At 42.2% G+C, this 112831-nt stretch overlaps 3 protein-coding genes across 4 annotated transcripts; all 3 read right to left on the bottom strand.

The window, feature by feature from the left end:
- Positions 1-3816: 3816 nt before the first annotated feature.
- Positions 3817-33097, bottom strand: Acsm1 (acyl-CoA synthetase medium chain family member 1). Its single transcript, XM_051192802.1, has 14 exons — positions 32954-33097; positions 29033-29238; positions 23221-23431; positions 17447-17654; positions 16040-16180; positions 14486-14645; positions 12736-12815; positions 10813-10936; positions 9067-9147; positions 8492-8593; positions 7201-7328; positions 6230-6329; positions 4976-5095; positions 3817-4111 (listed from the first exon to the last, which is right to left on the bottom strand). Exons 2-14 carry the CDS (start codon positions 29222-29224, stop codon positions 4010-4012), a joined length of 1749 nt encoding a protein of 582 aa, XP_051048759.1. The 5' UTR covers positions 29225-29238; positions 32954-33097; the 3' UTR covers positions 3817-4009.
- Positions 33098-45112: 12015 nt separating this feature from the next.
- LOC127228250 (acyl-coenzyme A synthetase ACSM2, mitochondrial) lies at positions 45113-69315 on the bottom strand. Its single transcript, XM_051192801.1, has 14 exons — positions 69155-69315; positions 67299-67483; positions 63901-64111; positions 63472-63679; positions 61447-61590; positions 60120-60276; positions 57856-57935; positions 57555-57678; positions 55596-55676; positions 52343-52444; positions 50481-50608; positions 50269-50368; positions 49201-49320; positions 45113-45345 (listed from the first exon to the last, which is right to left on the bottom strand). Exons 2-14 carry the CDS (start codon positions 67473-67475, stop codon positions 45241-45243), a joined length of 1737 nt encoding a protein of 578 aa, XP_051048758.1. The 5' UTR covers positions 67476-67483; positions 69155-69315; the 3' UTR covers positions 45113-45240.
- A 15697-nt stretch (positions 69316-85012) lies between these two features.
- Positions 85013-110296, bottom strand: Acsm5 (acyl-CoA synthetase medium chain family member 5). 2 transcript variants are annotated; one of them, XM_051192798.1, is made up of 14 exons: positions 110219-110296; positions 108174-108377; positions 104762-104972; positions 102014-102221; positions 100022-100165; positions 98465-98618; positions 95110-95189; positions 93598-93721; positions 92717-92797; positions 92500-92601; positions 90128-90255; positions 89950-90049; positions 86775-86894; positions 85013-85455 (listed from the first exon to the last, which is right to left on the bottom strand). In XM_051192798.1, the coding sequence occupies exons 2-14, from the start codon at positions 108360-108362 to the stop codon at positions 85372-85374; spliced, it is 1725 nt and encodes a 574-aa protein (XP_051048755.1). In that variant the 5' UTR covers positions 108363-108377; positions 110219-110296; the 3' UTR covers positions 85013-85371. The 2 variants fall into 2 exon arrangements, with proteins under 2 accessions (XP_051048755.1, XP_051048756.1); XM_051192799.1 differs by lacking the exon at positions 100022-100165.
- Between the last annotated feature and the right edge of the window lie 2535 nt (positions 110297-112831).

Here is a 112831-nt window from a genome sequence, read left to right as displayed (position 1 = left end):
CTAAAACTCTAGAAATAACAGAGATATCTGGCTGCCTGGACAGTTACTCAACATTTTTTGTAATGTTGGGACATCTATCTTCAGCCTGTAGGCCTAGAATGTCTGAAAGATTTCTCAGTGAAGCAGGAACTTTGAAGGACTGACCTCCCCTATTTTGGCAAAATTTATCATTTATTTTCCTCTGTATCCTTCAGAATATCTGGCAGACATTTTCATGAAGCGTGAATCCCAAAGGGCCTTTCCATCTTGTTTTGACAAGTTCAGCAGTTACTTTTCTATGGGTCCTACATGTCCACCTTATACAGCATACCATCAAGCAGTTCAGGCAAGAGTAGTTTCTTGCCCAAATGACTAGTCTTGCTACTTTGAAAGCAAACTCTATAAGGAGCTTCTGAAATGCCCATCATCTTCTTGAAATAATTGGGGCTGCCAGGAGCAGACATGTCTCATTGTTGAGAAAAGTCTAAGTTTTTAAAACATTTTAAATGCCATATTCTTTAGGTCTTTGAAATGTTTGAAGATTACCTGTCGATCTAAAATATATCTCTACATGTCTAGAAAACCTAACTAACGTGATTATAAGTTTGACTATTATAGATGACTATTACTTATATTTCTTAACTGTACATTACATTTTTAAGTGAGCTACATAAACATAATACCTTAAACAAGAGTAGAACTATACTCACATTGGTGGCACACGCCTTTAATCCCAGCACTCGGGAGGCAGAGACAGGCAGATCTCTGTGAGTTCCGGCCAGCCTGGTCTACAGAGCTAGTTCCAGGACAATACAGAGAAATCCTGTCTTGAAAAAAAATACATATAGTATAACAAAATTGACCTTAAATTTGTATCAACACAAAAATCCTTTAAATAAGAATAAATATATATACAGTGTAACAATATTAACTTGAAATTTGTATCACTGTGCCAAAATTCATGCCAATGAAAAAGATCTGAGGTTAAAAGTTGTTTTTGTATTAACGTACATTCAATAATCTACCCTTTTTCCCCTTTTTATTATCATAATAATCTGCCCTTTCCTCATCATTTACATATCATATTGCCCCCCCCCTTTTAGAAAGAGATTGACTATAACCAATAACCATTTCTAAGTTCACTGACAGCTCTAGGAGCCATGCTCACCTCCACAACTCTGGGAAGTAGCCGGTCCACACAGTCACCAAGTAACTTACAGTGTACCGCCCATAAACCCTGTTTAAGTGTTCTATAGCAGGACCTCCCTAAAGAGCCATCTGTGCTGCCAGCACTAACCAGGAAGCCATCTCTCATATATCTCTATCTCTATCTCTCTATATATATATTTCTTATTTTACATATCAATCCCAGTACCCTCTCTCTCCCTCCCATGCTCCCTGGACCCCTCCCATCCCATCTTCCCCAACTCCACAGGGAGAGTGATGCAGTAGCCATCTCTTAAAGGAGCCATGCATCTGTCCTCATCCAGCAGACAGAGCCTACTTGAAAAAAATGAGACTACCAAGAAGCCATTTCTGACTGTTTTTGTTTGTCTAGAATCCTTTTTATCTTCTTTTTCTTTTTTTTAACTTTCTCTTTATGTGTATATACATGCCTCAAATTGGCACCCTATTTCTGGAGGTTTCTCTCCTGCCGACCAGTTACCAAATAACCACTCTGAAACTTAATGTTAATTACAGACTCTTTGGCCTGTTAGCTCAGGATTATTATTAACTAGCTCTTATAACTAAATTAACCCATTTCTACTAGTCCATATTTTACTTTGAGGCTCATAGCTCTTGCTTCCCCTGTGGCTGCTGGCATCTCCCTGATTCTGCCTTCTTTTTCCTTGTGTCTCTGCTTGGATTTCCCACCAGGCTCTATTCTGCCTGGCTATTGGCCAAATCGGCTTCTTTATTGACCAATGGTAATAAAACATATTCACAGCATACAGAAGGGCATTGCACATCAGGTTTCATCTGACTACATAACCACTATTGGTGTCCTGTTAGCTACCAAATGGAACATGAGAGCCTGTGACTTAGGATATTTTACTAGTTGGTGTCAAGACGGACATAATATATATTAAAGGTGCATAAATTTTGTCCTGTGTGATTTTTATAGAAAAAAAAGAGACCTATAAAAATGAATTATAGGTAATGACAGTCATGGTTAACTATTTAAGAAGACATATACTTGGGATTCAATTTGTGATATTCTCAAAATATGACACTTGATGCATGAATGGAGTGAGGGAAGGAGGAGAAGAGGAAAGGAGGCCCTGATGGTCCTGACACCAAGCATCTCTTGCCTATTTGTCACAGCAATAGAAAGTAGAACAACATCATTGAATAAAGTCCAAATGTATCAATAATGTAAGCCATAAATAGGAGATCACAAAAAGTAACTAAAATGCCTCATGCAGTGAACTTTCTCTTTAACAAGAATCCTAATAATAACTATTAATTTCCTAATGTTTGAATGCATATAGCCACACTTCAATTGGATGTTTTTTCCAAGTCAATTAAGATGCAGAGATATGCTGGAATTTTTGCAGGAGTGTTGGTGTACCAGCTCTTGCTTTGCAGGTAAAAAGTGATGGGGACAATATGGCCACTCATAGGATGGTGGAAGGGAAGGGTTTTTTTGTACATATGAGATATATATATATATATATATATATATATATATATATATATATAGAGAGAGAGAGAGAGAGAGAGAGAGAGAACAGTCAGAGAAAGCAATAGATGAACATGGTCAGCAGCCTGGACTTGACCATGAAAAAAGCAGGAGCAGAGAGATAGAGAGAGGGCTGGGGAATGTGGGAGAGCAGAGAGAAACAGAGATAAGGAGGAGGGGAGACAGAAAGAAAGATGGGAGAAGGGCACCACAACAAAGCAATCATTATTTTACAAAATTGATAGTTATGACTATTACAAAAGAAAATCTAACAAACAAAGCATCCTTTCCAAAGAGCAATCTCTGAATTCTGGAACATTTTCCCTTCACTCTCAAAATTTGGGCAATAGAGTGTGACTCTTGGAACCACCATTATCTGAGAGGGAGCAGTAACCTCAACTATAAGGGTCAAAGACACAGGTCAAATATATATGAAAACAAAGTCCGTCTTGACACCACCTAGTAAAATATCCTAAGTCACAGGCTCTCATGTTCCATTTGGTAGCTAACAGGACACCAATAGTGGTTATGTAGTCATTCAGCATCTACTCCAACAGAGTGCCACACAAGTGGGTTTTGGGTCCCTAGAGGAGGTTATAGGGAGAAAAGAGTACCTATCTCTAGAGGGATCTTGGCCATGACAGTGAGTGGGACCCCTGGGGGACTGGTGGTGGGTGTTCCTGTTCTTCAGGAAGGGATGCATATGGTCCCCTGTGGAGGAAAATTTGGGATTAAGGCTATGAGGTCCCTGGGCAAGGTAGAGGATATAAACATGATTTCTGGGTTCCTGGAAGTTGGGCTGCTCACTCGCTTAGAGTAAATTTAAGTTAGGAAACAGCAGCAGTAGCAGCATTGCTAGGGAGTGGAGCAAAAATTAAAAAAAAAAAAATACTGGACTCATCCAAAGTTGAAGGGACAGGATGGTTTGGCCGGTAAGTGTTGCCACCAAGTTGAAGCTGAGCTCAGTGGACTTCCTTCTGGCCCAGGTCTCCTCTCTGTACCTCCATACCTCTCTGTACCTCTGTACCTCTCTACAGGTTCCTCCAGAAGCTGCTGTCAAAAGGGAAAGTCTAACACTGGGGGGTTTCAGATTGACAAGTAGGAAAGACAATGGAAGGAAGGCATCTATCCACACAATGAGTGGCCACACAGGGTGCTCTTCAGGTTAGTATTTTATTGTTCACAAACCCAGTTTGAGAGCTCAGTGTGGCCATCTAAAGGACAAATGACTCCCAGGAAAGGTGGTAACTGAATTTGAAAACACAAGCTTTCCTCTTTCAAACTTACCCTTGCTATAGTTCACCCCACTCCCACCAGCCAAGGATTTGTGTCAAGGCACAGGGTTGATCATGGGTTGGTTGCTGATCTCTGACTGAACTCCTTTATTCGAAGTTCCTTCCTTCTGATTTTGCCTGTGACGGTTTTGGGCAGTTCTGGAACAAACTCGATCTGGTAGAGAAGAAAATCATCCTGACTTAGGGCTGCTTTGGTTTCCTTCCAGTTCCCACACCCTGCTTCACCCCACCTCCCTCCACAGGTTGACACCTTCATGCGCTCCATTGATTCCCGAGGGAGGGTATAATCATGTAATTTGCCCTATGAACTGTGAGTGGAAGTGGAACTTGTCCTCTCCAGGCAGTGGAGTTTGGAGCCAGCCACTAATATCCCTCATCTTTTACAGGGCAAGACAGGCACTGCTGTGGCAGCTACATTCTAGGATGAGGGATGTGGGGCAGAGGTTATAGAAGAGCCGTGACAGACAGGAACAAGAGACTTTCAGTGCTGTCAGCCTCCATTGCAGAACGTGAAATAAAGCAAAATAAAAAAAATCTTTACTACTTGCTTCAATTACAGGACACTTTTCAATTTTGTAACTAATTATTGCATGTTGCACATGGCACTTGAAACAAATGTAACAACATAATATTTTATGTTCTAAGAATAAATAGTTTGTTTCCTTTTGTTAGCATTATGTATATATGTTATTGGGGTTGGAAGATAGGGTTTATTTCTTACTATGAATCACATTAAAAACCCTGAAAAGTATCAAATTCAATTTCTTCTTAAATTTTACAGGATAATAAATAACATTAAAAATACATTTTTTGGGTACTTTCCTGGTCTTTTCCTTTTGGTTAATATGCACTGATGAGTTCATTACTGGCGCAGGGTAGAGATTCCCGAAGAAACAAAGTCTCTTGGCTGACTGAACTATCCCCCACCCCACCATGGCTGCCCTCTGAGAGGTGAAGTAGCCAGCTGGAGCCCAGAAACTGCTGAAGTCCTCCAACTGGGTCCTCCAGCTGGGCTCACCTTCCTGGGGTACTTGTACGGTGCTGTCACTGATTTCACGTGTTGCTGTAGCTCTTTGGTAAGCTGTTCCTGATCATGTGACAGGAACCCTGGGGTCAGGACAATAAATGCCTTCACCACCTGCAGAATGGGAATGGAGGTACAGGTGTGTGCCAACTCGCAGAGCTTGCTAAACAATGTTTACTGGGTGGACAATCCACCATAGGCTTGACTTGATGTTTGAGATGAGTTATGTGGAAACAGACAGGGCCAGGTACAAATCTGTGTTTGCCCCATTTCCACTTCATGCTTTGAGAAAAACAACACCCGGACTCTCCTCACCTTAACTCCCTTCTCTGTGAATGGGTACAATAGGAGCTCATTCCTCAAAGGGTTTTTGTAAAGATTCCATGAGAACACAGAGTATGTATGAAACACATGACCTGTATAAATTTGTTATTAATACCATCACCATTATTAATATCAAATATGTATTTTCTGTGTAAACCCCTCTGTGTCTGGGACTCAGTGGTCAATAATAATTATAATAATAAATCAAAACAGCAATGATTGCCATAATAATGTTGTGATAATTTATTTTATACTATTAGTTATATTCCCACTTACTTGCACAAGTTCTGGTACACATAAGTGTCCAATAGACATTGTTGACCCAATGAACACATGCTCTGGAACTTGCATTCGTGTGTGTGTGTGTGTGTGTGTGTGTGTGTGTGTGTGTGTATGTGTGTTTGATGACTGTAACCAATAACTGTAAGCTAAAATAAAGCCTTTTCTTCCTTGGTTGTTTTTCATCAGGATATTTTACCACAGCAACAAAAAGGAAACTAAAATTCATTGGGCTATCCCAAGGGTGGGAGCCTGCATCTTAAATGTACTGCATGGCTTTCTGACCTACATTATTCATTGCAAGACTTAAGCAAGCTACCTAAGCTCCCTGTGCCTTTCTTGTCTGTAAAGAGAATGTGAGATGAGTCCTTGGGGTGATGGGTTTTACTCATTCATATCTCCCTCCAAATCTCAAGCCTCAGGCTATTGGATTTCTCAAGGGTGAAATGATTTGGCACAGGGCAGGTTGCTCAATACCAACCTTTTTCAGTCGCCAAGGACACAGTGTCCCTGGTGACCACACCGTGTAATGGACACTCACACCAGTGTTCCCTCCTAGGTTTCCAGCTCATGCTAAGGCCTTGGAAGTCGCCCCGCCTCTCTCACTCCAGCCCCTGCATGCAACATGGGCTTCTGCGTTCTTACCTCTCCTCTATTCGGGTCCGGGCTGCTCACCACTGCTGACTCTGCCACAGCCGGGTGCTCTGCCAAGGCATTCTCCACCTCTGCAGGCCCGATGCGGTACCTGGAGAAGCACTGTTCTGAGCAGATGCCAGGGCTACAGAGTACCAAGCCTTGCACTTCGAGGGTCACATGGCCACTTGACACCAAGGTTGGAGGTCATAGACAGCCAGAGACTCGAGACCCTCAAAATGAAGAATCTAATATTAAAACTATCTGGCTCGGGTGTTCCTGGGGACAGCTCACTTTGCACTTCTGGTGAGGGAGGTAGAAGAGTGTTGGCTCCTAGCAGAGCTCTGGCATTTGGCCCAAGCAGCTTCCTCAGCAGCAGAGCCTCTTAAACTGTGTCCTAGCAAATGCTGTGTTCTCTTCCCTCATCTCAGAGTGCCATTTTATCTTTTAGGCCCCTCCCTCCTCCCCCCCCTCTGCCTTCCTCCTTTCCTCCCTCACTCCTTTCTTTCTTTCTTTCTTCCTTTCTTTATCTCTTTCTTCCTTCCTTCCATCCTTCCTTCCTTTCTTTCTCGATTCTAGGAATTGAACCTAGGCCCTCACACATGGGTATCCCCAGGCCCCCTTTAAATTTTTGAGATAGATAGGGTTTTAGTAAGTAGTCCAGGCTGGCCTTGGACTTAGGATCCTTTTGCCTCAGCCTTCTGAGTACCTGGGATTATAGGCCTGTGTCACTACACTCTTGGCTCCTCCTCATAACTATATGTTTTACCCTACCCCTTGAACTTCATTGTATTTAAAAATTTTGACTATAAGGATGGTGGAGATGTCCAGGCACCCAGGTATTAGGATATCCTAGGCATGGCTCTTTTCAGAGTCAGGCTGAGGGTTCGTCCCGTCACCAAGGCATGAGGAATGGCAGGCAGGCAAGGTGCCACGAGGCATTTGAGTGTATAGAGAGGTAGCCCAGGACCAGCCAAGCCTACCCAGAAGCATTGATGATTTCGTCATTTCTGCCCAAGAACCAGATGTAGCCATCCTCATCAATAGTTGCTCTATCCCCACTGTTGTAAAAGTCCCCACATTCCACTTCAGCCGTCATCTCTGGGTTATTCTGCAAAGAGAATGAAGTGCCTTTGTTGAAGATGGTGAACTCAGAGTTGATGAGCTGGGGGTCATGCCTGGATCTGAATTCTGCACCTGACATCTGGACGGGTTCACACATTAGTTTGTAGCTCCACCCACGAACACCATTTGGCTCATGCTTAAAACACAGCATCTTACTTGTGTGGAACTCTCCCTCAGAGTAAAGTTCTCATTCTAGTGAGAATGGCTTTATTTAGCTCAACATATGCAATGCTGGGACTGCCAGGAGGATCAGCAACCATGAATGAGGGGATTCCCTTCGCCAAGTGCTACCTAATCTGATCCTCAAGTGAATCCCATGAGGCAGATGCTTCATAACGTAAGCTTTCCTATGATAACACAGTTGAACATAAAGTAAGAGGAATAATAATAAGAAACAATACCAAGAAATCCTGTATGTCGTTTATCTAATTTCCTCCAAATGATGATAATGTCTTGCAAAGTTATTGTTCAATATTCCAGTCAGGATATGGACATTGATCCAATCTCTGATCTCTCTCAGATTTCCTGTGGTTTAATTGTGTGTGTGTGTGTGTGTGTGTGTGTGTGTGTGTGTGTGTGTGTGTGTGTTATGTAGTTTGCTCACAGACATGAATTCCTCATCCTACCATAGTAATCAACCTATAGGGCAGTCAGTGTCATTGCCAGAGATGCTTCATAAGGCACTTCACAAGGTAAATACACTCCATCCTTCTCCCTTCACCAGTTCTAATCCCTTGACAACAACTAATCTCTAGGGGTATTTTTTATTGACACATAATAACTGAACATATATGTGGGTAACAAGGTGATATAATGAGTAAAGATCAAATATGGAAAAACAACTGAATGAATTCAGCAGAAGGTTTAAAAACATATTAAAACAGACAGAAAGAACCAGGGAACTGAAAATATAGCAACTGAAAAAAATAAGGTACCAAGAGAAAAGAAATAAGGTAGCAAAGTGAGCAGAGCCCAAGGCACTTGTAGGGCACACCAAAGCCACCAAGGATCCACTGTCAGAATCTCAGAAGATGGGGAGGGGGTGAGGTGATGTTCAAATACAGAAGGGAAGAAAAGGCTTGAAGAAGTCTTAGGGTGCAGAATAACCTCTATGAATTCTTGAGGCAGGGTGGGGTGAGATGCCATTACCTCATACCCCACAAAGAGGCCTAGAGGCCTGGTGGGCTTGATCCTGATTCCAAGGTATCCTTCAGTGTTGGGTGGGAGGATGTTGCCCTTCTCATCGATGATCTGGAACAAGAAGCCTTTGAATTCCACATTGAGGGACTCACTCAGCCCCATGTGCCACTGACTGGCTCACCACAAGACACTAATAGAATAAATGGGAACCATCATGGAGAAACTGTCAGAAAAGAGATTAAATCTATCGAATTCTTTGAAATCAGTAAATGTGAAGCCCAAGACCTGGGGCTTTTTGTTTCATGGGAATGTAGATATTACTGCTGTGTCTTCAAACTGGAAGACAGTGTTACCTGAGGGTGTTATTTATTCTTTCCCATGCACCATGTAAGATGCATCTATCTGCAAGGTGAGCTGCATCAGTACGCACAGTAATGCCCTTCTCACCTGAAGCTCCCATGGGTAACCAGGGGACAACAGGAGACAGGAGCAGGGTTACTAGGGGATGGCTGGTTCTACTACCTGCTGCCATAGATGGCTCCAACCTCACCAGAGCTATAAAGTATAGCTCCCTAGGACCAGACCTGGATGTTGAAGGGGAATATGGCCTTTCCTATGGAGCCTTTCTTCATCTTCATTTCCTGGATGACAGCACAGGTTAGTCCCTGTCCACAAAAGAAGACTAAGGTTGGACAAAGCAGGGTCACACACACGACCTCTGATAGAGGCCATTTATTGAGAATAGGATTCAGGTTCAAGGCATTGACTCAACTCTACTCAGTGGATACTTGTTATTCCCAGCATGGCATGGGTCTGTATTACATGTAGGGCTTACAGATTCTAGAGGCTGATAAAAGGTAGAAACAAAGGAGGGTAAACCCGAGGCTGTAGCACATCAGGTGGAGTGTGGAATGCCTACCAGGGATGTTTGGTTTGCCACAAGAAGGCCGAGACCATACATATTGTATTGACCATACATATCCACTTGGTTGTTGGATAGTGATGGGAATCCTGCCTCAGAAACTTGGAAATAGGTTGAGATGGTTTAGATTTTTATGCCATTCCCTCTGCCAATACCCCTTGATCCCACTGGTCTTCCCAGTGAATTTGATTCCTCTATGTAGTTCTTTGTCATTCTATTTTGAATGCTCTATATTGAGTATGCCTGTCTCCTCCTCTGGCAAAACGAGACAATGAACACACTTATTTCTCATTGTTCTTGAACATGTATGGGAACAATTCTCCCTCCCCTTTTCTTGGTGTTTTGATATAAGGTCTTTTTTATTGTGCCTATAGTGAGTGCTAACTGGTCTTAAACTTGTGATCCTCTGCTTAGCCTCTTAAATGACAGGCTATGGGCACACACAATACACATGGCTCTTTGGAGGAACTTTTTACACAGTACTTAGACTATTACTAAGTGTTATTATTCACATCCCAAGAAGAGTCTATAGAACATTCTTTTCCTGTGGTATTTTCTCCATACAGAATAATTTTTCAGGTTAGAAACAAATCAACTCACTGACTTGTTTGTTTGTTTGTTTGTAAAAACAGCAGACAACTATGTGAAAAATATATAAAATATTCAATGTATTTTAGGGCCTGAAATAGAGGACATTCCTTTATTAGTTCAAGGGATACTGGGAAATGGCTCCATACAGCCATTAGACACTAATGAAAATGTATTGGATTGAAAGACTAATGAAGTCTTTGAGGTTCAGGAGGTACATGATACCATCCATGCTCTGACCATCTGCTAGCTCAGTGATACATTGAGATATCATTAAGTGTGTGCCTGTGTATGCATGCAGCAATGTATGTATGTGTACATATGGCATATACAGAAAGGGTTTGATTCCTCATCTACTACCACTATAATCTCATAATTTAACCTGTGTTATCCTCCTCAACATCAGGACATGAACTTTGAAAGCCAGCTCCCAATCACCTCTTCGTGTAGCTGCTCTAGGATGTGGTGGTGTAATTGGCAGGATCTGCTGATGGCCTCCAAATTTCAGGAGAGATGATTCTTTCCACGCACCTCCCTCATGTGGCTCCCCTGGGCTAATACTCCCAGGCATAGTGTCAAAGTGTCTTTTTAAGTTTTGCCCAATAGCTTTAAGTTCATTGGTTTCTCAATGAGTTGATAAGCTGTACATTTTCCCCCTGCAAATTTGGGATAAATTAACCATGAACCTCAAAACACTTCATTGTCTTTGAGCAGTGCTGTTCACAGAAGACCTCAGCATACAATGCGTCATGAGTGACCCATTGACTATGATCTATAGCTGAGCCCATCAAGATGGTGCAGAAAGGGCCTGTTTACCTACCGTTTCTGATTGCCCATAGACATCATGAAGGATAAGACCTGTCCTTTGCTTCCATTGCTTGTACTCCTCAGGCAGTAGGGCCTCCCCACCAGTGCGGCAATGCTCTAAGGTGGGGAATCTGAGACTTAGGGGAAGACAAATATGTCAGGCTGTGGATGCTCTTCTGGAAATATAAAGCATCAACAGCTTAAGCATTTGTCATTTTCAGATCACTCATCTGTCTGCATTCTCACTTTTAAATCCACCTTCTGTTGTTTTACTGATGGCCATGGCCAGATGGATGCCACTCCCTTCCCATAGGTCTCTGTTAATATTTCTGACAGGGAGTGCGTGGGTGATGCTGAAGATATTGGGTCTTATCATTGATGTTTTGGTGAAGTTTGGGTGTTGATGTAACAAGGAAACAAGAATACTCACTAGAAAACCTTTCTATGGATCTAAGAGGAACAACTTTATATACCATAACTGGTGAGGCACGAGACCCCCAAAGGACACTAGGGTGTAACAAAGCTATACTGCCTGAGGACCTTTTCTATTTCTGTGTAGAGGCTGAAAGTCAGGGTTGGAATAGGCTTGAGTAGGACATCAAGGCAGGTTGGGACGTTTGTAGGAAAACACAAAAAGGTAACAGAAAACAGGATTTGAGAGAGATCAGAAATCCAGAGAGGAGGAATTTCAGGGCAGAGCTTTGTGGGGAGCACTTACATTAGGTGCATCATGAGATACAATCTCTCTCCCATTTCTCTCATAGAATGTCCCTAAAGGGACCCCACAAAATAATAATTGAATTCTCTGAAGATAATTGGAGGGAAATGACTGAGGTTTCATTCAGCTTCTCAGTTTGGCACCTAGCCTTCTTTTGGAGTTAGAGAGCTAGTGCCATCAGAGTTTCTAGAATATATGCACATGCCCATAGTTTTCAAAGGAAATATTTTAGGTTAGCTAAAGACCAACTCCCAAACACCAGGAAGTGAAAAGTAAAAGTCCAATAAGACAACACTACACACACATTGTGCTAACAACAGACAATAATTGACAGGAGCAGATGGTGAAAATGATGTGAAATAATGGGAATCCTTCAGTCTTGACAAAGACTGAAAGTATTAGATATGGTCTAATACTTTGGAAAATGTTGAAGCTGTCTATTGTGACTTAGGTACCTGTGCCATAGAAAAACATCAGAAAGCCTATTTATCTTCACCTGGGTTGTGGCACCACAGTTAAGTGCAGCACTGGTCACCAATAACTCCAGGCAAAGGCTAACTGCATCTTCAGTAGGGTGGGATGATCAAAGGAATTGTGCTACTTTCATAAAACAGGATATTACTTACCAATGAAGATAAACTAACCATAAAAACACACAGCATGAATATACCACAGATACATGATCTTGGAAAAGGAAGCCAGAGGCTACAGGATTGTATTGTATAAATAAAAGTTAAAAAGCATGAAAAGCAGACCCATTTTCTCAGGAATATTTCCTTAGTTGCTATCAAGGAAAATAGAGGGCTGAACAACAAGAAAACAGACAGTGGTTTTATTTATGGGACACAGGAGGCACATAGATGTCTCTGAGGCATTGACAAAGTTCTATTTTTCTGTCTCGGGTGTGTTGTGATTGCACAGGTATTTTTAATAGTTGGCTAATCTATTCATTTTCATTGTAGGCAGTTTTGCATTTTTGTTTTGTCACAAATAATATACCTATACACAAATGAACAAACTTACAAAGGTATAAGGCTACAGAGCCTGGTCTCGAACTAGCTAATTAGACTCATAAGTATTACTAAACACACACACACACACGCACGCATGCATGCATGCGCACATGAGCATCATGAAAAAATATAAAGGAAAAACCATGGCACATTAGATACTTTAAAATCCTAACCAAGATTGCTATTTCTAGTCAGTGCTACATACTTGGCACTTTTCTGCTGAAGAATCATTCGATATACAGCTGGTGCACCAAGGAATTGGGTGATGGGGTATTTAAACAGTGCCTGGAAATGAAGAGATGAGGAATTTTATTTTGTAGTCAGGGTTAAAAATGTTAGCCAATTATTAGCCCTTAGGTTATGATCTTTCTTCCAGGAGGGTCTACTTAATTTTGTGTTAACTCCTTTGATACATGAACACTAGCACAGATTTCATACATGACATGTGTCAGGTACTGTTGGGAGCAAATGCAAAAAGAGTGAAGTAACATGTTAGGCAGTAGAAAGGGTAGATAATAACAGAGGAGACGGAAAAAGACATGCATGATAAAGATTTTGGTAGATGTCATAAGAGAAACATGGAGTTCTGTCAAGTACACATTAGAGAACAATAAATTGGGTGGATGCTCCAAAGAACTTATGGAGGAAATGGCATTTAGTAGGGCATTAAGAAACGAACAAACATGGTCTCTACAGAGAGATGGGGTTGCTCATGAAATGAAGTCAGAGGATTCATGGGGATAAAGTTTCAGGAGCTGAACAAACAATTCTCTCTCTCTCTCGCTCTCTCTCTCTCTCTCTCTCTTTTCCCCTCTCTCTGTCTTTCTCTCTCTGTGTGTGTGTATGTATGTGGGGTGGTGGTGGTGTGGTGGTGTGTGTGTGTGTGTGTTGGTGGGTGGGTGGTGGTGGTGGTGGTGGTGGTGGTGGTGGTGTGTGTGTGTGTGTGTGTGTGTGTGTGTGTGTGTGATATAGATGTTCTTTTTGGGATGATTGGAAAGTCACAATATTTTATTCTATTCTCTGTACTCTGACCAGTTGTGAATCTCTGTATCGATGGCCCCTACAGTCATGTACACACTGGCTGTACTAATTGGACTGGGTAGATTTAAAAAGAAAATAGTACACATGGCTGGAAGAGAGAAGTGATAAAAGGCATGGAAGGATTTGGAAGGCAGGCAGTGGGGGGGGGATGGATTTGACAAAAAAACATTATATACATGTATATTATCAACCAATAAATAAAATTATGTTTCAGAGGTTCCTTGAAAGGAAGCTAAGGCTACAATTGGTGACTAGTATGCTAATCAATAACAAAGGTGGAGTAAGAAGCTGGTCTTGTCATATTACAAGTTCTTAATTTTGACACTTTGTTGTAATAAGTAACATCCACACCTCACCCCCACATCTGCTACTTGGCCCCAGCAGAGCAGAACCCCAGAGATTTGGGCTTATCTTCCTTGCTTTAGTTTCTCAACATGCATATTATGGGTTTCCTACCCACAAAGTCTGGTCTATAGGTCCATGGAATAGCTCAGAAAGATGTATTTTATTCCAGCTCACATTGTGATCCTGATACTCTGACTCTGATTCAGTGTCCCACATGGTGAGATGCTCAAGACCAGGATTGCTTTAATTACACAGCCTTCCAGGAAGGAGGGCCTAGTCCCTACTCCAAATGACTTGACAGATTTTGTTGATCCCTCCTAGAAGGCATCACCCTCCCTGTGGAGTGGGGGGAGGAATGGGATGGGAGGGTGGTCGCAGGGGGTCATGGGAAGAAAGGAGAGAGGGAGGGAGGGAAGGAGAGGGAACTGGGATCAATACGTAAAATAAGAAAATAAATAAGTAAATAAATAAATACATAAATTGTGCAGCCTTCTTGGGTTTCCCTGAGTCTTTCTCAGCTGGGCCCCTTTGGGAAATACGCATATCCTCTGGGAAGTTGGCCTTCTTACCTCTGTAATGACCTTAGGATTGAATTGAGGAAGGTTGTGGATGAAGACTGTAGCCCCCGATGCCCATGGTTCTATCAGGCTCCCCACAGTAGCCATAATCCATCCTGGGTCAGACATACACCACAAGATGTCAGATGTCTTCAGGTTGAACACTTTCCTGCTAACTCCAAAAGACAGTGGTCTCAGCTATGCTGCCGAGGGGCATGTTGGGGGCTCAGGAGCATTTCAGGTGGGTGGGGAATCACTGTTCTCCCTCATTTCACATGATTTGTGTCAGGGCTTCAGAGCACCACAGTTGTCCCACTATGTCATACTTCCAGGACACAAGTCAAGGAAACCAATTCCCTGCTAATGACCCCTCAGACCTTCGCTAGAAAATCTGGGGCAGTCTTCTGCTGTCCTGTTGGGTCTGAATCAGTCACTGATAAAACACTTGGTGATTCTGGAAGCATCTATGTGGCAGAAACAGTAGCAGTGTGGCACAATAAAAACCTAATCTAAACAGAAATGTTTGAAGCCTAACCCCGGTCTGCTCTAGCCATTACTCTTTGGCTTCAAATGTGTGGTTGGGGCTTTCCATCCTTTGCAATGAGGAGGCAATTAGTAGAGGTGCTGAATGCCCAGGTGCTGAAGAGGAGGGGTTCTCATTGTCTGCCTTCTCTTGCTCCTGTTCCAGCTAATAAGTCAGAGAACAGTGCTCAGTCTGTTCTGAATACTACCAGGAATTTGGAAGGGGTGGAAACAATTGGTTTAAGATTATTGAAATGATTCACCAAAGCTTAGATTGAGCCTCCATGTGCTTTTGTTCAAAGTCAGAGCTGGTGACCTGTTAGAGTGATGGGAGATGCCATTCTGTAAATATGTTTCTCTTATTGGTTAATGAATAAAGCACTGTTGGCCAATAGGAAACCAAGATAGGTGGGGCTAGGAGACTAGGAGGAGAGAGGAGGTAGGAGGGAGAAGTTCCAAGATGGAGGACCTACAGGGTACGATACCAGTTGGTCTCTCTCTGGTAAGAAAAGACCACGTGGAAGTACTTAGATTAATAGAAATAGGTTAATATTTAAGACAGAGTTCACCAATAAGAAACACTAGTAACTGGCCAACAGAATTATATCTAATACAGCGTCTCTCTGTGTATTATTTGGGGCTGGTGTGGTGGTGGGACCAGACTGGCGGGGGGGGGGGGGCACTCGTAACATTAGAGCTAGGTTCCAGGCATTCCATTAGTGAGAAATGACATGTCTGGTTTCCCACTAGAGAAAGGGCTCTCAGGACATCTGTCACTCACTGTCAGAGACACAGTGAGTTTTTACTTGCATGGTTTATAGAATGCACTCCTCCCCTCTCCGAGAGTGCTCAACAGAATCCAAAGGAGTCCCTTGTGTCAGCTAGCATTCAAGAGCCCAGACTTTCATCTCTCAGACCCTCAGAGTTTGAACCAGAGACCAAGATGGGGAAACTTCCATTCAGATCACCGTCTCCTCACCATGCCCATGTACATACACCCTTTCCCTTATAGGTGGACCCCAGCCTCTAAATAGTTGTTCTTACCATGAAGGGATACAGGACCGGAAGGCAAGTCCCTGGTTGTGCTTTGCCATCTTGGGGAAGCCTGTGGTCCCACTGGTGAAGAAGATGGCCATGGGATCCTTCATCTTTGACTTAATACAGGTATGGTTTGGGGATACTGATCTGCAAAGAGAGTTAAGGCAAAAGAAGAAAACTCACGCTGTTGTTTTCCTGTCTTCTGATGGAGCAACATGAAGCACTGAGTGGGGAACCTAGAAATGTGCAAGGCTGGAGGACAGACTGGTGTTACCACTAGCAGGCATTAGCCCAACTGTGGGGTGATTTGCACAAATGGGCTGGTGTGTCTTTAGTTGAAAAATGTGAAGAATATATGGACTAAGAAATTACAGAACACTAGCTAGCACTGTTTATACTGCAGTTTACTCTAAGTGAGCCAGGAATGGGAACTCATTCAATGCTCCCAGCAGGTCTGGGTAATGAGCTATGTCCCTTTGGTCTGTTTGTTCTTGGGTCATCTTCCCAATGGATGCTTCTGATTGTTGAGGGACACCAGCACTGCTGGCTTTTCTCAGTAAGACAGGGCATCACACTGACTCAGGATGATCTGAATGATTTCCCATTTTCTTGATTTTAAACTGTTTTCAGTAATGTCTCTGGTTTTATGAGAGGTTGCTTTTCTTTACTGTTATAGCAAATGGCTTTAAACATGGAAGTGTTACTCCAAGGAGGCAAGCCGCACATGGTTCCTGTTGTGCTGTGAGTACACATGTTCCCAGGAGGTTTTCCTGGGGTGAAAGGAGTCTTTCTCTAGTTCTACCTAAAGGCTTGCTGGTAAGGTGTCCCTATTAGTACCCAGGAGAGGGAGGAGAGTCTTTGCCCCTAAAGCTGCTATCCCACTGTTCCACTGTAATTAGAAATTCAGTTTCTTACTCTCATTCTTGTTTGTTTTGAGAAATAATCTCACTGTAGCCATGGCTGTCCTGGAACTTGTTATGTAGATCAGTCTGACTTTGAACTCACAGAAATGCCCCAGCCTGCTAAATGCTCAGTCATGCAATACCACATCAAGTTGTTTTGAAGTTTTATATCTCACCTCAAAAATTTATTTTCATTGAACTCTTTCATATATGTGTTTATACACACATATGTATGGATAAAAGGTTCTTATATACACAGAATATGCAATACACTTGTCCCTGACTTTATAATCCTCCTTTGCTTGGTCTCAGTGCTGAGTGTACATTAATGACAAAACATGGAAGTTCAATCTCCTGATTTTACAAAGCACCAAGGGCCAAGAAAACCAAGGAAAGGGAAGCAAGAAGCCCAGGGTTTCACAGCAGGTGGATTGCATAGCTAGGAAGTTTCTAGTATCCAGTTTCGTGCACCTCCTGTACTAGTTACTTCTCTCCCAGACCAGAAACTCACTTCATCAGTGACTGGAAGTTGAGCCATCCTTCATGGTTATTATCAGACACCGCCAGCTTGGTTTTCAGGGTAGGACACTCAGAAGCCACAGAGTCCACCTCTGGGACAAGGCTCCCTGTGGTTACAATGGCTTTGGCTTGAGACACTTGTAGTCGGTAGAGGATATCCTTGGCTCTCAGCTGGGTAGTCCCAGGCATGAAGACAATCCCTGGGGGGTGAGAAAGGATGGCTTGTTTTAACATCCACAGACTTAGGCCTGGCTCATTGGTTGAAAATTCCCAATACCATGAAAAGTATGATCCACAGACCACCAGCCTCCACATCATGGAGAATACAGAATCTCACATCCTGTGTCAAATCTGCTCAGTCATTATCTGAATCATAATAAGATCTCCAACTGATTCCTCTGAACATAAAAACTATAGGCTCTTCCTTAATCCTTTCTTGAGGAGTTCAACCAGAGGATAGATGGATCCTGGTAAACACTTAAGACAGATCGGGTAACAGTGCCTGTGAGGACAGCATTGCTGATGCTTAGGACTGGCTGCATCTCAACACTCCGTGCCCCAATTCCTCTTCTTCCCCATTAGTCTCTTGAAGTCATCTTGAATGTCCTTTGTTCCTTTTACCTCAAATTTAGCCACATTATTCAATGGACGTTCCTACATTCTCTTAATCAATAGCAGCACAACCACTACCAGTGAGTTCAAGCCTGGCTGTTCTACTGAAATCACATCCTTACTAGATGACTTTCTGCATCTCCCTACTACCTCAAGTCCACAAATCACAGGCCATTTACCTCCACATTCTTCTCTGCATGAACACCTGTGCCCTCTATTTCTAGGGAGGCACCCCACACCCTATTTTGACACTGAAGTCCATTCTTTATCTTCCCTTCTTCCTCTTTATTTTTCTCTTTCAAAATGGTTGTGTGTGTGCATGCATATGTGTGTGCGCACTTATGTATGTACATGTGAGTGTGTGTATGTATATGTGTGCATGAATGTATGTGCATGTATGTGTATGTTCATGATGTGGGGGTGGGTGGGAGTGGGCCACATGTGTGTGCCCGTGTGTGTGTGTGCTCCCATGTATACACTTGTATACACACACACACACACACACACACACACACACACACACACAAGTCCTGACCAGTAGTCATTGCATGTGTGGAACCCACTATTGGACTGCCTTTCTTTACTTCTAACCTTCTTTAATTCTCACCTCAGAGGACTCAGCTATAGTCCTGGGCTTCTCACTAGCCATTTCTTAGTTCTATAGATGCATGGTTTTTCTTTTTTATATTCTCTCTACTTTTGCTATTAGTTCTTGATCTCATATTACATTCTGTTAGATAATGAAAGGAACAGAAGAAGAAAGGAAGTTAAGAAGGGAGAAAGAGAGAGAAGGAAGACACTTTTCACTGGAGATGAGAACAGCAATTGCAAGAAGGGTATCTGTGAGTTACTGCATATGAAGTAACCCCCTAAAGGCTCATATGTTGAAGGCTACATCACTAGCTTGTATAAGCAGTGTTAAAAGGCATTTGGATGACAAGGGCTGTGAGCTAATCAACGATTAATCTATAGATGGACCATAATAGAATTAACCACTACTCTTCAAACTGTTCCACAAAACAGAAACAGAAGGTTCATTGCCAAACTCTTTTTATGAGGCCACAATAACCTTGGTACACAATTAAGAAAGAAAATTACAGACCAATATCCCTGATGAAAATCGATGCAAAAGTACTCAATAAAATACTGGCAAACTGAATTCAAGAATACATCAGAGAAATAATCCACCATGACCAAGTAGGCTTCATCCCTGGAATACAGGGATGGTTTAACATACGAAAATCTATCAACGTGATCCACCATCTAAACAAACTGAAAAAGAAAAACCATATGATTATCTCCCTAGATGCTGAAAAAGCCTCCGACGAAATTCAACACCCTTTCATGATAAAGGTCTTGGAGAGATCAGGGATAACAGGAACATACCTAAACATAATAAGAGTAATATACAGCAAACCGACTGCCAACATCAATCTGAATGGAGAGAAACTAAGGCCAATTCCTCTAAAATCAGGAACAAGACAAGGCTATCCTCTCTCTCCATATCTCTTCAATATTGTACTGGAAGTTCTAGCTAAAGCTATAAGACAACAAAAGGAGATCAAGGGGATCCAAATTGGAAAGGAAGAAGTCAAACTGTCTCTATTTGCAGATAATATGATAGTTTACATAAACAACCCAATAAACTCTACCAGGGAACTCCTATAGCTGATAAACACCTTCAGAAAACTAGCAGGATACAAGATAAACTCAAAAAAATTAGTAGCCCTACTTTTTTCAGACGGCAAAGAGACAGAGAAAGAAATCAGAGAAACATCACCCTTTACAATAGCCACAAGCAACATAAAGTATCTTGGTGTAACGCTTACCAAACAAATAAAAGAACTATATAATAAGGAATTTGTGGCTCTAAAGAAAGAAATTAAAGAAGATACCAGAAAATGGAAAGATCTCCCATGCTCTTGGATAGGTAGGATAAACATAGTAAAAATGGAAATCTTGCCAAAAGCAATCTACAGATTCAATGCAATCCCCATTAAAATCACACCACAATTCTTCACTGATCTTGGAAGGATAACAATCAACTTTTTATGAAAAAAAAAAAGACCCAGGATAGCCAAAACAACCCTATACAATAAAAGAACTTCAGGAGGCATCACCATTCCTGACTTTAAGCTCTGCTACAGAGCTATAGTTCTGAAATCAGCCTGGTATTGGCATAAAAATAGACAGGTAGACCAATGGAGTTGAATTGAAAATCCTGATATTAACCCATACACCTATGAACACCTGATTTTCGACAAAACAGCTAAAATTATACAATGGGGCGAAGACAGCATCTTCAACAAATGGTGCTGGCACAATTGGATGAGGGTGTGTAGAAGACTTCAGATAGACCCATGTCTGTTGCCATGCACAAAACTCAAGTCCAAATGGATCAAAGACCTCAACATCAATCCAGCCACATTGAACCTCTTAGAAGAGAAAGTAGGAGGTACCCTTGAACAAATTGTTATAGGAGACCGCTTCCTGAACATAACTCCAGGGGCACAGACACTGAGAGCAACAATTAATAAATGGGACCTCTTCAAACTTAGAAGCTTCTGTAAGGCAAAGGACACAGTGGACAAGACCAAATGGCAGCCCACAGACTGGGAAAAGATTTTCACCAATCCTATATCCAACAAAGGGCTGATCTCCAAAATATACAAAGAACTCAAGAAACTAGTCAACAAAACACCAAATAACCCTATTAAAAAATGGGGTACAGAACTGAAGAAAGAATTCTCAATAGAGGAAATCAAAAAGGCTGAAAGACACTTAAGAAAGTGCTCCACATCTTTAGCTATCAGGAAAATGCAAATCAAAACAACTTTGAGATACCATCTTACTCCTGCTAGAATGGCTAAAATTAGAAACACCAATGATGACTCATGTTGGAGAGGAAGTGGAGAAATGGGAACACTCCTCCACTGCTGGTGGGAGTGCAAACTCATACAGCCATTTTGGAGATCAGTATGGCGGTTCCTCAGGAAAATGGGAATTATTTTATCACAGGACCCGGCAATCCCCCTCTTAGGCATATACCCAATGGATTCACATCAATGCAACAAAGACATCTGTTCAACTATGTTCATAGCAGCACTATTTGTAATAGCAAGAACCTGGAAGCAACCTAGATGCCCCTCAATTGAAGAATGGATAAAGAAGATGTGGCACATCTACACAATGGAATACTACTCTGCAGAAAACAATAATGGTATCTTGAAATTCACAGGCAAGTGGATGGCACTTGAAGAAACCATCCTGAATGAGGTAACCCAGTAACAAAAAGAGGAACATGGTATGTACTCACTCATATATGGATTTTAGACCTAGATCAAAGGATCACCAGCCTATAATTCACACCACCAGAGGAACTAGGATACAAGGTGTATTCTAAGAGATTCATATAAAGTCCCTCACAGAACCAGGAAGGGACAAGCCCCCCAGAGAACAGGGGAAGTGGGGGGGCAGAGAATGGAGAGAGAAGTAGGAGAAAATGAGGGGGAGGAAAGGAAAACGTGCGACCAGGAAGATTGAGCCTGGTTAGGAATAGAAGACAGGAAAGAGAGAGAGAGACAGAGAGAGAGAGAGAACAAAAAAGAGGGAGCCAATATTGGTTTGAAGATAAAATTGAACACAAAGAAAGGACTAGAGAACTATAAGACTGCTGCCAAATAACAATTTGAGCTTCCATGGAAAGGCTACCATAAATGCCCTTCCCGGAGAGTGAGATCAACGACTAACTTATCCATGGAGCCCTCAACTAATGCCTGTTGAAAACAGGAGCAAACACCCATACATAAAGACTGAGTCAAAGTAGAACCCAGATGCAGATGGAGAGGACAAGACCAGGATGCAGAAACATATAGAGACAGCTGACCTGAACAAGGAGGAGCTAACTGGCCCCCCAGACTGATAGCTGGGAAGCCAACATGGGACTGACTCAGGCCCCCCTGAATATGGGTCTCAGCCACAAGGACTGAGCAGTCTAAGGGAACTCAGACAGTGGAGCCATGATGTATCCCTGGTGCACAAAAGGACCTTGCGAACACATCCCCCATGGAGGGATAACTGCCTTAACCTAGAGACAGGAGAGAAGCCCTTGTCCCTATTTCACATGACCTGTCAGATCTACATGGCCCCAACTGGATGGCATTCCCCTACATATGGAATTGGGATGGGGGGATGGGAGGGGAGCATGGTTAGGGTGCATGTGAGAGGGCAGAGAGGGTAAAAGGGAGGGAGGGAAGGATGGAGGGAGGGGGAACTGGGATCAATATGTAAAATAATAAATAAAAAAAAATTCTTTGACTCCAAAATTTAAGTTCAAGGACAAGTTACTAGGGAAAAGGATTTCTATTTTTGTTTCCACAGAAAATGAAAAGATTTGGATTCCTTCCAGACTAATGTGGTTTGATCAAGCCAGACCGCCTGAAACAGAGTACCAGGTGATCCTACATTCAAAACAGCTGGACAAAGCAGCCTTACAGACTACAGCCAGGATTTCTGCATCTTCTTCGAATCCCCCATGAAAGCGCCCCTTACCAGCAGGAAGTAGTTTGGAAAGAACGACGCCCAAATTCCCAAATATTTTCTATAAATGTTTGCTTTCATTTAAATGGACTTGGTTACATAAAATAAATAAATAAATATAAAAAATTAAAAAAAAATAAAGATAAATTGGCTCTAAAGGATATTGTTTGGATAATAGAAGAATGTTGGTTATGGATGTGCACGAATAACTGTAGTGTGCTGATGTTAGCCTTTGGGTTGCAACTCTACTTTGATTTTGTGAATGGAATGTTTTGTCTTGAGTATTAGTAGATTTTTATGCTCCTGTGCTCATTGATACTTACCTGGTGCTTGTAGGTCTCATAATATCCACAACAGATTGCTGAAAGAGGAAGGAAGGGGTATATAATGTTACGTTTAGAGCATATTGATGCCAGTGTGTCAGGGAAGGAGACAGAAAGTGTGTGAGTATGTGTGAGTGGAGGAAGAGCCAGGCTTGAAGAATAGGGATGGCAAAGGGAAGAGGAAATGTTTTGTCTCCAACTGAGCTGTCCATCCTCAGACGGAGACATGGAGGCTCTTTCTGTGGTTCCGTTCCAGCACTCAGGTCCAATGAATTCCATGTGAATCACTGACCTGTTCGAAAGCAGCCCACTGTCACCAGCCACCACTCAGGCACTCGAGGCAGAATCAAGGCCAGGCGATCCCCCTGCTTCAGGCCACAAGTCTGCTCAAAGACATTGGCGGCACGGCGGGTTAGGTCCCTCAGTTCTCGGAAGCTCCACTTTATCTCATCTCCTTGGCCATTTACCCACCATAAAGCTGGGCCCGGGCCTTTCTTGCCTTCCTAGTTAAGATAACATACCAAGTGTCACTTCCTGTTTCCAAGGAAAAGGACAATTCACTTCCATAGTCATTTCCCAGTGTGAGCCTAGCACAGTAGATCCTATCTTAAGATATTAACAGACTCCAGAGAAGTAAGAAATTACCCTGAAGTTACTTGTGATCATGAATACCCTTCAAGCTTCACATTGAAGACAAACAAATCCCCCTCTTTATATGTCTGTTCTAGGCTCATATATACCAGTGGTTTTCAACCTGTGGGTCATGGCCATTGGAAAATAAATATTTCTGATGGTCTTAGGAACTGAGACACTGCTCAGTAGCAAAATTACAGTTATGAAGTAGCAACAAGAATAAATTTATTTTTGGGGGTTCCTAAGACCATTGGAAATGTGTGCTTACTGATGGTCCCTCCCCACTAGTTGAAACTGCTGATATAAACCATGAGTTCCTCTCTTCTTTCCAGTTTTCCCTTCTGTAAAATGGGGACAACAATATTGCCTAAACAACTTTAAGTAAATAAACCACATGAACAGTGTTTGACACAAAGTTTCTCAATAAAATAGTATGTTAAATAAAAAAGGAGGCTAAAGTAGTTGTTAAATGTTTAGGTAATCTTTTAAAATTAAGGTATTATTAGGAGTTAGGGAGGCTGCATGTCCTTGTTTCCTCACAGAAACATCAAACAAATAATAACAAATTGATCAAAGTAGCTTTGTGAGAACTCTAGGAATGAGTGAAGAGTCTGCAACAATTTAGCAGCTACTCACAGTTAATGTCACACTTTGGATGTGGTGCTTTCTGCGGCATTCTCTCTTGACATTGCTCCTGAGCCTGTGATGTGCTACAGCACAATCAAAGGGAAACCGTTCCATTCTGGCTCATGGAAAAGACTGGAACTTGTTTGCAGTGCCCTGGACTGTTCAGGAGCCACCGGGCAAACTGCTTTCTCTCCTGCCTAATTGGGAGACCACAGGGGAACCGCATCATAGATTGACTCTTGAGTTGGATATATTTGTACCACCAGTACAGTCTATGCTTGTGGACACCAAGGGCCAAAAGATGATGGAGGAAGGAACTCAACAGAATTGTCAAGGCTTTGAAAAGAAGCACAGGTGAACTCCTAAAAGGAAGTGGGGTTCGGAACATTGGCCATGTAAATGTGAAAATTGGCACAGTGCAGGGGACACACAAATAGGACTAGGAAAGACAAATGTCAGAAAGGCTTGAGATGAAATTAAGCCCCAACCTGACCATATTAATGATGGTTATAATAATGAGTTAGTGTGTATGACTGGAAAAATAAATGGGCTTTCCCCCAGCATGCCAAACTTTTAACCAACAAGGTATACAAAAAATAGAGATTCTTCCTATTCAAAGGGACAAAATTGATCCACAGAAACAGAAGCCCAGGCTGTATGGACTATTAGCTATTAGACAAAGATGTTTTTAACATCTGTGTTAAATTTGCTCAAACAGCTAAAGAAAAAATCCAAAGATGAAAGGAAGAACAAAAACACTCCAAATGAATCAAACAACAGTATCTTTGAAAAGAGAGATGTTAACTTCCAGAACAAAAAACAGTTATTGAATGGACTAGGGGTTCAACAGGAGATGCAAATAGGTAGAAGAAAGAATGAATAAAGATAGATATAGGTCATTTGAAATTGAGGAGCAGAATTAATAAAACTGTAGTTTCCAGACTCATAAACATATTCTGGGAGTTTAAGTGGAAGACAGCTGTTCAGCTTATCTGAAGAGAGAAATGATGTGTTTGAGGAAAGATGAGTGTCATCTTATACAAACAGCTCAACAACTCCAGGAGAAGCCCAAAGAAACTGTGTGAATTGTAATTCAAATGCAGAGGCAGAAGTACAGAAGTGATCTTGAGTGTCCAAAAGCAAAGCAACTCATTGTGTTCAAGAAACCCTCAGGGAGACTGCCAATCAAGTTATCAGCAGAGGCTTTGCAAAGTGGGATATGATGAGCTCATATAGTTGAAGTGCAGAGAGAGGGGAAAACAACAGCAACAACAACCAGTTACTTAACACTTCTTTTCAAATGTGAGGCATAAATTAAGATATTCACAGAAAGTTCAAACTGGAGGGAATTTAGGGATTTCGTGACAGTGAGACCAATTAGTTCAGAGAGGAAGATGGGCATCAAAGAAACTCTTCAAGGAGTTTGCCTTTGACATGGAATGACTAGCCATTGGGGCAAGAAACTGCTCTTGCCTGGACTGTTTGATTGTATGCTGTATGAAATGGACATGGAGGACCCACAGGAAAGTGACTGCTTAAACAGATGGGACAGTCCTACAGTGTTCCCGCTTCATGGAAGAGTCTGGCAGAAATTCTGCAGGACATAGAAAAAAAAAATGACTGACAAACTGCCAATACAGGTGGGCCAGCTTGAAAGTTCCTGCTTTGATGAGAAGCTTGCCAGGCACGCTATGGCCTATGGGCTGAAGATGGATGCTACAATGTTACAGAGGAACTTTGGATGAATGTCCAGGCAACCGGATGTCTCTGTCAATTCTAGAGTTTACATATTATCCTTTTGTGGTCTTTGATGGAGTTGAAGCCATATAGTTATGGTTTCACTGGTTATGATAAAAGATAAGTTACATATAAGACTTTAGACTCACAAAGATAGAATGGATGATAGTTATTTTTTTTTATAAATTTTGCCAAATGTTTATGGACTAAATATTGTAATTATAGTTCTTTCTTAATAGCTATTTTGTTTGTTATCTATAATTTAACTATGTTACAGTTAAAACTTTTCTTTTTATTTAGACAGGAAAGAGGAGATGATGGGAGATATTATTCTGTAAATGTTTCTCTTATTGGTTGATGAATAAAACACTGATTGGTCAGATAGGAATATAGGCAGGGCTAGGAGATGAGGAGAATTCTGGGAAGTGTAGGCAGAGAGGAGTCGACTTGTGAGCCTGGGAAGAGAGGATGAGAGTCAGGCATCCTCCTTGAAGATAAGACTATGTATAAATATATAGATTAGTAGTTATAGATTAATAATTAAGACAGAGCTAGCCATTAAGTACCCCAAGGCACCGGCCAACAGTTTCATAATTAAATAGTGTCCTAGTGTTCATTTGGAGCAAGGTGGCTGCCAGACCAGGCTGGTGGGAGAAAACAAAGCAACAATCTCACTGGCCTCTACTTTTATTCTCTAGTTATATCTAACAGACAATGATAAGCCCACATTAAAGTTATTATATTGTGAGAAGATGGAATTTGTGACATCGGGATTGTAATATTGGGGTTTAATGGGATAAGGCTGTGGAGGAATAGACTTTCTTTCTTATGTGATTGAGACTAAACTGTTTAAGTTAAAAATAGACCCTTATTGCTACAGAATATTATATGCAATCCTCATAGTAAGCACAAGGAAAATATCTCTAGAATACATGCAAAGGGAAATGAAAAAAAGTCACGCATGTTACCATGGAAACTCACCATAAAGAAACGGAGGATAGCTTGAAGAAAGAAACAAAATGGCAGGAAAAATGAAGCATTGTCTACCCCATTTACTGTCTTATCATTATGTTGGGTACTCATTAAATCTTATTTCTATGAATAAACAAAATAGTAAAGTATGTAAGAGACAGAATGGAAACAAGTTGATGTGAGTGTAATCTCATATATTTGGGGACTGTTTCAGGACATATATATATATATATATATATATATATATATATATCCTGAGGATTTGATAGTAATATATCTTTTAATTTCCAAGACCAGGCTTACACATTAGTAGCCTTAGTGAGTAACTGTATCTAACTTACAGATTAACTTTGTTTTTGTTTTGTTTTTTTTTTCTTTTGTTGTTGTTTTGTTTTCTAATGCTTTATTTACCAAAATCCCAGGTGATTTCACATGAGTACATTATATTTCCATCTTATGTCTTACAGATTAAATGTGTTGAAAAGTGAATGAAGTAACCGGTGGCATTTGGGCAGTGCTGCTGATTGAACCAGGGAACCGTGATGCTTGTTGGTGAGTCACAGGAGGTGGTACAGAAAGCAGAGGCCTTCACAGGAGTGCCAACCAGGAAGGTCCCAAAGCTAACACACCCCACAGCTGTTTACTGGGTGACTACTATGTGTGAGTCAGTACAGTGAATGGGAGACAGATCCCAGATATTGGAAATGAATATTAATGAGATGTGGTGTTTGTAAATGGAGTTGTGGGTGTTGAGGATACAGATGAAATGGCAATGACTGACTATGGTGTTATGAAATCCAGTCATCCTGGACTTTCCTACGGGAATACTTTCTTGCTTGTTAACCCCATAAGCTGGTATATGAACTCACTAATGAGATCTTTATGGGGAGAACATTGCCTCCTCATCACCACTTTCTTCCTAACCCATCTCATGCTCTCACTATTCTTCACTAGACTTATGGTGTTGGCAGTGAAGAAACCCATGTGTTTCTGAAGCAGAGGTGCTCTGGCCTCTCAGAGAGTGAGACTAGGCTAAAGGTTGGATTGTGGAATCTGTCAGTCTGGATCCAAAGCTTGCCCCCCAACTTTTTAGATAGGTAGGGGATCCCAGCAGGTCACTTGAACTCTTAGGTCCCAGTTTTCTCATCTGGAAAATGGGAACCACAGAATATCAAATGTAGAATGGCAGACATAGAACAGAGCATGTTCTCCATGACTGAGGGCTGTATTTTTCTTGCCACTGTCATGAACGTTCTGAGAGAAGATGGCAGATGAGGCAAGTTGACCTTGAATAGTAACCTATGCGTGTATGCTCGTGGGGAACTTAACACTTATAGCTACTCCCCAACTTCATCTCAGATAAATTGTCTTCGTACAAAGATCAGGTGCTGCAGGGCTTGTCAGCTAGGGCTGAGTGGCTCAAAACTTCACACCTGTCTATGGCAGGTGCCAGTGCCACGCCTACCTCTCTATAGATCTGTGTCTTTGAAAAAGACAGGCCAAGGGGGATGTTCTGTAGAGAGACGTGGAGCTGCTGCAGGCCACTGAGACTGCTTCTCTGGAAAACTCTAAAGTCATGTCAAGAATGTAGGTGACATTAAGGATCTCAGGGAGACTTGCTACCTTCATAGGATGACAGCTGATGTGACTTGGATAAATCTAGTAGTTGCTCCTGTGCACATTATAAAAACCTGCCCCCTCTCTAGGCATGGCTTCGAGACCAGCTCGAGTATGATGAGCTGAACACTTCTACTCTCTCACTAACTGAAGGTGAGAACTCAGACCTCCACAAACCTGCCAATTAGAACTTTGCACTAGATTGTAGTTATGGAAGAATAAACATTCATCAGATAATTTTATCCATGCAGGTGAGCTTTAAAGATAAATTACCCCAATTTCACAGAAAAACAAACAAACAAATTCATTGAAGCTCAGAAAAGTGAGAAAATACACAGTCTAGGAATCAAGTCCTCAGATGTAGTAAGCCTTTACCACCACAAGGCTGTCTTGAAGAAGCCATGGGCTCCTCTGTGTCTCTGGATAATCCATATATTCCTCAGTCTCTCTTTACCTAGTTAGAGCAAGATAAAGCCACCATGCCGCTCCACTCCCATGCTATCACCATGCCCTCTTACCTCCTCCATCTGAGCCCAGTAGTCCAGCACGTCACTTGCAAAGTTAAATTCCTCAGGTGAGTCATAGTCATTCCATCTTTGAGTTCCAATTCCTGATGTAGATATGCCGTGCTGATAAGAAGGTCTTGGGGGGAAGCTATGGAAGAATTTGTAGATGCCCCGTGGGATCTGGAAATTCTTCAGCCACAGCATATTGAGGTGGTCCTCTGGTATGAAACAGAACCTTCAAGTCACTCCCTGCCTCGAGAAGAGATGGCTTACATGCCAATCACCCTGCAAGAGGCTTATCCATAAAGTGTTGATGTGTGGTCCTGATCTGTTGCTAGAATTACCTCTTGCCAGTGAATGGCTGTAGCTGCTACACTTGATTGGGACACATTCCTGGAGTTCTCTTGCAACTCCCTCTGATTTGATTCTAGGGTGGTAGTCATGTAGCCATCCAGTGTGCAAATCCTGCTGATGGGACAAGTTACCTTTACTCTGGAGACCTTTTTTTCCTGTCAAGGCCAATCCTGTAGTTTCCATGAAAACTATCATATCTTCATCAAATCCCACCCCCAAAAGCTGATGATGGGTCAAAATCTCAATAGTCATCCCTGTGAGTTTTTAACAGAAGCTAGAGCAATCACAGTCCCTCTCAAAATTGTGTGTGTGTGTGTCCGTCCATCTGTCTGTCCGTCTGTCTATCAGTGTGTTTGGTACCAAAGAGTAGCTCAGACTGTCTCCTATTGGAATAGGCATAAAATGAAAAGTTAGGGGAAATTCCCGAGATTATGATTATTATATGTGAAATAAATGAAGCTGATATCCAGAGACATGGAAATGAGGGTAGTCTCCTCATCTCATCCTGCCCCTCTGCTCTTATGTTATTTTGACCTTCCCCTGGGTTTTGTGGACTTCCCTATGGATTCCTACAGCCATACACCATCCTCAGAGCAGATAGTGGTAGTGTCTTAGCTCCTTCCTACTGACACTATGACGCCCCAAAATCTCCCCTAGGACAAAGTTCTAAGCAGCAGCTCCAAGGGCATGGATCACCACTGACATTTCAGTGAGATCATGAGTTCAAGGACAGCCTAGATGATAAAACCAATCCTAGGAGAGCCCATGCTACATGGCAAGATTACCCTCTCCAAAACAAAAACAAAACAAAACTGAATTCTGTATTTGAAAGATCACATAATTGGAGGTTTAGATGAGATATCAAAGACTGAATGGGGTAGTCTTAACTGATGACAAATAGAAATTGTTGGCTTCTTGGGAAATGCAGCATCCTTTAGTTCCACTGTGGAAGGGAATGTGCTACAAGGGCAGATGCTGGGTGCAGGATCCCATTGGCTATTCTTTTCTACAAAGGCTATATGTCTACATAGATGTCTGAATGACCTCAGGGTCCTCCTTAAATAGTGTTTTCACAAAGGCAAGGCAAACAGCCACTTAATAAATAGTCAGAAGGGCTAGGCACACAGCTCAGTGATAAGACACTTATCTGTGGATGTGGGTCCAGCCTCTAGCACTGCAAAAGAAATAGTCAAATAAACAAATAGTGGATACTGACTTAAACAAAGGGATGAGCTAGAATGAGGAAATATAGTAGTAACATTTTAAAACAGGCTGATTTTGTGCCTTCTCCTGAAGTATATGTGGGAGTACTAACCCCAATATTTCATAATGTGACTGTAATTGGAGGCTGGTAGTTTCAAAAGTAATTGAATTAAATATGAGGCCATTGTAATACATTACAGTTTGCCTCCTTTTTAACAAAGGAAGCAGGCATTAATAGTGCACACCTTTAATTCCAGAATTTGGAAAGTAGACACAGACAGATTTTTCTGTGAGTTTGAGGTCACCCATGGATACAGAGGAAGGCAGTGTCAAAAACAAAATGAAGGAGGTTAGTGTTCAGACACAAGTTGGAGGCAAATGCTATGTGAACATGAAAACACTCATCTATAAGTCAAGAAAAGAAGCATCAAGCATTGATCTTAGACTCTCAATATTTAGAACTTTAGGAAAATAAGTTTCTGTCAAGTCACTCAGTCTGTGTTAGTTTTCCATGGCAACTTTCTTGTTCAAATAGAGACGAAATAATGATACTCATTTACAAATAGTTTGCAGTTCTGATTTCATGTTTGTTATGTGAGTTTGCAAACACAGGAGTACCTAGATGAGGTCAACTAAGGGAAGCCAAGAGGGGAGCCTTTAGCAATCAAACAACACAAGTTCAAATTCCAGGACCTCTATTCACCATCTATGTAACTTGGAGCAATTTGCTTAACCTTACTTTTAAACACAGATGGACCAACAACAACTATTGACCTAAGCAATGATGGTAATGAACAACTGACATTCTGCAAGGCCCAGCACAGGTAAGTACTTGGAAGTAGGACCTATTCTGGCTAATTCTCTCTCTGGGGAAATGGAGCAATGAAACCTGACGTAAAGAAATACAATATTAAGCTCTGCAAGCAGGATTAGAGGGAAGAGTTGGGGATTGACACCTGAAATAGATGGCGAAGAGCAACTTTTGCATTGAAATAGATACAGCACCCACCACAGGGCACATTACAGCTTTAAAAGCCATCTGTATCTAAGTATTTCTGTTTGTCTTCCTGAGCTGTGCAGACCTCTCTCTAATAGCTGTGTCCATTTCTATAACTGTGTATCAATATCTAAAAATTACATCTCTATATATCACTATCTGTGGCTATATATCTACATAGCAATACACACACACACACACACACACACACACACACACACTTCTATCGATTCACCATAGTGTTTGTGGACAGACACTAAATATCTAAAGCAATGTTAAATTCTTCCCTTGTCACATTTCAAAAAAAAACTGGGAAATGGAAACTGGAAAGAGAAAATCTACTGTGTCTATAGAATGTCAGAACCATAGAACAATTTCTCTTTCGTTTATGAGAAACTTATTATCAGGGTTCCGTATGTGGTTTTAGACCCTGTCCACTGGAGGAAGGTTGACCCTCTTGGAGGATACACTCTGAAGACACGATGAAATGATTTTAAAGTCCAATGTTTTGAAATGCTTTGAAGTGTATTCTGGAGGCAATTTGGCTATGTGGACTTAACGGGGTTCTGGACCCAGGATTCTAGACTCATGAATGCAGTACCTTGAGAGGTTTCTGGAATCAAATGTGTTCAATAAGCCTTTGAATGCAAAATGTTCCTTAACAGACAGGGGCAAGAACCACAGAGGAATGCTGCTTGCTGGCTTGTTCCTCATGGCTTTCCCAGCTTATTTTTAGTACCAGGCAAGATGCCCAGGGGTGGAACCACCCATAGTGAGCTGGGTCCTCTTACATCAATCATTAATCATGATTTGCTTACTAGTCAATCTGATGAAGGCATTTTCACAGTGGAGGTTCCTTCCTTCTTTACAGTGACCTAGCTTTTATCCAGTTAACACTAACAAACACAAGGCACATGCCATAGGGCAGCTTATCTCGACTTTTATATTGGTACTGGAAATCAAATCCAGGTCCTCATGCTTGCTTAGATCAAGCCTTTCTAGGTTAAAGGTATTCACTTTAAAGAAAGAGAAGCAGTGACTCTCTCTGTCTTCCCTACTCATTCACTAACACATCAGTCACCGTCTATGAGCTGGCCACTGTGCCAATCACAGCTCATGTATGTTTCCAGGTATCCCAACCACCAACATGCCCACCATGATATTGTAGTTAAAGAAAGGAAATGTCAAAGAAGTTAAGTGGTTTGACCAAGGCCATGTAATTTGAAGGTGGCATTCCCAGAACTTAAAACTGGATTCTCAAGTTTATGGATTTTATGGAATATATAGATGCACAAAGTCGGGCAGAGGGGCAGACACACACACACACACACACACACACACACACACACACACACACACACATACACACTTTGTCTTACCTGATACTGTGAAGGACACAGTTGTCTAGGTCTATGTAGGAAAGGAGGCTCGAAGAATCTGCCCTCTGTGACAGTCCTACCCAGGACTCAGCACAGAGCAGTTGAACTTGGCCCCTGGGTGAGGAGAATGTTGAGCAGATAACTCCAGGAATTGGATGATGCTGTCGGGGGAGGAGATGTTCAGTGGAGAGGGCAGAAAGTGGTGCAAGCTTCCAGAAGGGACAGCCAGCTAGGAAAAAGATTGTGTATAACCTTCCCAGTGTTTGTGGACTACTCCAGGTGGAACAGGAGAAGAGAGGGAATCTTCATAAGTTCTCTGCAGCTAACCTGCTCCCCTTTTCTGTCTGCACACCTCATTTTCATCTATATGACAGCTGAAGGACCACACAGCTTCATAGCTAAGACCCTTGCTCCAGAGCCACAGAGAGCTCATTGGTGTGAGCCTCAGTTTTGCCTGCAACACCTGTCTCTTCCTGGACGACCCCCCTTGTCCCATTCCTCACTTTATTTGTAAAATGAAAATGATAAATTCTAAAGATTTTGTTTGCAGGATAGTTTACATGAGATAATTCTTGAGAGGCATATAACACACAAAGATAGACTGATGGTTCTAAAGGGTAGTAGAGTCTATGACCACCACCATGGTGATAAGTGTGACAACAGGTAGACAGGCATGGTCCTCTTGGACAAGTGGCTAAGAGCTTATATCTTATCCATAAAGGAGAGGCAGAGAGAGCAGTGGGGAGAGATTGAACCTGGAATGGACGTTTGAAGCCTCCAAGCCCATCTACAGTGATACACTTCTTCCAATAAAACCAGACACTCTAATCCTTCCCATACAGTTCTAGTTCTACCAACTGGGGACCAAACAATCAAGTATATGGGTCTAGGAGGGCAATTCTCATTTGAACCACCACATTGACCAGATACTGGACTTAGCTATATTTTAGTCCTTTTACATTGAGCCAACTCACATCATAAAAGACTATGTAGAAGTCACTATTATCATCACCATTTTACTAATGTGAATGTTGACACTAAGAATTCCAGCCAGATGACCAAGCTCAGTACAGGCAGGAAATGATTGAAAGAGCATTTGAACCTAGATTTACTTGGGCATAATTCTTAGCTGTTAGTCACTGTGCTCACTGTCACACATTCATTCTGGAAGTAGCTCCAGCTAAAGGAATACACAGCTCTTTGCAAATCCTCTGTCTTGATTTCTACTGTCAACATGTTTGGCTCCAGCCAGCAACAATGGTCTGAGGCAGAACAAACTCATACTGGAGCTTGTGCACTGACTCAAATAGAAAATACCCCTTTACAGTACTCTAGGTACCCCTTTGGCATTTTATTATACAGTAGCATATGGAGAGTTTTTTTAATTTAATTAAAGTTTATATGTAGATAGTGCATGCCAAAGGCTGGAAGAATTTCATCAAATAGTTGATAGATAGGAACAGAATTATTGTAATGGAGTGGTTTCTGTAAGATCAGCATTCTGGGCCAGATGTAGTGGTGCATGCCTCCAATTCCAGCGCAAAGGAGGTAGGGGAAATCACCATGAGTTAAGGGTCAGTCTTGTCTATATAGTGAGATCTGGATCATCCAGAGCTATATAGTGAGACGTGTCTCAAAACCAAACAAGTAAACAAGCAAATTGATATTACAACAGATATCAATGATTAACCATCTACAATAAAAAAATATAAGAGTACTTGTAAGAAACTAAAGTAGACAGAAATTAGAGTTATCTTCATGTGTGAGGAAAGAATGAAATTAAGTGGATGTCTCATTGTATGAACAAAAACACATGGAGGGAAATAAAAAGAGAACCTAAATTCTGTGAACAAGTTTTGCACAGATTTCTAGTTGATTCCTGATGTACAGAATCTATAGAATTTATATATCCTTGAGATGAAGGAACTGAATATAATTTTAAGCTGCTAAACACTGCAGAGAATAAATTGTTTTTCAACTGTGAGTATGACCAAGTTCACTGCCTCTTTAAATATGCATGCGTGCACACACACACACACACACACAACACACACACACACACACACACACACAGAGAGAGAGAGAGAGAGAGAGAGAGAGAGAGAGATCAATTTAGAAGAACAAAATGAAACATATGTCTCTGTCATTTCTAGAGTTTATATACTATCCTTCTTTGGTCTTTGAAGGAGTTGAAGGCAGATAGTTATGGTTATAGTTTTCCTTAGTATTAAAGATAAGTTACTTAGACTTTAGACACACAAAGATAGGATAGATGATGGAATATTTTCTTCAAATCTTGCTAAATATTAATGGTCTAAACATTGTTAACTGTGATTCTTACTTGATAACTGTTGTGTAATATATTTTGCTATGTTAAGGTTAAAACCCTTCTTTTTATTTAGACAGAAAAGAGAAGATGATGGGAGATGCCATTATGAATATATGCTTCTCATACTGGTTAATGAATAAAGCACTGTTGGCCAATAGGAAAGGAAGATAGGAGGGACTAGGAGACAAGGAGGAAAGAGGAAGGAGGAAGGAGGGGAGTCAAGATGGAGAGTCTGGAAAAAGCAGAATGCCTGCCAGCTTCCCGGTAAGAGAAGACCATGTGGAAATACTAGATTAGCAGAAATGGTTTAATAATTAAGGCAGAGCTAGCCGATAAGAAACTAGTACCTGGCCAACAGCATCATATCAAATACAGAGTCTTTGTGAGTTAATTGGAGCTGGTGCGGTGGCGGGACAAGACTAGGCGGCAGGAGAAAAAAACCTTACTTTTTACAAACCTAAAACTTTCAACATTAATAATAAGGTTCAGCACAAAATTCAGCATGTGTGCAGTAGAGTGTTTTTCCAGCATGTGCAAGATCCTGGATTCCATCTTCCACACCATGGACACTAAAATGCTATAGATACACAGATATATGGACACTACTAATAAATATATAAGCACTGTAGACAATTTAGAGTTGGCCAAGGAAACCAAAGAGCACCTCCAAATAATGTTGGCTATTGCCACTGACTTTTGTTGCCCACCTCTGCCAGAATTTGAAAGGAAGACCCTATTGATGAAGATATCATGTATTTCAAACACAAAATTTGGAAGAATTGAGTTGGAACAGACCTGAAAGACTCCTTGATGAGGACTAGCTATCATAATATCTGCATCTCTGCAAATGGACAAGGGAACAAACAATCAATAATCCTATTCAGCTGTAAATCCTACAAATCACAATAACCGGCATAGGGAGATGTTCCCAAGGGTGCAATAGTAACTTGGGGTGGGGGGTGGGGGCAACCAACAGCTGTCTAATTGGGTTTAAGACCCACTCAGTAGGAGAAAATTCATGCCTAGTTCTGTAAACCGAACCAACTACCTGGGGGTGATAAGATCATAGACCTTAGAGAAGAAACTTCTGCCACTTTCCTAAACCAGTATAACTTATAACTGCATTCTATGTACTTCTCTTTAGTCCCAAACATTAGTGGTTCTTAGCCTTCATCAAAGAAACTGTAGTTATATCTTGCTTGTACAAATAAAGCCTGTCTGAGGGTCAGAGAATGGAGTTTGCCACTAGCTAACCATAGAGGTCTGAAGGTCTGTACAGACAGACAGGAAGTGAGGCAGCTGGGCAGAAACATAAGTGGGGAGAAAGAGGAAATCGCTCTCTTATCTGCTGAGACACTAAGGAGGTAAGGTGTGTCAGTCACTTGTTCCTTCTCTTTGATCTCTTAGCGTTTTCCTCTATATGTGACTCTGGCTTTTGATTATCTAGACCAATTAAGAACTCTATTTACATTTTGGTACCCAACTTGGGCCATGAACCCAGAACCCTGAGATTTAGCGTCTCATGTTCTACTGACTGAGCTACCTGGGCTATAGCAAAAAGACACAGGCTATGAGACTTAGACCCTAGGATGTATTGTCTCACAGCTCTGAAGTTTAGCCACATCCATTAGTATTGGCATGGATGGTTCCTTGTAATGCTATGAGGCCAGGCTGAATCCCAGGCCTCATTAGTTGACAGATGGCCATCTTATAGCTGTGTTCAGATTTCTTTTCTTGGTTAAGACATCATTCATACTGGATAAAAGAAGTCCTCTTTCCTGTTGGCCAGTATAACACAACAGGGAATGGAGCCCATCTCTGTGTTTCTCAGTGACCCATCACAATAGCACCAGTGGTTTTCCCAGAGGCCCCCTCAAAGGGTGAGAAAGGTGGTAGAATTGGTTTTGAGTGTCAGAAACAAGAAACTTGCCAAAAAATACATGAAACCTACTTGTTAAGATGAGAAACTAGGAGCCATGGTTATAAATATTCCCTATCTCATTGCTTGAAACGTAGGAAGCTGCCAGCGTTTGTTAATTCTTTCTTAATTTTCTATTGCCTGATCCTCCTGGCACCTTTAATGACTACAGTTTACATTTCACAGGGAAAGGGAACTTTATATAAAAATTTGGATTTATTATTAGTGCACCCCATGCCCACCCAATGTTCAGGTGTGTGCCACTATGTGCTTGTGAGTGTGGGCATCAGAGGACATCTCTCAGCCTGGGTTATTGCTTTCCACCTTGTTCAGGCAGGGTCTTTTTTTTTTTTTTTTTTTTTTTTTTTTTTTTTGTGCCAAGCAGTGTACTCTAGGCCAGCTGGCTGGTGAGCTTCTGGGCTACCCTCCTGACTCTATTTCCCATCTTGTAACAGGAGTGCTGGGATTACAGATGTGCACCCCAGCCAGCTTTTATGTGGATTCTGGGGATCGCCATCAGGCTTACTGGCTAGGCCATACCAACAGGCTTATTTGTTACACGGTAGCCTGAAAGCACAGGACACTATTCAGAAGCAAAGCGCCACCTGGTGGTCAGACTAGCTGTTAACCAATGCCTTTGAGCCTCGCTTCCCTTTCCTTGGTCTGCCTGGCTTCAGCCTGAGAACCTTGGTAATAAGGCTGGCAATCTGGACATACTCCTGCCCTGGATAAATGAAACCTTTGTCTGATGAAGGAAGAAACGGAGAACTCGGAAATCATCAGGCTCACATAAACTAGACACACTATTCAAGGAAGACCAGATCATTGAGGCAAAGACTGATATCTAGAAAATTCTGCCCTCATGCTATTTATTGTCACTAATCCCAGGTTGATCCTGGAGTGGCACGGAACTAGATTGCCAATGCATGGGTTTTCCTGGGACCCTGTTCCACCCAGGTTGCCAGGGAATAAAAAAAGAATGAACTCTCTTGGAGCTGTGGCAGGGAGCTGGTGAGTAAGTAACATGTCCCACTAAGGAGGAAGAAGACTGAGTGTGCCTCCCACCAACTGGACCCCTCAAGATTCACCTCCCTGTTGACACTGTCAGAAGGAGGCACCAAATGCTGACATATTAGTGTTAGATGGGGGGAGCTTACAACTAGTAATGGCTTAAAATGCTATGGAACATTTTTCAGTATGGAATATCTGCAAAGGTAAATAAATGATAAAACAACCCCTGCTTTGAGACTCTGGGAGGTTTTCCAAGGTACAGATTTTAGGTGTCACACTCTTACATCAGTTTCACTACTCAGCTTGCTAGAAGATCTGGACCTGTCAAGTCAACAGTGGGCTAGGTCCTTTTTTTGCCCAGCCTGCAGCCCCAGAGGGCAAAACTTGTCTTATTTTAGGACATTCCTCTTTGTCAGTACCCAGCTCCTATATGGACCTGGAACAGGTAAAGAGTTGGTAAGATGCGAACAAAAAGACCGGATCCCAACAAAAGGCTGGATCTTAGTGTCTGCAAATCTTTCTCCTGCCCACAACTCCCATGTCTTCCCCTCCACCTCCCGGTTTGCAGTAGTCTCTTGTAGTTGGATGAGAAAAGGTTGCAAAAACGAAACAGGCAGTCCTTCTGACCATGGTGTATGCAACCTATTGGCCATGCCAGGCCTGACTACCACTGGATGGGTGAGGGATTTCATGGTCTTCCTTGCCTTGCCCCTGAACACGCATCTCTCGCACATTTACTCTCTCCCACTTGCTTACCAGAACCCACACAGGACTGTATTGCTTGCTTTTCGTAGATGAGGAAACTAAGGATCTGATTGATGGCAGCGTAAAAGAACTGGAAGCAGGATGCATTACCTTCAGCTCCGAAAGTGAGTTTCCCAGAGGGCTCTGTCTGCTTCCTTTTAGGTAAGGAGACACTGCATGCCCTGCCCATATGGGACGTTTTGGCTTCCTCTTTCCATGATCAATCATCTTGATGTATTATTTCTTAAACTTTGGCTCAAGTGGCTCACCTTTGTCTTACATTGTTTTTACTTTCTTTTTCAGTACTACAGATGGGAAGCAGGGCTTGGTACATGGTGTGTGTGTGTGTGTGTGTGTGTGTGTGTGTGTGTGTGTGTGTGTAGGTAGGTAGGTAGGTAGGTGCTCTAGCACTATTTCTGAAAACTCTTAACATTTTTAAAAAGGAAAGCAATGTTAATTCAACATGAAGCCTTCTATCTCAACTCCAGCTTTAAAACGAGTTTTAAGTTCCACAAACAAATGAAACTAAATACTTTGAAAACACAAAGTGTTAGCATTAGTAAATCCTGTTAGGTTATAGTTTGCTGCCAAGTATTTGAAGCTAGTTTTGCTAAGAGGGAGATCACATTATCACTAGTTATTTGTTGCTATGGTAACATTGCATGAACAGGAAACTCTCAGGTCTCAGGAAGTTACACCAACATGCATTTTCCTTCCTTGGGTCTGCAGGTTCTGGGCAGGGGGCAGCTCTGGGCTCACTTCTATTTTGCTAAGGCTTTGCTTCTGACGACAGTGACTCTCTAGTGTGTGCTTTCTCTACTGTTGTGGCAGACTGTCACAGAGAAGTGAGAGCAGGTTAAGTATCCTGAAACAGGTTGGCATTCTGCCTACTTCCATTTTGGGGGATAAGACAAGTAACAGGGACCATGCTCAACTTCAGGGGAGCAGAATTCTGCAGTCTTCCCTTGGGTGGAGGCAGCATTGACAGTTGCCGAATAACCATAGATTATCACAGATGATCAGGAAACCTAGAGATAGTAAAGTGGAGCTTTCTGATGGCCTGGAGGAAGATGATTTTGCTCCAGCCATAACTCCTGCCCTAGTACTGGGCACACAGGTATTCCTTTTTTTCCCTTTTGGAACTCACTCTGCACACCAGGCTGGTCTAGAACTCACAGAGATCCGCCTGCCTTTGCTTCCTGAATGCTGGAATTAAAGGCGGGTGCCACCACCATCAGGTACTCACAGCAATTTAAACGGGCTTGTATGACAATGGATGGGGGTGGTACCTGGAGAGGGGACTGACTGTTGGGCAGAGCACATGAGAGTTTGCCACATTGCTCAAGCCCCTCCTTCCGTCATAGGTCACAGCCCTGAATCTTTCATATTTATTGAAAGTGTAGACCTGCCTCTATCCTTTCATATGTTGTGGCTCAGCCAGCAGCTATCAATCCATGCACTCAGCTGAATATTGGTGGGACGAGGGAGACAAGGGCCTAAATATTCTGCCACTATATGTAATGGGTCTTTGAATTCTTGTGCAGCTCTTCTCGACGGTGCTGGTCTCAGTGGTGCTGTTCGGTTAGGATTGTTCCCTGGTTCTGATACTGCGCTGCCCGTCTTTCTCCTTTATGTTCACGGGCTCTCCTCCTTCTTTGTAACCCTTAAGCATATTACATCTCTTCAAGAGCCTGTCCTCAGAAACCTGCTGATCTTCTCATTCCTGTGCTCTCTTCACCCATCTCAGCAACCTCTTGGATTGATAATTACCTACACCACATTCAAAGTCTTGATTTCTCTCTGAGCTCAGACTTAAGTTTCTGACTAATTATTCAGTGTTACATGTTGATATTAGATAAACTAGACATTAATATTTAACAACTAGTACTTTAACCTGAATGAGCATGGCCACTGAGTGAAACAATATTCCCACCTCTAAATCTGTCCTTCTTGGTAAGTGCTGAAACCATAGACCCCATTTTGTCAAGTTAAAATCCCAGAAGTCTTCCTTTAGTGACCCCCCCCAACCCTGTCTCCCTTGCTTAGTCATTAATTCACCAAATCCCACAAAGAAGAGGTTTCTCTAAGCCCTTCCCAATTTCCCTTTACACATATTCCTTTAGCACATTTTTCATTCTGCTGTCAAGGTGATCATTTAAAAATGTGTGATTGACTCAGTATTTGCTCTGCATTAACCTCTGTAATAGCATTACTTTTTAGAACAAGTCTAAATCCCTTAACATGTGATACAATGATCTTCTCTGTCCCTGTACAAGTTGACCATAGTTCTTAGACCACATAGTCTCTGATGGGGTGATTTCCCTTCTCTGGGGGAGTTATGACTAAGTTCTCTCAAGCTGTGGTTGGAGCAAGTCTGTGGACAAAATACAGAGCTTGGATACTGAATGCCCTATTAGTCTCTCATGTAGAAAAATTGAGGAAGGCACATGTGGCAGTAGGTAGGACCTACAGGTGGCCTAGTGAGGCATCTTTGGCCATTGGGGCCATACTCACGGTAGAGGTATGAGGGTCTCTCATCTCTCCCCTCTCTCCTTGACACTCCCTCTGTCTACTCTAGCTTTCTGAGAGCTTGAATCTTTCCTTAGATGGTGTCACTGTGTCAGTGAAGTAAGGGCTGTGTATCCCCTGAGACTGTTGTTGATGAATGGAGTAAGGCTCCCCTAAGCACAGAATTAGAAATCATTGCCTCAGAACATAGCTATGCTGGGGAAGGATTACAGTTTTATAATGTGTCTTTAAATTATTTGACTCTGTGAAGAGTCAAATTCTGTCCCTATTCTCTAGAAGGATGGAGTGGAGTGAAGGGGATCAGAGTCTGTACTGAGGGACAGCATAGATTCCTCTTAAAGACAAAGGGCTTCCACTATGCACAACATCCAAGGCAGGTCTCATGGGTTGGAAGTAGCAATGGAATGTAGCAAAAATCATATTCAAGGTAGGAGAGCCATCATGGGAAGTAGCATGCACTTGTACCCTAGTCTTGGGAGGTGGAGACAGTAGGATCCCTGAGGCTCACTGGACAGCTAGTCTACCTGAACTAGTGATCTCTAAGCTAGTGAGATGTTCTTTCTCAAAGGCGATGGATGGTGTTCCTGAGGGTGACAATCAAGAAGTTCCTTTTGCTTTCACATGCATGAACACTCATGTGCATGCACACTTTCATACATACATGTACCTGACCACACATGAACATGCATTCATGCACACAATGATTCTCCCTATGGGACAATGATAGTAGGCCACAGGTTAAGAAGGACCAGTCAGGATCAACAGAAAAGGAGTGTGGGACACAGATAACTTATTTAGATTGGATAGTGTCATTCAACTAAAACCACCCAGTGCCTTCCACTATGAGAGAGCTTTGGCTGGACAGAGATTTTTCTCTAGCCAGAGTTTTCATTACATGAAGTCCTGAGTATGCCAAATTATGAGCCACGATGTGTTTGCTGGGAACTGAACTCAGGCCTGCTGGAAGAGCAGACAGTGCTCTTAACCACTGAGCCATCTCTCCTGCAAGTATGACCATTTATGATTTAAGCCTTCAATCACAAATTTAATATGAAGAATGAGCAGAGAGCAATTGCATTAAGAAAAGGCTTTAGAGCTGGGCAATTTGTGTCTAAATAGGAAGCTAAACTTAGAGGTTGTCTGATGTCATCCTTTATTCTTTTTATTTATTTTTTATTATTTTGCTGTATTTACTTATTTAGGTTTTTTGAGACAGGGTTTCTCTGTAGTTTTGGAGCACGTCCTGGTACTCACTCTGTGGCCTCAAACTCACAGAGATCCACCTGCCTCTGCCTCCTGAATGCTGGGATTAAAGGTGTGCGCCGCCACCACCCGACTTGCTGTATTTATTTATGTGGAATTTTTTATGCTATGTGAATATAAGTCACAGTGATTGGTTTAATAAAGAAGCTTACTGGTCAATAGCTGGACAGGATAAAGTTAGGTGGAAAGAACCAAACAGAATGCTGGGAAGAAGAAGGGTGGATTAGAGGAGTCACAGCAGATGCAGAAAGAAGCAAGATGGGCAGGCCATACTGAGAAAAAGAACCAAGCCATGTGGCAAAGCATAGATAAGAAATATGGGTTAATTTAAATGTAAGAGCCAGCTAGTAACAAGCCTGAAATATTAGCTGAGCATTTATAATTAATATCAAACCTCTGTGTGGTTACTTGGGAGCAACTTGCAGGACAGAGACTTCTGCCTACATATTATTTGAGTGTGGGCGTGTGTGTGTGTGTGTGTGTGTGTGTGTGTGTGTGTGTGTGTGTGTGTGTGAACCATGTGGGTCTTGGAGACTGAACTCAGGCCATCAGAATTGGTGGCAGGTTCCTTCACCTGCTGGTAAATCTCATAGGTACCTTTTTTTTATGTTTCAATGTTTTCTTCTCAAGTAATATGTTGGATATCTGAAGCCATGTTTGTAATACATGATGATCAGACTCCAGGTAAACAACTCACATCAGCCAATTATATTTGTTTTTTTTTTTTTGTTTTTGTTCTTTTTTAATTAAGTTGGTGACATTGAAGCAGGAAGGTAACAGTGTCAGAGGGTGGGGAATGAGGAAAGCTCATATGATGACACCATCCTAAATTTTCACAGTAAACAGGACGGATGGGTACGAGGACCAGCTGATGTGATCCTCTGTTTCTATGGAGCAGGTAGAGTGGCTGCCTGCATCCTTGACCTTCCTGATGCTGGCCCTCATGAATCCTAGCTGACAATTTATAAAATTCCTCAGGTCTTGAAACAGAACACCTTTTCGAGTATAATAGGCTTATAATATGAAACCCAATGAGGCTTGATTAAAATAGTTGTAGGAGACCTAGACCAGGATTCATTTCCAAATCTTACTGGCTAATTAATATATTTTTATTCTTGCTGATGTCATCTTTATAGCAACCTTTCAGAATATGCCAAACAGTGTGAAACCCAGGTAAACACCATGAGCCCATACTGTCTAATGTGTACATAATGTGACATGTACAGACCTCTGAGGTGAACTCTTTAAAACTTAACAACTTTCCTTTAACACACATATCTAGAATTTAATTAAACAACATAGTATTTGGTTTGCTTACTTTAATGGGGGGGAGTTAAACAGAGACCTTTTTTTAACCTAGAGAATTATAACTGATACAGACTGTGGAAGCCAAAGCAAACATGCTGATGGATCAAGGGAAGATGCTCAAAGTACAGGCATTACACAGACAGAGCCGGTCTCTGTTATTTCTCTATTGTGTGACTGGATGGTATCATTTAATCTTGCCAAGTGTTAGTTTCCTCCTCTGTAAAACTTAAGCATCAAACAGTGATAGTGACTAGCTCCTGGCGAATGTTTGGTAAGTAGTGAGCTGTTATTGTCACTGAGTGTCCTTAAGAAGAGTCATTGGCTCTTGAGAACCTTTGCTTTCATTTTCTGATTGCCCAGTTCTCCTGAGAAGGCTCATTAACCTTTGGTCTCTAGGTTACAGGTGAAGCTCCACCCCCTCAACATCTCCCTTGGACCCATAGATCTGCTGGTCAGGTAACCCTGGTAGCTGAGCCTGCAGTTTAAATCATCTGTCAGTCCTGTGGGTTCCTTAGTTTACAAGTGGCCACAAACCCCTCCTCTCTGTCTTGTCCAAAGAGGGCCCTCAGAATTTTGATTTTGAAATGAATTTAATATTGATTCTGGGAAGTGTAGAAATAAAAAGAAATGTAAGCCACAGGAAGTGACATGTTTTGAGGTGCAGAAATTGAGCCTGCAGATGCCAGAACGAAACAGGATGGCCTGACACATGTCTAGGGCAGTGCCTTGTACATGACAAATGCTCTGTAAGTGATATTTCTCCACCTTTGGACATGATGTACCTAAGGATTGAGGCAATTTGGGGAAGACTTTGTGTCCTGTTCACATGATCCTCCTTTCCTAATTTCTCTTCAGTTTCTTTCTCTTTTCTTTTTCCCCCTCTCTTCATCCTACTTTCCCTTCTTCCTCCCTCCCTCCCTCCGTCCCTCCGTCCCTCTATCTCTCCCTTCCTGCCTGCTATTATTTGTAATTGCCTTTCTTTGCTGTTTTAGTCTTCTTTCACATTATTTTTGTTTTTTTTTTCTCCTGCAAATCTCTCATCCTTCTTTCTTCTTTTAACACCCAAGAGGTCATTGTTCTGTGTTAATAACTAAGCAAAGACAAAAATCACACATAGCCTCTGCATGAGTAATCTTATGTCTCTTTAGGACAGCCAAGATGTCAGAGCAAGGAGCCTTGGGAGTCTCACTGGACCTGGGCTTGTCCTGATGTTTTCCATTCCTTGGCTCGGAGCTTGGCTCGCTCAATTTTTCCTGTGATGGTCTTGGGCAGGTCTAAAACAAACTCCACCTGTTGTGAAAAATCAGATCAACATGGATCATTGATGACCACAGTGGCATTGTTTTTTTTTTTTTTTTTAATTTTTTAAAGAGGAGCTGCTGTGAGTACCAGATCTTAAAATTGGAGGGTCCAGGTACATGAGGATGGAGGATGGAGATTCTCTAAGTCAGCTCTGTTTGCAATAAGAAGCCTCAGAAGGTTTCTTGAAACCAGGGCAGGAAGAAGATGGCTAGAACAAAACAGGGATATCTAGAGCATGGGGGTCCAGAGCACTGGTTTGTAGTCTTGAAAAGAGGAGAAGCAGCAAAATGAACATGGCATGGTCTAGAGGCAGGCACCTGGACTCCCATTCCAAACTCTGTATGCCTCCATTCCTACTCTAGCCAGCTTTAGAATCCAAGATTCAGCTTAACTATTAAGTACAACAAAGGATAACAACAATATCTTTAGGTTGTTGTAGAGATAATATGAGATTGTGCATTGAGTGGACACTCATGAGTATCAGCTATGGCTATTCATCTGGACCAGCGGAGACATCTAAAGCAGACATCTAAAAGCTGGGGACACTGTTTTGAATTTCATCTCAATTCTTATGATATATATATGTGTGTGTGTGTGTGTGTGTGTGTGTGTGTGTGTGTGTTTGGCCAAACTACAAAATCTCACTGATGTCATCATTCTCTCATTTGAAGTGAAGGACTGACTCTAATATTCTTGAGTATTAAGATACAGATGACAATTCATTGAGACTTTCACTTAAGTGGCTCAGCTGGCTATGGCATTAATCTGGGAATCTGTCGTCTTTAGGTTTAATGAAAGATAATAACTGCAATTTTGGTAAAGAAAAGCTGTACTCGTGGCAGCTGATGTGTGCAAATGCTTCCATAAGAATTGTTAAGAAAGGAATTTGCTCAAAGTACATTGGGATAAAACAGGCTGAAAAATCTGTGACCTGTTGGCAAAATACATACAGATAGTCCCACTCCTTCAGCTAGTCCCTGTTTATCGATGGTTTGGGTTCAGTGGGATTTAATTACCTGTGGTCAACTGCAACCTAAGACAGTAGATGGAAAATTCTAGAGATAAACAATTTGTAAGTTTAAGTGAATTTTTAATATTAGGTTGTTCTAATTGGTCTATTTTATTATTATTGCTGTTAATTCCTTATTGGCTTTGAATTTTAAACTGAACTTGTCAGGGGTAATCATAGATGATAGTTTATCTTGTCAGCCAGATTTGAATGACATGAGCCTGTGAGATTAATTAAATACACCTTAAGGGGATGGCTGGGGATGGGTTTCCAGATTTCCATGAAGGATCTAACTTGATGAACACTTCAGTCCATTAATGAGTTCTCAATGCAATGGTGTTATTGGGAGGTGGTAGACGTGGAAGTGGGGGCCTAGAAGGATGGAGAAGATCCAGGGAAGGAATTGCCTTTGGGTTATATATTGGCCTTGGCCCTTGTTTTTTATCTTTGCTTAGTTTCTGCATGAAAGGCAGTCTCTTTCTCCACACGCACACAGCATCATGTGTTCTGCCTCAAGCTGGGCCTGGAGTCAACCATGTTGAGGACTAAGGACGGAAATCACTGAAACCAATATTAATCCTTCCTTGTAGAGGTGTTCTTTCGGGCATTTTTGTTATAGTTATGAGAAAACTGCATACATAGGGTAAAAACCTCATAGTTTATAAAAAGTTTGTTATTAGTCCAGCTAGCTCTACGCACCTGCTCCCCAGCCCTTGCTGACTACACCCTGCCCAGCAGAACATTTCCCTGCAGCTGCACTTGGAGCTCCACTGTCTTACAACCTAAGACAAATTATTTTAAATAACTGAGCATTTGAACCTTTGGAAGCAATGCTTGCCTCTGGCATGATTTAATTATGGTGTTTGGTTGTCTACCTCCCACCCGTGGCAAAAAGCCTGCTCTTGTTCTCTAGCCCAAGTAGAGAACTTTTACCTGGCTTTATAGCCATGGTGGTCTGTAACTTTCTCTTGTGTACTATAACACTATTGGTGATTTCTTATCCACTGGGCATCTTGTATTAGAAGGGACAATGGTATCGATTCTGAATGCTTTAACATTTGAAAGGCAAAATGGAATACTGCAGTGAAAACCAACTGGGGACACATAAGGAGTAGAAGGCAGCCACAGGGATAGCTCAGTTTGATACTAAGAAGAAAACTGCCCTGCTTACTGTGAAAGAGGAGCAGAGGATGTGGTTGGTAGGGAGAACACTACAGGGAAAGCACCCGCTGCCTTAGGGAGTTTAGAGGAAAGACCAGGGCCAATACTTGAGTGATATATTCATCATGGACATGGTGTGACTGGGCCCCCTTTCTTGATATTACAAAATGTCCTGTAGCAACTTAAAAAAATTAAAAAATCATCATTTTATTATATGTATATGAGTGTTTTTTCCCTGCCTGTATGTCTGTGTGTCATGTGCATGCATTATCTGTAGAGGCCAGAAGAGAGCAGTGGATCCCCCTGGAACTGGAATTACAGATCATTCTAAATTCCATGCAGATTTTGGGAATCCAAGAGGGAGGAAGAGAGGGAGGGAGGGAAGAAGGGAGGGGAGGGGGAACTGGGATTGATATGTAAAATAAAAAAATTAAATTAAATTAAATTTTAAAAAAAGATTTCCTGGAAGGGTAGCTAGTACTCTTGACTGCTGAGGCATCTCTCCAGCCCCACGTAATTTCTTTAGAAATACTCATTAAGTGTTTACTCTGTTCAAGTTACTCTTCTACATGTCTAATGCTTAACAAATCTTACACTCACCTCATCTCTGGAGAGGACATCTAGTTCTCTATTAACTCAAACAAGCCTCCAACAGATCAGAGTCCTGCACTAGTTCCCAGAGAGCTTCAGCAGCTTACCACCACCACCACCACCTCTCCCCAGCATAATCCTTATAACTGGCAAGATTCTCCTGGCATTTTTGCCAACTTCTCTGCTTTCATAGCAACTGCCAGTCTGCTCCTCTTTCTGTCCCTGGGAGGTAGCCATGGCAGACTCCCCCAGGTGCCTCTGTCTATTCTCTCTCTCTCTTATCTACAATAAAAAAAAAAACCTTCCAAGTTAATCATGGAACTGCCACATACAGCGCACGCACCCATCACATTCAGAAGGGAAAATCAATATCCTCTGTCTCCATTTTGCAGATGAAGACTCTCAGGGTCAGAGAAGCTATTGGGTAAGTAGCAGAGGTGGATTTTGACGCACAGTGTGCTTCCTGATTCTGAGTTGTGCTGCCTGCCCCCTTTCAGTTTGAGGATGAAAGTCTGGTTGTGGGCTCTAATATTCCGTTGCAACCCTCTGCAGGAACAGAGGATGTAGCGCTCCTACCAACCCCTTTCTTGTGCCTTCTCTAAGATTGCTGTCTTGCCAGCCTCTTCCCACAGCAATATGCACTCATGCCTGTTCTACATATTGCTATAATGGCCCTTTCCTGCTCCTGACTCCAACTCAGCAGATTTCCGAACTGTCTCATGAGCATCCCATGAGGTTGTCCAGGTTCCTGTTGAGACCAAAGTGCAGTGTACTTTCACCCTGCCCTTCTCCTCCCCTTCCCATTCTTACTTTTCCCAGAGGTCCATGCCACTTTCTTAAAAAACCCTTACATATGAGTGCCCCTCATTGCAACTGAAAGCTGAATAGTTCTGAATAGGTTTGCAAAACCCCACTACACAGAGTGAACTCCCATGAAAGCATTTGGCTTTAAATTCAGAGCAAGTCAAAGGCTGTGACCATTTTTCATGTACTAAGATAGTTCTTGAGTTGTTTGGGGGGAGTTTTTAGTCACCACAGGGTTCTTCTGTAAGCACAGGGGACACGGGCGGTGAAGGCCTCACCTTCCTGGGGTACTTGTAGGGCGCCGTCACTGACTTCACATGCTGCTGCAACAACTTGGTGAGTTGTTCTGGGTCATGGGACAGGAACTCAGGGGCAAGAACCACAAATGCCTTTACCACCTACAGCAAGGATGGGACCCCAGAGGAATCAGAATACTCATTAATCTCCTGGGATGAAGCAAAAATCAGTATCAAGATGCCCATACTACAACTGAATGCCTGCATTCATCCAAATGGCAGGGCCAAATGAAAGGAACACTTGGGAAGTGGGTAAGAAATCCAACTTGCTCTCAAGTGACTTATTTTTTTGGTTCAGACGTGAGGATAAGAGATCCCAGGCTCACCTCATACTCCAGTGATCATAAAGACTGCCAAGGAGAAAGTAGATGCAGAGAGGAAAGATAGGGAAACAAAGAATGGGGGCGCTAAATGGTTTGTTTAATCTCTTTCAATTTCAGTTTACCCATCTGTAGAATGGCATAATTTTTTTCACATTTAAGTCACAGGAAGTAAAACAAGACCATCTGCAACTCAAAGTTCAGTGGAAGGTCCCCTTTGTGTTCTCCCAGTGGCTCTCAGTATTTTACATGCATGTCACCCGTACCTGCCAGACATAAGACATCGGCATGCAGAAGTGCACAGAGACACTGATCCACTTACCCACCTTAAGCCCCCCCCCCACACACCCTAAGCTCTGTCCTATAACCCTGATGTTATAGGGTCCTCCTCTTTCACGCCAAGGTTCAAGGGCTGCATCTTCTAGACCAAATCCTCCCTCTTTCACTCTTGTCAAGAAACAGGTCCTTACCGACATTGATGTGCCAGGCTGCTAAGTCTCGTCCCCAGCACTTGGCAAATATATAGCAAATTTAATGCTCATGACAGTCCTTCATCCCATAAATGTGGACATTGAGGAAAATAGTGGTTAAGCAGCTTGGTAAAGGTCACACAGGTCACACAACTGATTGGCAGTATGGTCAATATTTGAACCCAAGCTGTCTAGCCTATGAATCTGTGTTCTTAACCACCTTAAAACACAGTCCCCATGTTTCACAACTGCACTGTTACCTCTCCTCTGGTTGGGTCTGGGCTGCTGATCACAGCTGTCTCAGCCACAGCAGGGTGCTCCATCAATGCATTCTCTACCTCTGATGGACCAATCCGGTACCTGCCAAAGGATGTATGGCCTTTAAAGAAGACTGGATACCCAACCTCGAGGACTAAGAATCAGGCAGAACAAAACCCCAGAATACCCTTCTTGGTCAAGAAACAATGCTCACCCACTGGAATTAATGATATCATCTGTCCTCCCCATGAAATGGAAATACCCTTCTGGATCCTTGATTCCCCGGTCTCCCAGAAGCCAAAAGTCTCCTCGAATATTGGCCTCTGTCTTCTTGGGATTGTCCTAGTGAGCACAGAAGCAGAGAGCTACTGTGTCTGCAAAATCTAAGGCCCCAGCCCCAGGACTTCCATGAACAGTTACTTCGGTTTACACTTGAGCATCTGTACATTGTATGGTGACCTTAGATTCCCTAGCCAAGCTGGATCTTCTCCATTTATTTCAGTCATTTGACTGACAGTCTTAACCTACTACCCTGGATCTGATCTACAGACAATGCTGACACAGTCACTAATCCATTTATATTCTAGTGTGTCCTCCCTGTATATTCCATCTTTCCTTCCACAGACAGTTTAACCTCTGTTCACTGTACAATACCACTGAAAGTTATTGAGACTGGCCAGTGCCGTTCCAAAGCCTCGCCCAGTGTTCACACTTCTGCATGGCTAGGCCCCTCTGGTTAACTGTTTAGCTGCCCCCACCCCCTGTCCCAACTCCCTTGCTAGCATGTAAGAATATATGGGGAAAGTGTGCAGGCAATATTTGGAGAGTACAATTTAGCTGTGTCCTGGTTGCAGAGCCTCAGTTTCCCCTATAGAGGAGAGGTGATAATTTGGAGCTATCATAATGTCTTTATTATATTTGTACATAGTGGATCTCTAAGTGCTCCATAAATACCATTACCTTTACATTCCTAATATGATACAACACAATACCCAACTCACCAATGAGGAAGTGAGACAGGGTGGTGGATAACTGGTTCCTGGTTGTTCAGCAAATACTGGAGTAGCATTTGAATTTAAGCAAGCTGGCTCTAAAAATTTCACATGGTGTCTAAAAACATTAAATGTATTTAAAATATACAAGGAATTTTAAGAGTGCTTGCCTTTGTAGTATATGCTTAATACACCTTCCTAGTGCTGTGATCCTTTAGTATAGTCCTTCATGCTGTGGTGATCCCAGATCATGAAATTCTTTTTATTGCTACTCCATAACTGTAATTTTGCTACTGCTATAAATCATAGGATAAATAATCCTGTTTTCTAATGGTCTTAGACAACTTCTGTGAAAGAGTCACTTGACCCCAAAAGGGGTCATGATCCGTAGGTTGAGAACTGCTACAATAAATGATAGGAAGAGCATTATCAGTGGACTTGTTCACTTATAATCTTGGGCACATGCCTTCACCATATATCCAGAAGCTGTATGTTTGAAGTTGTGTCTTACCCCCTCCCAACAGTTGTAGATTTGACTGAGCTTATAATCTTTGGCTTCACCATCACATTGCTTCCTGGAAAGAGAGCTGGCCTTACTCAGATATTATCTGTGAGTGGCTTCCAGAGGTCTGAACCCTGGATGCTCTCAATAATGCTGTGATTCTCTCCATGGACTACCCAGCATGGCTCTAAAGCTCCACACTGCAATAGAGCCTCTCTGTGCTTTGCTGAGAGAGCAGAGAGAATGCTCAGAGGCAATAAGAATACTGGAACATTGTAGAAGGTTTTGTTGTTGCAAAGGCTTATGGGGAAAGGGGAGGTTTTTAGTGATTTCTTAGTGCTTGGCTAACGATGGGCAAGAGTGAATGGTCTGGCATCTCTCTTCATAAAGTGACTGTTCTTTTTTGTCCTAATTTAATATTATTGCTGGTTTACACAGCATTAGGTGTCACCATGGACAAGTGCCTGTTCTTGAACCATGATAATTCTGTGAATTTCAGGGGGGTCTTTATAACATCAGACAACCATCATCCTATTTGGTTCATCTCATTCTTACAGGGAGAGAGAGAGCATAGGTCCTCACCACATATCCAGAGAAGATGCCTACAGGCCGGAAGGGCTTCACCCTGATGGCTATGTCTCCTTCCTTTCCAGGGGGCAGGACATTTCCCTGCTCATCTATTACCTGGAGGAAGAGGAAGAGTGGATAGATGACCCACAGAAGAGAAGCTACACAACAGTGGTGTAATAGTAGAGTTGGACACGTGGAGACCATCTTGCTTTCAACAGGGCCTAGAAGTCAAAAGAAGCCAGAAGGTTTAAGCTTGGATTCCTGGTCTACCTGCCTAGGTGCTAGTAAAGCCTCTCAGTATACTGGACCAGAGGAACCTGGGCAGGTGCCTCTGGCTGTAGAGCTTTAGGAGAAACATGTGCCTCCCATTATCACTGAGAGCTTCCTCGCTTGTAGACTTAGAGACTAAAAGTCAAATGTTGTTCTACTACCTTGGCCACTATCCTTCAGCTATGAGTCACTATGCTTGGATGCTGGCTTCTGTAAAACAGAAATGCTTATGGTGAATGAAATGACACTAAAAACCATTACTGTATAGTTACCACAGTGAATTAAATGACAGCTCATTACACACGATTCTGCATTAGACATGTTGTCATACTTCCAATAAACAGAAATCTACATGTAACCATAGACACACAAACTTAAATTCTAGTTTTTAGAATTCAGTCTAAATCAATAAAAAGAGAAAACACTTTTGTTACAATATGGTCACTATACTGCTAATACAAATGAGTGCCACCATTGATAACACAGAGTGGTGAAGCTGCTCTGTCTTGTCAGTCATTGGTTTCTGTGCTGCAATGGGTGCCTAATGACCTGGAAGGAAGGGCACATGATTGTTAAACTATATACCCAAGTTACAAAACGGTATGTCAAGTCACTTCTATTTTTCTTTCTACATTTAATGATGTAATTATTCAGCCAATTTGCTAGAGAAGCAAAGTGGTTCCTGTTTTTTGTCTTCCCATCTTTCTCTTTTCTCTCCCTCTCTCATTGCCTTTCTTTTTCTTCCTTTTCAAAAACTGAAAGTAAAAATATTTCATTCATTCTTTCACTCATTTGTGTGTGTGTGTGTGTGCGCGCGCGTGCGCACGTGTGTGTGTGTGTGTGTGTGTGTGTGTGTGAGAGAGAGAGAGAGAGAGAGAGAGAGAGATTGTGTAGGTTTTAATTTGTTCTCTCCTTCCACCATGTGAGTCTCAGGTCATCAAACTATTACACTCTGAGCTATCACACTGGCCCTTCTCCTTTTAAAACATCATATTAATATATCAATATTATTTTAAGGTTTACACTTGTTATTTTTGAGAATTCCATACAGAAATATTTTATTTACACCATTTCTACTCCCTCCCCAACTCCTTTCCTGTCCCTCTTCACTCCTCTCAACTTCATGGTATTTTCTTCTTTAACTACTGATACATACATACATACATAAATGCATACACACATGATAAACACACATACACTCACACTCACACACACCATGCGGAGTCCATTTAGTGTTGTTCAAATATACTTGTGTCAAGAGGTTGACTTGACATATGGGATTGGATAACCTATTAGGAGGCTTGTCCCTGGAGAAAACTGGTTCTTTCACTCTTGGTAGCCATGGAGGGCTTCTACTTTTCCATGTAGGTGTGTAGCCTTGTGAAATCTCCACTATTCATGTTGGGTAATGTCATTAATGCAGATTTTGTCTTGGCAACTATGTTGTTGAGATTTCATGGGCACAGCTTCTGCTATCATCTCTAGAAGATAGCTATCTCACAACATAAGCCCTAGTCCCCTGGCTTTTAGTTTTCCTGGCCCTTCTTCCACAATGTCACCTGAACTTTAGGTGTGGGGTTTCATTGAATATGTAACAATTGGTGTTGGTTACCCCACTACAAGTTGCTTTCTACATTCTCTGTAGTGGTGTCTGTCTACTGCAGAGGGTGTGCAGGATCTTAGGCTTAAATGTGGGTACAAGGATATGTACCTAGAATGCAGCCTGAAATTACATTAGTTTAGGGAAATAGCAGTAGTGGGTTCTCCTCTGGGATCCATGTCCTTTCCAGCCATAGGACAAGGCATGAATATTCTCCTAGTGAGCAGGCTGCAAGTCAAATTTGGCATCTATTGGTTACATCTAAGATATTAATGCATCACTGGGGATATCTTGCTAGGCCAGTACTTGTTATTAGGCTTTGCATCTGAGTAGAACCATTGATTGCTTTTCTCCCCGGTCAGCTTGCATAGCACCTTCCAATACTGTGCAAGTAAGTCTCAGGAAGGAGAGGAAAAGTTCCAGCTCAATCTTTCCAAATCTTGTGCCCTTCACCAATAGGGTCTTATCTTCAGGTCCTGGAGGGCAACCAAGGGAAATGGCAATAGCTTATCTTGTTTTGGGAATCTCTTGGAGCATCAACCCTGGCCAACAACTCCAAGGGAGGATTCCCATGTCTGGCAATAGGGTTTGGGGTTTAGGCATTTAGTTTATGGCTCTTGAGGGAAGCATTAGCACCCATGTGGTATATATAACTTCATTTAAACTGTATATGTACCTGATCTCATTACTAAATTTAATCTGATTTCTTCAAGCTTTTCTTCATTTAGGCTGATTTTGGCTGTGGGCTTCTTATTACATTGAATTTTGTTCTCTCCAGTCTTGTTCACTACAGAACTTTTACCATAAAGTTGGATTGGATTTTGTCAAAGGCTTTTCAGAAATATATTATGGATATAATCATGTGATTTTTGTCTTTAAGTCAATTTATATGACTTATTGTGTTTTTTGATTTAGGTAAGTTGAACCATGCTTGCATGTCAAAAATTAAAGACAACTTGATCACTGTGGATGATATTTCTTATGTTTGCCTATATTCAGTTTACAAATATTTTATTGAGATTTTTTTTGCATCTATGTCCATGAGAATATTGATTTATAATTTTATTTGTTTTGTTGTAATGTATTTACCTGGCTTTGGTGTTCTAGTTATTATGGCTTTACAGGTGTTTGGAGGTGTTCCTTCTCTTTATATTTTTAAAAGTAATTCTAAAAAGTATTGATTGTAGTTTCTGTTTGAAGGACTGGTGGGATTCTGCTGTAAATCAATCAATCTAGATCTGGGTGTTTATTTATTTTAGTTCAGAAAACAGGCATCTGGGTCATTCACCCAGCTGACCTAACATACCTAATATTAGTTCCACTCAATGAAAATGTAATAAATAATACATGACCACAAATTAATATTTTCCCTCCCTCCTTATTGCCCTTCCAAACCTGTACATCATAATGGGGGATAGCTGTTCCCAGGGATCCTGGTTTGACAGTCATCGTCCTGGAAACTCTGCAGGTGAGTCCCTGTGGAGAGACACAGATAGGATATCAAGGCTCAGGAAGAGCAGCATGGTCATCGAGGGAAGGGTTCAGTGCGAAGGCCTGACTCATTCCCTCTCCTCATTCCCATCCTCTGTCTTTCTCCCTCTGCATTGTTCTCCTCTGGATGGATGACATGGATGACAACCCTTACTGGGTGTGCACTCCATGTACTGTGGTCCTCACTTGTATTCACAAGCTCTTCTTCACTGATTTGCAGCACTGCCTCCAGCCTGCTGGGGGGGGGGGCACGACTGGGGGGCATTAACCAGAGAAGGAAGATGGGTGAGAGGGCAGAGAGGAACACCGAGGGTCACCAGAGAGGAGGACACTCAGAAAAGGGGCCAGTCAAGCTGGGGGACAGAATCACCAGGCTCTTCTAAGAAGTAGCCCAGAACAGTGCAGGCACAAGTTGTACACATGCTGCCAATCAGCTGCCAAGACTGGCAGGGATGGCAGGGACTTTACTGGCTTCTCCCTGTGCTTTGCTTCCATCTAAGCAGCTGAGTGTTGTGCCTGGCACAGCTGAGAGTCGCAGTTTTCTGCCAATGTGTGACTCTGTCACAGAGGACCACCATGATCATCTTGTCTGAATGAGCAGTTGCTGTGTTTTGCGGTGGTGGTGGTGTTTGGAGGTGAAGCCTCTGAAGTCAGAAGAGGAATCAACCGAGAGAACCAGGCAGGCCCCAACAGATCTGTAGCCATAGTGCAATCCCTGAGCACCCTGACTCTGAACCCAGGGCCAAAGAAACACACTTGCCCCTAGAATCAGAGCCAGTTCAAGAAATATGTCCCTACATTAAAATTAGAGCCAAAAGGTTAAAAAGAACCAGTGAAAGAAACACCGTTTGATCCTGAAACCAAAGCCATCTCTGCCCCTGATCAACTGAAACACAAAACCAACCAATCTCTGAGGAGAAAAACCTGGCCAATCCCTGAGCAGGGAAGTAGCTCCCTCTAGTCTGGCAGCATGATCTCTCCCTGACCTTAGTCCAGAAAGTAAGTAGTTCCCTCAAGTCTGGAGGGGTGAACTCTCTCTGGCCCCCAACATCATAGACTCTTCCCCCTAATGGGAGGGGCCAATCAGAAGCAGGCAGATCATCACCCCATAGGGAGCAGCCAATTCCAATCCTTCCCCTCTTTGCCTGGCCACTAAAAAACACCCTGCTCCCAGCACTACTCAGGAATCCTTTCTCTCCTGCTGCTGCTGCTGGGAAGCTTTAGTTAGTTCACAATAAAGACTCTTTGCTTTTGCATCAGAATCAGACCCCGTTGTAGTATTTTGAGGATCTGGATTTTGGGCATAATACACCTTTCTGATGGGACTGAGTAGTGACTCTCTTAAGACTCTGTCAGTCACACAAGAGTAGGTTTTGACAAAGCAAGGCTACCCCTTGTTTTAGTTTGTTTGGCCCATGTCTGTTTTCCCATCCACTTTTCAGCAAGAGTTGAAGCAGCATGGAGATACCAAAGGTGTGAGCAGATGCCAACATCCAATCTTAGATTTCCCAGTTTCAAAACTATGAGCCAAAATATCTACTTTTCATAAATCACATAGCCTCAGTTACTATGTTATAGCAACACAGAACAGATTAAAGTCTCTAGCTCTTGACTCCTCTTTAACTTTATCCCCATAGCTCTTTTCATCACCTACCGCGGCATCTATTTCTTGATTTTCTGCCTTCTCCCCGACTAGAATCTAATGCCCATGAAATTGGGAATATTGTCATTTTGATCCTATAGTGGATGCTCATTAAGTATTTCCAAACTAAAAGAGTGATACACTACTTCACAATAGCCCAATTAGCAAACAGAATTTGAAGTCTGGAGTACTCAGCCCATGATCCCCTAGGGAGTACATACTGTTTCTGTCTGGCCGTAGAATTCTCGGATGTACAGTCCTGTCTTGGCTTTCCAGTTCTCCAGAGTCTCTTGGAGAAGGCTCTCTCCTCCAGTGAAACAGCTGTGCAGATGTGGAAACTTGTAACTAAAGAAGAGAGTTTATTTTCTCTTAGCTTCATTGGAACTGAAGTCTACCTAGGCTTGGGACAGAGTTCTGGGTGCTATGATGGTGGCCCTGTGTTTATATAGGCTAAGTGTGTCCAAATAAATAGGCATAGGGATGGGTTTAGAGGCTCCTAACAATCTTCCAAATGTCCATCACCTGGAAAGATCCTGTTGTAGCAATATCCGGTAAATGAGGGGGGCACCCACCAGGCTGTTGATGGGATAGCTGGACAGCACCTGTGGGGAGAGACATTGCTCATTAGACCAGATGCCAAACTCATCAAGGCACACGTCATCATGACAGTTACAACTTCTCAATTTGTAGTGATACAGACTGAAATCCTAGTTTGTCTGTTGTGTTTGTTTCAGACTTAACAATCCTTATGATTCTCACATATGCTCAAGACACAAAAGAGGAATGAATGCAGACAGAAAGAGGTTCAGATTCATTCAGAATACTTTTGTTGAGGGTTATCTGGCTCTTCCCATTCAGTTTAAGATTCACCCTTGCAATCCCACCCCCACCTTACCAAAGGATGTGTAAGCCTCAGCTATCAAGGGGAATAGATTAATGTAGGGTAAAAGGGCCAGGGAAAGAACTGCCTGCAATGAGATAACACCCTGACCCTGACTTGACCCCAAGTCAAAGACCAGGGCTGTATCGGGTGATTTTGTGTGTCAACTTGACAAAAGCTAGAGTCATCAGTGGAAGGAGCTTCATCTGAGGAAATGCCTCCATGAGTCCAGTTGTAAGGCATTTTCTAAATTAGTTATCAATGGATAGGTCCCAGCCCATGATAGGTGGTGCCATCTTTGGGATGCTCTTCCTGGGTTATGTAAGAAACCAGGATGAGCAAGTCAAGTCAGGGGAAGCAAGCCAGCAAGCAGTACCCCTTCATGGCCTCTGCATCAGTTTCTTCCTCCAGGTTCTTGCCCTATTTGAGTTTCTGTCCTTACTTCCTTCAGTGATGAACAGCAGTGCTGAAGTGTAAGCCTAATAAACCTTTTCCTCCCCAACTTGCTTTTTGGTCATGACATTTCGTCACAGTCATAGAAACCCTAACTAAGACAAGGGCCAAGAAAAAAAAAAACCCAAAACCAAGCAAAACATCAATACCTGTGCCTGTCCTAAGATTAGGCCACAGAATCCCACCAATCCCTTAGCATGACATCCCACCAATTCTTGAGCAAGAAATCCCACAAATTCTTGAGCTTCAAGATCAGGCCACAGAATCCCACCAATCTCCGAGTTTGTCCCAAGATCAGACCACATAACTTCTCCACCCTTAATCTGAGAACTGACAGAAAAAGAAGTATCTCTTAGTTGAGAGGACAACTGTAAGGATGGAAAAATTTATCCCAATTTTCCCTAGACTCTGCCCCCTAGCAGTGAGTAGGCAAAAGATCATTCTTGACTGTTTTATGACAGGGTGGGTTACTGACAGCACCTGTGAGTGAATGAGAACAGAAAATGAGCCGTGCCACACTACCCAGGAGCCCTATCAAAAGCAGACTTCCTGGGCTAAGCATGGGCTTGTCACACTACCCAGGAGCCCCAGCGAATGCAGACTTCCTGGGCAAAGTGCGGGCTTGGATAGTTCAAATTGATTGGTCCACACTGGATGCCATTGAGATGATTGGTTTGTAATGCGAGGGCTTTGTTGTAACCCTATAAAAGCTGTCTGAACCCTGTACCCAGGGTTCCCAGTCCTGTACCCCACGTGGAGTATGGCTGCGGACCCCAGTGCACTGGAATATAAAAGACCTCATGCTTTTGCATCAAGACCACTTCTCGTGAGTGATTTGGGGGGGGCGCCTTTCCTGAGTCAGGGCGTGAGGGTCCACGCCCTCCGAGGGTCTTACACAACCACTTAGTGTAGTGAGATATCCACCCCATCTGCACCTGTTGCACTGACCATGCCCATTGGGGCATGGGAACAGGTTGGGGCATGGAGACAAGGTCCAGGCATGACCAAGGGGGACTAGGTCTGGGATCCCGTTTCCCAGAGCTCTCTCTCTCTCTCTCTCTCTCTCTCTCTCTCTCTCTCTTCCTGGTTGGAGACAGAGAACATCCAGAAGCATCCTTGGGATGGGAACCTGTGGTCAGTCATCAGTTTCTGGTGTAAGTGATTTCTCCCTAAATAAACACCCATCAGCCTATCATTTCCCAGATTCTTATTTATCCCTGAGATAACCTAGTTCCATCTCTTGAACACACACCATTCATCAATGCCTGTGTCCATCTCTTTCCCCTAGACCATGAGCTTTGGTAGATGGGTGCAAACTTCCATCTTGCTTCCTGCGTCCACTGCTCATCCACGTGGCTTGTTAGCAAAAATCTTAAGAATTGAAACCAACTGTCATGATCTGGAATGTGTTGGAGCTTACTCTGACCAACCAATGGGGGTGGTCCTCTCTTACCTTTAGAACAGTCTGTGGTTCAAACTTTGGCAAAAGATAGACAAATATGCATGCTCCCAATGTCCAAGGCTCCAGAAACGAGGCTAAAATGTTCAGTATCCAACCTGTGTCTGAGATGGTCCATACTGTGTCAGAGACATTCAGACCTGTCCAGGTACTGAGAACACAGAACATAGGCACACAGAGCTGAGTGCACAGTAATGGTGTGATGCTTGAGGGGCTGTGTGTGGGAAGGGTGAGATGTGGGTATGCAGCCTGTATGAAGAGGTTGGCAGTGCTTTTAGAAAGTATGACCCAGAAGACAAAATTTAGTGGCTAACTGAGTTTGTTCTCACCTTATTCCCAATATTAGGACAGTTGCTGACAAGGAAAAGCTTACTAATAAAAGGCATCACAGTAAATAAGTGTGTGTGTGTGTGTGTGTGTGTGTGTGTGTGTGTGTGTGTGTGTTGAGCCCAGAGGTGAATATCAGGTGTTGTCCTCAGGTCCTGTCTATCTTAATTTTTGAGACATATCTCTCACTGCCTGCTTTGGGGTTTTCTAATTAGGCTGAGCTTGCCAGCTTGTGAGTCTTAAGAGTTCACCAATTGCCACCTCCAGGATTTAGCATTACAAATTCAACCACAAAACTCTATATTTTTAATGTGAATTCTGTAGTTCACACTCAAGTCCTCCTGCTTGTGTGACAAGGACTTTATGAGACTGTACTCCTTACTCCTAATTAAGACTAATTCCGTTTCCTTACACTTTGAAATACTTTTAAGAAATATTTTTAACATTAAAATATTTTCCATTTTAATAATAAAATCATCATTGCAGGAAGGTGAAAAAAGAGCATGAAGACCTTGGCACCATGCCTTCTGATTCCACAGGCCATATTGACCTGGTAATGAAATTAGTGCTGTCTTGAGGCCTACGTTCTGAAAACTCTAAAAACCCTGTTCACCTTATTCCTATACTGATACTTTTCACATGGGCAAATTTGCAAAGTAATTTGTTGTTGACAAAAAGATGACCTACTGGAATCTGGGTGTCATCAAGGCAAATTACCAGGACCCCCCAAAAGCAAGGTAGAAAGCATCTGGGAAGGGGACATCTGTGCCCCATTGCTATTCTTCATCCTACTAGTGTGGCTTGAAACAAGGAAGGTGTCTTGAGACCTTATATTGTCTAAAACAGAGATGTTACTCTGAAGAGCTCCCAGTATGTGAAGCCTTGCTCCCTTTGCCTCCCTCCTCAAGGTGTCTTTCTAGAAGTCTACAAGATGGACTAGACCTGACTTCAAATCAGTCATTATGAATCTAAGAAGGGAAAAAGCTCATCTTACCCAGCATCCATTTTGGCCTTGAGGCCCAGGCTGGAATGGGAGTGCTCTGCCATCTTGGGAGGGCCACTGGTCCCACTAGTGAAGTAGATGGCAGCTGGTTCATGGCTTCCAGTCTCCACACAGTGATGAGTGGTAGATACATCCCTATGAGGACCAGAAAGTCAATGTCTCATATCTATCCTAGATAATGATGGTCTGTAATTCATTTTACCTCACTAGCCCTCAAACTGACAAGGGTAAGTCAGATAACCTGTCTCTGAAGGGAAGAGTGGTAAAATTCATGCATTCCTGAATGAGTCAGGGTTAGCATTTTGCTAACTATGTAAGTTTGTACACATTACTTAACTTCTGTGAGTCTCCCTTTCCATATTTGTGAGATGGGCACAAGATAACCTATCTCAAAGAGTTCAGTGAGAAAGCTAACTCTACAACAAAGAAAGAGAGGACATACCTAGCCAGGACTGAATGTTAATTCAGGTGTGGTTGGCCCCAGCATGATAACAGGAGTACAGAAGGAGAGCAGTTTTCCAAGTGATCACAAAACATTATTTTTGTTTTAAGTGTATGAGTGTTTTGCCTGCATTTTATGCATATGTACAACATGCATGTGTTTTCTGTGGAGGTTGGACAATGGCATTGGATCCCCTGGAACTGAAGTTACTGACAGTTATAAGTTGCCATGTAGATGCTGGGAATCAAACCCAGGTCTTCTGGAAGAGCAGCTGTTCTCTCCAGCACCCCACATGGTTTCTTGACACACATTTTTATTCTCTGGGATAACCCTCACAAGTCACCTAGTACCTTGAATTTGAATCTTTCAAAGTTGTAATTTTCTTATTTTTATGAAAATGATTTTAAAGATTATGACAATAGAAAGGGAAAAAAACCCTTATATTCTTCCCAGATGTTTCCTAAGGCACATGTTTCAAATGGAAGGATTTTAGACCTGTGGCAAGAATCCCACTTATCTAGCCAATCTTGCTGTGGAATTCTGGAAGGACCATTATTCTTGAAAGCATATCCTACAGATATAGAATATGGGAAGAAGAGCCTGGAAATCAGTGCACTAGGCATCTCTTAGATGTTGCCTAATATTTCATCTATGGATGTGGTGAATAGTTCTGGATGACTTTCGGCCCCATTTAGATCAATAGCATGTTGGTGTGTGAAAGTGATTCCCCTTAATATCAAGATGTGCGTGTGTGTGTGTGTGTGTGTGTGTGTGTGTGTGTGTGTGTGTGTGTGTCTGTGTATTATACACTTGTGTGGGCCTATGTAGTCTATCTGTCTGTCTGTGTGTGTGTCTATGTAGTGTGTGTGTGCATGCATGTACATATTTTGTATATGTGCCTTGTAGTACTGTGTGGTATGTATGTGTTGTATTCATATGAAAATGTGCTAAGCACATACCTGTATGTGAACATTCACAGGCCAAAGCAGGGTGTTAAGTGTCTCCCTTATTGCTTTCCATGATATTTCCTGGAGACAGGGTCTCTCAGTGAACCAGAACCTTAGCTTTGGGCTTTGGGGCAAGGCTGGCCTGTGAACTCTTGAGATCTGTTTGTCTTATATCTCCTAATGCTAGAGTTATAGGCATGTGCAGCCATGCTGGCATTTTACACAGGTGCTGGGGATTTGAACTCAGAACTCAGGTCTCCATACTTGTACAGCAAGACAGCAAGTGCTCTTTCCCACTGAGCCATATTCTCAGCACCTCAGTCTCCTAATCTTTTTTTTTTTTTTAATGCTACCATGACATGGAAATCTGGGCCTGCAAGTGTAAAAGCTCAAAAGTGTGTGGTAGATGATACCCCTTACAGCCATCAACAAATGAAGAAAATATTTGTCCGTCCTTTCTTAGAAAATCCTGGGAGCATTCTATAAGCTTCTCAGGTTTCTGCATACCTGGCCCCACCCACTTTTTGAATAAACACTTGCATTTGCTTTTCTTTCTTCATGGTCTCCTTCTCTTTAGTCTTGATTTCTTCTTTTGGTGAAAACTTGGCTAAGGCAGGAGATACTCACTTTAGCAATGTCTTGAAGTTTAGCCATCCTTCTCGCCTGTTTTCAGACACCAGCAACTTGGTTTTCAGAAAAGAGCAGTCAGGGGCCACAGTGTCCACTTCCTGAGCCACTTCATCCCCAGCCACAATGGCCCTGGCCTTGGATGACTGCAGCCTGTAGAGTATGTCTGTAGATTTCATTTGGATGGTTCCAGGCATGAAAACAAGGCCTGGAGAAGACAAACAGTTTAAAGAGAGCGAAGATTATCTTCTTCCCTAGAGAAGGACCGTGAACAGCCATGGGGGCCAACAGGGAAGGGATGTGAAGACCAATAAATAGAAGTAAGGACAGCACGTTCTACGGGATTCTTTAAGGAGAGGAAGCTGCAGTTGTCTGCCTTTCATTTCCTTTACGAGCGAGAATGTCCAGCCTGTGTGGACAGTTACTAACCAGTCCGTATGCATCCCAGGGTCACCAGCCACCACTCTGGAACTTGGCCAAGTAGCACTGCCACACGGTCCCCACGCTGCAGGCCACAGGCTCCCGAGAGGACGTTAGCTGCCTGTTGGCTGATTTTACTCAGTTCTCTGAAATTCCACTTTATTTCTTCCCCACTGCCATTCATCCACCATAGGGCTGGGCGTGGTGGCCTCTTGCCAGCCTAAAAGAAAAAAAGAAAAAAGAAAAGAAGGAGAAGGAGGGGCCTGGTGATCAGAAGACCCACAGAGACACAGCAAATAAAAACAAATTGCATGTCTAAGGGTAGGCTTGTTGATCCGAGGATATCTACATACTACTAAAAAGTGTTGAAAATCCCCAAAACTTTGTTTTAAAAGAGAGTTTGGTCTATCAATGTTATAGTAAAACAGAGACTTTTAATATGCATGCTTTTAAAAAAATAACAGTTAAAATACATTCTATATTACCGTGATAGGTAATTTTGATTGCTGGCTGGAATGACTTGAGGATATTTAAGAGTTGAGCCAAGTACACCTCTGAGGTGTGTGGGTCTCCAGAGATGACTGGATGGTGTGGGCTTTGACACAATCAGTGGATTAATAGCTTGATGGATTCATAATATGGCCTTGGGAGGTGGTGAAAAGCGGGAAGTGGGTTCTGGGTAGAGGAAGTGAGTTGGAAGATGTCCTTGGGGTTGGATCTTTCCTAGAACATTTTCACTGTCGTAAGCTTCATTATTTCCCCCTTGAATATTATTAGTTTCTATTTTGCTGGTAAGACTTTTCCTCAGTATTCCAAGGAGGAATAAGTAAGAAAAAAAAAATCAAGAAGCTAGCTGAGAAGACCACTGAATCAGTAAAGTGCTGGCCATGGAATCTTTAGGACCTGAGTTCTACCCCCAGAACATGCGTTAACCAAAAGCCAGTCGTAGTGACACATGCTTGTAATTCATGCACTGGGGAGGTGAAGTCAGGCCGATCCCTCAGGCAGATTCCTCAGGCAGATCCAGTCAATCTAATGTACTTGATGAGCTCCTGGTCAGTGAAAGACCCTGTCTCAAAAACCAAAGTGATGGAGCTGAAGAAGGGCACCTGAGGTTGACCTCTAGCTTCCATTTGTACTAGCACATATAAACACATGTGTACATGATTACAAATGCACACGCAGATGCATACAGACAGGCATATACAAGATAGCTTTTATCGTTGTTAATCACCACCCTTGTCACACAGTTCCTTCCCCCTGGATTGAAACATTCTCTTGTGGATGGACAGGCAAGGCTCGGGGGTTCAGGAAACTAACAAAACAACAATGAAGCCCAAGCCTACAAGGTGCACAAGGCATGTGAATCTTCTAGAAGCCAGCCCAGGTTGTTATATAAGCAGTAAATAGTTGCTGGTGCTCAGTTGCCTACAAGTTGCTCAAGGAGCATCAGTGATACATGCTGAGGGCTTGTCAGTGACATATACCTTTGACTTGCTCCTGCTCCTGTAACTCTATGCCCACACCCCATAACTAACCCTTATAGGATCATTGTTTCGCCAGTCTTGACTTACATCATATCAGTGCTGTCATTGCACTCTTTGTTTGGGATAAACAGCAATAATTTCCCAGGTAGCATCACACAACCACCTTGCTCCATCTCCAGCATAAAGAATGATGCAATCTCCATACTGGAGTTGTGTCATAGTGCATGGACCTCAGAACAGCATTGTCACAATTCACCATTGTCATATCTCTGATTGTCACAGAACATCATTGTCACAGCTCCCTTTGGATAGTCCTGTTTGGTGCCCCTGCTGGTTAAGTCTAGCCTTTCTCCTGCCTTAGCCCCAATGATCCAGTCCAACCTCTAGAAATGTATTTCAGGTGAAGGCAGTGGTGGGCCAGTAGCAAAAGAAACTCAAAATAGACAAGGAAGCCCTTTTATACTCTGCTGCATGGGCATCTTACCTGCACACTTCAGTAGCAGAGACATGTGACCTAGCTTTCTGAGAAGACTGGCTCAATCTTGAGTATTTGTTGATTGCCTTCTATGATCTGTGTTAATCAGATGGACCATCACCATGATAAACACCTTAATATTTCCCTTAGCTCCTGTGTTCAGAGGCTTTGATCAGTATTCCTTGAATCCATTTATTGTAAGCATGTGGTAAGGTAGAGCATCATGACAGTATGAGTGAGTGACAGAGACTACCACTTTGTGACAGGAAGCTAAGAGAGAAGCAGAGATCACAGACTAGGCGAAGCCCTTGGGTTACATTCCCAATGACCTATTTCCTCTACTCCCACCATTTGAAGCCTCCATCACCTCCCAAACCATTGCCACCAGCTGAGGATCATGTGTTTAAATTGAGCCTATTGGAGTACTACATGCTTAGTCCTGTAACAAGTTCACCTATCCCACTATGCCCCAGCTCACTGCTCTTTATTCCATGCTGGGAAGTCACAATAGAGAGTGGGTTTGGGGTTACTAGGTTCTTCACCATGTCCCATGTGCCTCTGACCTTCTTTATAAAAATATTTGTGATAGCATGTATTAATTATACATAATTATAAGTTTTGTTACAACATTTTGGTACATGTGCACAATGCACTTCATATTTGCCTTCCTATCATCCTTGTATGTCCCCCTCCCACCCTTTCCCATTTCTCTTGTTAGTCTTCTTCCTGGCAACTGGTTCCTCTTCTACTTTTATGGTGTGTGTGTGTGTGTGTGTGTGTGTGTGTGTGTGTGTGTGTCCTAGTAAGTTTTATTAGGGTTACTTCTAGGAGCATAGGAGAAGTTTTGTTTATAGAAGCATGGATACATTACTAGTGGCTACACTACTGAACAAAAAGCCTCTTGGTCCCTCATCAACCTTCAACTGCATATACATCCTCTGGGAGAGATGGGGCCCAATGAGCACCTCCATACTCCATGAAATCTAGTACAGGTAATTGAGTTGCTGTAAGTTCAAGAGTACAAAGGCCATCTCATGCCCAGATATTACACTCCATACCCCTACCTCTTACATTCATTCTTTTTCCATAATACTTTCTGAACTTTTTTTCATAATACTTTGTGAACTTCTGAGGGGTTATAGAAATGCCCTATATATGGAACATTCAATAATATCCAGTTCTCGGGACACTGACCAGCTGTGAGTCTCTGGTTACAGTTTATCACAGTTGTCACTGACAACTGCATATGATGCTTCTCCGACAGAACCTCAGAGCTCTCTGCCTTTCTTTTTCCCAAGTCACTCTGTGCTGACTGAAGAAAGATGATATCCCTGCCCCCCCCCAGCTCCTTATGGTGTCTGAGACATAATTTGCATCCCATAAATATCTACGGAATGAAGTGGTAAATGGATGAAGTCAACCAAACTGTGCCATTCTCCCATTACCTTTTCCATGTTGGCCCAGTGATCTATCACATCATTAGCGAAGTTGAACTTGGCAGGTATTTCCTGGCGGCCCCACTGTATGGGCAATGGTTTCTTGATATTAATATGGAATGTACGGTTGAACATCTCAGTACCCCAGAGGGTACAGTGTCTTGGAATTTTCCCCAGCCAATGCATGGTCAGCTCTGTGAAGGAAGGAGATGTAGGTGAGCTCTTTCCTACTAGATTGTGATACTCAGCACCTGCTAGTGGAGAGAGTTGTTTCCACCCAACCAGGACTGATTGGTTGGGTTTTTAAGTGTATTGAATCGAGTACCTGGTTCAGTCTCCTTCTGTGTGCCATTCTCCTAAAGCAGCCCCCTTTAGTTCCTGCAGCAGTTCTGTGGATCTCCAATGACTCATACTTTAGCTTAAAGTATGAGGGAACTGTTTTGTGGTTTCCATTAATCTGTTTTCTTCCTGTAGAAGGATTATATCACCCCACTCATTGCCATGTGACTTCTTGGTTCAATATAGGGGAAGAATCCACATTCTCCTCTTGTTTACTTTGGCTTGCTAGTGAGATATGTTCTGATTAATAGGATGAGTATGGGTTGGTCATATTTTCATTTCCACCCTCACCGTGTGTGTGTGTGTGTGTGTGTGTGTGTGTGTGTGTACACATACATGTATGCATGTATGTACAGGCAGGAGGAAGACACTGAGCGACCTTCTCCATATCTCATTTCTCTGTGACAGAGTATCTAATTGGATCTAGAACCTGCCATTTCTCAGATAGGCTTGCCGGTGGCCAGAGAGCCCGAGTGATCCTTTTGTCTCTGCTCCCCTAGCTCCTGGCTCCCACAGACATACACACAGCTTTTTACATGCACACTGAACTTCTGAACTCAGGGTCTCATGCTATTGTGGTAAGTGCTTTTACCCATTGTGCTACCTCCCTAGTGCCATTTCTGTGATTTTCTAGGATAACTTCATGTCTCATATGAGCAAAAATATTCTTCTGGGGTCCTAAGAACATGACACAAGGAACTCAGCTAAGCCCAATCTGGCCACTTCCAACCTTCAGTTATTTTTCAAATAAGCTTTGTAGGTATATCCTAGACCTATATTTAGAAGGAAACATATATATTTGAAAGCTATGAAATGCCTGTGATGCTTGTCAACACACCTACTGTTGACTAATACATATTTGAAAAACTATGCATGTACAGGGCAGTATCTAACATAAATAGCAAGTTACAAAATTATAGCTGTTGTGATTATTATTTTCAGCTTTATTATCTCCAGGGAAAAATGTTCCAAGGTTATATACACTGGTGTTTTATTTTGTCATGTGCTCTTGGATGAGACTGCAGAATTTTAAGCCTAATGACCTTTGATTTAGATAATCCAGCCAGCAATCTGTCCCCTTGGCTGGATTCCCAGCTCCTTTGGTCTAGGCAAAGGCCATTAGGATTCTCATCTGTGGCACTTACATGTTCTCTCCTGATTTCTCAAAGAAGAGGTAGGAATTTCATTCCCAGGCCTGGCCAGCAATACCCAGTGCTTTCCTGTTGCTGCTGTTTCCCTTTGGGTGGCCAACTTCTTATCTTCTGACCTCACCTCTTTAGAAAAGCATATACTCCTTCACCCCCAGCTATCTCTCAGCTTCTGTCTATACTGCTGCCCAGCTCTCCAGTCCTCTACTTTTGGTTGGCTGAAGCTCCCCCATTAAGACACTTTGACATTCCCTTTGTGGCCCCTAGGAGCTTTAAGATATCTTCCATTGTGAGTTTTTATCTCCTTGCTAGCTGTTACTCCTCATGGCTGGCATCATGATGCATGCCCCCATTTCTGTCTCTTCCATGAACACTCACCTGCCAAGCCTCTTCTGGAACTCTCTCTGGAGGTAGCTTGGTCTACTTCCCTCTTGGGAAGTAATTCCAGAGCTCCTGCAGCCCTGGAGGAGAGAACAGTACTGAAGCAGATGGTTTCCAGATCAAATCCAAGTAGCTTCTGAGGATTCAGCTAATCATTAATGGTACATAACTCTGGAGCAATGCTACTCCTCCTAGTCAAGTTTATATGCAGCAGTCTTTGAGTCTATGGAGAGGGATCACCTGGACCTGCTGGTTAATTCAAGAGATCAAAATAATTGACAGCAAGCTTTTTCTCCCACCAGGGAAGAGAATGGAGTTTCAGAGGCTCTATACACTGTCTGACTGCCTTTAATCTTATCATTTGTTTGGCTTCCACCAAGGGTCTCTTTTCCTGTTCCATCTGTAACACCTAATCATTTAGTGTCACAGCTTGGATCTAGGGCTCTTGCTGATGACCCCACAAGTGTGTCTCTTGGCTGGATCTCTTTGCTGGGTATTCATCTGTTTGATGTCTCTACTTGGATATCTAACATGTTTTAAAGAGTAGATTCAGAAGTAACAGGTATTATATCTCTAAAGCATCCACTGCATCTGTGGCCTTTACCAGAAGATGGTCACCCTTTTGTTCCCACTCTCCTTGTATGAAATCGCAGGCTTCCAAGCCTTTATACCTTGATCTGGTATATTTATTAGTACTATATTCCAGCTGTGACTGCCATCTGTTTCACTCTCTTCAGTGTTCCAAACCATCATTTTCTATCTGTTTTAGGGTTAGCTTCACTGTGATGAAACACCATGACTAAATGCAAGTTGGGGAGAAAAAGATTTTATTTGACTTATACTTCCACATTGTAATCTGTCATTGAAGAAAGCAGGACAGGAATTTGCTGTAGAATAATCTTTTTGTACAATGTAAAGATTTGTAACTTGAATTAATTTAATAAAACACTGATTGGACAGTAGCCAGGCAGGAAGTAAAGGTGGGGTGACCAAACTGAGGATGATGGGAAGGAGAATGTCAAGGTCAGGAGTTGCAAGCCAGATGCAGAAAGAGAGCAAGAGATGAATGTGCCATGCTAAAAAAGATACTGTCATGTGGCAGAGCATTAATAAAGAATATGGGTTACATAAAATATAAGAGCTAGCTAGTAATAAGACTGAGCTATTGGCTGAGCTTTTATAACTTATAGTAAGCCTCTATGTGGTAATTTGGGAAGCAGATGCCAGTTTTTTGGGAACAGGAGGTTGGAACAAGAAGCTTCTGCTTATAAGAACTCAAACATGGCAGGAACGTGGAGGCAAGAGCTAATGTAGAGGTCATGGAGGGGTGCTACTTACTGTCTTACTTCTCATGGCTTGCTTAGCCTGCTTTATTATAGACCCCATCAGCCCAGGAATGGCCCTACCCGAAATGGGCTGGACCCTTCCTGATCAATCACTAATTAAGAAAATATCTTACAGCTGGATCTTATGGAAGCATTTTCTCAGTTGAGGTTCCTTCCTTTCAGTGATCTCTAGCTTGTGTCAAGTTGACATAAAACTGGCCAGCACACTGTCCATAGGAGCATTTTTGTGCTTTCCCCCTTTGTGCTTGCCTCTGCCCTTGACCTTTGACATTCTCAGAAGGAGCCTGACTTAACTCAGTCGGACCTTGGAGTCTTCTGAGTAAAATGTCAGGTCATTTTCTCCTTCTCAGGAGTCTCCAAGACTTCTCAGGACTCTCCCTCCTGTTTCTCCAGTCCAGTCAGTAGGCCTCTTTGTTACTCTGTCTTCATGCCATACACACTCCCTAACACTCAGATGACCAGTTCACCTGCTAGCATCACACCCTTTCTAAAAGTTGTCTGTCCTGGTTAGTTTTTTGTCAACTTGACAGAAGCTAGATTAGTCGAGGAAGAGGGGACCTTCGTTGAAAATAAAATACATTCATCAGACTGTCACATAAGCAAGACTGTACAGCATTTTCTTGATTAATGATTGATTTGGGAGGGTCCAACCCACCATAAGTGGTACTACCACAATGTAGGGGTCCTGGGTTGTATATATTATTTATAACATATTACATATACAAACATGTACTATGTGTAAACATATAGATAAATATATAACATATAAACACACATACACACAATTTCCTAATCAGGCCACGGGACTGAGCCAAATGAGCAGTGGTTTTCTGTGGCCTCTGCTTCAGCTCCTGCCTCCAGGTTCTTTCTGTGAGTTCCTGCCCTGATGTCCCTCAGTGATTGGCTGTAAGCTGTTAGAGGAAATGAACCTTCTCCTCCCTCCCAGTTTCTTTTGGTCATGACATTTATTACAGCCATATAAAGCACATCATGTTTTTGTTTTTCAGCCAAAGCATCTTCTTAAATATTTTCTTTGTGGTTCTTATTTATGTGAGCGTGGTGTGTCTGTGTGCAGGTTCCCATGAAGCCCAGAAGGGAGGGTCAGATCTCTGGAGCTGGAGTTACAGGTAGATGTGAGGAGCCTGATATGGATTCTGGGAACTGAACTCAGGTCCTCAGGAAGAGAGCAATACATGCTCTTAACTACTGAGCAATTTCTCCAGCCCCTTAGGACATCATCTTCATGAGTCCTTTTTGGCTACCTGATCTAACATCACAGACTCCATCTTCTCTGCCATATTTCTTCTCTCTGGCCATGTATATCTCACCATGCATGCTTTCCTTTTCATTTTTTTACACACATGCTCTTGAGGGTGCATGTTTATTGATTCTTGTTTCTCCAAGCCCCAAAGCAGCTCCAGGTACCAGGACTTGGTAAATGTACATTGAATAAATTGTCCTTCATTTTCAAAATAAACCTTTGAGATAAGGAATTACTTCCCCAAAGTCCCATGTGTATATGTATATACACATACATACACTCTTTACATCCTTACATCCTTTTTGACAGTTTATACACACATACACCATGTTGTGATTATCCTCAACCCTTGCCCTCCCCATGCCTCCTGCACTTGACTATCTTCTTCCCTATAAGTCCACTTCTTTGCCTTTTTTTTTGGTCAAGGGGTAGGGCTTGGTTTTAACCTCAGTTTAATTATGGCTTCTTGTATGAGCATGGAAAGGGCAGGAGCAACTCACCAGCACCTACACTACTGAAGAAAATGACACCCAGCTGGGGTTGGTGCCAGGCAGCCCTTAGCCTGGGTTAAGAGGCCACACTGCCTTCAAGGCAGAGGCCAGTAAGATTTCAGTAGGGGTTCAGAAAGATCAAATGGGGGGGCATATACAGAGAACTCAGAGAGATGGTCATGTAAATTTTAGCTCTGTCTTTTCATATGCCTTGGGAGACGAAGGTTGATATCTTCAAATGTCACCTTCTTGTTTATCCAGAGGAGATAAAAGGAACCCCTGTTTACACCCCCCTCCTTTCCTCTCCAGGGCCTTCTGCAATTTTCAGTTGTCTGGAGTTCATTCAGTTTCCAGTGACCATGAGAAGTTCAGAGTAACCAAAAGCCCCTGGGCATACTTTCTATCCTTTGAGGACCACTGATCATTCAAGCCTGTTTATCCATCTGTTGGACAGGTTAACAGTGACATCTCCAAGTTTTGTGATGGTGCATTGAAAATTCTTACCAAGCACAGTAAAGAAAATAGCTTGCAGCTTTGTCACTGCTGTTTGACTCATTCATAAGGTTAGAAACACAAGTGTGGGGCCAGGGAGATGACTTAGCAGGCAGAAGTACTTGTCATGGTACTCCTGAGGTGTGTGTAGAAGTACTTGTCATGGTACTCCTGAGGTGTGGTGGCATGCATATGTAATCACAGCACTCCTAAGACAATGTGAGGCAGAGACTGGAGAAATGTCTGGAAGCTTGCAGGACCAGCCAGCCTCGAGTATGCTGTACAGCAGCAGAAACAAGACAGACCTTGCTCAAAAGGTGCAAGAACCATTGCCCACACACGTCCTCTGACCCCCATACCCATCCTGGAGCATGTGAGCACCAGCCAGCCCTGAAGTTGTCTATCTTCCTTCTTCTAGACTCCCATAACACATATTCCCGATTGCCTCAGAATCATGCAGCCTTGAGCTCTGCTGTGCTCTTATAAAAAGTCCCCTATATTGACTTTAAGTCCCTTTTGTTGTTGCTTCTTAGGGCCACTCACCATCTGCCCACAGTGAGCCTTCAGAACACCAGGAATATGGAGTCCGCTGGACTGTCCTCTGTCTTTTTCCTCCAGAGCTATTAGCCCTTATCTGGGTTGGGGGGGACCTAAGCCTGGCTCCTCTTCTCCATACAACTCTGTGTTGGGACTTTAACAAATAGTAGGCTTTGCATAGACTTACTTCCTGGTCAGTGCTTAGAGGTCCTCTGAGGTTTGCTATGTCCATTGAGAGTCTGCAGTGTCAGGCTGCTCTCCCGTTGTATTTTCTCCTTTGGAGGTGCAATTGCCCCATCTTAGGTGCTTGCCAGAGATATCAAAGCTGTTCACCTGTTCCTGGACAAGAGGCAGATGTAGATTTCACCCATCTTCCCTGATCATTGATGCTTTAAAAGCCTTATATGCCCCACTCCTCAGTCTGGATTTGTGTCTTCTTGTTTTTAAATCATATACTTATTCTTTCAAATTGGTGTGTGTGTGTCAAACATGTGATATGCACTTTGAACATATTCCCCATTATCCTCTTCCCACAAAACTATCTTCCAATATGTCCTCTTCTACTTTTATGTCTATTTTTATGACCCCTTGAATTTAATTATGGCTGCTTACACAAATGTGGGCAGAGAGTTATTTTCTTGAGCAAAAATCGCTTAATGCCACTGAGGAATGACTCTGCCTACCGCAGCAACCCTTGACTGCCTACAGTTCCTCAGGAAGTGAGCCTTTGTGAACCTCTCCCCTGTCCACAAAGGAGTGTAGATTTGTTTAACCTCGTGAGGATAATCACACTGATGTCTGGAAGACAGTGTTTTATAGCAAACATGCTCCATCCTCTAGCTTACCTTTATTTCTACCCTCTTTTCAATGTTCCCTTGTCCATTTAGCAAAACAACTGTAGTAGGTTGGTTTCCACCTAGGGACAATGACCTCTCCAGCCATGAGATTTTTGACCAGGTTTACACTAACAGGCAAGAGTTCCCTCCTGTGGAATGAGCCTCAAATCCATCCAAAAAATGGTTGGTTATTTTTTTAACAGTCATGCTACTATTTACCAGTAGATATGCTATGCCTGGAAGATTAATATTGTATGAAGATGACTTTTCTCCCCTGTAGACTGACTAGAACCTCTCAGCACTGTGAAAACTAGCCAGCAAGGAGGAAGCTTCCAGCCCAGTTCTAGCTTGAGTTCTATATGACTTGCAGTGACAACTTGTGACATCATCAGCATTAGGGCCATAGTATCTATTCCAGTGGTTAACTAAGAACAATGGTAATGGTCTGTATTGTCTGAGGGCCTCTAAGGCCTCCCTGACCAACAACTCATTGGGTGGAAGCACACACCTGGTCCTGGGATTTTCATTTAAAAACTATGACTTCCAGGACCACCCATGTAAGGTGGGTTTGTGCTTTCTTCTGCATCAGCTCATACCTCCTTATTTCTGAACAAACCACTCCCATCATTCATGGGCTCCCATTAGATTCCTAACTGTCAACCTTCTTACACACAACTTTATAGTAGAAAATCTCCATGAAGCTCTGACCATCTAAAGTTAGATTGTCTAGGTTTGAATCCAAATCCCCCGTCCTTGAGCTGTATGCATATGATTTTATTCACTCTGAACTTCAGCAAGAGAAGTAACTCTAGAACACCTCTAAAAATGAGGATATTGACCTCAGTGGCCTATAGAAAACACCCAGCCACAATTATGTTGAGAATAACAGTTATGTAGTGCATTTCAAGACTGCTGGGCATGCACTCAAGGATGGAAGATGTGTTTAGTATTTATGATCTCTGGCATAACAAAAATAAGCATGCAAACAAGCCAAAACAGACAAACTTAGTTGCTTCTGGAAAGGTGAGATACTTAAATTTTGTTAAAGTATTTCATATTTTAAATGTAATTATTCAATGTCAAGTTATTTACTTATCTAAATAGTAAATAAACAACACAAGTGCATTAATCATTGTAAACATCTAATAAATTAAAGCCAGAACACTTTGTTATAGGAGATTTGGAAGGGATATTTTGAATCAAATTCCAACTCCTGTATGGATGCAGGGTCTGGGGATCATGCATGGTGAAGATTGGAGAGGGCATAGTTCATAGAAGAGCAGTCAAAATCACACACATTCAAGAAAAATACATAAATTATTTGTTCTAGAAAATGGGACCAAAGGGCCTGTAGAGATGTTTGCTGTGGTGCTTCCAGGTAGATAAATTATGGAACCCTGTCCTTACAGGGCTATCTGTCCCTGTCAATTACTCAGCAAATATTTATGAAGAAGATACAGATATGACCAAAACACATCCCTTCTAGTTCAGAGGAAGAACAGATAATAATGTCTAAAATTATTCAGCTAATTTTAATACCATTGAGTACCAGTCAGAAGTCAGGTTACATCACATTTCCATTGAGAACCAAAAAGTAAATCTTAACATGAAATAGGCATCCAAGTATTGCCATCATCATGAAAGGACTGCATGACCATCACAGTCACTTCTGGTATCCTGCCTCTTCACAGCCCTCCTTACTCTCTCCAATCAGTAGCACTTCTACCTTCCTGCTCCTTGAAGGCACAGCCTTTGCACAAATGACTCTCTCTTATTACATTGCATTTCTCTGCATTTCTACTTGAACAGCTTCCTTTAATCTTTCAAATTTTTGGCAGATTCCTTTTGTCACCATTGCATTATCTCAGTAAAGCTTGCCTTAACCACTTACCTACCTAAAGACACAAGCCTCCAGATGGTGGTTCTCTTTCTGTCTCTATTACCAGACTCTTTTACTTTATAGAAATTAGTTTTAAAGTATTTTTGCTTCTGTCTTTTTCCCCTAGGACTTAAGCGTTGTTAAGACAGAGATGTTTGCCTGTCTTCTTTATTGAGTTAGCTAAAGAACTTAGGGTAGAATCTATCTCAGTGAATACCTGGCTATATAAATTAGCATTATGGGGAAAATAAAACATTTTGATATTATAATGAATGTGACTGTCTGAAGTGTGTAGCTGCATAAATGACTGCTTCTGCATATATATGAGTGTGCCTATGTATGTTTGTGTGCACACCTTTATGAATGTCTGAATGTCTGATTCTATGTATGAGTATACACATCTGTGTATGTGTGATTGCTCACGTAAAATTGTGTGTGTACATGTGAGAGAGAGAGACAAAGCCAGAGACAGACAGAGACAGAGATAACAGAGATCTTCATTTACAACTTGAAAGGAGTTGGAATTGGTTAGGAAACACACCTCTGAGAAAGTCTATCAATTCCAGAGAGGTTTACTAATGAGAGAAGATTCTCTTCAAAATGAATAATAAAATAATGCGATCCAGGATATCAATAAAAGAGGTGGCTTGAAAACCAGCATTCATCCACCTCTGTTTCTGCTCCCTGACTGTACACAATGTGACCAGCTGTCACATGTTCCTGCCAGGTGATTTCCCTACCATGAAGAACTGTACTCCTCAAACCATCTCTCCCTCTCCCTCTCCATTCCCCCTTTCTTACACACACACACACACACACACACACACGCGCGCGCGCACACACACACACACACACACACACACATATATATGAAACTGATGGGAGATGTCATTCTGTATATATGTTTCTCATACTGGTTAATGAATAAACTACTGTTGGCCAATAGGAAAGGAAGATAGAGGGACTAGGAGACAAGGAGGAAAGAGAAAGTAGTAAGGAGGAGCCAAGATGGAAAATCTGGAGAGAACAGGATGTCAGCCAGCTCTCTGATAAGATAAAGCATGTGGAAATATTAGATTAACAGAAATGGGTTAATACTTAAGACAGAGCTAGCCGATAAGAAACAAGTAACTGGCCAACAGCATTATATCATATACAGAGTCTCGGTATGTTAATTGGGGCTGGTGCGGTGGCAGGACAAGACCAGCGGCAGGAGGAAAAACCTTACTCCTTACATGAAATTTGTTAGAATGGCTTGCATGCTGCAGTTCACCTAATCCAACAATGGCTGCCTGTGAATGAAAAGTTCAAGAATCCAGTAGTTGTACAGTTCACAAGACCAGATGTCTTCAGTATATTGTTGGAGTCCCAAATAAATACGCTCAAATGTCAGTGAAGGCATGAACCTCACACAAGGATAGGAACAAGCAGGCAAAATAAAAAAAAGATCTTTCTTTTTCCATGTCATTTATATATACTGTCAGCAGAAAGTGTGGGCCCTACGAAAGGTAAATCTTTCCACCTTAAAAGATCTGGATTAAAGCTTTATCTTTCCAACTCAAAGATCCAGATTAGAGGTTGGTCTTCTCACTTCAAATGATAAAGGAAAAAATCCCTTATGCTTGTGTGCACAGTCACTTAGTTTTAGTTAATTTCAGGTGTAGTTAAGCTGACAGACAAGAATGGACATCACGGACATATGTCCAAAAGATTTTATATCCTACTACAGAGATGCCTATTTACTCATGTTCATTATTGTTCTAACATTAACCAAGAAAAAGAAACAGCTTAGATATCCATAAAATGGTGACAGGACAATGAAAATTGTTACATCCACACAATGAAAATAATTCAGAGGATAAGAAAAATGAATTACAAAATTTGCCCATAAATGGATGGAGCTTGAAGCAATCATTCTGGGAGAGGAACCCAGACCCAAGAAGACAAATGTCACATTTTTTCTCATTTCTGGATCAGTTTTGAATCTTCAGATATGTATGTCTTATTGGGAAAATCCATAGAGGTCAGGAAACTAGTAAAATTAGATTGGGGGTTCTCACAGTAGGGAAATAAAACACAGGGTATAGAGGGGACAAAGGAAAATAATAGAACAGGAAGGGTTAAATTAAGTAGGGAATGTGAGGGTGAGGGGAAGGAAGGAATAAAGGGTGAAAGGGTGGGATAACTAACCCTAAGGACCTTATGAAAAGAAATCCAAATTGAAACCTAGTACTATAGATAATCTTCTCTCTCTCTCTCTCTCTCTCTCTCTCTCTCTCTCTCTCTCTGTGTGTGTGTGTGTGTGTGTGTGTGTGAGTTTGCATAGAGTTATCCTATAATGTGTTGACAATGGTCCTATGAGAAACCACTGAGTAGCAAATAAAAAACCTAATGCCAGGAATTGGTTTCCTCTTTTGGAGTTGTTGGCATGAAGAAATGAAGCTAGTACCAACCTGGAAGATTCTTCCCTACTGGCTAGCTTCAGATTCTTCCCTACTGACTAGCTTCATAGTGCTGGAAGGTGCTATATACTCTACTGAAGGATAAAATAACCATTAATATTTTTTATTTATGAACCCCGTGAGCTACAATAATGACTGGCCTTGTAAGACCTTCCCACCTGTGCAATAGTAGCATGAATGTCATGAGGGTAACCAACTACTTTCTGATTAGATTTAAGACCTACTACACGAGATGGAACCTAAACCTGGCACCACTACAGAGCCAAAAGCCTGTGCCTAGACATGCCATAGGCCCTAAAGGAGAACCTATTACTACTACTGCTCTGCCAATGGGACATAATATTGAACTCACTTCTCATGATTTATCTCTGAACCTAGAGAATAGTGTTTCTTTCAACCCTTAGAAGGGCAGCTTCTTTTTGCAGTAGATGGTGTGATTAACACAGATACCCAACTGCTTAAATTACAAAGACTGTAAGACTGTGGAGTGCTTAGCCACAGATGGGGACATCCATATCATGTTCCCTCCTTCCAAGGCTCAGGGATCACCAGGAAAGAGGCGGTGAAAAGATGGTAAGAGAAAAGCTGTGGACAAGGAAGCTGTTCTCCAGATATAACATGGCAGCTGCTTATCTGAACACACAGTAGTTGTGACAACATGCTCAAAACCTGGGCAAGCTCAAGGCAGATTCAGCATGGAGTAGGGGTGGAGGGGTGGAGTAGGGTGTGTGGGCATGAAGTCCTACACTCAGCTACTGGAAATTGAAATCTGCTGGGAGAAGGAGAGTCAGTTTCCTTTAAAGGGTATGGTCATCCTGTAGGTTGATAATGTTCCAGTGGATAGTGAATGGCCCTATATCCATGAGTATATGGATATCAAAAATTGGACTTGATAGGCTTAAAAATGAGGACATAATGTTGGGTGGGTAGAAAAAGAGGGGTGGATCTAGGAGGAGTCTAAAGAGGGAAGTAAATATAATCAAAATGCATTGTTATTTAATTCCTAGATAATTAAGTCAAAGCCATCAGTGGTACATTCCTATAATTCTGGTACTCACAAGGCTTATGTAAGATGTTCTAGAGTTTAAAACCAGGCCAGGATACATAGCAAGTACAGTAGTATGAATGTAATTGCTTCACATAATCTCATAGGTAGTGGCACTATTACAAGGTGTGGCTTTGTTAGAGTGGTTATGACCTTATTGGAGGACACATGCCATTGTGGGAGTGGGTGTTGAGTTTTCCTATGCTCAGGATACTGCCCAGTGTCTCTGTCGACTTCCTATTGCCTAAAATATGTAGGCCTCCCAGCTACTACAGTGCCATATCTGCCTGCATGCTGCCATGCTCCCCATCATGATGGTAATGGACTGAACTTTTGAACTGTAACTGAGCCACCCCAATTAAATGTTTTTCTTTATACTAGTTGCTGTGGTCATGGTGATTCTTCACAGCAATAAAACCCAAACAAAGACAAAGTTGGTCCCAGGGACTGGGGTATTGCTGTGATTGGTCTGGCCACGTTTTTTTTTTTTTTTTTTTTTTTTTTTTTTTTGGAGAAATATGGGCTTGGGGACTTTACGTTAGGAAAGCAGTGGAAGGATTTAGGCACTGCATGGTGGACTCTATCAGAAAGAGCATGGAAGACAGTGGTGCTGATGGTGATTTGATGGACTGTGGGGATCAAGAGGTTTCAGAGAAGAACATTAATATGTGACCTAGAGTCTGGTCTTGTGATATATTGGTAAAGAAAGTGACTGCTTTTTGCCCTTATCTGAAGAGTCTGCCCAAGACTAAAGTGAAGAGTTTTGGAATAATTCCATTGGCAGAGAAAAATCTCAAAACAGTCTAGCATGGATTCTGTCCTGTGAATATAAGTGTTTATGCTTATAAAGATTTATAATGAAAAGGAGCAAGCTGAGCAAGGTAAATCACAAAATGAAAATTTTGAGTAGAAAAAGAGTACCAGGAAATGGGATAGAGCTAAAATCTGTGTTCAAGGAAATAAATGGATTAAAAACTGAAATAAAGGGAATGGTAACCTCATGTCAAGATCCTACCCAGCTAAGTTTCTAACTTGTCAAAAGGATCAAGAGCGGAGTGTGGTAAAGTACACCTTTAATCGTAGCACTGGGAAGGTAGAGACTGGAAGATCTCTGAGTTTAAGGCCAACTTAGTCTATAGAGTAAGTTTCAGGACAGGCAAGCTTAGGCAGTAAGGGACAGAAATCTGCTGAAATTGCAATTGAACAAGGGGGCCGTGTTGTAGCCCCACTAAGCAGAACTTGATAGCTTCCACATGGTTCTGACTTTAGTATTAAAGATAGTAAAAAGGGGCAATAGTAGAATTTGTTCTTAAGACTAGGGAAAGCCACTGAGGCCAAGCATGTATCAGGGGTATCCCTGAATGGAAGCCTAGAGAGGCCATTGCATGAAGGTGTAAAGTTGATGCCTGAATTGCTCTGGAGACCTCAAGATGTTACAAATGCCAGAGTTGTGGAATATTTGCCAAGGAGAGCTGCTAACAGAGAATGGAACCACCCCATGAGAAAGAAGTGTGTTGCAGTAAAAAAAAACTGAACAAAGCTGAAGATCTGGAGAGCTTGTTGACTTAAGACATGAAGATGCTGACTTTGGAGTTTGCCCTGCTAGTTTTCCATCTTACTTTGGCCCACCATTTCCTTGCTGAGTTCCCTTCCCTACAGTTTTGAATGGTAATGTATATCATGTGTCATTGTATGTTGGAAGTATGTGATTTGCATTTTGATTTTTACAGGTGATTACAGTTAAGAGATTGCATGAATCTTGGAAGAGACTGAACTTCAGACTTTAAAACATTGTTGAGAATGTGATAGACTATAAGAACTTTTGAAGTTTAACTAAATGTATTTTGCATTATGATATTGTTACAAGTTAACAGGGTTCAGAGTAGAATGTGTTAGTTTGAAATTAATTGGCTCCCAAAATCTCATAGGGAGTGACACTATTAGGAGATGTGCCATTGTTGGAATGGTTATGGCTTTGTTGTAGGAAATATGTCACAGTGGGGGCAGGTTTTGAGGTTTCCTATGCTCAGGATATGGCCCAGTGTCTCAGTTGACTTTCTGCTGCCTGCAAGATATAGATAGGACCCTCAGCTATTTCTCCAGCATTATGTCTGTCTGCATGCTACTATGTCTTACCATGATGATAATGGAATGAACCTCTGAACTATAAACAAGGCACCAAAATGAAATGCTTTCCTTTATAAAAGCTGTTGTGGTCATGGTGTCATTTCGCAGCAATAAAAACCCTAAGACAGCAAGACAAAAAAAAATTTCTTTAATACATATGGTATTCTACATTAAGATTTTATTTTCTAAAATTGTACCTATACTTCTGATAGACCCAATCCCTAAATTAAACCACCCTGAATTTTTAATGAAGGTGAAGCAATGATCAGTTGACTTTGAATTCTAGCTCTGAAAGATATAAGCTGTGTAGATTTCAGCACACTGCTGGGGCCTGTCAGTGACATTTATAAAATAGGATACTATCAGTATCTTCCCCAAGGAGGGCAGAGGTAGAAGCTCTGTGAGCTGTGTCAATGTGGCTGGCTCAACCCGAATGTGACTTGCTGCAGGAGCACATCTGCTCTCTTCTCTCTCCACATGAGGCCTTTCCACATCCCATATCCTGTGTCCAGAGGGCTCACTCTCTGTCTCTTTACCTGTGTTCATGTTCCCCTCAATCCCAGCTCTCTACAGACTTCTCTCCCTGGCCCCCCTTTCATGGGTGTGTGCATCATCTGCATGTGTATATGCATGCTTTTGTATATTTGTGGGTACACACACATAAGTGGGAGTGTATGCATCTATTTGTGTGAAGCTATGCATGCATGCATTGTGGTGCAGGGGTTGCATATGCATGGGGAGGACTGAGTTTGATGTCAGGAACTGTCCTCCATTGTTCTTCCACTTTATCCACTGAGGCAGGATCCCACAGTCGAACCCCAGAGCTTGCTGATGTCTGGTGTCTCTAGTCAGCTTGCGCTAAGCATCTCCTATCTTTGCCTTCCAGGGCTAGAATACCATACCCACTGAGCATTTATGTGAGTTCCTGGGGATCTGAACTCTGGTCCTTATACTTCTCCAGCAAGGCCTTTAATGGCAAAGTCTTTAACTGCTGGTCTAATCTCCTCAGCTCTACCAGAAACATTCTATGCAAACATCTATATACCCTAAATCTCCCAGTCCTGTCGACCACTGTGTGCTTTGTGGCACTTATCATAGTCATGTCCTTATTGCTATTGCTACACGATAAATATCGGCCCCTTCACTAGACTAAACTTTGTGAGCAATGTTATGGGTTGAGTTTATTTGTTGAAATCTTAGTCCCTAGAACCTTACAAAGTGACTACTGGATTTGGAAACAAGATCTTGGTTGTTTCCTTGCTTCCTCACACTTTGCTTTGTGTTATTGGGAATCGAATCTAGACCCTTACATATGTTAGGCAATACTCAACCACTAACTATGTCTCCATCTTCTTCTTTTTACCGATCTACTTTGAAACATTAAATCACCCAGTCTGGCCTTGAATTTACTCTGTAGCCCAGGCAGCTCCCAGAACTTGCAACCCCCACCTCTTACTCAGAGTCAAATTCTTTAAAGTTCAAGGTAATTAAAGTTTAGTTAGTGAAAGATAGAAGGGTAGTGAAGATGTAACTGAATGAGGGGTCATGTTCCAGTCCAGCTGCAAAACTTGGCAACTTTAGCCATGAGGTTCTGGATTTAGAGTTAAAGACAGAAGAAAGGAATTATGAAATAAAGTCAATGAGGCCAGGCATGTGTCAGAGGTGTCCCTGAATGGAGGTCTAGTAGAGAAGCCATTGTGTGAAGCCTGAAGGTGAAGCCTGGATTGCCTTGGAGAACAAAAGATGTCAGAGATACCAGAGTCTGTGGTATTCCTGCTGAAGAGAGCTAACAGAGTGGAACAAGTACACGAGAAAGAAGTACAGTAGTCAACAAAGCTGAATGGAAAAGTGGATACGTGGAGAGCGTTTCGACATCAGACATGGAGATGCAGCATTTAGAGTTTTCAGTCTTGCTTTGGTCCAGCATTTTCTTACTATGCTCTCTTCCTTGCATTTTGAAATGGTAATGTACATCCTGTGCTACTATATGTTGGAAATATGTGATCTGCTTTGTTATTTTGTGTTTTACAGGAGATTGCAATTAAGAGTTTGCCATGAGTCTCAGAAGAGACTTTTGACTTCAGATTTTGAAACACACTTGGGACAAACATTGAGGACCTCAGGAAGGGGAAAGAAATAGTTGGGATCTCTTGGGTTTGGGGAGGGGGTTATAAGGGATGGGTTGTGGGGGATTGAGATGGCTGAATTGGGAAAGGAATGGGTGGGGACAGAAGGGCAGAGCAATGAAAGAGACATCTTGACAGAGGGAGCCATTGTGGGGTTAAGGAGAAACCTGGTGCTACGGAAATTCACAGGGATCCACAAGAATGACCCCAGATAAAACTCTTAGCAAGAGTGAAGAAGGTGGCTGAGCTGGCCTTCCCTGTAATCAGATTTAGTGACTACCAGTAATTGTCATCATAGAACTTACATCCAGTACCTGATAGAAGCAAATGCAGTGATCCACATCCAAACACTGATTTGAGCTCCTGGAGTTCAGGTGAAGAGAAGAGGGATCTTATGAACAAGGGGGAGTCATGATCATGATTGGGAAAAGCCACAGGGACAATTGATCCAAGCTAGTGGTAGCTCACAGACTATGGACTGATGGCTGGGAAAGCTGAATGGGACTGAACTAAGCCCTCTGAACTGGCTGATGGCTATATGGCTTGATCTGTTGGGGGAATCCCTGACAGTGGGAGCAGGACTCATTCTGGATGCATGCAAGAACTGGCTTTTTTGGAGCCCATTCCCTGTGGTGAGATACTTTGCTCAGCCTTGATATGGGGGGGGGGGGACTTGATCCTGCTTCAACTTGGTATGCCAGACTTTAACTCTCCAAGGGACAGCTTACTTCTTCTGAGGAGTGGTTGGGGGTTGAATGAGGGGAAAGTGGCAGAGTAGAAGAGGGGAGAGAGGGAGAAGTTGGGTTGGCATGTAAAATGAAAAACAAAAGAAAGAAAGAAAGGAAGGAAGGAAGGAAGGAAGGAAGAAAGAAAGGGAAACTTATCTGAGGGAAGAGACCAGTGAGGCCTCCAATGTGTTTCCTTGCAGCTGCTTCCCAGTGGCAGTTTTCCCTTTAAACTATAACATGTTTTCCTCCAGAACACAAGCTGTGCTTAAGTAATAGAATAGTTGCATTAATTGGCCAAGCTCATGTTAATTGATTTAATTAATTATTTCTCTACTGTTTTGGAATTTGTGTATGTGCGGTGTATGTGTGTATTTTCAATTATAAATAATGTTTCACTAAATATCTTTTATACCAAACATTTTCTGCATTTTTAAACATTTCTTTTATAGTGAGTCCCAAAGGTAGTTTTCTAAATGGAAGAGCATTGCCAATGTTATAGCCCAGATGTTATTACCAAATGTTATTACCAAATGTTATCATCCAAAGGTCAAGTTTTACATTGTCACTGGCATAAAGAGACCATGGGTACCCTAAGCCTGTGGTGATCTGTCTGTTCCAGGAACAGCAGAGTGGACTGATGCTGAAGATGTCTCAGGCAGGGATGTTAAACCATGGGACATCTGCTGGATGTGGCAGTAGCTGTGAACTCTGGACCAACAATGCTCTCACATTTACCAGCATCATCCCACAATGCTCATTTGGAAGTTGACCATCTTTGGTGCCTATTCTTTGAAGGGATTGTGCTCCAAGGAGGTGCTGATCAGCCCCATTCCTTCTCTTTCCAGGACCTTCAGAACATCACATCAACTTTCTTGGGCTGCACCTCATCTTCCCCACTCTTGATTTCTCAATTGACTCCGTAAGATTTTTCCAGAAACCGTCTTTGGCAGTTCCGAAATGAAAGCCACCTAGTAACCAGACAAACAAATACAATTATGTGTAGAAACCATCATTTCCTAGAATGAATTTTTCTTAAGTCATTCCTTTTCCTACTTCATAGGAAAGCCCCCATAACTCAAGGGTTTCCCCCATGAGACAGTTAAAACTTTTGGTGCTTAGAGTGCAAGAGCCTTCACCTCTCACCAGATCCTTTGCTTCTCATCTACAGATCTATTTTTTTTATAAAATATGTTTTTCTTATTTTACATATTGATCCCAGTTCCCTCCCTGTCACTTCCTCCCTCTCTTCCATCCTCCCATGCCCCCCAACCACCTTCCCATCCCCTCCAGTCCACATGTAGGGCGATGTCTTCCTGGAGGGGTCATCTAAATCTGTTAAGTCATTTGGAGTAGGGACTAGGCCCTCCCCCCTGCCTCTAGGTTAAGGGAGTATCCCTCCATGGGGAATGTGCTCCCAAAGTCCTTTTGTCCACCAGGGATACATCCTGGTTCCACTGTCAGAGGTCCCTTAGACTGCCAAGGCCTTCTAACTGAGACCCATATTCAGGGGGATCTGAGTCAGTCCAATGCTGGATTCCCAGCTATCAGTCTGGGGACCTCCTTGTTCAAGTCAGCTGTCTCTGTGGTTTTCTGTAGCCTGGTCTTGTCCTTCCTCTCTGCATCTGGATTCGGCTCAGTGTTTAGCTGTGGGTGTCTGCTTCTATTTCCATCAGCTACTAGATGAGGGCTCTATGATGGTGGATAAGTTAGTCATCAATCTCATTATCAGGGAAGGGCATTTATGGTAGCCTTTCCACTGTTGCTCAAATTGTTAGTTGGGGTCAGTCTTGTAAGCCTCTGGACATTTCTCTAGAGTCAGTTTTCTCTTGAAACCTATAATGGCTCCCTCTTTATGGTGCCCCCCCTCTCTCTCTCATCTATTCCTCCCCTGACTCAATCTTCCTAGATCAATTCTTATGTAGTGAGATATTCACTCTATCTGCACCTGTTGCACTGACCACACTTGCTGGACAGAGACAGAAAGCATCCAGAGGCATCCTTGGGACCAGGAACCTGCTGGCACTCATCAGTCTCTGTTGTAAGTTATTTCTCCCTGAATAAACATCCACTCAGTCTGTTTTTCCCAATCCTTATTAATCCATGATATTCTTAATGTAAGAACATAACGTACTTTGGGAAAGATCCAGTGAAGAAAGACAAACAAGACTGAAGCAGCAACTGGGGTGTTCATATCTCCAGTGCTGAGCCTTGCCCTACATAGGTGGCCAGTCCTGGGAACAGTCACCATCTGCTTCCTCAGCTTATGTCTTAGAACCCAGGTGTTTACCTTCCTAGGGTACTTGTATGGAGCAGTCACCTTCTTCACATGATCCTGGAGTTCCCGGGTCAGTGCTTCTGGGTCATGAGATGAGTAGGCTGGAGAAAGGACTATAAATGCCTTCACCACCTGCAGGGAGGGAACCCCAGAAGGAATTAAGCCTCCAGGAATGATGCTTTTCTACTCATGCTAGCCTTATCACCAAGGTTTTACTAGTTCCCGCTAGTTTTACTAGTTCCTACTAGTTCCTTAAGCTCAACCAGTAAGTGAACACCATGCATTTCCCTATTATCTGCCTGCTCAGAATAAACTACTGAAGAATTATTGGGCTTAGTGAAATCATTTTGGAGCCTCATTTCCCATGCCCCTCCCCATACTTGTAATGGCTCTATTGGGAGTGAGGATGAATTCCCTTAAGATGCAGACCTACTGGAGTAAGTAGCTTCCCAATAGCCATTTGCTCCCTGATTTTCATGTGGGAAGACAGAGGGGCATAGGGTTGTGCAGGCAGGGTTGAAGAAAACACAGCCCTGTTCAGGGGCTGCTGTGTCTTTGGAGAGTGCCTTCATGTACATTTCCCATCAGCAAACATGGAGCTACATTATTTCTGTTTCAGTCATTGCAGGGCATGGCTTTGTCTGTCCAGGTTTCTCCTACAATTTGCCTCCTGATAAAGAGGGAACAGTTGTTCAAAACATAGTTCCTGGGCTGGTGAGTTGGCTCAGAGGATAAGCATGTTTGATACTGAACCTGACAACCTGAGCTCATTCCAAGGAGCCCACATGGTTTGTCTTCTGATCTCCACACATGTGCTGTGACACACATGCACATTTATTCACACAAAACACACACACACACAAATAAATAAATTTTAAAATGTGTCCAAAGTATGTTTCCTAATAATGTCAGACATTAAAGCCACAAAGTCTCACAAATATGACTGTCCTAACATGAACTGAACAAGAATGACACCAATAGAAATGCCAAAGTGGATAGGGGTGATGGGAGATGTCATTCTGTATATGTTTCTCATACCGGTTAATAATAAAGCACTGTTGGCCAATAGGAAAGGAAGATAGGAGGGACTAGGAGGCAAGGAGGAAATAGGAAGTAGTAAGGAGGAGTCAAGATGGAGGGTCTGGAGAGAGCAGTATGCAGCAGCCGGCTCCCGGTAAGAAGACCACGTGGAAATACATAGGTTAATACTTAAGACAGAGCTAGCCGATAAGAAAGTAGTAACTGGCCAACAGTATAATATCTAATACAGAGTCTCTGTGTGTTATTTGGGGCTGGCGCGGCGGCAGGACAAGACCAGGCGGCGGCAGGCAGACAAAACCGTACTTGTTACATAGGGGAAAGCCCGCAGGTGTCAACTCTACACCAAGAAGCACAGGCAACCAGGGAATGCTGAGAATGGGAGCAATTAAAACTATTGGCATTGTTCAATACCAAATGGTCAGCTCTGAAAACATATATACAACTACCATTATATAGACTGAACAGGTTATATTTAAGAATATGTATATAGATACATATGTACATGTAATAACAATTAATGGAAAAAGAGATCACAAATTTGAAAGAGGCAAGGAGGGAGGAAAAGGTAAAATGTTGAAATTATAATCTTAAAAGTAAAGTAAAATTGTTTCTTATGTCAATGGGAGAGCTTTACAGGCTACTTGGTTGCAGGTCTGCACCACCATTAAACCCTGCTAACTGGTTTTTGTTAAGGGGTAATTAATTGTTCTTGCACACTTCCTACAGGTGTAAACTCACTGTCATTTTGCATTCAGACAAACCTGTCTTTTAGAAAGAGTTGTCTCTTCCCACAATTACTATGCAGCATTTACTGAGCACCTGATATGTGCCAGACTGTGTTCCAAACACTGTATGGAATAACTTGAAGGTGCCTGATCATCAATGTGCTAGTTAATCCACAGAGTTCAGAACCATGTATTCCTTTCCATGTGTGATTTCTCCAGCACATACGTGAGAGTCACACTTCCCTCTTCCTACGTCAAATTCAAATTTTAGTGAGGAGTCACTTGGCAAAGGCTTCAGGCCAAAGCTGGGGCTCTGGATCCCTCCCCAATCAATGTGATTTGGCAAATCTGACTTAAAGTCTAAAAATCTGTATTTTAAACAAGAATGTGAATGAAGCAACCACAAATCATTTGGAGACCCGACTTTGAGATTTGCTGGTCCTAATGCTTACAAGAAAACAGACTGATACCACTACAACTTTACAGAGTAGCTGCTTTGCACTAGGACCATGCTGCAGCTATGGCTCACATTTGAATCTGAAATGTCTGCAATGCATGGTTTGAATGCTTGTTGCCCAGCTCCTGGCACTATTTCAGGAGGTTCTGAAAATTTCGGGAGGTACAAACTAGTTGGTGGAAGTATGTCACTATAAGGGGGCATTTGAAGGTTATATATGGGGTCCTTGGTTTCTTGCCTGGTTGTCTCCTTCCTGGCTTGCTATGATATGAACACCTTCTACCACACACTTGCACCCCATCTCCAATCAAACCATTAACTTCATGGCTCTGTCTTCCCTTTCCCATCATGAAGGACTAAACCCTCTGACAATGTGAACCCAGATAAGTCTTCTGTCTACAGGGTCATTTCTGTTGGATACTGTGGGAATAGTAGCATCTAGAAACTGCCCTTTCCCTTCTTTTGAGACCCACAAAAAAAAAAAAAAAAAAAAAAAAAAAAGGAGTTTGCCTTTGTGAAAGCCCATAAATCTGGCTCAGCTTTCTAGTATATCAAGGACACTTTCTGTAATTCCTCAAGTTGGCCATCCCTTCTGGCTGAAGCCATCATCAGTCATGTCTGGGGATCTTGCTAGGTCCTCATCTGAAACAGGAAAGGACTTTTTTTCTGGAGAGAATTAATTACAGTCCGTGTCTTCCCTTCCACTGAGATCTCTTGCCCAATCACCAGCTTCATTTGGATTGCCTGACATCTAATATAAAACTACACCTTGTATTTTCCCATCTTGTCTTTGCAGAGTATCTGTGATTTAAAGGCGGTTCAATCAGAAGGAATGAGTGATTGAGAGTGGAGCTTAGCTTTGTGCTGCTAGGTGTGGGGTGAGACCAAAGGAGGGATCTGGCACCCCTGCTTGTTCCCTTGGGTGCTAATAAGCAGAAAACAATGCTTTTGCTTAACTGCTTACCTCTCCCCGAATGGGGTCTGGGCTGCTGACCACAGCACACTCGAGGACAGCTGGATGCTCAGCAAGAGCACTCTCCACCTCAACAGGCCCAATCCGGTAGCTGGAAGAGAAAAGAAACATTTCCAAATGGCTTTCCTCCCCATAGAACCTCAATGAGGAAAGTGCAAGACTGCTCGACCTTGAAGAGTTGATCACATCGTCATTCCTCCCTAAGAACCAAAAGTAGCCATCCTTGTCCTTTTGGGCTCGGTCCCCAGTGATGTAAAAGTCTCCTTTCTCTGATGAGGCTGTCTTCTCAGGATTTTCCTAGAAGACAAGGGAAGACTGTGAAGGATCATTTGGGCACAACAACTTAGGCCAGCCCCTGTCTGAGGGGCAACAATCCTCAACAGGTAGTCTATTGGTTCTCAAAGTTCAAGCTGTCCAGAATTTCCTACAGGGCAGGAAGTTAGAGTCCTGCAGATTTGTGACCTCTCTTTCAATTGGATGACAGCTACCAGGTAGGATCTGGAGCAAATGGCCACAAGCATCCTTAGAACAGTCTAACTCAAGGAGGATATACACAGGGCAATTGGCTCTGCATAAGTGAATATGCTGAGAGTAGAAGACAGGAAGTAAAAGGTTGGCTGGAAATCCCATTGATAAGAGGAGAGGCTAGAGTAAAGAAAAAAGTCATGTCACGGTCTAAAAACTGTGTGTGTGTGTGTGTGTGTGTGTGTGTGTGTGTGTGTGTGTTGGAGTGTGTGAATGTGGACACAATAGTGCCATAGCAAATGTGTTGAGGTCAGAGTACAGCTTCAGGCATCAGTCCTTTCCTTCTACTTTATATGATACATGTCTTTTATTGCTTATTTGCACTGCATGCACCATGCTAGCTGGCCTGTGAGCTTCCAGGGATTCTCCCATCTCAATATCCTCCTAGGAGCTGGGATATCAGACACCCATGCTACTCTGTCCATCTTGTGGCAGATTCTGAGGATGCAAACTCAGGTCCTGACACTTGCATGCCAAATGCTTTGTTCACAAAGCTAACTTTCTAGCCCAATTCCAAAATAATTAAAGAAAATTACTATCTGTTACTAGAAAGAAAAAATTACTAATGCATGCAAAAATATGGGTGACTGGCAAATAAATTATTCCGAGCTTAAGATGCACAAAAATGGATTTTATGTTTCCACATGTAGTTTTTAGAAAGGAAACAAAATTACTATACAGTTGTTGTGTACAGTATACAGTAAATATATAGTATATGTCATGCTACATAGTAACAACAATTTACCAGTTGCCTGAGATCTGGGGTGAAGAAGCTCATAGAACACTTAGAGGTGATGGCAGTGTTCATATCTCAACTGTAGCAGTGGCCACATAGGTATACATAATGACAAATAGTCATTGGCCTGTACACTTGCCATGGATGCATTTTTTCACAATTACATTTTATCTCCATTCAAATAAATACATTTGGAGGAAAAGCTAAATTATTAATGAATATCTAAGAATATATCTTAACAAATTGCAATAAGGTAGAGCCACAGAACTCTTACCAGTCTCTGTAACATTAGAGGAGAGATAAACAAATGGAAAGATAGAATGAGTTAAAGCTAATGAAATAGATTGGTGAATATGTGTAAGTTTATCCCACAAGGCCACATTGCAAAAGGAGAAAACTGACTTCCCCAAGCTGTCCTTTGACCTCTACACATAGGCCCTTGCATGAATGCACCCCTGTCACACACTCCTAAATTAATTAATGTAAGATAATTAGAAAGGATGGGTGGGGTATCAGCTTTCTCTAGGTTGATTTTCAGACAGTACAAAATCCAATTAAATCACTAACAAATGTATTTATGGATCTTGACAAATTGATTCTAAAATGCATTCTCAGTCATCTTAGTGTATAAATGGCATGGCATCTCTATGACAAGTTGTTCCCAATCCTTGGATGCATTTTTGAATTACCCAGGGTCCTGACCCTCATCATTTAAAAATTTAGTTGATTAATTTAAGTGGTATGTAGGCATCCCCATAGTTGAAGCTTCCCGATGTTTTCTGATGTACATCAGGTGTGAGAGTTCTATAGAAAAGAGTCAGAAGGGACTCTAGCCAAAGCATGTCTAGAGGACAGATAGTTACTGTCTTGTTTTAGAACCTTGGACTGAAATCCCAGGATAGAAATCCAGCCAGGAAACCAGAAAGAAACATTCCAAAAACTTGGCTCTGATACAAACTTGCAGTTGGCTCTTTGGTAGGAACCTTCACTTCCCTGAATCTAGTTTTTCCTATCACGACGAAGATGTCATGAGTTTGTGCTCTCAACACACTCTTGTTAAAGCCTATTAATTACCTTGTATATTAGTTATGTGACACTGGAGAAACCATTTTACCTTTGTAGTCTCCTTACCAACAACAGTGTTCCTGATCAATAGCAATAGCAACCAACTTCATGCAAGTCACTGCAAGGTTTAAACTATAGATATTTACAAAATGTGCTCTCAAGACTTGTCATGAGATGATTGCTGTGCCTTCTCAGGGATGTTCCCCACCTCTTACCAGATAGCAGTTGAAGAAACAGAAGGGTCTGGTGGGTTTGATGCGGACAGCAATATTCCCCTCTTTTCCTGGAGGCAGGACATTGCCCTCCTCATCTACAATCTGATAGAGATATCATTGTATGGCACCAGAGCATCTTTTACACAGTCAGGGTACCCACCAGCCTGTACTTCCCAGCACATGGATGGCTCCATGCCCGTGGGCAGAATCTGCCTACCTGAACATCATAAGGTGGACTTGCTTTCCCCATAGACCCAGACTTGATTGTTGAGTTTCTTGAATTGCCACAGATGACAACCTGGAGAAAGAAACGGTGTGTGTGGGGAGGGGCGCTCATCTTCTTGTTTCTACCTCCATGCTTGCTCTTACTGCCAGCTCATTCTTCTGCCATCTTTCTTTCTCTCCTTCTCATACGCTTCCTTCCTTTTTCATTATCTCCTTTCCATAACCAGCAAATCTTTATGAGGTATTCTAACTACCCTTCATGGGTAGAGAACTAAATTGTATCATGAAGCTCAGAGACTCACTCGCCCCCACATCTCGCCAAGATGGCTGCAGGTGCAGGTGTCACTGCTTAAGATATTACTAAAAATACATTGTAGGCTATTTTGGGGTGACAATTTCCTTGAGCAATTATGAGTGTTAATCTTCATTGTCAACTGGATTGAATTTAGGATCATCTAGAAGACAGTGTGTCTGAAAAGGGAAGACCATCCTGAACATGGGTATCATGATAGAACCTCTTCTGTCATGAACTTCCTCTGCCATAATGTTCTCTAAGATCAAGGAAACAAGTGACCATGGCTGGGTCTTTAAAGTTATGAGCCAAAGTAAGTCTCTCTTCTTTGTTTCTCCAGATATTTTGTCACAGCTACGTGAAAATAATTTCAGAAAGCTACTTTGCTGGCCATGGTATATGTGAAATTAATTACCAGAGACTGCCTTTAAACCAAAGGAAGAATGACTATTGAAGTTTCATTGCCAGTTTCTCCTAGAAGCAAGGCAGTTTCTGGCAGGTGTCAGGGAGAGGTGAGTAACTCCGTGATCCTCTATGATGGATTAAGGGCTTAGATGAGGTGGCCTGGGACACCAACTCACTGTTTCAGACTGTCCATAGCCTTCATGGAGCTCCAGGCCTGTCTGGCTCTTCCACTTGTCCCTCACATCAGGGTTGAGGGCTTCTCCACCCGTCAAACAGTGCCTCAGCCTTTGAAACTTGTACCTTTCTCAAGTAGGAAGACAAGTCCATCAGCACCATACACATTTCAACCCACTCTCTAGCACTGCTAGAGGTTCAGAGCCCCAAAGACACTAGAGGATAAACTCCCTTCTTTTCCAAAGTCAGCTTCATGTGGTCCAGTCTCTCTCTGTAGCTATGGTCTGCAGAAGCAAATCATTAAAACTAATCAATCCTATCTGAATTTTGGATAAAATCCGATTCATTATATAGGTTTAGGCATAACAGTGGATTGTCCAAATTAATTTACCTATAAATGAACTGGTTGATAACAAATCAGTCGAGGCAATGATATGGCTCAAAGTAATAAATCAATAAAAAATTTAACAGACTAAAAATAGCCTTCTAGGGATCCCCCAATTCTGAAGACAGGATCTAAAAGTTAAGAGATATTAAATAAATAGAAAATCTACCTCTCATTTAAAAAATATCCTAAGTATAAATATAATTTCAATCATTTTTTCCTCTTGGTTGGAGTCCACTGAGTCCATTGAGTTACTTAGTATTGCCAGGAAAAATCTGATCAGTCTTAAAGAATTACCCAAGGACTGCTTCCAGTCAGAATTACAATGTGGAGCTACATACAAGGAGTGAATGAATGATGTGGCTTCTTATATCTAGAGGAATAAAATCAAAATCATGTAAGTGCTCCCTTCTTTTGGGTATTTCATGGCCAGGGAGTGTGAGTATGGAAGATGAGAGCATGGGGAAAGCAAACCTTGAGAAAATATAGAAATGGAGACAAGGGTTGGGATCATTAAGTTGCTGATCAATGAGGGGGTTCACACAATACCCCAGAAAATAGCCCTGCCCAACTAGTGAATTTGCTTTGCAAGAGCATACATGGAGTGATGTCACCTTCTTTTGTGTATTCAAAGACAGATACTCAGGAATAGCTGGCTTGGATTAATTTGGGGGTGGGAAATGTAGAGTATATTGTGGTGGAGCTTGTTAGTCTAAGCAAATGAAAGAGCCTTGGCTACTAACCCCATTCCATAGATGGTGAAAATCCAACAATTTCTGTGACAGAAGTCACAGACACAAAGCTAAGGTACTAGCCTGTGGGCATGGTATATAGTGGTGATGAAATTTACCCCGTGTCAAAATTTTGGATTGACTTAAATCTTTTCTATTTTCTCTAGATATGAATTCCAAGGAGCCATACAATTATCTTTAAGGTATGTGGGAGTGTTTTGTGTGAAAGATAGCAGATCGTGACAAAGAGATACACATGAGGACATATAGATAGAGTTGACTTGAGAGAGTCATAGGAAGACAAAGAGGAATACGGGGAACAAGAATTGGATTGAAAAGGTGGATTTACTCATAGCTCTTCACATGAGAACCCCAGAAGTGCCCAGCAAAGGCTGTACCTTGTCAGATCCTCCTGTACAAGCAGCCGGAAGAGGGTTGGAACACAGCACATGGTAGTTATTGGGAACCTGCAGAGAGTCTAAACAAAACAAGGTGTTTTGACAGTTTTCTTAGAGACACTCAGTGATAAATGAATTAGATAGTTTCATTGATCAAGCAGAGAAGTAAAAAACTAAGCATGGCATCTGCCAAGATGACTTCTACGATCTGTACCTGCTGGCATTTGTATCCTTATGGGGTCTCCTCTTACACTACACCAATAGCATTCTGTTAACCTGGTGGGAGTCACTTGAGATTAGATGATAGGAAGAGGAAACCTTCTGTCTTTTATGCTTTCACCTCTCTTCCTCTCTTGAGCTACTCTGGACTAGACAAGTAACCAGGTTTTGAGTACATTCTAGCTTCCCTTGGGATGAGGGCACACAATGATGCCTGTATTCAGTGCACAACTGATAAAAACTACAATCCAGAAGTGAAACAGATTGCCCAGGCTTAACAGTACACTGAGATGACTGCATTCCTAGATGATAGCTTTGTAAAAACTAGTATCGAAGATTGTGGGAGAAGGGCCAATCAGTAAAGTGCCTACAGGGCAACACAAGAGCCTGAATTTGCTTCCCAGAATCCAAGCAATGGGAAAAAAGAGTCAAGTATGGTAGTGTATGTTCATAAACTCAGCACTAGGGTGGTAGAGACAGGTAGATCCCCAAGACTCACTGGGCATTTGTTTAGCCCAATAGAAAAGCTCTAGCCCAAAGAGGCCTTGTCTCAAAAAATAAGATGATACCACCTAAGGAGTGTCATTTGAAGATGAACACTGGCCTTCACACATAAATGTACAGTACCTGTAAACACATTCCTACACACATTCATTTACCTGTATTCATGTGAACGCACAGAAATATAAATTATCCTTGGAGATGTATGTCAGACATTTATCTACTTCACTCATTTTAAAGGTATTTTTACACTGTGGCACTGGCACCACCTAGCTCCAGAATTATTTCATCTTTCCAAACTGGGTCTGTGTACCCATTATGTAATAAATTCCCATTGTCTTCTTCCCAGACTCAGGGTAACTGCCGACATTCTACGCTGTCTTCATGAACATGGTTATACTAGGTACCTTATGTAAATGAAGTCATGAAGAGTATGTCCTTTGAGGTCTGCCTTCTTTCACTTAGCATGAGGTCCTCCAAAATCACTCATATTGCAAAGTAGCAGAATTTTCTTTCTTTTAAAGGCTAACAAACGTGTGTGTGTGTGTGTGTGTGTGTGTGTGTGTGTGTGTGTGTCTGTGTTGTATTTGGGTTACACATTCAGTTTCCAATGTATATTTAGGTTGATCTTGAAATCTTGTTACTGTGACTAGTAACAATGCTGCTGTTCGTATGGGTGTACTTTGTCGAAATCTTCACAGCAACCTTATAAGACTCTTTTCTCTGAAACCACCTGGTAAAACTATTCCCAGATTCTGGACCATGAGACGTTGTGAGATAATAAATGCTTGTGTTAAAGGTGCTAATTTTAATTTACAGTATGACAATAGATTATCAATATAGTGCTATGGCTGGGGACAGTGAAGAAAGAAACTATACATGTGGCCAATGAGCCCTACCTGAACAATGATGATGGGGAGTTAATAGCAAAACCACTATATTGGGAACCTGGTGCTTTTTCATTACCATGACAACTGTATGAACTTTCTTTCAGAGCTAGAAAGTAGGACTCAAAGATGTCAGGAGACTAGAATGAGAGTTCATGTAAATGGAGTTCTTAATTGGTCTAGATAATCAAAATCTGGAGTCATATAGAGGGAAATGCTGAGAGATCAGAGAGAAGGAGCAAGCCATGGCACACCTGACCTCCTTAGCATCTCAGCAGACAAGAGAGTGATTTCCTGTTTCTCCCTGCTTATATCCTGTTTCTGCCCAGGTACCTTACTTCCTGTCCACCTGTACAGACCTCCAGATCCCTATGGTTAGCTAGTAGCAAGCTCCATTCTCTGTCCCTTGGACAGACTTTATTTGTACAAGCAAGATATCACCACATATTCACTTTTTTGTCTAAAATTTTAAAAAATGTTATAACTAACATAAGAAAAACTATATACAATAAGTCCAGTGAGTATATACAATATATACATGGCAATAAGTACATTAACAATGTCTAGTTCATTAGCATATGACACATTCTGAGAAAATACTCCATTAACTATTCTTTCTTGATGAGTCCAAAGTCTTGTACCTAATTTACTTTCTATTCTAATTTGTATTATCAAATTATCTCCCAATGTCTTAGGTGGGTCTCCCAGACAAAGAGAATGCTGGGAAGAGAAAGGCAGAGAGAAAAGCCACCAGAGAGATGCCAAGTAGCTACTGGGAAGACAGGACTCCAGGCATTCTCTGTTAAGATAAGGCCATGTAGAAATTCATAGATTAGTAATTATGGGTTAATAATTAAGAGAGAGATAGCCAGTAAGAAGCCTAAGCCATTGACCAAACAGTTTATGATTAATATAAGCCTCTGTGTATTTATTTTGAACTAAGGGTAACAGGACCAAGTAGAACAGAAACTCCATCCACAAATCCAAGTTTAACCAATAGGGAAGCCCATACTTCTAGCCACATATAACCCAGCTTGTCTCAAAGAGATGGGCATGGGGAGATAGGATCATTGATGTCTCAAGAACTGCCATTTAGAGGAGAGGGTAGAACAAAGGTACCCAATGTCTTCACTGGGATGGCCAGTACCCCTCTGTCATGATAAGGCTCCATAGAAATAAGACAGGAGGGGCCAGGTCTATGGTTGGGTGAAAGCTCATGATGAGTTAGGAAGACAGCAGCACATGATCTGGTGAGTAGACTTTTGATTTTTTCCTAAAGCTTTGACAGATAGCTTGTGCTTTGACAGAGCATAAGGAAGAAGACTGTGGAAAGAGAGGCATGGCATGTAGTAAAAGGCTTTGCTAAGGTTTGGAGAGATGAAATTCTTTTGTGCCTAGGGATCTATATTGAGCATGAGTAATGACTGAAGGTTGCTAGGTGGACAGGAATCTGATTGTGGAAGGCTCTGAATGAATTTGTCATCAGATTCACACATTTTCCCGTGCTACCTTAAAACATCTATTTCACTCATCTCATTCATACCCAGGAGACAAAAGGTGTTCTAGAGCTTGGCATGGTGGTATACTATTATAGCCTCAACCCTTGGGACGCAAATGCATAAGACAGCTAGTTCAAGGTTGTTTTAGGTTATATAGTATGACTGTTTCAAAAATGAGTGCTTAGTGATAGAGTATTTGTTCAGTATGTGCAAAGCTCAGGATCCCAGCACTGTGAGTTTTTTTCTTACATTTAGGATAGTTTTGGCATCAACTCGGGGCAGCTCATGCACAAAAATGCAAGCTCCATTGGGCCAGGCAGAGAAGAGAGTCCAGGCTGCCTTCACCCAACCAGTGTCAGTGGTGTTCCAGAATATGTCAGATTCAGTCAAGGCCATCCACCTCCTGCCAAAAAATGAGAGAAAGTCAGAGCATCCTCTGTAATATCTGTGCTTTTAGAATGGATTACAATATTCACATAACATTATTTGGAGCTCAGACCACAGGAGGTTACCATTTAAGCTTGTCAAGTCTACACAAGTTCCATGGGCTCAATTACTATCTCAACAAACATTCAACACTTTCTCTGTGTTTGTTCCTAGGCTAAGAAGAAAAAATGAAAAGAACAGATCCCATGCATTCAAGGAGGTCACCATTTAGTAAGAACAATTCACAAGGAAAAATTAATCTCAGTACATTGTGATAAGGGCAGTTTTTCCATTCCACCACTGCCCAGCTGTGTCCTCTTTTCTAACTCTGCTTTATTCCCTCATGCTCACTATTTATTATCACCCAACATCCTGAGAAACCCTTTAAAAACTAAATTGTATCATGTCATAACCATGCTCAAAATATCCAATACTTCTTAAGTAAAACAAAACTCTTAACATATAATTGTCATATGACTGAGCAATCATACTTCATAGAGATACCCAAAGAAGTAACAGTGGGATATTAGGTACAGTATACAAGTAACCCATGTTTGAGGACATGAATAGCTTTACCATGACTTAAAGATTGTATAACACAGGCATGTTTCAAACTGTGGCACACTGTTACATAACTATGAACCATGTTTATATATCTGCTAGAAAAATTTTAAGAAAATGATTTAAAATATAATTTTAGAAATACCTAACAGTTTTTATATTCATCACAGTAAATCCTTTAACTATCCTCTGGTTGCCTTCTGACCTCCATTTCCATCTCTTCCCTCTTCACTCACTCTCCTTTGCTCAGTCATCCACCTTGGTTTTGGACTGCAGTGGTATTTTTGTTTATGATTTAACAAATAAATATTGCCTGAAGGTCAGAGTACAAAGCTAGCCATGCTAGTTAACCATAGGGGCCAGGAAGTGGTGGTACACACCTTTGATCCCAGCAGCCACAACAGTTAGGCATAAAGGCCAGACAGTGGTGGCACACAACTTTAATCCCAGCACTTGGGAAGCAGAGGCAGATAGGTCTCTGTTAGTTCAAGGCCACCTAAGCTACACAAAATTGATCTAATCTAAAAGAGAAACAGATCTCACACAAATGTGACAACAGCACTTAGGATCTCACCTTGAATCCCAGCACCAGAGAGGAACATAAGACAGGGTAGGGGTGGGGTGGGAAGAAAGGAGCTGAAGGAAGTGTGAGGTTTGGTGGATTTTAGATCCTCCCTTCAGCCTGAGCATTGGTAAGGGTGAGAGCTCTCTAGTGGTTGGGTGCTTTGCTTCTCTGATCTTCAGCTTTAACCCCAGTATCTGTCTCTGGGTTTTTATATCCATGCTACATTGGACCTTCCAGACAATCTGTCCTAGTACCTTCCACTAGCCACAAAACCCAATCCATAGCTGCACTGGGAATGTTCTACCATCTTGGGAGCCCCCGTTGTTCCACTAGTGAAGTAGATGGCCAGCGAATCTTGACTCTTGGTTCTCACACAGTTGTGTTCTGTAGAAGCCTCCCTGGAAAATGCAAGAATGCAAATATAAATACACCAAGCAGTATCAAAACTATAACAATGGCAGGATTGCCATTTCAACATGTCATGCATGAGTTGCTATGTGGAAGATTGTACTACTTGCACACAGCTTAATAAAAAGATACTATCTCTACAACAGCTTTGCAGCCAAGAAAATTGAGGCTCAAACTTCCCAGATGACTCATTTGAAAGATCCACAATGTTGAGTAAATAGTTCAGTCAGTACAGTGCAAGGGAGCAGACATGAGTTTAGCACCCATAAAAGCTGCTTGCATCTGTAATTTCAAGCTTGTAGATACATAGGCAGAAGATCCCTGGAAATCACTGGGCAGCCATTCTACCTTGTTGGTGAGCTCCAGGTTCCATAAGAGACTGTGTCTCAAAAAATAAGGTGGTGGAGAATGGTAGAGGGAAATGTCTGATGTTATCTCTGTCTTGCACATACATACACACGTACGTACGTACGTACGTACATACATACATACATACATACACACACCTACATGAACAAGCACACATACATATTCACACACATAACCCGAGTGGGCATGCATGCACACACACACACACACACACACACACACACACACACACACCCCTACATTCTTTGAGTGGGGCTAAGGAGTTTGTGGTAGAAAACATACATTCTTATGTGTATAATTCTGTTCATTTATGAATAGTTCTGACCCTAATGCAATTCTCAATGTAGAAATAATTTCCTTAATGTTTTCTCAAAAATCAAAATTTTGATATTAGGTAATTTCCCAAGTTCTGTGATTTGAAGGCTCAGCTAGCTCATGGTTCTCAGACCTGGCTGTGTCTTAAGATTTCTGAGTTAGTTACCATTACTTGTGCTCCACCCTGGATAAAATGAAATTAGAACTTGGATTATTCTTAAAGCTTTGGCAATTGTAATGACAACTGAAATTAAAAGGATATATCTAGGTTAACCTGGCAACTCCCCTGAATGTCATGGGCTGATCTTTAGAAATGAGGACCAGGGCCCTAGTTCAGCTACCTCTGGCTAAAGAGGCCAAATGCTAGATTGCACAATTGGTATGTAAAACACTCAGGTCCAACTGGTCACCGAGGTGGACACCAGGCTCAAATGTCCAGCACTCAGTGGCCTGTTTTGTATTCTTCCTTTCTTGGTTTTTATTTTGTTTTGTGACAGGGTCTGGCCGTGTATTTCAGGCTGGCCTCAAACTCACAATGAGGTCTCAGCCTCTTGAGTTCTAGAGTGATAGGTGTGAGCCACCAAAACAGGCATTCTGATTTCTAATCAGGAAAAAAAATCCCAGATAAACATCTGTCACACCCTTGTTGCAAGGAAGAAGTAGTCTTGACTCTGCCCTAATTTCTGACCTTATGTGGCTTCTTCCAAGGATTAAGCAATGTGATTTCTTCCTTACTGCAGTATTCTGAGCCCCAAAGCACAAGACACCAGTGTTCTTCTGAACCACGGAACAGGCCTCATTAAATCCTTCTTGCACAAATGACTACTTATTTAGCACAGTGCCTGGCAGACAGCAAGCACAAAGGACAAAGGGGGGGGGGGTTTCACAGCTATTTCACTATTGACAACTTTCTGTGAACTAAATGCATCATAAAGTTTAGCTCATATGCTCTGGCTAAGAATTCTAGCAATCTTTGCCACCATTTTAGAGGATATTGGGATGAAGTGACACATCCAGTAACTGAGTGACTTTGAACAGGATGATGTCTCTGGTCAGTACCTCTTCGATTCAGTCTCCTCACCCCTAATCCTGTTGCTGAAAAGGAAAATACCCAAAGCTTATATACTCATTGCTACTGGAGAGTCCCAGTTTACCGAAGGAGTTCCCGGAAATTGATCCAGCCTGGACGACTGGTATCAGACACCAGGAGCTTGGTTTGGAGGGAGGGGCAGTCAGCACTGATGGCGTCCACTTGCGGAGCTAGGGTATCACTGGTGATGATGGACTTGGCCCTGGCTGCCTGCAGTCGGTATTTAAGATCCTTCGCTGTCAGCTGGGAGACACCTGGGATCATGACTACACCTTGGACCACGAAGAGAAAGGAGGTTGTTAGAGAGGAGGAGATTCTACAGTAGAGGCCAGAGCAACAAGTGACTGAAGAGAGTTGGAACACCAGAGGGAACAATAATAGTAACAACAAAGTGGAAAAAAGACATTTCCTATGGTAAGAATTTTCCTGACATTACTTCACTTAGTTCTCACCATGCTCAGAAAAGCATGTTATTGTGGTAAACACTCCATACACTTTAAAAGAGTATGGGTCTTTAGGCTTTCGTGCCTTAACTAAAACAAATGTCTTGCCCAAGAGTACATAGCTAATGTGTAATAAAGCTACAATTGCAGAGCTAAAGCAGCTGTAAACCTGTTCTGTCCTGCCTAAATTTATGTCAACTTGACACAAGCTAGAGTCGTCTGAAAGTGAATGTCAATTGAGAAAATGTCTCCATAAGATCCAGCTGTAGGGCATTTTGTTAATTAGTGATTGATGGGGAAGGGCCCATCCAATTGTGGGTGGGGCCATCCCTGGGCTGGTCATCCTGGGTTCTATAAGAAAGCAGGCTGAGCAAGCCATCATGAGCAAGCCAGTAAAATAGTACCCCTCCATGGTCTTTGCATCAGCTCCTGCCTTCAGGTTACACTCCTGCTTGAGTTCCTGTCCTGACTTCCTTTAGCGTTGGACTGAATGTGGACTTCAATGTGGAAGTATAAACCTAATAAGCCATTTCCTCCCCAAGCTGCTTTTGGTTGTGGTATTTCATCACAACAGTAGAAACTCTGACTAAGACAGACAGAGAGTCCATGATCTTGGATATATTACATTGTAATGCCTTAGCAACTCTGTAGTTCAATTGTTTTCCCTGACTTTCAAAGAAAATGTTGCAATAAATCCTTTTGTTTTGTGTGGATCACTTGTAAAGGAGGTATACCAGGCAGGGACTTCAGAACCCCCACATGGCTTCTATCAAAGCTGTGTTAAGGATGCCATATTCCATCCACTTCCAAGGGCAAGGAATAAGAACTAGGAGGGCATCTGGAAGCCCTTGATATCCAAGAATGCAAATTATTAGTATTTCAGTGGTGCTTAACAGCACATTTCACAGAGGAAAACATCTGGTGAGAACAAGAGGCAGAGGGAAAGGTCAGTTCAGCACAACACCAGAGTCAACTCATATTCTCACTACACTTTGGCATGTCTTCAAAACTCTTGCACAATTTAGTGTCCAGTGTGAGCCCTCTGAGTTGAATGTTGTTCTTCTTTTATATGTGTGTGTGTATGTGTGTGTGTGTGTGTGTGTGTGTGTGTGTGTGTGTGTGTGTGTGAGTGTAGGTGCTATGTATACATGTATGTGTGGAGGAGTTAAGAAGATAACCTTAGGTGTCTCTTCAATTGCCATCTACCTTGTTTTTGAGACAGGCTCTCTCACTGGCTTGGAATTTGCTAAGTGTGCAGAGGTGGCTAGCTGTTGAGCTCCAGAGATCCGCCTGTCTCTGCCTCCCTGAGGCTGAGGTTATAAATATGTACCATCATACTGAGCTTTTTTTCTTTTTAATGTGGGTTCTGGGGGTCAGACTCAGGTCTTTGTGAGCTAAGCACCCCCCCCCCCAGTCCTGATGGGCTTCTTCATTCCATCTCTCTGTTTTCACATCCCATAGATGTACTTTGTTTGCTATGAATTAGGGACTGTATTCAAGTTTGAAGCCTACGAAGATGTGGTTTAAAAGGAAATGACCCCCAAAGGGAGTGGCATTATTAGGAGGTATGGCTTTGTTTGAGGAGGTGTGGCCTTGTTGGAGGAAGTGTTTTACTGTGGAGGTGGGCTTTGAGGTTTCATGCTCAAGATACCACTCTGTTTGAATCCACTTCCTGATGCTTGCACATCAAGTTGTAGCCAGCATCATGTCTGCCTGCACTCTGCCATGCTCCCCGTCATGATGATAATGGACCAAACCCCTGAAAATGTAAGCAACACCAATTGAATATTTTTCCTTTAAAGAGTTGCTGTGGTCATGGTGTCTCTTCACAACAAGAGAAACCCTAATGAAGGTAGAAGATGATTGACAGCCAGAACTGTCAATAAGAGAAAGTCAGTCACTTCAACCTGACAAGTGCATATGAAGAAAATCTGTGAAGGCAGGGGTGCAATGATATCAGCTGTGGTGTCTTCTTCAGTGTTGGAGTTGGAGCTGTGATTTACTCTATTTGAGTATCAATAAAAGTGGTAGGGTAGGCAAAAGTGAGATATGTGGTGGCAAAAATAAATAATACTTTAAACAAAGTTTTGATCATGAAAAAAAATCTCATAACACAGTGCCCAACACATAGTAGGTGCTTCAAAAAATTGCAAGGGCTCCTTACACTTCTATCCTTACTAAGCAGTTGACTCTTAATTATCATATCATTGTCTAGCTTCTGCAAGCAATCAGGTTTGTGACTGCTGGGCAAAGAAAAAGTGAACCCCAAATGGGGATCTCTTTGTTCCATCCTCCAAATCTTGTGAGCACTGCAGAGCCCTGGTGGGCAGTGTCAGTCCTACCAAAGAGCACTAGGCTTGCTCACTGACCTGTTCGCATACAAGCCACGCTGATCAGCCACCAATCTGGGAGGCGTGGAAGTACCAGCATCATTCTGTCTCCAGGTTGCAGGCCACATACATGCTCTAAGACATTGGCTGCCTTCCTGGACTGCTTCCCCAGCTCCTCAAAGGTCCACTTGATTTCTGTTCCTGAGCCGTTCACCCACCAGAATGCAGGATTTGGCGGCCGGTGCCCTGCCTGGACAGTGGATGTAGCCAGGAAAAAAAAAAAAAACAAAACAAAACAGAAGCCATTGTTTGGTGGTTTTGCTCATTTATTTGTAAGAAAAATATATTTTTATAATAGTTATGTGTTCACAGGGCTCAAAACTCGAAATTATGAAGCTAGGTGGTGGTGGCACACACCTTTAATTCCAACACTCCAAAAGCAGAGGCAGGCAGATCTCTGTGAGTTCAAGGCCAGCCTGGTCTACAAAGCTACACAGATAAACTTAGGAAGTAGAAACAAGATCAGGAATTCAACACCATCTTTGACTGCATAGTGAGTTTAAGTCCAGCAGTGTCTACATGAGACTCTCCCTCATAAAACTAAAGCCAGCCATCCAAACACAAAACCCAAGGGCTGGCTTCTTCCTTGTACTTCAGAGAATGGTTGGTTTTATTTGTTACTTAATGTGGTCTCATAGAGTTGAGTTTAGGCAAACATAAGCAAATTTTTCATACCAACTCTTTAAACCTAAAAGATAAGATGATTTATGCTGTCATGTGTCCCTCTCTGTTTAATTAAAACATTATATCACCTACTAATTGCCACATTAAAGTACACAACACATTGGTTTTTAATATAGTCCCACAAAATTGAGCAGCTGTATTATTTATTGTTGCCATCACCAAAGGCAACTTAAGAGTTTATTTTGACATAAAGCTCTAGAGAGTTGTCTGTAATGGTGGGGAAAGCTTGGTGGCAGGAGCAGGAAGCTGGGAGATCACTTAACTGCACAGAGAAAGCAAACTGGAAGTGGACAAGTCCATAAACCCTGAGAGCCTGCCTGGGACCTTGTCATATCTTTTGCAGGCACATGCATGCCCCAGGTGATGCTCATAGCTCTAACACATTTTCTGAGATGCTTAGGAGGAGTGCACTGGAGGCTTTCAAAGCCCATGTGCATTTCTCAGTCCCTAGTCTTTCTTTTCTTTAGCTTCTTGCTTACTCTACTAGCTTTTGGTTTATTTTTCCTTTTCCATGTGGGTATCTAACTCTTCATTGGCTTCTTGCAATCACAAAGTTAAACTATTTGCCTGCATTTTTTTTTTTTTTTTTTGACAAATGGCTTCCTGGGAATAGACATTTTCTTTTTTTTTAACCAGTTAAGTTCCAAGCTGTGCCAAATCTAGACACCCTTGCAAAAGTAACAACATGTTAACTGGTTGTCCAATACTTGGTGGTCACCCCATACACACACACACACACACACACACACACACACACACACACACACATCATTATATATCATTATATAGACTGAGAAGGTTATATTTAGAAGTGTGTGTGTGTGTGTGTGTGTGTGTGTGTGTGTACATACACATGCATAGATGCATGTAACCATGAAAAGAGAGGTCATGAGTTTGGAAGAGAGCAAGGATGGATAAATGGGAGGGTTTGGAGGGAGGAAAGGGAAGGGAGAAAATATGTAACTATATTATAATCTAAAAAAAAATTAAAAAGATGGGAATAACACCAAATAATGATAACTCGTTGGAAACTAAGCTTTGAAAAAGTTCTGGCTCCATTCTTTGCCTTCTGAAGTTGCCAGGCTCCCACTGGGGACAAGGACTGCTGTATTCCAAGGCCTCTGGGCAATTAGAAAGTTGGGTCAGGACCAGGGGAGCTTAAACTGCCTTGGGCTCACTGTTCAGCCTGAGGCTCAGCAACTACTGTAATAAACACTGGGTTGCTAGGGCTTAGATTACTTTTGAAGATGCAATTCTTAGTCCTTTTCAGTGTTGTCCCTACTGTGGCTTTCATAAAGCTGAGAGCTTTGGAAAACCCCATTTCATTTTTATGACTTTCTCTCCCATCTTTTGATTTTACCATCAGAAGATCTCTAAGAGGTCAGGTATTATTGTGACAAATAACTTTAATCTCAGCAAATAGGAAGTTAAGCCATGTAGCAAAGAGTCCTGTCCCAAAGAAAACAAAACAAATGCCAAAACAAAACTCCAAACTCAAAAAATAGATAAAACACTGGCCTAACATGTGAAAGGGTCTGGGCTTCATCCCCAACACTGGAAAAGAAATGCAAAGAAGGGGAAGTGAAAAAAAGGGAAACTCCTCTAGGATGGAAAAAAGAAAAAAGCACTTACATTTGCAGATCACAAAGGATGGAGCACTCTGCCTGTGAGTCACATACACTTCTCATTTAATGCTCACTACAGCTTGGGGTAGCCAATACCTGGAATCCTAGTTCCAGAGATCTCAGGGAACTCACCGAAGTTCACACTTAAGTATGTGGATGATGCATGCCTGGTGACTGCAAAGCTGCTTGTATCTCATGCATCCCCACTGTCTAACCAATTTACCACATTCAGTGGCAGTGTAATATTCCTGTATCTAGAATAGACAAGGTTAAAAGTAACACAAATAAGATAGCAATAGTAGATCCTATCTGTAATCATAGCCTCTGGGAGTATGAGGCAGGAGGCTTGTCAAGAGTTCAAGGCCAGGTTGAACTACAAGTTGGCTACAGTCCCAGGCCAGCCAGAATTTCAAAATGAGACTATCTCAAAAACAAAGAAACATACGCCAGAGACAGGCAAGCAGATCTCTGTGAGTTCAAGGCCACTCTGACCTATATAACTTAATAAGGCCTACATCGACCTTGTTTTTAGAGCAAGCAAACAAAATTAGCCCTAAAGTTTCTTTGAAATCAAAATTTATATTCTCATATTACCAATAAATCATTGGTATCAAATATAATACAGAGAGATGTCCATAAAAGCACATATATAAGAGAAAATAAAGAAGTGTGGGTAGGTGAGACACACAATGAAATCAGGATTTGTTTGGTTGTTCGTTGTTTTTGTTCACTTCTAGGCGAAAAGTTTTGACCCTGAGCTCCCATGTCTTCTGCTTAGCAGGGAAAGTGTGTGGCAGCGAGAGACAGTATCAGAGAGAGCTCCGTCCCCTTCTCATCAGATCCACAACAGGAGGATGAAGAAACACGGCTATCTTGTGTGGTTTGTGCTCAGGAACCAGTGACAATGTGCAAGGTGTGCCTGGTTCACATGGCCTGCGTCAGATTTGTTCCCCTCAGGCTTGAGTGCTAACAGTTTGGGTTTAGGAGTTGCCAGGTTCTCAGGTCACAATGTTGAAATGCACCTGCCTTAAAGTCTTGAGTCTTGATGCAGTGTCTGAGGGACCAGGGCAGGGTGGGCTCACCTTTTCCAGCCGACTCCACTCGTCCAGTACATCGTGAGCAAAGTTGAAGTACTCAGGTATTGGCTGCTTCCCCAGGCTGATGGCTTCCCAGGTGGCTACAGGTGGAGGTGGTGGCTGCCTGTGAATCCTACAGATGCCCCAGGAACTCCTCAGAGCCTGGAGGACCAGGCCTCTCTGCCAGAACCTCATGTCTTCTGTCGCCTCCTGCCTGTCACCAGAGGAAAGACTGAAGGAATCTGAGCAGCTCTGAGAGTAGCATCACTTATACTGGCTATAGGACACATAATCGGCTTCATTCTGCTGTGACACTGGTAGCATATCTTCTCTGAACCGGAAGTACTCTCCTACCTCTCCCTGTGTGCGGGTCTGCATGTATCTGAGGTCATCCATTCAGAGCCCACTTCTTAAAACTCAGATCTTTAAAGGGATCCCTGAGAACAGCAACTTTGCTACTGTATTAAAAATTTTAATGTGCAAATTGTGAGTTTGTGTGTATGGATTGTGTGTATGTGTTCAGGTGCACATATGTGTTCAGGTACACATGTTCATGTATATGTTTAAGCCAGAGGAAAACCTTGGCTGTTAGGCTAGGATGTCTGGCCAGCACACCCTAGGATTCCACCCATCTCCAGCTCTTGTATGTAGATTCTTGGGAGTAACTTAGGTCCTCATACTTGAAGTGTAAGCACTTTATTGACTGAATTATCTCCCTAGCCCCTTTACACACATTTTAACTATTTTAATTGATATATAATTACATAGATTTAAGAAGCACGCTGTGACATTCCAGCTAATCTGTGCAATGTGTGATAGTAGGTCAGTGTGATTAACATATCTGTTACCTCAAACAGCCCAACACTGCCCAGTGGAGACAAACTACTAGCCACACATGCAACTCACAGCTTTCTACCACTTAGATGCAGAAAACCAAAAAAGAAACATGAGACATTAAGTAGAATAAGCTCTCTTACTTAACCAGGCATGTGAATAACATTATCACTTCAACATGGCACCCTATGAGAAAAAATCATTTGGGAGATATTTGTATTCTCGTACCAAGACTGCAAATGCAATGTGCATTTCACAACTAGGTTTAGACCAGCTGTGTGTCCCGTGCCAGGAGCTGTCAGTAGGAAGTGGTATGAACAAGGGAGGGGTGTTTTAGGGCCTTGCTGCTCAGAGTATGGGTCTTGGAGCATGAATGGTCCTCAGACTCTGTGACAGATGTAGAGTGTCAGCCCCATCTGTGAGTGCACGCAACTGTGCATGTTCATAGGATCCCAGATATGTCTGTGGCCTGGGGGTACTCCCAGCTTCAGGCTCTTGAGCCAAGTTCCTTTAGTGATAACAGTAAAATAATCTGTGTTTCAATAACAGGATAAACCCATCCCCATAACCACTGATTGACTGTGCACAGAACACATTGAAAAAAAACTATATATATTATTTCACACCCACCAATACATTGCTCAGGCTCCTGAAACTAACCATTCATGGTCCTGTAAGCAACCCTTTATAAATGCACTGAATTCCAGAAATAATAACTTAAAAGAACAAGAATGTCAGAAGGAATAGTTGAGAAGGAGAAGGGGATCGGTGAGGATGAAAAGGAGCAAAATGATGGAGATGATTATGATGGAAAAGCATTTTATACATTTATATCTGTCTAGAAAAGCTGTGTAATAGCATATACTTAGTTAACAATAAAATTACAAAAAGGCTTTTCATTAAGCTCTATAACAACACTGCTGAGGATGGTCCTTTTCCCAAGAGAGGAAAAGTGACTCCCAAGCCTTACTTTCCAGGAAAGCCTGAGGTCAGCCTCTGCCATAGCTACTAACCCTGGATTGGGGGCCTGGAGGTCCCTGACATCACCACTGCATCCTGCCCCATGCCTTTTCCTTTGGCTTTTCCTTCCTTGATGGCTGAACTCCAGAGTCTCCGGGCCTTTCCCTACATCTTCCTAATGTCAGCTTTATGCTGTACCCATCCTTGATTTAATCACCAAGACCTCTGGGCCAGTGAAAAATTTCTTGCTCAGTTACCTTGTTTTAAAATCAGAGGCACACACAGTGCGTAATGTTCCTCTTCTACAGTAGGGCAGACCTGAAGGCTCCTGAGGAGTTCACCCAGAAGGTGAAGAAGGAAGTGACCAGGAGCTTTAGCCCCTGAAAACAGCCTGGAGAGAGAAGCCTTAGAAGTCAGCAGGGAACATGCAGTTTCAGCTTCCAAAGGGCAGAACATTGTGAGCCAGTGAAGGTGGTTCTCTGCCAGTTTCCCCCTGGCACACAGTGCCTGCAGAACTAAACCCTGACCTGGACTCTGCCTTCTCAGGACTGGCACATTTGCTCCCTGGAAATCAGGTCAACAACCTAATGCTGGAATGAGAACTTTACTCTTTGTTAACAGAAAGGTCATAAAACCAGACCCTGTCCTTTCCTGGTTGGAGCCCCCTGCCTCCCCTCCAAGCATAAAGATAGACAGTGAATGGGCAGTCTTGCTAAGGATGAGAGCAGGATTCTTCAGTTAATGAAGTGGCCCTTGGATGGGGCCCAGGCAGCACAATTGCTCACATTTAATGAGAGAAAGTAGAATCTACTCTTATCTAAGAAAGCTGTTGAGATTAGATAAAAAGCCTCCTAGGGTTCTCTATTTCTGCAAGGGCAGGCCAAAGTTGTGACACCAGTGCACAGCAGCAGACTGCTTCCTTGAGAATAGCAGCAGAAACAGGGCCTTTGAGATGCAGATAGTGTAGCTGGAACCAGAACCTGACAGATAAATTTGTGTCCCCCCGCCTCCCCACCGAGATTAGTGCCAGCCTGGCACAGCTGCATGCCTGGGTCTTCCTGCCTAACTATCCCTTCTACATCGTGACTCTGAACCTTCCTAATGCTCCAACCCCGTAATACAGTTCCTCATGTTGTGCTGACCTTCCCAACCATAAAATTATTTCCTTGTTACTTCATAACTGTTAGTTTGTAATGTTACAAATCTAAATATCTGTTATGAACCCCACCCCCAAAGGAGTCATGACCCACAGATTGAGAACCATTTTTCTATATGATTTCCTACATATCTCGTCAAGGTGTTACTTGGAATGCCACAAGGCTCTCCCTCAGACTAGAACTGTCTCCGTTGGCCATCCTTCCCCACACCTCCTTTGAACACCATCCCTTGCTAGCTTTCCCTTTCTAGGACAGACCGCTTTTTTAAAAAAGTATCCTTTTTAAATAGAATTTATTTAACTTTATTGTATGTGCATTGGTGTGAAGGTGTCAGATCCCCTGGAACTGGAGTTATAGACAGTTATGAGCTGCCATGTGGGTGCTGGGAATTGAAACTGGGTCCTCTGGAAGAGCAGCCAGTGCTTTTAACCACTGAGCCATCTCTCCAGACCCATCAGACCACTTTCTAACACTGTATATTTTTAGCTAATGCACTGTGTTTATCCCCTTCACACACGCATACTAGAACATGAACCCCATGTAGATGTAGGCTTAGGATCTTCTGTTCTCCCATATCCCTGCATTCAGGCCAGGGCTGCTTTTGGGAGAGTTCATGATTATTTCCTGAGTCCACAAGTCATAAAGCAGATTCATTCAATATTTTTTTTTCACTGCCAGATACTTTGCTGGGGCTTTCCATGAATAGTAGGTATAAATGGAGGTTTCTCTGTCCTTCCCTGTCCTGCAGCTGCTTCTAAATAATCATTCGAAGGCTTAATATTAACTACAAACTGCTTGGCCTATAGTGCAGGCTTCTTACTAATTAGCTCTTACATTTACAATTAACTCATTTCTATTAATCTATGTATTGCTACATGGCCATGGTTTTTACTGGTCTTCCATATCTTGTTTCTCGGTCAGCTGGCTTGCATATCCCTTGGCTCCACTTTGTTTTTGTTTTCCTTCCTATATTCAGTTTGACTTTCCCCCAGCTATATTCTGCCTTGCTATAGGCTAAAGCAGCTTTTATTATCAGCCAATGAGAGCATCATGTATTCACAGCATATAGGAGGGTTATGCCATAGCAAACAGGTACAAATTGATTTCTGATATTGTAGGTATGAAAGGGTGTGTTCTATTTTTGTTTATAGAATAACTAGGTGAAGTCCCCAAACCCCAGCACAGGGGAACATCAGAGCATCTTCCTTAATGCTAGAAGTGGATGGGGGAGGTTCTCATAGAGAAAATATTCACCCTCACACAGGGTTGTAATATTCATGGTGTCATGCTCCCTGTCTCTTTTGTTGGTCAGGTCAACCTGGCCCACTTTCACAAGGGTGGCTTCTCTTTCTCCCTAAATACCTTGGCCACAGAATCTTTACTGGGCCCTAGACAATAAACTCATGCCTGAATTTGCAGCAATTTCTAGAGATAGGATCTTCATGCTCAGTTAAATGACAAGTGAGCTAGCTATCTTTAGGTAATATAATCTCAATATCTCTATTTCTGTCAGTATTTAATAAGAGCTAGGGTATCAATGAGCCCAAGGCTGTAAACTCTGGCTATAACAACAACATACTAATAATACAAGCAGCTTTTATTTAACACCTATTTATTTAACAAATATTTGCTGGGTGCCTAGGATATGCTAGGTAAAGGAAATGGCATGCAATTTAGGAGGTGATTAATGTCTAAGATGGGGGTGAGGCTGTT

The sequence above is a fragment of the Phodopus roborovskii genome, unplaced genomic scaffold (genome assembly GCF_943737965.1).
Source record: "Phodopus roborovskii unplaced genomic scaffold, PHOROB, whole genome shotgun sequence".
In the NCBI taxonomy this organism is placed as follows: Eukaryota; Metazoa; Chordata; class Mammalia; order Rodentia; family Cricetidae; genus Phodopus; species Phodopus roborovskii.
Note: the sequence above shows the minus strand (reverse complement) of the source record. Positions and strands in the feature narration are given on the sequence as shown.

Bases quoted from the DNA above. Each gene is read 5' to 3' on its own strand.
- Acsm1 (XM_051192802.1), bottom strand. From the start codon at position 29,224: ATGCTGTGGCTGAAGAATTTCCAGATCCCACGGGGCATCTACAAATTC. The intron at 10,937-12,735 runs GTATGTAGCACT...TCTTCCCCTAAG, and splicing joins CTTCAGCAGAAAAGTGCCAA to TCTCAGATTCCCCACCTTAG. The intron at 9,148-10,812 runs GTAGGTAAACAG...TTTTGTGGACAG, and splicing joins TCTATGGGCAATCAGAAACG to GGACTAACCTGTGCTGTCAT.
- LOC127228250 (XM_051192801.1), bottom strand. From the start codon at position 67,475: ATGCATTGGCTGGGGAAAATTCCAAGACACTGTACCCTCTGGGGTACT. The intron at 57,679-57,855 runs GTGATGGACATT...TCTCTTCTTTAG, and splicing joins CTACAACAGGATCTTTCCAG to TTACAAGTTTCCACATCTGC. The intron at 52,445-55,595 runs GTTTGGAAGGGC...CTCTTCCTCCAG, and splicing joins TCCCCCATTATGATGTACAG to GTAATAGATGAGCAGGGAAA.
- Acsm5 (XM_051192798.1), bottom strand. From the start codon at position 108,362: ATGAGGTTCTGGCAGAGAGGCCTGGTCCTCCAGGCTCTGAGGAGTTCC. The intron at 90,256-92,499 runs GTAAGAGGTGGG...CTTGTCTTCTAG, and splicing joins GTTTCTTCAACTGCTATCTG to GAAAATCCTGAGAAGACAGC. The intron at 86,895-89,949 runs GTAAGCAGTTAA...CCCTCCCTGCAG, and splicing joins CAGACCCCATTCGGGGAGAG to GTGGTGAAGGCATTTATAGT.